Below are 132,508 nucleotides of genomic sequence, written 5' to 3'. Positions count from 1 at the left end.
CAGAATCAAAAAGTGCAATAACTTTAAATGAAAACACATTAACAGTACCTGTCACCACATCGCCGGCTGCCTCAGCATCTCCCGACGTCAAAGTGAAAACCCTGGTTGGGGCTATATTCCTCTGCTGGCCTCCTCGTGGCGCCTGGTAACCCCCTCGTGCAGGTATAGGAGTAGGAGCAACACCAATCTGTGTCAGACACTCTCTTATCATATGTCCTGACTCCCCACATCGATAGCAAACGCCTCGCTCTGCACGACACTCTTATGGGTGCCTCTTCCCATAAGTCGGGCAAATTGGAGGTGGCTGCACACCCTGAAAACGGCGATTTTCGGTCTCCTATCTCTGGTCTCTATAGTAGCCACCCCTCTTCCATGAACCACATCCAACCCCCTGCTGGTAACCAGAAGGTATGAATCTCTTCTTCTGTCTCTGCTCCTCAGCCTCCAACCGCTCACCAATCTCTGCTATAGTGGCCTTATCCACTAGTTCAGCAAAATCCTGCAGCTTCGAATTGATACCTGTTTATAAATTTCTCTCCTTAGACCTCTCTCAAACTGTCATACCTTCTTCACCTCATCTGGAATGATGTACGGGGTGAAGCGAGATAGCTCGATGAACCTCGCCGCGTACTGCTGTATTGAAAGCTGTCCCTGTTTCAGATTCAGGAACTCCTTAATCTTAGCCTCCCTAGAAGAGGCTGGAAAATACCTATTGAAGAATATTTCTTTAAACCGTTGCCACGTCATCTCCACTGGTATAGTCCTCTGCTGCTCTAAAAGTCTCACTGCTGACCACCATCTCTCGGCCTCCCTAGTCAGTCTATAGGTGGTAAACAGCACCTTTTGCTCCTTTAAACACTGCAGCACTGTAAATATTTTCTCTATCTCCTGCACCAAGTTTTTAGCAACTGCAGGATCTATCCCTCTTGATAAAATCGGAGGACTCATCTTGATAAACTTCTCAATCGAACTACCGTGGCCTGCTGATGGACCACTTGGTTCCTTCGAACTCCTAGCAATTTCTGCCATAACCTGCTGTGCCACGCTGCGTAAGACGGCATCCGAATCACTACCCGCAACGCCTGAGGGTCCAGCACCCTCACTCCTACTAGCGTGGGCACTATTGCCAACAGGGTCCATCTTGAAAAGCGAGTAACTTAACTCAAAACCCCTTTACTATACATATCACTCAACTCATATAGTATATTCTCTTAATTAATTCGTCACCCCTGATCTTAATTCAAGGTTCAATCCTGCAACCTAGATACCCAACCCGACTATAGTTTACAATGGCTTTCTTGAAATCGTCACCTCAGGAAAATCACATGAACCACCACAGAAGTCCTACATCTATCCTACAAAACCAGACCTCAACTCCCCTTATCCTATACTCCGGTATTATTACTGCTACACTCTAGCGTCTACCGAACCTAGAATCCTAGGCTTCGATACCAAATGTAACGACCTCAAATTCCTTAACATAAAATGTAATATATTAAATAGAAAATTCGACCCAAACCCGTGGATAATGGGACGTCTGTCAATCACAGCGGAAACCTAAGCAGCAGTAAATATAAAATCTCAATCATCCATCCATAAAACAGAATACCAGAGTTTACTACAACATCATAAAACTGTATTTATATACATCCTCGTAAACATAAAAATAACTCTAGGATCAAACACAAAATAATTATGACCCTAGTACAAAATCTTACCCTCCTAACGGGGTAATATCACTAACTCAACGGCGGCAACGACCAGCCGGTCACTCAGGGTCTCCTGAAAAATTAATTAATGTTGGAGGTGAGACACATCTCAGTAAGGGAAAATAAACTAAATACAGTTGTGTAGTAACATGAATATTTAATGTAATTATACATATACAGTACATTTCATATTTTCGTAAACGTTCATCATATCATACTGAATAACCACATGCTTTCATATTTCTAATAAGTCATATCATACATAAAACATCTATTATAACTGATAATACTAAAAACATACCCAGGATGAATAGCTAGCTAATGTCATGTATTACCCCCCGTGACGGGTTGTGCAGCCCGAAGGCAGAACCCGATAATGGCTGGCCGACCATTACCGAGTCAAAAATATGTCTGTAAGTATAATGGGCCCGCCACACCCTGGTCCGAACTGCCAGGTGGACGTCTACAACTCTACACTGAAAGCCACATCAACTATCCATCTCCCACCCCCTTATGGGGTGGTTAGCACAAGTCTGAACATAGATATCTGATCTATATAGCTACGGTACCATGCTCCTAAACTGAACTAAACTAACATCCTAGTTCTGATGACATATAATACGTGATAATATAGCATCATTTCATAATTACGGCCTTGCGCCGAACATTATAAAACCATACATTGCATTCTAAAATCATACTTTCTGGCATCTCATACATATATATACATTTTAACATGGTAGTAGTATTTTTCTCAAATGTACATTTCCTTTGTAATCTATAGATATAACACATGCTTTCCATAAAATAACTTTTCACATAACTAGTAATAATGAAAATGACTGTTTTAGTTTATTCCCTTACCTGACTACTGAGAAAGCTCCTAAAATATTATAGTCTGACACTCGTAGGATTTCTTGATCAAGACACTGAAAATAAAAACTCACAGTACTAAACTTTAGTATTTTTACGTGTACATCATTTCCTATAACTACCGTAAGGTCAAATTTGGCTTAAAAAGCCTTACCTCAACTTAGGGATGGTTTCCAACTTGCTTTCACCAACGATCCGCTCCGGTACATTTGGAGAGAACTTCCACAGGAGCGTCATGGTGGCTTTAGATTGTTGAACCGGCGTGAATTTGGCCCAAAATCAATGAGAGAGAGAGAGAGAGAGAAAACCGAAGGGAGTGGAGAGAGGAGAGGGATTGCTTAATGGTGAAGTTAAAAATTTGGATTTTTAGTATTTATAGACTTGGATTCGTCGACATGCCACGTCATTTGTCGACGAATCCTTTAATAATTTCGTCGACGAAATTCAGTCGGCTCAAACCTCTCGCGGTATTTCCCTGTCGACGAAATTCCGTCTTCGTCGATGAATTCTCTTATACCCTCGTCGACGAATCCTCTGGTAATTTCCTTTCCTCTTCTTTATTTAAATTCTATTTTTATTCGGGTTGTCACAATATACATAGCTCAGCTCGTACGCTGGCAAATACGTCCATAGCACGACCTGTACGATGGCAAAATATATCCATAGCTCAGCTTGTATGTTGACAAATCATACATATAGCATGGCCCGTACGCTGGAAAAACATATAAAAATCTCGGCCCGTACGCCAGTTTTCCATTATAAAAATCCGTATCATTAACACATTCCCTGAAATTAGTATTTCATAATAATTTCTACTTATGCCACACTAACAGGTTTTTCGCATATTCAACATATCATCATTTTCAACAGTATTTTATAAAATTTAAATCATATATAAATATATATTTTTTTTCCTAAAATCAAATGCTATAACAATATACATATTTTTCATAAAATATTAGCTTAGTTTATCCCCTTGCCTGATTCTTGGAAAGCCCATAAGAAAATCTGCCCCGCACCCGCAGGGTTCTCAATTCAACACCCTGGAAACAACATTCTCTATAACTAAAATTCAGTATTTCTATGCGTATAACAATTCCTACAACTGTCAAATAACCAAATACTGAGTAGAAAGCCTTATCCTGGATTTGGGATGGTTTCTAACTCAGCCTCACCGACGATCCGCTCCGGCAAACTTGCAGAGAACTTTCCCAAGAGCGTCGTGGTGGCTTCAAATTATCGAACTGGCGGAAATTCGGCCCAAAATCTTAGTGAGAAGGAGGAGAAACCGTATGAGGAGAGAGAGAGGGAGTCAGCGCAGGAAAATGACTGAAAATTTTCGTTTAACCCTATTTATATTGTGGGATTCGTCGACGAGCCATGTCACCTCGTCGACGAGTCCTGTAGAAAGTTCGTTGACGAACTTAAACCCTCATCGACGAATTTCAGGTTTCCACAAATTCTCTCTCTCGGTGTCTTCTCGTCGATGAGTCCTATCCTCGTCGACGAGCTCCTCTTATACCCTTGTCGACGAGTCCCCTGTGTTCATTGACGAGTGCTGAAAAAATCCTCAGGATTATCCTTTTCAAAATGCAACGTCATCAACTGCCTCCTTCTGTTTCTGGTTTCCATTTCCTTTTCTTTTATTATTTAAATACTATTATTCTTCGAGTCGTTACAAGAGTTGTTTAAAAAAAATATTCATTTAAAGAACTTAATCAGCTTCAACCATGTGGCACCAGTACATGAATATCATGAAAACAAACATTGATTTTTTAACATGGTATGAATGTATTCATACTCCGTTTGATTACAAATTAGTCAACACTCTAAAAAAATTTGGTTTCAAAACTTGGCGGCTTTCAGATCATAAAGTCGTAAAGTTAGTTCATCCTCCATTTGGAGAATTCAAGTTTAATATTGAGGGAAGAGAGCTCATCGCTACACCCTTCAAATAGTAGACAAAAAATTACCTGAATCAATGAATGCAACATTAAAAGATGTTAAAAATATTCAAAGTCAAAATAATTATTCAAATCAAATTTTAAATACAGTTGCTCAATAACTCATCAGACTTGAAAAAATTGATACACTCATATTTTTTATTTTTTTCAAATCAAGGGGAGAAGAGAGATAAAATCATTCAACAACCATTTAACGTCAAAAAACCTATTTTTATACTAGCCGAAGTTCCAGACCAATACTTAATAAGCTTCAAGAAGCCTGATTCATTGTTAGAAGAAATTTATAAAAAAAAATAGAAAAACTCTCAATAAATAATCCATCCACCTCAAATAAAATTAATGTTGTCAACAAACAATCAACTGATCAGCATATCGAAGTAGTTGAATCCCAATTCACAAGCCTAATCGACTAACCATCTACATCTTCAAATACTTCTATCTGAGAGACTAGTTAGATTTCACTCAAGAGTTTGGTATGGTCCTCGACTTAATTATTCTACTATCAAAAAAGAAGATTTATCAATTGTTTTATGTATTCAAAAATTTCGAGATTATCTTTTCAATAAAGAATTTTTGCTTTGAGTAGATTGCAACTCTGCCAAAGAGATTTTTCTAAAGAAAGCCTTGAATATTTTCAAAAAAGGATTAACATCTGAGACAACGAAGTTGCAATTTTTTAGATTTTGTACTAAATTCAAAGTTCCATGGATTTTATGCTGAGACTATGTTCAAATTGGGGAATATGACTTCGCTTTCTCTCTCGCTTGTCAATTCCATGGGAAATGGTGGGCAAATTTCCCCAATTGCAATACTATTACTCTCACGACAGTTCAACGATGGTTTCAATAGCAGTTTAGCTCAACCTCAAATTTTTTAAACTTAAAAAGACTTTCTCAAGCTCACCTTGTTGTAACATCATCAAAATCAGAATATAAGAATGTAGAGACCCGGAGAATTTATAGTAATTAAATAATAAGAAAAGGAAAGAAAAAGGAAATTTCACAGAAAGGGACAGGAGCGTTCGTCGATGAATCGTCTTCTCAAGGTCGTCGACATGGACGCATGTCTCATCGATGAGGCCACGCGGCCAGCCACTTATAAACATGTAGAAGACGAATTTTCAACAAAAAATTCCTCTCTCTCTCTCTCTCTCTCTCACTCATTTTCTCTCTCTAGGAAATGATTTCTCTCACTTCTCTCTAAATTTCTGGCTCCAATTCTCCCCGGTTCGACGATCAAAAGCTATCACGGTGATCTTGGGGAGATTCTTTACAACCTAATTAGATCGGAAATTCAATTTGAGCAGTTTTGGAACCATCCTAAAATTTGGGTAAGTGGATTTTTAGGTATTTTTAGTATTATCAGTATTATTTGGGGTCAGATTTTGTATTATATGAGAATATACTAGTGTTTTGTGGAATAAATTTGGGATGTCATATTCTCAAGAATATGGTGTTTTAGGCCCCTATAGTCATGGGTTGATGACCCCAACAAGTATCTGTTCGAGAGCCAAGTAAATTATAGTTCAAGGAATTATGAATAGGCAATCTCAGGAAATATGAGTGCTAATTTACTGGAAAATTTGTATATATAAATATAGTTTTTTGGGGTTTGGTACACCGAGGGTGGAGAGTTGAGTGGAGGCCAACCTCCCAGTTAGATAGGTAAAGGAAAATATGCTATGCTAGAAATTTCATAAATTACATCGGTAGTATATATGTGTTTCGAGGTGAATTCTACAGGGTATAAATTATTTTTATTATTAGAAAATACAGGTTTTATTACAGGGGTTTTTATTTATTTTAATTGTGTGGCATGAGTTAATATTGGATTAGTTCAGGATTTATACAGTTTTCCAGAATAACATAGTTTACAATATTTTTGCATATAAACATGTTTTACTATTTTTTATAGAATTATGAATTACAACGTATATGTATATACATATATATTTTACAGATAGGTATTATACAGACAAATATTTTACAGTATATCAGTAGAAAATATCAATATACAGTTTTCAGAAAATATGACTTATAATATTCTTCAGAATGCCATGATTACAGAATCATAACACTCAATTATTCAGCTATTCAGTCAGATATTCAGATTATGCATATCAGTTTAAGAATGTTATGGTTATTACATAATCATGGTAAACATAGTAAGATAACTATAAGTATCAGTACTAAATAGTATTGAATTATTTAGTCATATTCAAACAGCAGAGTATGGTACCGTTGCTATTTTCAGATCAGAGTGCAACTACATATCTCAGATAGTATGTGGATTCCGTCAATCGTGTCTATGGAGAGATTGCAGTCTCTCCTGTATTCTGGGTTGAGGAGGTCGGTTTGAGGAGGTAGAGATTAGTTATCGTGCCCGGAGAGATTGCAGTGGGTCAGATTGATGATTGGTAGAGTTTCAGATTGACTTACTTGGTGGGCCAACAAGTGTTAAGTCCCGCTTATGAGCCGCACAACCCTGTCATAAAGGGTTAAATCATGACATTCAGTTCCTAGGGTATTATCACAATTCTTTCTATACATACAAATTTACAGTACAACAATTGATTTATTGTAATACTAGAATTATGTGTAACTAGAAAACTCAAATATACAATTGTATTTTAAACTATAATAAATATTATTTGTATGGTATAAATCAGTTGCCACACACTAGTGATAGCATATCTTTTCCTACTAAGTGTTGTCTTATCTCAGTGACTTAACATTTTTTTTTCAGGTGATCTAGTTAGACAAGCAGATCAAGCTCGCAGGTAGAGAGGTTCTTGCGCTGCCCTTTTTGAAGGGTGAGTGTTTCTTGGGTGTTGGTCGTTTGGGTAGATCCTAGGGTTTTTGACGGATGTCACTGAGAGTTTTGTAATGTATATTTTAGGACTTTCTAGATTTCTGATATTGTAAATATAGTTTACAATTTAATGTTTACCGTTACTTAGGGATGTAATGTGAACAGAGTTTCTTCAGTGTTTCCTTGGGGTCTGAGATGGTTTTTGCAGATTATATAGAGGGATTTGATATATATATTTAAGTGGAAAAAAATGGCATGAAAATCAGGTTGTTACAAAGAAACTCCTCAAAGAATCTCTTTGTTCTTTAATCAACAGCAGCAATAGCGATGAAGATGATGATCAATCTCAAGAAGATATTTTTTAAGATTCCCAATACCAAATGACATTGACGTGCTTGTCATGATTTGATTAGAAGGATCCTATCAGCATCTTTACTCATCAAAAGTAGATTTCAATAAAGGTTCCATTATTATTACATTTGTCAACTTTAAGTTTAAATCACTGGTTCAAGCTCCATCGACAATTGAATGAAAATCACTCGTTTAAAGTTATTCAATTATTGTATCAAACTTTGTGTATCTCCCATTCTAAGGTATTGATTTTTTTGTTGATTAATTTGGTGTATTTTATGTTTATTTATTTATTTCTTATAGCAAAATATAAAGAGTAAATTTAATCATATGTTTTTTATTTAAAAAAAATCGAATTTTTATATGGAGCCCTAAAATCCCAAAGTAATTTATTTTATTTTATTTCCTTGCTTTTGAGTCGATCATTATCCAAACTTCTATTGAAGAAGCTTCCTGTGTCTGCAAGACGTCGCGTTTTGCACCTGGAAATTAGGGTTCAGGCACTGCAGCGCAGGACCGGACGCCCTCATATATTCAACGTGCAAATTCCGAAGGCGGTGACGACGTGCAATCTGGAATAGCGAGAGAGAGGAGGGAGGGAGGGAGAGAGAATATAAGATGGCGCATAGGTTACTGAGAGATCTGGAGGCTGATGGTTGGGAGCGATCGGATTTCCCGATCATCTGTGAATCTTGCCTCGGCGATAACCCCTACGTTCGTATGGTATGGTATTCTCTCGTTAATTTTTTGTACACCTTCTTTCCCATCCAGGGCTTATTTTCCTTTCGATTTCGATGATTTTTTAAGGAACCGAAGTTTGGTTTTAAATGCATAAAAATTTGAGTTTACATGTGAAGTTTCTTATATTTGCATTGATTTGTTGTGTAATTTTATACGTGATTGATTGAAAAAATCATGAGAAAATTAAAGATTTGTTGAAGAAATCGATTTACCTTCGTCTTTGGGGTGGTGAGAAGTGGAGGGTAAAGGAAAGAACCCTATAGAAGGGAATATAGTAGACGAGAAGAAACAGAAATCATTGGGGGGGAAGACGAGCGGGGAAGAGGAAAGAAATTCCCTATTCATCATTATTTTTTTCTCCCCTTTTCTCCGAGTCTTGGAGAGAATTGAACCTCCTCTTCAGTCTCCTTTTCCCCTCCACTTCTCTGCAGTTCTATCTTACCAGAAAAAAATAAGTCTTCTTCCCAAACAAGAGAAAATGAGAGAAAAAAGCTCTCTCATCTCTTCTCTCTTCCTTCAAAACAATAGAATTGGAGAAAAAAATTACTTTTTTTTTTTTTCGAAAATTCAAAAATAAAGTTCATGAAAGAAGATAGAATGTACAAAAAATAGAACAAGAAATTCTCTATTGTGCAAAAGGGGGAGAAAAAAAACTGAAGTTAAAATTACAAAGCCTGTTAATTTCGTGGGCACTGTAAATCCAAAAACCTACTCCTTTAAAGGAACCAGTTGCAAAATACCAATATGAAGCCCTGTAATGAATCCTGGCCCATAGCAAAGACCACATAATCTTATTCCCTGTGTAAAGATACGTGATTTCTGTTCCAACCAAATTCCAAATAGCTGCTAAAATCCCACTTCTCCACAATGCTGAGCCCTTTCCACCCCTGCCAAAATCTGTTTAGACAATACCCGACAAATCTTCCGCTGATTCCGAACAAACCTGCTTCTCACAAAATAAACCGAACAACTTATTCCAACCCCTCCAAGTGCAAAAAAAAAAAAAAAGGGAAGGGAAATTTGGAACTGTCAAAGCAAACACACATCCAAAAATAAAGTGATTTAGGACAGGAAGTGGGTGTTTGGATGGATCATTTGACTTACTTGGGTTACCAATTTCAAAGAATAGGGTCAAGGGACTGTTGGGTCCTAAACCCAAATTTGTTTAGTTAATTGGTAATTTATTATGTGTGTTTAGTTTCTTGTTGTAGACTTATGTGTGTTTTGGGGTTTGTTTGTAATCTATGTGTTTTTTTAGGGATTTGTTTGTAGTTATATGTGTCTTAAGGGTTTAGTGTAGTTTTATGTAATTTTTCTTATAGAAAATGTGTGAAAGGCATGTATTAGTTGTTTTTTGATGAATTTGAATTGAGAAGTTTGACGCGAATTTCGCCTCAATTTTATCTCTTTCCTCTCTTCTTTTCCTCCTTTTTCCCCTCTCCTTTACCTTTTCCCCCAGGCCCTAACTGCTGTTCTGTTCCTATTTTTATGTCCCTTATTTCTCTTCTAATTTTGTTTCTTGGCAGCAATTCCTTGGTACCATTCTGCTTCATTAAGCTTTTGAAGGTATCTTACATTGCAACATATTGTTGATGTTAACTGTGAAGTCTAATGATTAACCAACCAAATAAATTTCTTAATACTTAAGGAGACTCTTGCCTTAAAATACTGTGATGAAGCAAAAAGGGCGTGTTAGCACCAATCAAATGCTCAAAAAAAAAAAAAAAGATTCACAAGAATGAATTCCAAAGGGAAAAAAGAGCTACTAGGCTACTATCAAATATCTGTCCTATGGGGAGGATAACAGCCCTCCAATAACAACAACAGCGCAGATGGTTTGCCACCTTCCTATCATTAAGAGATCTACGAAAATAGAAGTTTCAAGAAATAATATATCCATTAGAGATAAAAAAAGAAGAAATGGCGTCATTACGCACTGAGAGTAAAGAAGATATAGATAAGGAAAAGAGATGAAGAGAGCAGAATCACCCTACCAAATGTCTTCCCAAAAGCAAATTTGAGAATCATTACCCGCAATGAATTTGGTAAAATGTATATAGTGAGAAACGTTTAAATTTATTTTCTAGTTTCTATTATCTCCACTTCCTTCCAATCATAACTAATGTTTTACCAGTGATGAGGAACAGCCATCTATCAAAGCATATCTTTCCCCATATTTTCCACTATGAAAATAGCCTACAAACAATGCGACCTGTATGATAATAAGTTAATAATGAGAACTTTTAACATGATTAACAAATTAATGGTAGTTTTGAAGAGATTATTGCTCTGCAGGGGACTATTTGACCCCCATTTTTCAAATTTATAGTTGCTGTACTAGAGGTGTGATATTGTCATTTAAATGTAAATACCAGTGTGATGTTAATGTTTCTCTTACATTTTGCGATAAAATGATTTTTTCAAATCAATTTCAATGTCTATATTGGGCAACAGTATTCTTTTTATTTTGCTATAACCCTATTGGTAATGATTCATTTAAATGCAGACTAGATCTGTTTATGATAAGGAGTGCAAGATTTGTACACGCCCCTTCACGGTTTTTAGGTGGAGGCCAGGTCGTGATGCAAGATTTAAAAAAACTGAGGTTTGCCAAACATGCAGCAAGTTGAAAAATGTTTGTCAGGTTTGCCTTTTGGATCTTGAATACGGGTTACCAGTTCAGGTTCGAGATACAGCTCTATCAATCAATTCGAATGATGCAATCCCAAAGAGTGATGTGAATAGAGAATACTTTGCAGAAGAGCATGACCGCAAGGTATATTCATGTTCAATTTGAAGCTGATTCTAACTAATTTAGCGAATTTAGGTAATCTGTTTATAAAGCAAAACTAGCTGAAATGCATGCATGTTAGCTTTTGGAATGTTTGTGGAGAATCATGATACAGAAGCATGATAAACTGTCATCAGTATTAAATCAGTAATTCATATTTATATACCATTATCATCGTGATGGAGTAGAAGTGGGATGTTACATCTCTTGCATTAAATTATTTTTGGAAATTTAGATTTAAGACAACTTTCATTTGTCCGATTAAGTTTTTTTTTTTTTAAATTATTACAATTGTAATTTGAAGGCCAAATACTTCAGGAAAAAAAAGGGGGGGGAAAGTGGCATTAAATTTCAGAGTTTATTTGTCATTATTGATTACCAATTTTTTTTTTTTTATTCTTCTTTTCTGGGCAGCAAGTTCACCTTTTGTTGATGAGCTTACATTATTTTTTTACTACATTCATAGCCCCTTCATGTTTTGGCCATTTTCCTTCCCAAGTTTGATTCTGACAGTCCTCTGGTTTTCACAGGATCTTCATTTAACTCCAGTCAAATTAGGAACGTAAGTTGCCCCTTAATTCTGTTGCCCTTATGTACCTGAAGCCTTCTCTATTTTCTTACTCATTCCCATTCGGCATATCCCATCCTTGTCACTTTTGTCAACGTTTAACCCTTTTAACTCATTTTGAGGGGGGAAAGAGAGGAGTCGTAAAAAAAAAATTCTCTTCCTGAGCAGAAGTGGAGTTTTTGTTGGAGATTCAACATTGTGTTGTGGTTTCCTGAGCTTTTTATTATTGAGTTAGATATGTGTTTATTCCATAATTTGCCAGAGTGGCCAGAGGACCACACTTCTTTGACCAAGATGGAGATTCAATGTTTTTAGAGCCAAATAGTTGGCTGTTTTTTGTACAAGACATGCATTTAAATGATTGGGTTGCTGCTGGAATTCATTTAGACGTCAGATAACTATAGGCCTATGGCCATTTGTTTTCCCTCCCATTACAATATTATTTTTGTTCTAATTTTTTGTGATTATCACTTCATGCAGGCCAGAGCTGGTATAAATTATGAGTCCTCATATGGCAAGTTTCCTGCAAACGACACTATTTTGAAGCTTCAAAGGACGACACCATATTACAAAAGAAATAGAGCCCATGTTTGTAGTTTCTATGTACGGGGTGAATGCACTAGAGGTGCTGAATGCCCTTATAGGCATGAGATGCCTGTCACTGGGGAGTTATCCCAGCAAAATATTAAAGATCGTTATTATGGGTAAGTCTTGTTTTTTCAATCTCTTTAATCTCAAATTATGTGGCTTCTTATTAGCTTGTGTGGGGCTAGATTTTTCCCATTAAAGAATCTGTCCTTGGGTTTGATGGTCCATGTCCATGTGCATATCTGTCACTGTTGTGCACACAAAACAAAGTAGGTTTAGGTTAAGAGCGTAGTGACAAACTTATGGTTTCATTCTTTCTGGTTTGTCTCATTTTTAGAGGGATGGAAAACCTTTTACGAGCATCCTTGAAAAGTATAATTTGTGTTTTTCAACAATGTCAATGGGCTTTTGTTGCTAGTCAATTTAAATCAGTTAGCATTTCAAAATTGAGTTGCAGTTAGTAGGTCAATTCCCCACTGCCTTCCTAAGTTTGACTTATTTTGTTCTTTTGAGAGAGAGCATCAAATGGATTTGGATTTAGTTTCAAAATTCTATCCTTTTTTTTTTTTTTAGTATATTTTATTCTGGCATGAAGAAGTTTAGTGGCATCAATTTTTGAAACTAGAGTGATAATGATGCTGGAAATTACTAGGGTATCGGGAGATTGTGAAAACTGCAACATGTAGCTTGTGTTGCTGCTGATGATTTGACTATTGTACAATGTAGGAGTGGTAGTTTAGAAGTTGTCTTGCTAGAGGTGAATAGACAAGTAGTGGAACTCAGAAATAGAGAGAGAATTGAGAAAATTGGAGAAAAAGAAGAAGAAGAAGAAGATGAGTAGCAAGGAACATACGGGAGAGAGAGAGAGAGGGGGGGGGGAACTGCAGCAATTCTGATTTCAAGACAGAACAGAGATGAGAGAGGAAGTAGAACATGAGTAGCAAGGAACATACGGGGGAGAGAGAGGGAGAGAGAGAGAGAGAGAGATAGGGGAACTGCAGCAATTCTGATTTCAAAATGAGAACCGTTGCATGTCCAGCACTTTTACCACTACTAATTCATATTTACAAGAATAACCCCAACTAAAAACACACGATTACAAAATACTAAATGAAGTCACTAAATAATTCAAAGAAATCCTAATACAAGCACAATTTCCTAAACCTACGCCTATAATATTTGTGCGAAATGGGCGGCTTATAGGATGTAGATGGCCCTTCATCAATATGTCTAGTAAATTATCTATATGTGTAAAGAAAGCAAACCAAAAGTTGAACCTAGACATGAATTCATTATGGTTGGAAATTTCCTAGGTTTCCCCTTTATTGTCCTACCTTTGGTCGTCATTGTAATAGATATGGAATTTAGCAGCCTTGTATTGGCCTCAATGTTTGTGTTAACTGCTGGATTTACCCTGCAGTGCATCCCATCCGATGTTCTCACAACTCCTGCACACAAGTACACATGTGCTTGACAGTTCAGTGCAATGCTGAAATTTTAGAAGTTTGTGATGTTAATCTGCAATTTTTTTTTTGTTTTTCTTTTCTCTGATGCTTAACAGAGTGAATGATCCAGTTGCATTGAAGCTACTCAACAAGGCTGGGGAAATGCCCTCACTAGAACCCCCGGAGGATGAGAGCATTAAAACCCTCTATGTTGGTGGGCTTGATGCCAGAGTTACTGAGCAGGACCTAAGGGACCACTTCTATGCCCATGGTGAAATTGAATCTGTGCGGATGGTTCTCCAACGAGCATGTGCATTTGTAACCTACACGACCAGAGAAGGTGCAGAGAAGGCAGCAGAAGAGCTTTCTAACAAACTGGTGATAAAGGGCCTGAGGCTGAAGTTGATGTGGGGTAGACCTCAAGCACCGAAACCAGACTCTGAAGTCTCCGATGAGGCAAGACAGCAGGCTTTGGCCCACAGTGGGATGTTGCCAAGGGCAGTTATTTCCCAACAGCAGAACCAACTTCAACCCCCTGGTACACAAGATCAGCCCCCACAGATGCACTACTTCAATATCCCACCACCTCCTCCTATGCACGAGAGAACCTTTTATCCATCCATGGATCCTCAAAGAATGGGCGCGGTGGTTCCATCCCAAGAAGGGGCTTCTAATGGACCAGGAGAGAACAAAGCTGGGTCAGAGAAGCTGCCGCAGCTGCAGTTGCAGCCGCAGCCGCAGCCGCAGCAGGGACAGCAATATGCTTACCAATCTATGCCACCCCCACAAGGTCAGTATCACCAACCATTTTATCCACCATATGGATATATGCCACCACCACCACCTGCACCTTACCAACAGTACCCTCCACCACCATATCATTCTGCCATGCCCCAACCACCACCACCACCGCCACCAGCTACTCAGCAGTACCAGCATTCTGCACCACCAGGCTCATCGCAGCAGTGAAACTTGTGTGCTTGTTTGGTGCACAGTTGGATGTTCGAGTAAACGACCTAGCCCTGTATTTTTAGATTCATATTTTTCCTCTTGCTTCAGCTGATATTTCGCTATTCAGCAACCATGATGTGTTGCTGATATAGCTGTGGGGAATTTGTTGTGTGGTCATGTGGTTCCTAATCTCTATTTCATACTTGTTGACGACTATGCTCTTGTCCTTGCAGAAACGATAAACCTGTTTGTTGCTGAAATGTATCTTTTTTTTGTTGCCTAAATATTTTGTTAATATATATTTCCTGTTTTCGATCAGAAAGGCAATTCAATTATTGAGAATTTATGAGCTATTACCAAATGCTCTTAACTCACCATACCATAGTCCGCACTATGAGGATTATATTCTCCTCTGAAATATTTTGAGGTAGTATTTGGGAGAATAAATTTTGAAGGTTGGATTTGGATTTGTGTTAATTTGGAAGAAATTAATGCTTTGGTTGGGAGTATGAATTTTGGGATTTGAATTTGCATGGATTTGGATAAATTTTATTCTACAGTATTTTATTTCAAAAATTATGTTTGCAAAAATTATTGTTGTTTATAGGGAATCTTGATATATATATTATTAGGGAAAATGGTTTAATTTGTGTGATATGGGTATAAAATCTTATGATTTATGTGATGGCAAAATGTTACGATTTTAAAACCTTCATGCTATTATTGTTTTCGAGAAATGGTTAAAACAATACAGAAATTATATTTTTCGTAATTTATGTGAAAAGACGCAAGTGCCGTAATTTATAAAACAGTGCAAGGGTCGTAATTTATGAAACGACGCAAGGGCTGTAATTTATGTAAAATAGTTCAAGGGCCATAATTTATATAAAATGGCGTAAGGGCTATTAATTTATATGATATGATATGAAATGTCAGCGGAAGGGCCGTAATACAAGATATGTTATTTTTATGAAAATATTATTATGTTAGATATTATGGTGAAACAATTATATTCAGCATATGAAATACAGTAAATGATATCAATACCTAGATGACTTAGTTTAGTTTAGTTCAGTTCAGCAGCACAGTACCATGGCTATATATGTATTCAGATTATGTTAGTGCTATCACATACCGCAAGGGGCTGTGGGAGATTGACAGTCGATGTGGCTTCAGTGCAAAGTTGTAGACGTTCCCCTGGCAGTTCGGACCAAGGTGGGGCAAGCCCATCGTACTTAAAGACTTATATTGATCTAGCATGGTCGGCCAGCCAGTGCTAGGTCCCGCCTTTGGGCCACACAACCCAGTCATGTGGGGGTAATACATGACACCAACTAGCTATCAATCATGAGATTTATTTCATGTATTATACAGTTGTATAAGATGATTTACACGTACAAAGTAATAGCATGACATATATGTTACTTTTAAATATATTTATTTAGTAAATTATCAGACAATTTTCATAGATACGATTTATATACAATATATGCTTATGACATATGAAAATACTCATGTTGCCACATACTGATATTAGTTTATTTCCCTTACTAGTGTCTCACCCCAGCTCTAAAACATTTCAGGGAATCCAGGTAGAGGAGCGGATAGAGTTCCACAGCGTTAGTGGTCGCCCGATCTACCCTGCTAGAAGGGTAAGTCGCTATGCTAGGGTCAGATGGGTTTTTGGGTAGTGACGCTGGGGAACTTTATGATCATTTTGGGATGTACGTATATTTATATGACGGGTTTGTAAAACTCTGGTATTGTATTTGGACAGTTGGTTTATTATGTATATGATGTATATTTTTCGCTGCTAGGGTGTCAGTGATATGTGACAGATTTATTCCCCAGTACCCATGTAACGACCTGCTAAATAAATTGATTATTTTATTATTATTATTATTATTATTATTATTATTATTATTATTATATATACTTTGATAATCTACATACCTTGATACCATACTGGGATAAACCCAACCATAAACCTAAGCAGCAAGAAGTAGAAACTGAGTAAGCATATCCATATGTTATATACAATACCATACCATACAATACCAGAGTGCTACATGTTTCCCAGAAATATATACACATATCTCTATTCCCGAAGCACCCTCAACTAGCTAGGGTATACAAAATCATTCCAAAAAATGTACTCACTCTCTGACAGGGCACCACTGAAGCCCCTCTACCTGCGAGCCTGATCTGCTCGCCTACCTAGATCACCTGAAAAATAATTCAACACTGGGATGAGCCAACGCTCAGTAAGAAGAAATATGTTATTACTAGTGTGTGGCAAATGAGCTACTATATCATGAAAATCTATTTTCAAATAAACATGTATAACTGAAAATATACCGAAGTATAAGTGATAAAATCCACCACCCCTGTCCCTATTACTTAACATGACAGTATTGGAGTTTATTATTCAAAATACTTTTAATATAAGTAAGTATGTACCCTGTTTCTACAAATTTATACATACGTAATAATAACTGAAAATGTTCCCTGTGGCTATCTGTGTGTCATGACTTACCCCCTCATGACAGGGTTGTGCGGTTTGTAGGCGGGATTTACCCCGACTGGCCAACTAAGAATAAATCACTATACTCCATCAGTCAATCTGCCCACCTCAACCCATATCTGAATGGGGAGCCTAACCTCTTCATGGGCCTAGGTGATTGACCTTACCACGTATTATCTAAATAGGTGGTTGCACTCATAAAGTAACATAGTATCTATAACAACGGTACCGTGCTCTGTAGCTGCAAGTCCAACAGGGTCTGATATCATATAATATATTTCTATATATATACATCTATCTGATTTATCATGATTCTGAAGTACTGAAATAACCATGATACTAGATAACTGTACTGTAATTCATATGTCGTAATACTGAGAACTGTATAATCATAACACTGAAACTGCATGATCATAATATTGAAACTGCATAATCATAATGCTGAAACTGCATAATCATAATACTGAAACTGCATAATCATAATACAAATATTTGTGTAATCATGGTACTGAGATTCATAAAATCATAGTACTAAAATCCATAAAATCACGGTACTAAAATATTGTAAAATCAGGATACCGAAATATCGTAAAACTTACATTCGTACTATATTCATATTCAAAAGCCACATGATACTGTAATACATAATTTTCATCATTAAATAAACTGTATAATATTTTAAATATACCTAACATAGCATATTTCCCTTACCTGACTACTGAAAAGCACCTATGGAATACTAGCCTAATACCCGCAGGGCCTCCTACAAAACACCCTGAAAATAGCATTCGCTAGAACTAAATATCAGCATTTCATCGCCTACACCATTTCTTATAACTACCATAAGGCCAAAAATGGGCTAAAAGGCCTTACCCTGAATTTGGTATGAAATCCTACTTTGTTTCCCCAACAATCTGCTCCGGCAGTCTTGTAGAGAACTTTGCTAGGAGCGTAGTGGCGGCTTCAGATCGTCGATTCGGTGTCTGGCAGGGCCGGAAAAGAAGAGAGAAGGGAGAGAGAGAGAGAAGCCGAAAGTTAGGATAAAAATTCGAGCTTTTCCTACTTATAGGGTCAGATTCATCGACGAGTCTTTCAGTAAATTCATCGACGAAACCCTGTATTCGTCGACAAAATTCAGAGCAGCCCGATCCGTCTCTCGGTATTTTCTCGTCGACAAAACCCTGTGTTCGTCGACGAAGCTTGGTAGTTTCCTTAAAATTATTTTATTCCCCAAAATGCAATATCGTTGACAAAGTCTACAGCCTCCTTCTGTTTCTGTTCTATTTCTCTCCCTCTTATTATTAAAATACTTATTATTTTTAGGGTTACTACAACCCACGGGTCTGGGTGGATTATGTTTATGGTTATCATGATTATTGACATGCTATTATGTGAAAAAAAAATTTGGAAAATTAGGCAGGTCGTTATAATTGGGTATCAGAGCCTAGGTTGCTAGGTTCTGTAAACTTTAAAGTGCAACGGAAACAATACCAGAGTATAGGAATGAATTTTGATGAGGGTAGTAGATAGGTAGATTGAAATATAAGTAAGTTGTTTTTAGAGGATGAGATTGAGAATTTGGGGTTCTATCTTGTGGCCTAGACGCAGGAGTTCCGTGGTTGTTTCTGTGTTTTTCCTGAGGTGACGATTTCATAAAAACCATGGATACTATCGTCGATTCTTGTTTCTAAGTGGATTGAGGATGATAAAATGAATGGTCATAGAAGATTATTTTTGGATCCTAGTGTGTTAAGTGTATTAGTGGTATTACGTAGCGTCATCCAGCAGGTGATGGCAGAAATGACTAGGAGTTTAGGGGAACCGAGTCGCATGATTGAGCAGTTCATGCATATGAAACCCTGTCGTTTTTTGGAGGGGCCGACCCATTAGTGACCGAGAGTTGGGTTTAGGATATTGAGGACATTGTAACGACCTGGTCCTTTATATGGACTCAGGTGTCACTCACTCATATAAAATACCTGTACCTGCTCAAGATACATAGACAACCCGCCCTAAACAGGGAGATTCGGGTGTAACTCATACATAACAGGAATGTAAATGTTGCGGAAAAACATAAACATTCATCGGGATTTCTAATAGACATATACCAAAGTTTACTGTTGTGTTCTCAAATACATTTATACAGACTTAGAACATATCCTAATAATACAATCCCAAAAGAGATATTCCCACTAAGTTTAGTATACACATAAACAACTTACTTATGCTACAACCAAAAACAATTCTCCAAGTCCCTTAAGCAACTAGGACCGATGTCCTAATGGACCTGAAAACCAAGGTTGTATAATGGGGGTGAGACACCTCTTAATAAGAAAGAAAGTGTTACAACAGTGTGTGACCACATATGCACATTTGAATAAAACCCATATATATATATATATATATATATATGGGTTTTATTCAAATGTGCATATGTGTTATATATATATATATATATATATATATATATATATATATATATATATATATATGTAAGACATTCCTTTACAATACTGCAATATATAAGATTTATTTGCACATTCTAGTATTTAAATCATGCATATGAATATTAGAACAACGACCAGCTTGTCATAACATGTTTTGCCTATTTACCCCGTGGCACGGGTTGTGCACTGATATCTCCAACAATGCCCTATTCGTGCAGCCATTTGTCAAGTATCTAATATATAGTCTGACTGCCCCCATGTGGTCTATTATTTCATCAGTGGTTTCATTACTCCTGCTAGCGAACTATCTATGTACCCATACTGATTGACATGTGTGGTTGCACTGTTCCCTTCCAGCTGAGGAATTCCCTGCCATTGGGAGTATCTTTCACCTCCATTAATGAAGTTTTTTCAACTTCTCATATTGGAGTATCTTTCAACCCCTTTTGCTGGAGTATCTTTCAACTCCTTTGGTAACAAGCTGTGGTTCCATTTATCATATATACAATTTATAGCAAAATATAGTAACCTGTGCAATTCCAGTATTTTTCACAAATTCAGATAATCACATCGGGTTCAAACCGGCGCCTACCCACTCGGTTTAACCCTTTTTGTTTCACTGACAAAGCTCGGTGTATAACCAACCTCTGTTTTCCACATTTTCAGTATAACAAATTTGGAACTTCAGTTCCCATATCTCATATACATAGTATATAAAATTTATACATTTCCATTTCAATATATATCATATGAGTTTAATCCAAAAATCCGCTAAGTGATAAAAAGTTTAGTAACCGCCATTTAAATGGAAAAGTAAAAGATTTAAACGTATCCTACAACAATTTAAATGCAAATAAATGATTTTCATAAGATTTGGAGATCATACGCCAAAATCCTCATTTTTACCAAAAATCGTAAAATCGTACAACCGGCATTTCTACTCTGTAGAATTTAGAAAATAAGTAGTTAAATCATACATATAAATATAAATTAGCTTTTTAGTGGTTTAGTTTTTTCAAAAATGTTGTTGTAATCAAATTCCCCTTACCTTAAACTCGACACGAAACTACGTATAGAAACCGATCCAAATCGACAACCCGGGATCCTCGAAACCTAACAACCACAGAACATAACCTTACTATAATTTCGACTACTATCCAAATATTCAATTAAAATTGAAATCAGATCCTTACCTCGATTTTTGGAGAAACCTGAAAATCCTTAAAATAACAATCTGATCCGCTAAAGTTGTAGAACTTCCTCCTCTGATCCTCGCAGGAACTTCCGTTTTTAGAAGCGGGAGTCAAACGGCGAAGATTCTTAGAGAGAGAGAGAGAGAAATTTCATTGGTAGAGAGAGAGAGAGAGAGAGAGAGCTTTTTGGAATAAACTTAGCTTCTAAGCAACCAAATGGATATTTATAGGGCCTTTGACGAAGTCCAACTCGTCGACGAGGCGACGTCTTCGTTGACGAATCCTCCACACAGCTCATCGACGAAGCCATCCCTTCGTTGCCGAGCCCAAGTTCTGGATATTTCTCTGACCCGCTCGATATTTGCTCGTCGACGAGGCTTTGAATTTTGTCGATGAGGCTCTAAAGGACTTCATCGATGAACGTGCCTCCTTCGTCGACAAACCCAACTTATTTTGGGTTTGGGTCTCTACAACATGTTGGCAGTGCTCTCTTGTATTGAGGAGAAGAAACCCGAGCCTGTAATGGTGACCTGGAGCCGCTTAAGGGAGTTGTTCTTCGAGCGATACTTCCCTGCTACCGTTAGAAATGCGAAGGTGGCAGAGTTTTGTATTTGACGCAAGGGCATATGACGATATAACAACATGCAGCTAGATTTATCAAGCTATTTCGGTTTGCCCCACACTTAGTGCTAGATAAGGAAAGAAGGCAAAAAAGTTTGGAAGGACCTGAGTCAAGGATTTTATTAGTAGGTTGTAGGTTTCCAGGCCCAGACTTTTCGGAGATAGTTGATAGAGCCACAATGATTAAAAGTGGCCTATAAAAAGGTGTTGTGACACGGAGTTAGAGGAAGAGGCCCACGCCTCCAGATTTTCAAGTAAGGTTCAGCTGGGGGCTGTGGAGGAGGAAGGATAGCAGAAGAGGTCAGGGATAGGGGATGGGAGGTCAAGCGGTACAAGATAGACCGATGCCCCCTCCTTGTCCCAAATGCTACAAGAGACACCCGGGAGAGTGCCGAGTGAGGGAGGTTGTCTGTTATCGGTGCTATCAGCCTAGATATGTTTTGAGAAACTGTTAGGCACCTCTAGTGATAGAAGCTGCTCCTCGACCATATAGAGGAGGCTATCAGGCACCTCATGTAATGACCCGTAATTTAAAATAAGTAGGAAATACAATAAATGAAATGGATTAATGGGTAATAAGGAAAAATGAAATAAATTAGAAGAGGAATAGCAGGCCTCGTCGACGAATGTCCTATCCTCATCGACGAGTGTCCTTCTAAAGCTCGTCGACGAACATAAGTTCCTTCGTCGACGAAGGTATCTTCTCATCGACAAAGTCTCTACAGTGCCTCGTCGACGAATCCACGTGTCTCGTCAATGAAGTCCTGCCTATAAATAGAGTTTTCTTCATTTTTAGCGAGAAAACACTGGAAAATTCGCCTCCTCTCTTTAAAAAACGGCTTTACCAGCCTTCTCTCTTCGATTTCAGGCCGGATTTGACCCGATTTGATGATCTGGAACCACCACGAGGTTCGTAGGATCATTCTCTGCAACTCTGTAGGAGCTGATCATTAGTTTGAGGGGATCGAATAACATCCCCAAATCAGGGTAAGTGAGTTATTTTGGAATTTTCTTAAGGAATAATGTTATATGGAGCCTAGGAAATAGTAAATAGGTGTTTTTATTAAGATTTGAGTTAATTGAAATTTATTTTATTAAATAGGATTTTTGGATTCAGGGTCCAAGTGAACGCAGTGGGTATCGGTTCGGGGATCCTATCAACGTAGCTCGAAAGTCAAGTAAGGGGGAAATTTATGTATTAAATTAGGTTTTTATGAATTAAAATGGATTATGTGTTATTTATATATATGTTTTTATGTGAATTTGAAATGCCAACCATGTAAAACCATGTTTTTTGAGCCTAAGAATGCTTAAATAGCTATGTATATGTGAAAGTAAACGGATGAAAGTGAAAAAGAATTTTCTGAGGAATTAAGTAAGAAATGAAATGTATTTTCAGCATATAAATGTTAATTATGGGTTGATTTATTTTGTAAGGAATGTACATGGATTTTATTGTTAAACTGTGTGGCATGAGATTCTGTGCAAATATATGTTAAATGTATGAGATGCAGGTTAAGTAAGTAAAGTATTATGGACAAAATATGACATAAACAATGTTGCTTGTGTATGTTAAATGCAACCATGTAAATGTAAGACAACTAAAAGATAGTCATGTTAGCAGTTTCTAGCGCGTTTCTATGTGGACTAACTATAGCAGATTCTAATGCATTTCTATGTGGACTAACAAATGATGGCTAAAGACTAGCTGTAGTATGAAGGAATGAAATGAAAACGTTATGCAATGAAATGACAATGCAATGAAATGAAATGTGAAATGTGAATGATACAAATGGGAAAGAGTCACTTAAAGTGAAATGCAATGCAATGTTAAGCTATGAACATGAATGGACGTGTATGATTAAATAAAGACAGAAAGAATGATGTATTATGATATTAAAAGTATTTATGTATGTAGAACATGCTGTGATTTGGGCGGGCGTACTCTTCGCCTGAGGGCTTGCTGAAAAAAACAAGTGCACTAGTGGCTTCAGATGTGGCAGCAGCTGCATAACACACTATAGCAGAGGGAACCTACTTATATGGGTGGGTAGATTTCCCTATCCTTAGGGTCTTTGTCGGTAAATTATTGTTAAACTGTGTGAGTACGAGGTTAAGTTAACACTTGAGGGCTTACTGAGTAAGGTGAGTGCCCTGGTATGCTTTAGTTGTGACCTTAGGGTTGCCTAAGTATCAGAGTAGAGGAGTGCTACTTGTATGGGCGGGTAATCACCCTTATCCTTGGGTAATCTCGTGGGTTAAATATTTGCATGTGATTGTTTAGGTTTAGAGAATAATTTCAATGTTATGATAATGATTTGTAAATGTATTTAAAATGATATCTTTATACCTCATGTTAGCCACACGCTGTTTTAATATATATGTTTCTTTCCTTACTGATGTGTCTCACTCGAATATGATTATTTCTTTTTCAGGACATCCTCGAGGTCGGGCTTAGAGAGCTCGAGGGTTTTTAGCCTTTTTGAGGATTGTAAAGAGAAAGGGTATATGTTAACAATATTTTAGGGATGTATATGTTTTATGTCGTTATGATTTTAAGGATGTTGAGTAAAGAATGATTATGAAAATACTGAAATGTTTTGGGAATTATGTATCTATGGAAATGCAGGTGATGGTTGGATTTTAAGGATCTATAGATAGAAAATAGTAAACTATGGTATTACGACATTATGGTATTACAATATAATGTTATATGGAGATTATGTTTATGTTTTCCATTACGAATGTATTAATTTAAGGATTATCAGGATTTTATCAGGTATAACGCATCGGACCCGGGTTTAAGGGTTCGGGGTGTTACACCTTGAGGCGGACAATAGATGAATACTGCTCTGGCGCAAGTTTATGCACTAATGCCAGGAGATATTGAGGCGGCAGGAGACACAGTGACAAGTAGTAAAGTTATAATTTCAGTTAAAGTTATTGTTTTATGTGATTTTGAAGCATTGTGTTCATTTATTTCTTGGGAATATATCAGATTGTGTAGGATGGAAACTTAAGTGTTAGACATCAAATTATTTGTAGCCACACCAATAGGAATAATGGTAAAATGTAGAAGGGTGTTTAAGGATTGTCCAGCAGATATTTAGGCAAGGATATTGCATTCTGGTTTTGTAGTGCTTTATAGGCATTGATTTATTTTGATCTTAGCAATGGACTGGCTAGCTGTCAGTTAGGCCAGTATTAACTATTATCAGAAAGACGTAGTGTTCGGACCTCCAAGAGGACAGAAGCATAGATTTGTGGGGCCATGTGTGCACGCCCTACCACAATTGTTATCCGCCATTCAGGTGAGGAGGTTGTTAATGGAGGGTTGTCAGCGATTTGTGGTTTGTGTGAAGGCGAGTTGAGATTAGAGGATATCCAGGAAGTGAGGGATTTTTCTGATGTATTTTCGGAGGATTTTTCGGGACTACCTCCTAAACGTGAGGTAGAATTTGCTATTGATCTAATTCCGGGGACAGTGTCGATTTCAAAGATGTTGTACAAAATGACACCAGTAGAGTTAAAAGAGTTAAAGGAACAGTTGCAGGAAATGTTGGATAAGAGGTTTATTAGACCTAGTGTGTCACTTTGTGTAGCGCCGATATTGGTTGTGAAAAAGAAAGATGGGTCGATGAGAATGTGCATCGGCTACATAATTTGACTTTTATGTTCTGTGGAAATTCTTTATTCCCTGGTAAGTGATGTTATCACCATAACCTGAAAACAAACCTGAGAATAAGATGTCATGGACATCACATTGCCAAGTAACTTGAAGGATCTTGTGAATCAAATAACACCTAACCGAATTATCTTTAGCAACTTACCTAAAAGAAAAATTATAATGATAATTGGACCTTAGTATCTACCATCCAGAAGGAAAACCATACTTGCTAGGACCTGAAGCTTTATATTTTTGCTCTATCCTATGCGAATCCTACTTGGCAATGGGACACCAATTTAACTGCTTAGACATCGGCTCGGTTGGGATTTAGCTTGTATATAGCTTCATGTGAGATCTTCTGTAGTTATCTGCAGTTGATTATGGCTTTTGAAGCCATCTTCAGAATCTAATCCTTCTACCATTAGCAACTCTCTAGTACAAATGAATGTCACCATTTTTCCTTCCTAGGCCATTTCACACAAAATTTATGTTGCCAGAAAATGTTCAATCACTGATCATATAAAAACCCCAAAAATAGAGATATAAAAAAAAAATTAGTGGATTGATTTCCAAAAATAAATAAATAAGTAAATAAATAAATAATAATAATAAATAAATAAATAAATAAAATTAGTGGATTGATTTCCAAAAATAAAAATAAAAATAATAAATAATAAATAAATAATTCAATAATTCAATAATTCAATAATTTTTTTTAATTAATTAACTAATTAATTAATCGGATTTAAAAGAAAAAGAAAAAGAAATTTTAATTAAAATTTATTTTTTTATTAATAAAATATATTATTATTATATTAATTAAATATATTATTATTATTATTATTATTATTATTATTATCATTCCTGAAGCTAGAAGCTTCAGGAATTTGGTAGCAAGCCCCCCCCTTCTTCCTTTCTTCTTCTTCTTCTTCTTTATCTTCTTTTCTTTTCTTTTCTTTTTCTTTCACTTATCCTGCGCAGCCTCTGCACACTCTCTCTCTCTCTCTCTCCTCATGTTCTCTTTCCCTCTCTCCTCGATTTCATGACGGATTTTCGCCCGATCGAAAATCCGAAGATACCACTGGACTCCATTCGCCGCTGCCGTCATTTCTACCGGAGCGGATCGGTGGTAGGAGCGGCGTAAGCGTATTCCCTGGGGTAAGCCATTTCCCCCTTTTTCTTTAATTTCTTACAAAATATAAGCCCAATTGAAGAACGGACACCACCACGAGAATCTAGGGATGATTCTCTACAAGTCTAGTGGGACGGAATTCTCGTGGGAGTGTCGGGCCAAAACTTCAAATTTGGGGTACGGCGATTATTAAGGGGCTTATTTTTAATTAATTAGCATTAATTTAGAAATGCTAAAATATTGAGCATTTTGGGTTGAAATAGGATTTCTGGAATTTAGGGTCCGGGTGAGCGCCGCAGGTGTAATTTTGGGACTCGCAGGCAAAATTTAGAAAATTAAGTGGGGGTGTTAAATAATAGTTTAAATATTAATTTGAGGTATATGGAATCTAGGGAAGGCTAGATGGGTATTATTTTAGAAAAATAGATTAATTAATTTGGGGAAAATGTAAATTGCAGGAGTTGAATTTCAGACGCCAAGGGCGTAGAATTTGCGAGTCTAGGGAGACTTTCAGTAAGTCAGGTAAGGGGAATAAATTATAGTAGTGTTTTTAGAATTATTATTTGAATGAATATGTGAAATTGAGCATATGATATTTTATCTGAAAATTATTATGATATAAATATCAGATAAATTGTGTGGCATTTGAGTAATTGTAAATTGTGATATTTTGGAGTGTAAAATATAATAATGTGTAATTTCTGAGAAAATATTGAAATGAGAATTACTGATTTGATTAGTGAAAAATAATGTAATATGGTATTATTATGAGTAGAAATGTTTTGCCTAGAAAATGGGATTTTGTGAATTATTGATATTGGAAAATAATGAAATGTGGTATTTATTTGTGAGTGGAAATTATATGCATGAGAAATGAGTATTTTGGGAAAATGTGAAAAATACATGAAATATGATATATGATATTACGAGATGATGAAATGTGCACAGAAAATGATGAGAATATTTATATTGAACTGAATTGTGATATACTGGAATATAATTGATGAAATGCCAATACCGCATAATGATTGCGGGTATGTGGTGGTAAACCCTGTTGGATGGTTATGATATTTGGCACGGTACCGTTGCGAGTGGTGTTAGTGCAACCACACGGACTCTTGGAGCGTGTGGCGTGACAGTCGACTGTGCCATTGTGTAGTGTTGTTGGGCCCCCTGAGTCCGGATCAGGGTATTAGGCCGGCCAGTCGTACTACAGACGCAATATGTGATATGATATTTGATCTAACCGGGTCGGCCAACCGCGGTTAGATCCAGCCTTCGGGCCGCACAACCTTGACCATGGGGGGAAGCATGGCGTGTATAGAAAGATCCTCAAGATGGCCATGAGTTACAGACGCGATGTTGGTATTTGATACCGAGGATACTCACGAGCCGGAAAGTAAAGTGGAAATGAAAAGTGAAAGAATGAAAAAATTGGTTAAAATGAGATATGAAAGAAAGAATGGAAATTGAGAAATAAAGAATGATAAAATTGAGAAATGGAACAGTGTGAGTTAATAATATAAATAATTAAAGCGAAGTGAAACTCTCCGCCTGAGAGCTTACTGAGTAAGGTGAGTGCCCTGATGGGTATCAGATGTGGCTATACCCGGCTGCATAACGTGTTAGGGCAGAGGGAAGCTACCTGTATGGGCGGGTAATCTTCTCTATTCTCAGGAACTTCGCGTGTAAATATGTGTTGAAAATCATTAGATTTGATAAATGATTTTTAAACTTATAAAAGCTTGTGTTGTATATTTATATGATTATATGTTTGTGAATATCAGTGTATTTTCTCAAATGAAATGGTGATTTGAAAAGTAAAGTGTATTATAATTCTACTCATTTGGCCACACACTGTAAATAATCTATTCCTTCTTACTGAGATGTGTCTCACCCAAATTATCTAAATTTTTCAGGGAACAGAGATAGGCTAGGTGGTAGAGCTCCGTGATCATAGGGAGCTGGGACCCTGAGATACAGGGTGAGTTTTGACTAGGGAGGTGTGGTTTCTAGGATTGTATTATTTTTGGGTATGAGATAGTGTTGTGTATTTATGTATATTAATACTCTGGGTATTGTATTCTGACTTATGTGTATATACTGGCTTCCGCTGTTAGGTTGTTTAATAAAATACTTTTTACCCGGTATCCAATGCGGGTCGGGTCGTATGAATGGTATTAGGATTGTTGACGTGGCCGATTTGTGGATGTTGTGGATTTATGACGTGATTATTTATTTATTAAAAAAAAAATTGTACGAAAATTGGGGCGTCACAGTAACTGACTAAACAACTTCATTAGTATTGTCTTTCGTACCAAAAAGCAAGACACATGTGTATTGCATATTTGTCCAGCCACTATAGTAAGATCAGGGTTGGCTTGAGTCAGTATACCAAGACTTAGACTTGCCATAATTGCAATCCTTGTTTTTCATTGAGGATATTTTCCAACTATATTTTGATATTCAACGTTTGCCAGCATATGCTAGAAGTGGAATCCTAAAACTGTTGGAAGCAAGAAAAATTTAGAAATCAATTTGGTAGGAAAATGATACTTTATCCTAATTTGAAAGTATAATGAGATTGACATTGAAAAGAAATTAGGTGATTAGGATTCCAGGGAATATTCGAAAGTTCATATAATTTTTACTCAAATGAATTACAAAGTTATGATGAGAGTTTGAAGTGCCTTTTATATATTTGATTTGACAGGCTAATGATTACACATCTTGGTTTGGGATGTCCTGGCAGGTATGATCCTTGATGAGTATGAGTCATTATTGTAAGTTCTCTACTTAAAGATGAGGCTAACCATTAGTGGTCATCTATTGATTATATACCTAGTTGTTTGTTTTTAAAAGAAAATAGTATTTAGAAATCCAAATGGAATGAGGGTTTTCTTTCTAACTAATAAGCTTTCATACTTGACGTACTGAGTGCTTAAGGAAGGATAGAATTTGGGCACATGTTTTGGGTTTGTAGTAGTAAAGAAAGAAATATATGAGTTAACGAATCCCAAACTTCTTTACCCATAGGTGATGAATTTTTAGATATTCTTTCCAGATGACTTATCGGGGCTACCTTCAAGAGGAGATTGAATTTAATATTGATTTGGTGTTAGGAGCGGAGCCTATGTCGATTGCTTCCTATAGAATGACATCAACTGAACTAAGGCAACTTAAGGTGCAACTAGAAGATTTCCTTAATAAGGAATTTGTTCGACCTAGTATATCATTATAGGTTGCACCTGTGTTATTCACTAAGAGACATAATGGGGCCTTGAGGTTATACATTAATCATTGGAAGTTGAATCACGTTACAGTGGGAATTGATATCCACATCCACGGATTGGGGGATTATTAGAATAATTGATAAATCCCAAAATTTTTGAAGATTGATTTGCAATTAAATTATCACTAATAAAGAATTAAAAATTATTCATCCCAAAGACAAAATTGAGTACACAGTAAGGTCGCTATAAGTTTCTGGTGTAACCAATTGGGGTTATCAATGTACCTTACATTTTCATGGATATAATGAATCAAGTTAATCCACCATACTTGGATCAATTCACTATAATTTATGGATGCTTTTTTTTTTTGGGTATTCAAAGACTCAAGAAGAACATAAACAACATTTGCGGTTAATTTTACAAATATTACGAGAGCATCAATTATATGCTAAACATGAAATGTTGATACTAGATCTTTGGAAGGTTGGAGATGAGAATTGAAGTTGTTAAGTGTTAGTATTGAAGTAAGGTGTATTAGGACGGGATGTATAATCCATTGATTTATGTCAGTTACCAGTTCTAATAGAATTGTTTATAAAGGTTAATTCAAAATTTGTTAAGTTAACGATAGATTTTACTTGAAGTTGTATTCAACAAATTTCGAGAACGAAATTTTTATAATGAGGGGAGAATGTAACAACCCCAAAAATAGTTATACTTGATTAGGGTTATGATCCTTAAAAAAAAAAATAACAAAAATAAATAAATAAAATTAAAATTATTCATTATTAATTAATTAAATATTATTAAATTGAATTAATTAAGTTAAGTTATATGATGGTTATATATAAATATGCCTAAATCCAATTCTAAATATCTTTTGAAGCTTCTTTAATCTTTAGGGGCAAATGGGAATTTAGAATTGGATTTCAACTCTCAGTATCTCTCCTACTCTCCGTCACTTTCCTCGTCTTCTCTCTCTATCTCTCCTAAATTTCTCAGTAGATATTCGGTCAATCGGGAAATGGAAGATGTCATTGGATTCCTAGTTCCGCCACCGACATTTCTACTGGAGCGGATTTGTCGTGAGAGCGGCGTTGACACTATTATTGGGGAAAGATATATTTCTTCTAAATCCTTATTTTTTTCTTAAATCTGTCGTTAAATCGACAATCAGGCACCACTACAGGGTCCTAGTCGCGATCGTCGTCATTTTGGCGTGAGTAAACTTTCAATTGGAGTTTTCTAGGCTCCACTCCAAAGCGAGAGTGAGATTTGAAAAATTAGGTAAATTGGTTATATTTGAGAGTATAATTATTTATTTGGAATTTATGGGTCTAAGAAATATTAAAATAGTATTTTATTTAGTGTTGATTTAATGGAATTAAGATTCTTGATTTAGGGTACGAGGGAGCGTCGCATGCATCAATTTGGGATTCCTGTTGGCGTAGTTCAAAAAATTAGGTAAGGGAATAAATTAAGTTAGAATTTTTATGGAAATACTTATTATTCTACAACATTTTATTTTAGAAGTTATGTATGATATAAAATTATGTTTAAAAAAATTACTGTTGTTTATAGGGAATGTTTATATATATATATATATATATATATATATATATATATATATATATATTATCAGGTAAAATGGTTTAATTTGTGTGACATGGGTATAAAATCTTATAATTTATGTGATGACAAAATGTTATGTTTTTAGAACCTTCATGCTATTATTGTTTTCGAGAAATGGTTAAAACAATACATGAATTATATTTTTCGTAATTTATGTGAAACGATGTAAGGGTCGTAATTTATAAAACGACGCAAGGGTCATAATTTATGAAATGGCGCAAGAACTGTAATTTATGTGAAATGGCGCAAGGGCCATAGTTTATATAAAATGGCGTAAGAGCCATTAATTTATATGATATGATATGAAATGTCGGCACAAGGGCCGTAATGAAAGATATGTTATTTTTATGAAAATATTATTATGTTAGATACTATGGTGAAATAGTTATATTCAGCATATGAAATACAGTATATAATATCAGTACTCAGATGACTTAGTTTAGTTCAGTTAAGTAGCACGGTACCATAACTATATATGTATTCAGACTATGTTAGTGCTACCATATGCCGCAAGGGGCTGTGGGAGATTGACAGTCGATGTGACTTCAGTGCAGAGTTGTAAACGTCCCTTTGGCAGTCCGAACTAGTGTGGGGCAGACCTATCGTACTTACAGACTTATATTGATCTAACATAGTCGGCCAGCCAGTGCTAGGTCTCGCCTTCGGGCCGCACAATCCGGTCATGTGGGGGTAATATATGACACGAGTTAGCTATCAATCTTGGGATTTATTTCACGTATTATATAGTTGTATAAGATGATTTACACGTACAAAGATATAACATGACATGTATGTTACTTTTAAATATGTTTATTCAGTAAATTATCAAACAGCTTTCATAGATACAATTTATATACAGTATATGCTTATGATATATGAAATTACCGATGTTGTCACACACTAATATTAATTTATTTCTCTTATTGAGAAGTGTCTTACCCTAACTCTAAAACATTTCAGGGAATCCAGGTAGAGGAGTGGATAAAGTTTCGCTGCGTTAGTAGTCGCCCGATCTATCATGCTAGAAGGGCAAGTCGCTATGCTTGAGTCAGATGAGTTTTTGGGTAGTGACCCTAGGGAACTTTGTGATCATTTTGGGACGTGTGTATATTTATATGACGGGTTTGTAAAACTCTGGTATTGTATTTGGACCATTGGTTTGTTATGTATATGATGTATGTTTTTCGCTGTTAGGGTGTCAGTGATATATGATAGGTTTATTCCCCAATACCCACGTGTCTAGGTGGATTATGTTTATGTTTATCATGATTATTGGCATGCTATTATATGAAATATATATATATATATATATATATACGGTAAATTAGGGAGGTCGTTACATGACATGTGTTATTAATGCACAATTATATACAAATTATTAATTTATATATTAAATTATTAATATATATAAGAAATTGGTTAATTTGGTTAATAAGCTTAATCGATCTTGCCTACCAAAACTATAATCAAAAACTAATTTTTTATCATAACAGAAACCAAACCAACTGAATGAATTATATTAACCAGACCAATTTAATGACTTTACTCGGCTCAATCAATTAATTCGTTTTGATTAAATTATGTTTAGTCCCAATCCTAATGATATTTGGGATATTATACTTGAATATGTTCATAAGGAGAACAATTAGTGTGATGTTTTAGCAAAATTAGCTGGCCAAAAATTGCAAGAATGCATGTATACGTAGAGAAGGATGAAAAAACAACTTTTTACTCTTTCAAAATGCAAATTCTAATATCTAGTAATTTTAAATTTTGAATAAAAATTATTATAATTGATAAAAGGGTTTTTTCACAAATATATAAATCAATAATAATGAATTATAATAATATGAATAATTTTAAAATAAATATTCATTTACTTAAAAAAATTAAATTTAAATTTTTATGAATTTATATGATATATATTTTAATATTATATTAAATTTTGTTTTAAGTCACGCGAATTTAATTAATTTTTTGTGCATTTTAAATTTATTTTCAAACGACTACTATTTTCAAAAATTGAAAAACAGAAGAGTGATTCATCTGCCACGTACAACGATTCTCTCGATTCTGTGGTCTTGGTTGCAGACTTCCTTTCGGTTAAGTTGTCACTTTAAAAATAAGTTAACCAATCACAGGAAGCCACATCAAGCAGTCGTCCTTGATTTTGGACGAAAAACACCCTATCAGTAGACGTGGCGCTTTTTAGCGCTTAAAGTCAAACATAAGAGGCCCGAACCGGAGAGCAAGCCCATGGATTATTGAAACTCGGCCCACAGCGGATATAACCGGATTTTAATATATTTTCGCGTCCGCTTCTCCAGAAACTTCTGCTAGGTCTCATTTTTCCTCTCTGCCGATCTCAAGCCGATGCGTGGTTAGCAGGTTCTTTAGAGAGCGAGAGCGAGAGAATATTTTCGAAGCGATAGTTTGTGCGATCTCTTGGGAAGGTGAGTTTTTGATTGAATGATCGGGGTCGTGATTCAGATCGTAATTTTTAGTTTGTTTAAGTTTCTTTTGATTTTTGTATCATTTTAATTCTACTTTTAAGTTATTCTTTTGATTATTATTCTTGGTTTGGTTATGCTTGTTGATTTGGGTGCCTTTACCTGGTAATGCCGCTCTATCTGTATAGGATTTTGTGATTTGTGGGCAAATGATATTATGACATGATAGCGATGCTTTTGATCGTCTCATAGTGATGTATGGGGTTAAATTTTTTTTTATGACGATATTGATGACCGATCTTTGGGATGATAACTTGCATGCTGTTTGTTATTGTTGTTTTGTCTGGATTTTTAATTTATGGAATTTGGTATTTTTATAGAATAGCATAACGATGCTTTGATAAATCATTAATTCCAATAAAAGAAATGATTAAATGTTTTTCGAATAATTAATAAAGAGTCTGCATTTGGGTAAAGAATCTAGCGATAAACATTTGGGTAAATGTTTATTATTGTGTTTTATCTGATTTTTTGATTTATGGAATTATGTTTATTTCTAAAATAGCTTATCGATGCTTTGATAAATCATAAAATCCTGTAAAAGAAATTATTAAATTTTTTTTGAATAATTTATGAGTATGCATTTGGGTAAAGAATCTAGAGATAAAACATTTGGGTAAATGTTTATTATTGTTGTTTTGTTGGGATTTTTGATTTATGGAATTAGGTTTATTTCTAACATAGCATAATGATGCTTTGGTAAATCATAAAATCCAGTGAAAGAAATGGTTAAATATTTTTCAAATAATTAGCAAGGTGTATGCATTTGGGTAAAGAATCTAGAGAATATACAAAATTAAGAACTGATAGAAAAATCACAGGAGCAAAACTGTCAGTCAACAATTAGAGTGCTCTAAAGTATTTCATTTAAGGAATACAAGACTTTCTGTATCTATTGCCTTTATGAGCAGCAAATGAATTGATTGAAGGAAAGTATTTTCGGAATTTTGATATGACAGTGATTACATTTTCGTCATGTTATTCAATTTGTTAAAGGCCTAAACCTTTTTTCAAGAAAAATCCCATGATTTCATCTCATATGCATGCATGTATATACAAATTATAAGTTAAGAATTAACATTGTAATCTTGATTTGAAGCTTGGTGTAGAATTGTATGTTTTGTAATTGTAGGCTGTACCTATCAAATTATATTTGTGGCAAGCTGCTGCAGGATTGCCATTCTTTAAGATCAATTTAGACAAAGTTACTGGTTTCACTACATATTACCTAATGCTTTGTTCATACAATTTTTGGTTACATATAATCTCTCTTGTATTTTAGGGCTTAGAAGTTTGTAGGTATTCTGTTACAAGGTTTACAACAACATTTCATTACATTTTCTCTATTGCTTTCCTTATGCTTTTTGTGGTAACGTATACTCTTGTATTCTAGTGTTCAGAAGTTTGTAGGTAGTTCTGCTAAAAGGTTACAATGACATAAGAAGTTTAAATGACTTTCTTTTACATATCAAGTTGTTCTGTGTTGCTTATGGAATTCAGGACTGATATCCAGTGGTGGTTTAATATTTTGAGATTTATAATAATATCGATCTCTTTTTTTTTTTTCATTTTTTAATGTTCTTTCAGATGTCGTACTCCAGAAGATCAAGGTGTGTGTCTATTATCTTCCATTTACAATTTTTTGGGTTTTTAGTGCAATTATTTTTCATTTTTTGTTTGTCATGGCACTTTATATATTGTGTATGTCAGGTATTCTCGCTCACCTTCCCCATATGGGCGGTACAGCAGGTCTATCTCGAGGTCTTTGTCAAGGTCATTGTCGAGGAGCCGATCAAGGTATTGTCTTGCTTCCCAAGCTTTATTTTTTAAAACCAGCTATATGCTTATGGCTTTTCATGGCACTACAAAGTTAACTGTTTTTGTAATTTGAATTTCTTGGCAGGAGCCGCGAATCAAGTGATGCAGAAAACCCTGGAAACAATCTATATGTGACTGGATTATCACCTCGCATCACTAAGAGGGAGCTCGAAAAGCATTTTTCAAGCGAGGGAATGGTATTCAAACACATGACTTTCCTTTTTTTTTTGCCTCTTCTTTTTTTTGTGTTGTTTGGTCTTGCTTAAAATTATTTATGTCCTTGCCTTCCATTCTACAAAACAGAGAGCTCTTTGCAAGATACTTATTTAGTATACAGCCATTGAGATTATAATTTATTTTAAAAAATCATTTATTGTAGTACCATTTGAACTGATGTGTGAATGACAAAGGCTATCTATGGCTTCATGGTTAGGCAACTTCATTATTGTACTCTTAATTAATGGTAGCTGGCTCTTTTTAGGTTGTGGATGTTCACCTTGTGGTCGATCCATGGACAAGAGAATCACGTGGGTTTGGTTTTGTTACAATGTCCACTGTTGACGAGGCTGACCGCTGCATTAAGTATTTGGACAGATCAGTACTTGAAGGTCGTGTCATTACAGTGGAGAAGGTAATACTAAAATGTTTACATTTCCCTCCCGTTTGATAATTTGATGTGTCAGTTCTTTGTTGGTTGGTTGCTTTCTGATCTTGTCATTGTGTCGGGATTCAATGTGGTTTCCTATTTGTTCCTTGAGTTTGAAAGTTGTGTGCTTTTCGCCTGAGTTTTTGTGGCAGCAGGTTAGCTGTGTGTAGCAGCTCTTCACCAAACTCCAAAAGTCTTACCACAACTAAACAATCAAATCAAACACCTCAAGCAAATATCAGACAATTAACCCAGAGGGTTGTATGCCCTGCATTTCTCTTCTTTTTGAGCAATTTAACCTTATGCTTTCAGTTACTTGTTATGATGTTTTGAGAGTCTACATGTTGATCAAAATTAAGCCTGTTTTTTGTGCATTTGCTTCATTTTAGTGTCTGATTTCATCATCCTTATGCTAGGATTTTTATAAACTTGCAGGCTAGGAGGCGGAGAGGTCGGACGCCTACCCCAGGGAAGTATCTTGGGCTGAGAACAGTTCGGGGTAAGATGTTTTCCTTGTTTTTTAATTTTCATGGTTGCTTATGTTTCTTTCTGTTAATGCTTATTTTAACTTACTGTTCTCAAGTTTATTTAGTCTCATGGTGGTTTATTTTTCTGTTTTACTTACGGCTACCCACTTGTGTCTTCAATTCCTTTGGTGCCTGAATTAGTGCGTCGTCGTTCCCCAAGCTACTCTCCTTATCGAAGGAGCCGCTCTCACAGTTATTCATCTGAGCGCGACAGGAGCATGTCATATTCTCCGCACTATAGTCATCGCCGCCGATCATATTCACCCAACTACAGTCGGCACAGGACATATTCACCCTACTACAGCCGACGGAGGTCCCTCTCACGATCTCGCTCACCCTATAGTAGGTCACCAGTTCATAGGCGCGATCGTTCCTACTCTCCTTATGATTCAGGGTACTACCTGCCTGATGAAAGGTACCATAGAAGATACTACCATCGCTCTTTCTCCAGAAGCATCTCTCCTAGGGCACGACGGAGCTCAAGGCGGATTGGCTCTGGTAGTGTCTCTCCCAGGCCAAGAAGGTCCTCAAGGAGCTATTCACAGAGCATTTCACCTAGGCGGAGGAGGAGATCGAGTAGGAGTTACTCTCGTAGTATTACCCCTAGACCAAGGAAGAGCTCAAGGAGTTACACTTGTGGTGATTCATACAAGCGTGGGCTCTCAAGGGATTGCTACTCATCTAGAAGCTATTCTAGGAGCCGAAGTGCGAGTCCATCTTCCGGATCAGTTTCGAGGTCCGTCACTCCAGCATCTGCCTCTCCTTCACGCTGAAAGGGACTCAGAAATGCTCACTCTTCCTATGAATCTGTGTTGTGGTTCAAGCCTTGGCACAACTGTTGTATATTGGGTAGTTGTAGTCGGCCTTTCTTTTGAGTGAACTATTTGGCGACTTGGAAGTTTGTCGTGGCTGGTGTGTTTAAGACCGAAGTTTATTGTTCTTCATGGTCAAATGCTCAATAATCCGTATTTGCTCTTTAACTGCTGCAAAGATTGTCCTTTCAACTCAAAGATTTAACATATTCCCCTGAAAAAGTATGCATGCGGTTTCTACAAGGCCTGATTGCTAAGACTGTAGCCTACAGTAGAGTACTGCCTTCATTTTCTTACTTTTTATTTTTCTGCCTGATGGATTACAATTGCTAATTTCGTTTCCTGCGCTGAAAATCTAGACTTCCTTGAAGAATCTTGTTCGGTCACTGCTCACTGGAGCTGTATGGGGAACTTGGGTTGCCAGCAAGTCGCTTATTTAATTTTGTGTATAATTGGATGGGTCTGATAATGAGAACGGTTATATGCCCTCATTATTGGGCATCAATGACGTCCCACTTCCCACTCCTTACACGTACCAAGAAAAGGTGTCGTTACTGCCACTTTCGACCATCGGGGCTATTTTAATTCTGTAGTGGAGTATGGGGTTCTTTTTACTTTGTGGCTTAATTTGTGTCTCAATCCCGTAGAGAAATGTATTAGAAGAAGATCTCAAACAGGGGCGATTGTTTATATGGTCGGAGTACCTGCTCTTGCAGTAGTCTAAAACATCATTTGATCAGTCTCCAGTCCACTATTTGTTGGTTTATATTTAGGGCCTGTTTTGATTTAGGATTTTGTAAAAAGAAAAGGAAAGGAAAGGAAAATAAGGAGAAAATTTATTATCATTTTTATATAAAATATTATAAAAAATAAAAGTTTGTTTTATTATGTTTATTTTTTTTTCACTTTTGTTAATATATTTTTTTATTTCCTTTCCTTAAAAGTATTTTTTGAGTTCCAATGGGGCTTTAAAGAAACATTATTTATTTGGTGTTTTTCAATCTTGTGTGATTTGCGTAAGATAGAATAGGATAAGACTAGATAAATGTCATGATTAAGTATGCAAATAATCATTCTTTATCTTTTCCAGTATTACATTATCATGCTTTATAAAGACAAAAGTTCGTATACTTTTAACTGTTCTACACTTACTCATAAGAACCAAGAATAACATTAAGAACCTTAATTGGGATAACAATCTGAGGGAAGTACCTGCTGCCTGTGGTGAAGTGAAAAATTAAAAGTAAACACCTAACTCTTAAATTAATACAAGTCACAAATTTTGACATGGCTAAAACTGTAGCTTTATTCCAGTACTAATCGCAGTCTTCCGTACACTCTCAAATGTCTCCACTCTTGAGACTATATTAATGACAGAATACAGATTGCTTAATGCAGGAAACTTTAATTTGTAAATGCATTATTCTTTTGGGTTGAACTCTGAAATAGCAGCCCTCGCATCTTAATACAACCCATTACTTACGAATATAGTCGCAAAGCATTCAACTTATTGAACTGCATCCAACTTATTTATGCCTCATCCGGATGCAGTCTCGTACATGTGTATATCCAGTGCGCCATCCATATGGAGACATTAGAATAACAGCAGGGCTTTTAAATGGAATTCTATGGTACAGGGCAGTCCTCGATGCTCCATATTTCCTTGGCGTACTGAGCAATAGTCCGGTCACTGCTAAATTTACCACTTCCAGCAGTGCTTAATATGGACTTCTTTAGCCACCTTCTCCTATCCCTGTAGGGGATAAATTGGAAATTGAAGTTAAACAACAAACCGAGAGGTTTCAGGCCACCCTTTTAACATGATATTCCTCCAAAGGTAAAATTTCTGGTGGCATAAGATCATGGCCTATTAAGTACAGGCATGATTTATAAGTGTCAAACTTCATAGAAAGCATCTAAATATTAGCATTTGAAAAAGTGGAAGCGAAAACCATAATCATCAAATGAAAGGAAAGGGGATGGCTAGAATTTATAAGATGCACATTTATTTCATAATCATGATGTTCGTTTTGGCATCAGTTTAAACTAGAATCTTCGCATTATGACCACAATGTCCAGTGTCAAGAAATTCCGTGCAGCACCTCAAAAGTGTCGCCTTTTGGCAAGTTTATCAAGACGCAATGTATGATCATTGTGTCTACGTAGCCAGACTCTGTTACCTATGTGCTTGAGCTGAAAGGGGAGCCAGCGGCGGTATGCCATCTGTGTTTTTGAAACAAGTGTCTAACCATCCTATGCAAAATCCATTGTTTAAAAACTGAAGGCTAGAAAATGACCTGAATAACTTAAATTTATTTTGGTTACAGTTCCGATTAAGAAGGCTCGTTTGGATCAAGGATTTTGTTTGAAAAAAGGAAAGAAATTCATTTTCCATTGCATTGTCAAAATGATTACAAAAAAAGAAAAATCAAATGCACAATGACGTGTAAAATTCTCACTTTCCTTGATAACCAAACATGAAAAGTGAATTCCTTCATATTTTCCCTTCCTTTTCCCAATGTTTTTTGAAGTCGCAAATAACGCCAAGTGTTCTTGAAGTCGCAAAATGACCTAAAATATTGCATTTTTTCATTCTAGGGCGACAAGCAGGGCGGTGCGAGTCCCGTCTCCGGTGTTGCAGCGGTGTGCATCCCGTCTCCAGCGTAGCAGCGGCATGCGTCCCATCTCCGGCGTTGAAGCGGCTTTCGTCTCCGACGTTTGCAGCGGCGTTCATCTGTGCCGGTGCAACGACTCTCGTTTCTCTGAATCTGCAATGGGCAAAGAGCCGAGGTTTCAGGGGGTTTCGCAGCAGAGAGGCGTTGCGAGTTCGATTGCCGCTTGGTTCACTCAAAGAACACCAGGAACAACTGGTGAATCAAATTCCGGTGGCACAATAGTCTAGACAAGCGGTGAATCGAATCCCAGCGCACTCTCATCCAGATAGGCGGCGACGGGCTTTGCGATTGGAACCTCACAAATCGCTCCGGAACCCAATCCACTCCCCTGCACCTGGATTTTGGCTAGAACCAGTGCATCTTGGCCGTGATCCCAGGTTTTCTCGCGACGACACTGGTGGGACGACGGCGATTTCGGGAACTCTTGATCTTGTGACGACGACGAAGGAACTGGGGGTTTCGTAGAGGAGAATCAAACGCTGTTGCTTCCGGCAAGCTTTCGGCAAGCTTTCTTCTACCGATACTCTTTCCAAGTCAGGTATGTCTCTCTTCAAGTTTCGTTGAAGTAAAACGTCTACTGTCTAGGAGTCGATGGTGGCACCTGTTGGCCCTCTGGGGGATCCTCCACCAGTGGGGCCTCTTTTGAAAGGTGGTTCTGGTTCTTTGTCATATGCCCATGTAGTATCACGTTCTCATGCTGTTAACCCGTCATCTTCCTTTTTCAAACTAGCCATGAGATATCTAGTGGATGTAGATGAAGATGTTGGTTTTATATTCTCTGAGGCTGAGATGAACAAAGTGGTGGAAGATTTTCGATTTGAGTTGGTTTTAAAATTTTTGCGCTCTAGACCACCCATTGACGTTATCCGTTTGAATATCATAAAGTCGTGGGGCCTTTCGGAGATCCCTTCTGTTAGTTTCATGGATGATTTTCACGTACTGGTTCAGATGAAGAATGAACGAAATTTTCTTCATGGATGGTCTCGTAAAGGAAGGATTTTGGCTGGATTTTCATTTCATCTTTTTCGATGGACAAAGGATTTCAACCTGAAGCAGGAACCATCCTTGGCCCCTCAATGGTTATTTCTCCCTGGTCTTGTGATGCACATGTACAACGATTGCTTACAAATTCTTGCCACGAGGTTTGGTCGATACCTGGGAACTGACAATGCTACGCTTAATCGAACTAGGGCTATAGGTGCGAGAATGTGCGTGGAGGTGGATTTATTAGCAGATCAGGTGGATGCTTTCCCGATTGTTGTATCTGCAAATCAAAAAATTTGGCAGGAAGTGAGGTACGAAAAGCAAGGATTTTATTGTGAAAAATGTCATAGATAGGGGCATTCAAAGGTGGTATGCCGAGGGGGTGAAAGGAAACAGAAAACTGGGGATAGAAGTATGAATACGGAAAATGGTAGACAAGAAAATCGAAAAGAAATTTGGCATGTGAAGAAATTGGATAAAGGGAAGGAAGTTCAGAGAGAATTGATAGATCCATGCATTGTTGAAGAACCTTTAGAGGGGGCTTAGGCTCAAGAGGGTGCAACGACATCACAAATTTTGCCAGTGGTTGAGACAATTTCGCAAAGTGCGATGGAAGAGGGGAAGTTTGTTCCTGAAGATTCGAGGCCTGAAGTGGAGAATTCGCAGCGGAATATAAATCAGTATAAAATTGTGCAGAGGGAGGAGATTGTTGAACCATTCTTGGGTGCTCCTGACGCTAATATTCTGATAGTGGAAGATGGTATAGTAGTGCGTGATCAGTTGATGACGTCTAGTAGTATGGTTACAAAAATTTTGGAACAAGAGTGTACTTTCATGGCCAAGTGTGTCCCACATAATTGTGAATCAGATAGGGAGGTGGAGACAAATACTTTAGACAAACTCCCATTGGAAAAAGACTTTTGTTTGGATGATGACTTACATGTTCTGCTTGTTAAGTTGAAGGATATTAATGGACAAAGTGAGAAGAAGTCTCAGGGGGTTATTACCCGTCCAAAGAAACTTGATTTGTGATTAATACAATTCTAGTGTGGAACGTGCAGGGATTAGGCACGTCAAAAAATCGTTTACATAAGTTAATGAGGCAATTTTCGCCTTCTATTTTGGTTCTTTCAAAGCCATTTTCTGATGAAAGTTTGATGTTGCAATGGGCTGACTTTCTAAATTTTCCGAATTTTTGTGCGAATGCTTCAGTGGGAGGTAATTTGGATGTTTTGGGAAGAGGAAGTGCACTTTGAGTTACAACATATGTTTAATCAAGTTATTTCGGGTATTTTTAGTTCTGTGGACCAGATTTTCTTGGCTTCATTTGTTTATGCTAAATGTCGTCAAACAGATCGTCGGGAACTTTGGAATGATTTGGAGTTTGTTAAGAGGGATGATTTCCCTTGGTTAGTGGCGGGAGATTTTAATATCATCCATTCAGATTCGGAACGTATTGGTGGTCATATGAGGCCATTATCGTCTATGGAGGAATTTAATACTTGCTTGGACAACTGTGGTCTTATGGATTTGGTTGGTACTGGCAGAAACATGTCTTGGTGTAATGGTCACAATGGTAATTCTCGGAGTTGGGCAAAATTGGATAGGGTGCTCTATAATTCGAATCTTCTCCAAGTTTTTCCAAATACTTATTTTGAGTATGGAAAGAGGAGGACTTCGGATCATAACCCATTGATTATTCGATTTCATAGAAATTTGCATCGGTATGGTCCTTTTCCATTCAGGTATCAAAATATGTGAAGCACGCACCAGTTTTTTAAGTCTTGCGTGGAGGAAGCCTGGAGGGAGGAGTCTCATGGCTCAGGTTTAGTTAGACTTGCTGGGAAATTGAAACATACAAAAGTTGCAATTCGAAACTGGAACAAACAGGTTTTTGGACATGTACAGCAGAACATTTAAAAATTGGAGGAAAGTATGGAAGTGCTAGAGGCTCAGCTTCAGGAAGGGTATTCGCCAGAAATGGAGGAAGATTTTTTCCTTACTAAACTCGAGTTGGAAGCATGGGAAAAGAGGGAGGAGATTCGTATTTCTCAGCTAGCCAAAAAGAAATGGTTGGAGGCGGGGGATAACAATACAAAGTTCTTTCATGCATTTGTGAATCAAAGGAGGAAGAAGTCCATGATTCATTCTTTGAAACTTCCGAATGGAGAAGTGTTGGATTCTATGGAGGCTGTCCATAAGGGTGCAGTAAGGTATTTTCGAACTTTTTTAACAGGTGTAGGCCCCAGTCGAACAGCTAACCTTGTTGATATAATATCTCCTATGGTTTCTACAGAGGAGAATATTGATCTCTGTCGCGAACCGTCTGAGGTGGAGGCAAGGGATGCTATTCTTTCTATCCCGAGAAATAGTAGCCCAGGTCCGGATGATTTTGGTTCGGCTTTTTTCCATGATTGCTAGGATATTGTAAAAGAAGACATGATCAATGCAGCTAGAGATTTTTTTGCTGGGTCTCCTCTTCCTAGATTTTATTCTGCTTCTTACATTGTTATAATCCAAAAAGTTCAGAATTCTCAAAGTTTTGACAAGTTTAGGCCTATTAGTCTTTGTAGTGTTATCTACAAAATTTTTTCAAAAATTATTGTTGCAAGGATGACAAGTTTATTGTCTGCTTTGATTTCTCCAGAATAGGGAGCTTTCATTCCTGGTAGAAGTATATATGAAAATATTACGTTGGCTCAAGAAATGGTTTATTCTTTGCATAAAAAATCTAATGGTGGAAATGTAATGATCAAAGTGGACATGGCTAAGGCATATGATAGGGTTGATTGAGATTTTTTAAATGTGGTTCTGAAAAACTTTGGATTCTCACGGAGATTTTGTGGTTTAGTGGCGGAATGTGTCTCCTCTCCTTGGTTCTCCATTATGATGAATGACACTTATAAAGGTTTCTTTAAACCTTCTCGAGGGCTTCGGCAAGGAGATCCTCTATCTCTTTATCTATTTATTATTTTACAAGAAGTTCTCACTCAGCTTCTAAAGAAAAATTTCATGAAGAATAAGATAGGGGCTTACTATCATCCTTGTGGGGCGCCTTTGGTATCTCACCTTCTCTATGCGGATGACATTCTTATTTTTGCCAATGGTAAGAGAAGTTCCATTCGAATGCTTATTAAGATTGTGAAGAAATATGAGGATTGGTCTGGTCAATTGATAAATAAAGAAAAGTCAAGTATTTTTTTGTCAAAGAGAATTGATTATGCTCGTAAGAGATCTTCATTAAGGACGATTGGCTTTGCGGAAGGAGGTCTCCCTGCTACATACTTGGGTGTTCCTTTGGTATCGGGTCATCTTACGGCCCGTATTTTAGAGCCTCTAGTTGATAAATTGAGGAAAAAGATAGCGGGTTGGAAATTTAAGCTTTTATCTCAAGGGGGTCGCCTAATTTTAATTAAGCATGTATTGTCATCAATGACGGTTCATCAATTGGCGGTAATGGACATTCCAAATACTGTTTTCACAAAGATAAATTCTATGTTATTGAATTTTTTCTGGAGTGGAGTAAATGACAAAAAGAAGAGGAATTGGTGTTCCTGGTCTAATATATGTAAGCCTGTTGGTGAGGGTGGTTTGGGCATTAGGGATTTGAAGGAGGTAAAAAAATCATTGCATATGAAGTTTGTGTGGAGATTGTTAACTATGGATAATCTATGGACTCAATTCTTTAAAGGCAAGTATTTGTATAAGAAACACCACTTGAGAGAAATGAAACTAGATAAAGGAACCAGATTTTGGAGATCGATTGTTCATGTGATTCCTGAAGTTTTAGAGCATGTCCGTGTTCAAATTAAAGAAGGGTCGGCTTCTTTCTAGTTTGATCGATGGTTAGCCTCCGGTCCTCTTTGTGCTAGGGTTCAGGAAATCAGTAACCATAAGCTTCAAACATGAGATTGTTGGGATAGAGATGGGTGGAATGTTGATTTATTAGTGGATCTGTTGGGTGAAGATCAGGGTGAGGAGGTAATGAACTCTGCTATTTCTTGCAAGGAGGGTCCAGATACAGTAATTTGGGAACTTTCAACAGATGGGAAATTCACCACGGCAAGTGCTTTGGAAATTATAAGAAAGCATAGAGGAATTCTCAGTTGCAAAATGGATCTAACATCCTATGTTGCCCAAAAGGGTGTCAATTTGTATGTGGAAGTCTTGGTTCGCTTGTCTTCCGGTTGATACTCGTATTAAAGAAGTAGGTGTTCAGATGGCCTCTCGATGTGATTGTTGTTCAAATGCCAAGATTGAATCTCTAGACCATGTGTTTTGCACTGGATCTTTTGCCCAGGAGGTATGGAAACAAGCAGCAGTGGCATTGGGTGTTAGTTGTATGGCAACGAGTACTTTGGAACGGTAGAGTTAATGTCTGATTTAGTTGTGCAAGACGGGCCTCACAGTTAGACATTTTGTAGGTCTCATACCTAGTCTCATCATTTAGAGACTCTGGACTCGTCGATGTAGAGCCAGGATGGAATCAATTCATGATTCGGTGAGAACTGTATGGCTTGATGTTAAATATTGGTTGAAATCCATTTCAGACAAGTTAAATAAATGTGCACCTGCTTCTTGCACGGATATTGCAGTCCTTCATGCTTTGGAAATTCAAGTGAAAAATGTGGAGGTTCGTCTTCCTTGTGTAGTCAGATGGTGTAAACCTGGGATAGGTTGGGTTAAGTTGAATGTGGATGGGAGCTGTAGAGGTAACCCAGATAATTGTGGTGATGGAGGCATAATAAGAGATGAAAAAGGTTTAGTTAAAGTAGCTTTTTTCTCATTATTGGGTTATGGAACAAATAACATGGCTCAATTGAAGGCAATTATTTTTGGGATTAATTTATGTAAAGAACTCGGATTTGATCAAGTGAAGATTGCATGTGACTCTACTTTGTTGGTTCAGTGGATAAATTCTGGGAAGTGCTCGGTTTGGAAATTATGGGATTTGTGAGAATAGCTTATGCTAGCATTGAGAGACATACAGTTTAAAGTGGATCATATTTATAGAGAGGCGAATAAAAGTGCAGATTTCTTTGCCAAACAGGGTGAATCTAATATTTCTCGATCATATAGTTGCGAGGATGATCTTCCACAGCAAGTCAGGAGAATGATTCAATTGAATTTGTTAGGATTTCTTTCTTTGCGCTCGTAATGTTTTGTGTTTATCTTTCGAAGTTTTGTTTGTTTACTACTTTATAGTTGTTTAGTTTTTGATTGGTTGTTGGTCATTGGTTTATTGGTTTTGATTATGTTGGTTAAGGTTGTTTTAGGGTCTTGGTGTTTATTTTTAATGTCCCAAAGTCTCAAGATTGGAACCACGGTATTTCTCTGCCATAAGTAAGGGGTTTTCTAATAAAGTTTAGGAGGTACTGCCATTAAAAAAAAAAAAAAAAAAAAAGATGTTCTTGTAAAAGGGAAAATATGAAATCATGACAAGTGATTGAGATGGAGAATAATGTTGCAACTGGGAGATTGCAGCAATACCAAAACAGCAAGCTTTCAAGGTCAAGGGAGTAACTTCTTACTTGTAAGCTTCATCTACTCTGGCCTGAGCATCCATGTAACTTGGAAAGTCATGACCGACAAGAAAATAATCACCACGACCATAACCAGAATTCCCCTCCAGAGACTCGAGGAGTGGGTTGTAGTCATAGCTTCCAAATACTCCTGTTCTTATAAATTGCTTGGCCTCTTCGAACCGAGGATCTGGCTTAAACTGTTTGATCAACAAGGATGGTATGTCAGAACAGGATAAAAATATCAGCTCATTATCACAGGGCAAAATATATGGAAAACCTAGGCAACCCAAAAATTGCTTGATCTAATGTGAGGCAATGGAGGCCTTGGCAAGTGACTCTAGCTTTCCTGTATAGGTACTAAATCCAGTTTAGTTGTTCAGGATACTACTAGAAACCTCTTTACTCCCTCGATATCCCAACATATTGTGCAGAGTTGAGCAAAGAGAATAAGGGCCTGTTTAGCGGTGGAAAGCAATTTTCATTTTCCATTTTAGTTTTCCAAAAAATTACAAAAAAGTTAACTAATTTTTCATTTTTACACCATTTGTATGAGATAAACGAACCACAATAAACATTTGATACTATTTTTTTGTAGAAATACTTTTATATTTATTTTATAATTTTTCTAATAATTACAAATACGCCATCTTATTTTCCAATTTTCTAAATTTATATATAGAAAAGTTTGAAAACATATTTTTTTTCAAAATATTTTTTTCTAATTTTCTAACACTTACTTTCTTTATAGGAACATGAAAAATTCACATCTTTGACTTTAATTTGTACCGATTATGCATACAGTTTCTTCTAAATCTACACGCAAATCAAGCCCCAAAATTCATGATCTAAAAAATCACCTTATATAATTTTTGGAAAAGTGGGAAAAAAAGTTTTTTTGCAGTTATTTTGAAATCTATAAATAAAAAATGTTAAGTTGTTATACAGATTTAAACAAATTCATTATTTTCTACCCTTTAATATAAATCTTGAATTTTATTTTTTTATAAAAAAGTTAAGTTTTTATAATTCTTTGGAAAACTAAAAAATAGTTAACGGAAAATATTTTTCACAACTAAATGGGCCCTAACCTTTCATCAGTGGGAAAGGGTCGGTCCACATTTGAGAGTTTTTTTTTTTTTTTTCCCTGCATGATTTGAAATGACTAGAGAAGATGTATTGCTCATTGGACATTACCAGTCCATTCTCCCTTTCCTTGCGCAGCCTAGGGACTTCATCTGCAGTGGCACCAAAGAGAAAGAAGTTCTCCTCCCCAATTTCCTCTCTAATTTCGACGTTAGCACCATCCAGTGTCCCAATTATAAGACAACCATTAAGTGCAAACTTCATATTGCTTGTACCACTTGCTTCCATGCCTGATGTGCTGATATGCTGCGATAGCTCACTTCCTGGAACAAGCAGTTCCGCAACAGAAACGTTGTAATTTGGAACAAAAACAACCTGGACAAGTTGGGCATTACAAACAGATGAGTGTGATTGATCTGAAATAAAACCTTAATATTAAGTTGACAAGGCAAGGAAAAACAATATAATGTTCAAACAGTGCAATCTTAAAACAATAAGAGAGACAGACTATGGCTCTTAATGTAGAAGCAATATATTAAAAGGAAAGCAATACTGCATAGCAAAATTCAAACCAAGAAATGGCATGGCAATTTTGGGGAAGGTATTGCATACAAAGATGTATACTAACTACCTCGGGTTCTCAAACATCTTCCATCCTAGTGAAAATTAATTATAATATTTTCAAATACACAAAAATATATATTAAAAAGATGAATATGTTGCTAAATAAAGTGCACCCGGGGTGTATAACACATGGTCCTTACTCTATAAAAGGCTGGAACAAGAAGGAACACATCCATGCCTAATGCTATACAATTGCTCTTGCTTCTTAAGATCGCATCACAAACCTTTGGAAGCCAAAGTGTTTTGGGCCCATTTAGGTGTGCAAAACATTTTCTATTTTTCATTTTTTAGTTTTCCAAATAATTATAAAAATTTCAGCTCATTCTTTAGTTTTTCAAGATTCTTAAAAAGGTAGGAAACAAAAAAGAATGTTTAATTGTGCAAAACAGTTTTTCATTTTTTATTTCAAGATTTCAATATAATTATAAAAAAGACAACTTGTTTTCAATTTTCCAAATATTGAACAAGGCAATATTTAGGATCATGAATTTTGAAGCTCTCACGCAAAATAGGAAGTTAGAAATCCAGAAAATAATAAAATGATCTATTCCAAACTTAGAAAACAAGGTGGCATATTTGTAATTAGTTGAAAAATTAGAAAAGGAAAAAAAAATATAAATATATTTTCCAAGAATGAAAAGTGCCAAAACTTTTTATCCTTATTGTTCCATTTCATACAAATATTGTAAAACTGAAATATTAGCTAACTTTTTGTAATCTTTTGGAAAACTAAAATGGAAAATAGAAACTGTTTTCGACAACTAAAAAGGGCCCTTAGCCTCCCCAGCACTTTGTGAGACATCTAATACTACTAAACTTATCTAGCATATGTCCTTCTAAGTGGGTTTATGACAATTTCAATTATATAATAATTTAAAAACATCTCCTCGTGCAAATTTTATCATGAGTAAGAATGAAAAACAACATAAAAAACACCCAATCACTATCGCCAAATCATTGCATCTGCCCATTGACATAATCAATTAATCACCACTTTTTTTTTGGGACAAAAAATGTACAACAAATAAATCTTTAAAGAGGAATATAACTCTTGTATCTTCTCAGTTCAAAAGATAATTCAGCGTTTTTTGGAAGGACAGAAACACTATGTACAACTTTCACAATGTATGCAAAAACTCATCCTTATAAATGATATAGATCATATATTTAGAAGGAAAATTCTAGCCAAGTTTTTCCCTTTCCTCATTATGGGGCTATGTTATCTAATGGTCACTGTACAAAAGTTTGCATTCCTAAACATGAATTTTGCCTCACGGTCTTCACTAATACTGTTCTTGAGCACACTAATGTTGTGCTACACACAAATTGCTTAATTGAGCAGATCCTCACTTCCTCAATTATGGAATGTACTATTATGCTAGAATGACAAAAAAATAAGAAAAATCTAAGGAATATTCTAGTTGCTCCCGAGTCCCAACACAGTTACACAATCTCAATAAAATAGCTGCTCAAATTTCCAACGTGAACTAGCAGAAAGGTGACACAATGTGAACTGGATGGCATTATAAACAAACAACAAAAAATGATGACAGATTTTTAAGAGTACTGTCTCCCACAGTCCTAGACACAAGTATAAAGTACATTACCTTCAAATAGTCATCAACATCGGGATCATTGTTGACAAGGGCACCAACATCATTTACCAGCTTAACTATCCTTTTAGCATTTGTATACGTTGCAAATGCTTTTCCACCAATCATTATGGTCCGTGGTGTGGTGTTCTTACGCTCTTCAATGCTCATTTCCTGTCACAGACCAGTTTTAGAAGAAGTTTTAGTTATACCTGCCTAAAAATAATTCCAAACAGTAAGAAGTCAAAAGTAGAAGCATTTGTTGAATTAAATGCTATAACAGCATAAATGTATACATTGGAAAAGGTATGTTTTATAATTAAAACCAGGGAAACTAAAATTCCATTATCTTCATAGCAATCTTATTATGCTGGTAATATATATATGACAGGGTATCAGGGTTTAGAGAGAGAGTTTGCAGATGATAAATTTATTTTATATATTTTCCTTAATATTTCAACATATTTAGTTGGAAGCATCAAAGAATATTGCACTTTCTCTTTCTATATTTCCATGTTGGCTCTCCATCCAATGAAATTATTTTTCCTAAAGTCTTACTTTCTCTATCCCCTAGGGACAGAAAAAACAATTATGGACCAGCTGACCAGGTAACAAATGGGCGAGGGTTAATGGGTTCAAAGTGAAGCAAACTCATTTACTGACGGTTGAACAAAACAAATGGCCATCCATATACTCTACAAAAATTTTAATGTACACCCATATTGCATCATGTGTCAAGATTTTTTTTAGTTCCCTTTCTTTTTCCACGTGTTAAATTGTTAATGTTATATTTTACAATTCTCCATCAAGGGGATTTTTTCTTCTTAAAAATATTACTCTTGCGTGGCAAAAAAGGTCAACGGGTTTAGTTGCTATCATGTGATCATCAAATAGGTTCAAATTTAAGTAGCCATGCCATAAACAAATGCCCGTGCTTGTCTAATTAACTTCTTGCAAATAGGTAAAGTTACAAAATTATAATAAATTTATTTATATATTTTCCTAAATATTTCAACATATTTAGGTGGAAATGCGGGGGAATATTGCATTTTCTTTTTCTGCCAATTTACAGATCATGGGTAATTTACTCCGACAAGTTAAGGGCTATTAAGTCCTAGTATCTCATTCCAAGTTATTCTAGATGTACCATTACCCCTTCTATTGCCATTAACAGTACCTAGCTCACTCCTCCTCACTGGTGCTCCTCCCCTATATTATCTTCTATAGGACCCATTGTGGTCCGCCCCTTCCCCAGACCCCGCATACGCGGGAGCTTTGTGCACCGGGCTGCCCTTTTTTTTTTTAGATGCTATACGTAACTTACCGCAAATATGTTTATTCCTCACTTGATCTTTTACTGTTATACCATTCATCCACCTTATCATTTCCATTTCAACAACTTTTACTTTTTGGAATTGTTGTCTCTAATCCACATAGCATAGCTAGTCTTGTAGCCATCCTATAAAACTTAAAGATCACTAGAGTAGATCATTGACAAAGCCATTTTGATGTCTAAGTGGAAGGTTTGTTTCAGGTGACATTCTGTAGTTGTTTCCGTGGTCATAAAATAAAACTGCCTCGTCCGGTTAAGGGAATTTCATACCTTTAATTTCTTGTACCTATAGATTACACCCAAAATATTGAGCAGCTGTCTCTTATACTCATGGATGCGCTTGACTTGTATGTCAAAGAGGCTATTGGGGTCAATGCTCACACCTGTCACTCGCAGAATGTACTGTGCCAAACGCTGCTTACTAGCCATCTTGGCAGACGCCCATTCAGCATGGAGGTCTGCATTGTCAGCAAACTGTTGATAAAGGTCAGCAGTAATTTACAGCAATTGCATTAAACAAAATGTCTAGATGCACTTTGCAGCATATCTATGAAACATACCTTCTGAAGATCTGCCAGTAAGTCAAGGTTGGAAATCCATTGATCAGTTTTTAGCCATTTCGTAATTATGGTGCTGAGCTCAGGATTGCAAAACCGGAGCCAACGGCGAGGTGTAATGCCATTGGTTTTATTCTGAAACTTTGTTGGCCATATGGTGACGTAGTCTGCAAATAACTCGGACTTTAAAATGTCACTGTGTAATTGGGCAACACCATTTACCTGTAGGAAATGGTCAATAAAGAATTACATTCCAGCCTCCACTCAAAATCAATCAATTGCTCGCAAGGCACATAAAATTTAGAGAAGGATAAAAAGCACAATAAATTATCAAAGAACATTAACAGGAAAAAAAATACATATATGATGCACACAAGATGTAGTAAATAATAACTTGCAGTTCAATTTGGGAAGCCCATTCAGCAAGGCACTGCAAATGTTGGTTGTCTAATCAATTGGCTGTTGCAACTTGGGCAAAATATTAGGATAAAACCAACAATAAAATTATTTTCTTCGTCATTATTGTTAAGAAACTATGATACTCACAACCTTACGCTGCTAGGTTGTGAGTCAACCGGATGTGTTTGGTTTGGTAGCTAAGGTTTATAAGACTGGATTGAACTGAATAGAACAAGACTGGGCTGGCTATGATTATTATCCTGTCCCATGTTTGAAGTCTAACACTAATGAAATATATAGTTATTTGCAATACCAAAAATACCCTTTAACAAAAATACATATAATATTTTCATATTTCTTTAAATATTATATACATACACACACATATAATAATTAATATATGCTAAAATTCATATTTCATAACATGCTCTCTTCCCACAATAAATTAATATAATATGTATATGTATTAATTTATTATTTTATCATCCTCAATTCCCCCTCCGTCTTCTTCCACCCTTCTCAGCTTGTCATTTCTCCCAACCTCTGCACCCAAATTCAGCCCTATGACTGGACCCACACTTTCAGCCCTTACACCATTCTCGACCCCACAAGCTGGTCAGACCTCACCGATTCTGCTTCCTGTGATGCCTGCCAGCCTCCAAGCCCAGATCCAATTGGCCACCCTCGGCAGTTACAGGTCAGACGCCATAGAATGCTTTTACTTTGCTATTCTTTATGCTGCAAGCATCATCAACAAGACATGGAGAGCAATGACGCAATTTTGTGTATCTTCCATATTCTGGTGATTGAGTAGCCGAGAAAAATCCATTTGCCTCTTGTTTTCGGCCTAGCCTATGCCAGAGTTGTGCTGCTACCATGCCCTATTTGTTGGCTTTGTATTTTTCAATGTTTTAAAAGGTGAAGGCATAAAGCAAGGCGTTCTAACCCTTAAGAGGCGAGGCGTAAGCCTTTGAGAATTTTTTTTTTTGATAAAAATATGTTACTAAATTACATATATTTTACAAATAAAGAAAAACTAATGAAATCACAAATAAAATGTTTGAAAAATCAAATATAATTTGTAAACTCCTTGTTGGGCATTCAAAAATTGCTAACTTTAATTCATTACATAAATCAGGACAACAAATAGCTATAAGATTACAATGTTCAAATTATTTTCAAGATCTAAGATGCAACTCTGAGTTATTTTGGAAAGGCTGAGGTTCAAAAGTTTTTGAAATCAATTCATGTTATGAAATTCCTTTTATATATACACGGAGTTAAAATTTTCTAGCCAAATCTAACTTGAGATTCACATGCCCAAAATGTGTAAGCCTCAACTAGAAAGGCGCAAAAGGCGTGCCTTTTGTACTAATCCATAAGCCTTAGTGTGTAACGCTTTAGCCTTTTTGGGATTTGGCATTTTGGATTGAGCCTCAAGGCATTTTAGGCCGCCTTGCCTTGAGGCGAGCCTTGATTGAGCCTTTTAAAACATTGGTATTTTTCACGTGGGGGCGGGGCACGTGGATTATTGGGTAAGTATGTCCATTTTGCACAAATTGTGGCTTAGTCGGAGCTGGCTGGTGGGGAGAAACTGGCCAGCTCTATCCCACGTAAGCAGGCTAAGCATTCCATTCCTGTTCAGTCCTATTCTGCTAGTGAGCTGAAGCAAACATGCGCTAAGGATCCTCAGTCAAGCCTAGCCTAGCCAAGCCACCAAAATAAACACACCTAATGTATATCTAGCTTTGACACGACCCCACAAGTGCAGATTAATTGCATGTGGAGAGATAAAACAAATGATGAATAAAACAAATGATGAATAACATATGTTACAAGGAATAAGAAAATTTTTAGACACCTCATCATAAAAGCGGGCAACAAGACTAGAACCCAAGACCTATTGGCAACCATGGCTCTAATACCATGTCAAGCAACAGCTTTACCTAAAAGCTTAAGCTGTTAGGTTGTGTTCCGCCAATTTATATCAAGCTTTGACAACTATAATGAGTCCATATTTTGAGTAGATGTGCCCTGACATTTTATCAGAGCAATTGCATAATTATTTGCACATTGTGGTAGGAAAACTCAAGACTGCAAACCAAGGTGAGGTATTTAAATCAATATAATGATCTATGTAAACTATCTGGCTCATCTGAAAGCTATTCAGCATCTCGAAACCACACCAGGACACTAAGTAATTCGGGACAATGTTTAGGACAACTCAGGTTGATTTTATGAGAATATCTGTTTCTAGATTTCATAATGACAGTTCACTTACCGTGTGCGCAGATACCACGCATAAATTTGCCATTCGTACAACTGGCTTCTGGGGATTGTTATCCAGGATGCACATGCTGGGAAGCTTACTCTCAAGATCAGTTTGCGTAGAATGTATCATTGCAATAAACTGCAAAAAGTATATATGATTCTTTGCTCAGGGTGGTGGTGTAGTTCATGCATATGTGTACATGCATACATATGATAGAACTTATACCCGTTTGTCGATTTCTTCTATGATTTCCATATGGCGAGGAAGAAGCTTCCACATTACACCTTGCGACCATTTCTCAAGCGCTTCAGGAAGGACCGTGTGATTTGTGTAAGCAATTGTCCTGGTTCAATAAATTATTTTTGTTATTTCACCAAGTACAAGAACAAATGCAAACATTCCCAACGAACACAGTATAAAGATCGTGCTGAAAAAACCAATGTGTTTAGAAAACAGCAATCAGTACACACTTAGTTGTCACTTCCCATGCTTCATCCCATCCAAGCCCTTCATCATCCATTAGCAACCTCATCAGTTCTGGAATTGCAAGGGTAGGATGTGTATCGTTCAATTGTATGGCAACCTTGCTAGGGAATTCAGACCAGGGCCACGATTCCTTCCCATCTCTCCTCTCCTTAAATCTAAAAATGATGTCCTGCAATGGGCTCCAAAGTTAGAGCTGATTGATATAATTAGAATTGAATGACAACTATAACATTATATGCTGATCTTTTGAATAGTTGTAAGATTAAGTAAGTGGAACTTGCACGCCGACATGAAGTACCAGTAACTTTCAAAATCTAAATTGACTCCTTGACAAAAGCAAAGAAGTGAAATGTTCAACCTATGGAATTTTCAATGTAGTAAACTTAATTTTTTGGGATAAGTATTCTATCCTCACTTACCTTTGAGGCAGGAATCTAGTTTAAATCTGCAAGAATGCATGGGTGCCTTATGTGCCATTGGAAACATTTAACCACATGAAATTTATTTGACAGCTTGAATATTCTTTTCATTTTTTGTCGTCTCATTCAGGTTCATTTAATAATAATATTAACTCCTAAAGGATGCTTCAAGCACTTCAGAGATAATATATGAGAATATAAATCAAATGTTAATTTTGCCTGCTTGTCATTGCCACCCAGTCTGTTGACAAGAAGTCCAAATGCATACTTTTACATCTGCAAGTAGATATTAAAAATATTTTGTTGTTTGGCAAGACATGAAATATTGTAAGAGATAAGTATGAGCGTATAACATCCCTAAAAAATTTGATGATAACAATGTGAATCCTTCAGTAGGCCCTCTATCCAGGACTAAAAGACACCTCATGTGTTTTATGCAGGCTGCATACTTACTATTATCAGCATGATGCACAAACGTTTGAGTACAATGTGGCAAACTACAGATAATCTAAGTGTAAAAAAAAAAAAAAAAGCCAAGCTTTAAGAAATAAATAATGAAAATAAAGAATACTTAGTCAACCTGAAGTGATGCACTGCACAGGAAAAATTGTTGCTTCAGCCGTAAAAGCTTTCCATTTTCTGTAGCATCACCAGGATATAGAACAGCACAAATCTGCAAGTGCACAATTGGAAAAGGATATGATTCACACATTAAACCAAACAAGAATGTTGAACAATAAAACCAGAGTCTTAAGTCAGAAAACCTAAGATTTATATGAAATAATGGTGAAGAAAGGGCATATAATAGATAATAATATTCAAAAACTGTATTGTAGATGATCTTTAATATTAGGAGGCAAACGCATGTGACTGCTCCCTTTGCTCCAGGTAAGGAATAGCCAACCTGCTGTGCTCTAGAATGAAGTTGAGCAGCAGATTCAAACTGTCCGTCATTAAATTGAAATAGGTTGAAATCCTCCGCACTGGCTTTAGCTTCCCAGAGACGAAGACTGATAGTGTTCTTGGTTTTGTATCCTGGAATTGGGACATCATATGCCACAGCTTGCACCACCTCTCCACCAACCCATTTTCGGCTGTAAAACAATTAAAGTGCAACTGTCATACAAACAATTCATAGATGCTTATAGAACCAGCTTGCACAATAGGATATAGATAAGAAAACTAACAGCCAAATAAAATATGCAAGCATGGGATTTTTTAAATAGGATATCTAAGAAATGCTCCAGTCAACAGATATGCTGTAGAACGAACACTAATTATAGTACAAAATGAATACTTACGATCCATTTGGGTTGACCTCAACATGACCAAAGAATGAGACAGGAAATACAACATCATGTCTCACAACTTCCCAAGGACTAAACTTCTGCATAGCTCTCACAAAGGAGAAATTATTAGGTAGAATGGGTCTACCACGTCATCTATAAACTAATCCAATTAAACTGTGACAACTCCCAAATAGACTACATCAGCAAATCCTTTCCAAAATGAGCCTTATTATTCCTTTGCAAAATGAGCCCAAGTCTCCATACTTGTTTAGGAGATAAATGCATCCTTTTGCCTTTCTTTACAAATTTAAATTTATACATTTTTAAAAGAAAAATAATACTAGAAATTCGAAAAAAAAAAAAACATTTTGAGTTCAAGACATAACAAGATCTCATTTACTTGAATAAAGGAAAAAAGAAATTATGTTACCTAATAGAATAGATATAAAATTGAGACTATATATTCAAACGGAAATATATATATATATATATATATATAAAGTTGGCATATAAGTAGATTATAAAGTTCCTTTTCAACTCTTTATGATGTGCCACATCATAATAATATTACAAATATAAATAATAATAATAAATATATATTTTTTATTACTTATTGTGCAAAGAAAATGATACATGTAATATATATTTTTAAAATCCCTTTCCTAATAATTCCTCATTAGGAAAATATATATACATAATATATATATATATATATATTTTACTATTATTTATATTGTAATATTATTGTGACATGGCACATCCTAGAGAGTAAAGAAATGAGCTTTTATAATCTACTTATATTTCTAGGGCCTACACCAACTTTATATTCTTCTTTTTTTTTTTTCCGATTAATTATATATACTCGCAATTTTAGATATATTCTACTAGGTAATGTGATTCATTTTTCCCCCTTTCTTCAAGTAAATAAGACCATGTTATGTTCTGAAATCCAAATGTTTCTATTTTTCATTTTTTAGAGTTATTTTCTTTTAAAAAAAATGTATAAATTTAAATAAATAAAGAATGCAAAAAATGCATTTATTTCCTAATCAAGAAAGGAAATTAGAGCTTATTTTGGAAGAAATAATTGATTAGTATTTGCTGAGGTGGTCTACTTGGAAGTTGTCACCATTTAAGTGGATTAGTCTATGGATGATGAGGTAGACTGGGTCTATCCAATAATTTCTCCTCAAGAAGGGTGTTAGTAGGATTTATTAAATAAGCAGCATCTTCCAGAACATTCAGGTGATATCAGACCTCAAGCCAATCTTCAGCGATTTCTTCTTGCCCCTCCTTGGTGATTCGCTGCTTGAACAGCCCATATCTGTATCTCAGGCCATATCCCCAAGCAGGCAAATTTAATGTTGCCATGGAGTCTAAAAAGCATGAAGCAAGCCTTCCCAAACCGCCATTTCCTAATGCAGCATCTTTCTCCTACAGATATTCATTATCAATACTCATCAACATACAGCATTTGACATATGAAAGAAAAAGAAAGAAAAATAAAAATCAACATCAATGTATTGGAATAGAATTGGCACACATTCATGTTTGCTTGCACAGTACAAGAACGAAACTAAGGTTTTGTCTGAGGTGAGTGAACCATATGGTGGAATCTAACACAATACAATTGGAATGAGGCAATGTCAATTGACTGATGCAAAGGCCCACGAGGTTGTGGAACCATCACTGCCCGATAAATGAAACATGTTTTAATCATGCACCATGATATGGACACAAATATCAAAATGAGAGACCACGCCAGAGATAAACGGTGTCTGTAAAGAATTATATGGACACGAATATCAAACGAAGAGATTGTGCTAAGGGCAAACAGAATTCTCAAAGAATTACATAGCGATTTATTGTGAGGGCATGGATAAATAATTTTCCGATGCAGAAACAGAAGGTGGAGAGAGATTCTACCTGCTCAACAATTTCCTCAAGTTCATGTCCCAGCTTACTTAGGGCCTCAGCATATGCATCTTGAATGTTTAGATTTCCAACAGCATTTGTTAGAGCTCGTCCTTGAAGATACTCCATGGATAAGTAATACGTTTGCTTCGGATTAACATTGTGAAAATGCTGATAAGTTTCATTCCATTGCTGCAAGAGTGATAAAAAAATCAATAGAGGCACTTTTAGTTCAGATGTGCCTTTCTAACTAATAGATCCTCCACCAGCTTCCCCTTCTAAGGACTGAGATTCGACATCATACTTTGAAAGTCTTAAAACCAAATACAAGCTTTCTTTTCTATTATTTTTTTTATTGAACAATTGTAATAAATTACAAACAATGTGAGGTATTCCCACATAAAAAATGTCTTCAAGTAAAATTATATTCAAATGAACATGTATCAGATTCTCAAATTTTCAAACCCAGCATTTGGAAGCAGGAATTATGAGCCTTAGATTTGGAGTGGTGCTAAATTTGGTGAAAGAACTCAATAAAATTTTGTATCACATTGTAATTCCAAATCCAAAGCTTGAAATCAATTCTCCCAAACACACATAAATTAATCTTCGATATCCACACTGATATTTCACAATAACATTCTAAATTGAAATGATCTAATTGCAAGTTTGCTAGTTATGTTTTGGTTTACTAAAATTAAAAACAAAAACAAACTTAGCAGCACCACAGAAATGTAGTGTATAACAATCTGCGCATGAATTGTTCAATATTTCCTCAAGATATTTTAGCAGCTAAGGATCTTTAACCGAGTAAGAGCATCGGGAGAGAGAGAGAGAGAGAGAGAGTCTTACTTGTATCAGGTGATCCCGGACGCTCTCAGCGGTAGCATAGTAAGCTTGCTCAGGCTCGAACTTGAAAGGCGAGAAATGAGGGCTGTATCGCGCGTGGTAATTGATGTTGGAGGCAATCTCTGCTGGTTCTTCCGCCGCGGGGTGCGCAGCAGCAGGAATTTTCTCAGAAGCGCCATTGGCTTTCGCAGTAACCTCCATTGCTCACCACTTCCCACTCCCAATCGCTTCAAGCAACAGAAAATTTGCAATTAAAAAACAAAGAAGATAGAGAAAATAGAAAACATCCAAACGAAGCAGAGCTTCTTTACCAGAGAAAACAGTTCTGCTTCCGATGCGAAGATCTCGAGATCTGAAAGCCGGCGCCTTGACGCTCCAATTTCTAGGAGAGGGGGAAGAGAGGTGCAGGGAGAGAAAAGAGAAAGAAAACGACCAGTGTCAATGAACCAGTTGCAGAAAGGTGTAAATGAGATTCCAAATTTGGAGCTTGGCTGAATATAATAAGATTTTTCTCTTTCTAGAGGTAGCGATGGACATTTACACTACACTAGAATTGCAAGAGACAGGCGGCCATGGAATATGCTAATCGAACGAACAAGAGAGAGAGAGAAAGAGGTTTGGATTATGTTGTGAAGACGATGGAGACTGGAGACAGGGAAAAATATCAGCAGATGTGGAGATTCTGGAGAAGAAGACGAAAGAGGAGTTGTGATTTTTGAAGATTTTTACAGAGTGGAGGGAGCATGGAGCGATGCGCGGAAGAGAGACATGGCACGTGCTCCGTGCGTGAGGCGGGGGAGTGGGGTGCATTAATCAAAAAGCGCCCCCACGAGACGGTAACACGTGCTGCCCGTGACAAAACGGTGAGTTTGGTGCGTTTTGCCTGTCCCGTGAATTATTTTATTTTGTTTTATTTATAAAATAAAAATAATGAATTTTCTTAAAATTAAATAATATTAAAGATTGTAATTAAAAAAATTCAGCTATTTACGGTAAAGAAGATCATAATAGTATAATATTACTTAAAATCAAAGATAACATTTAAATATGTATATTAATTTCTATTCTATTGATAAATTTGTTTTTTAAAATGATGTAAATAATTATGAAATTTCTTTTTTAGGTTCAATGATGTAACCTCACATTATTTACAAATTTTTTGTACCCATCTAAAAAAAGTTCAGGGCTTGTCTGTTTTTATTTTTATTTTTTTGCAACAAAATAATTTTTTCTTGACTATGCAATTTTTGTATAGAACTTTTAACATGCAAATTAAGTCCATCCTCAAATACTATAGCCTATAGGAGTATCATTAAGAAGTAAACAAACTTATTAAATAAAAAGAAAAGAAAGAGGAGGAGGAGAAGAAGAGTGACAACCGATACATGAATGCACGTGAAAAAAACAGAGAGTAATAAAGAATAAAATATCTATAAAATACAACAAGTCTCACTCCTGCACCTATGCTAAAAAGTTTAGGAAAAGGGATGATCATTCACGTCTTCAGTACTGTTTCTTTTTGTTTATGCTCTCCACGCACCACTAAATAAGGCTACTGGAACTAACAAAGAAAAACAACATTTGAATCAAATGCTGAATCCTCCACTAATACAGGGCTGACCCAACTTTCCCACAAAAATACTAAACAATTTATCCTAAATCCTCCATGCAGTGTTGTTATGTAAAAAGAGATTGTTAGGACCGGAAGAGTCCATGGATGGGCTTGATACACATAAGTGTACACCAACTTGACCCAAAAGGTTAAGCCTATTGAATTTTAAGCTCAACCATGTATATAGCACCTATCATGCACTCTAATTTTTTAATGTGAGACTAACTCACAAGTGGAATTCTCAATAGAGACGATACTGTCTCGAAGTCCTTGAAAGAGAGCACACGAATATTAAGAAAAAAGAACCTTTAAATATCTTTGATTTGCAACAAGTTATTAGTATTTAATTATTAAATAAAATCAACCAAATGAGAGCCTTAATTTTTGAGGGAGCCTTGGCCTTCCATATTATAGGAAATATTGAAATGAAGAAAGCATCAAGAATTCAAAAAAAAAAAAAAAAGACTTGTAAGAATACACTCCCAATTGTTCCAAGGATTGAGTGTGAACAACCCTCTCTGATAAAAGATTAATTCCATTTAATAAAGATATCAAGAATTCAAAAAAACAAAAAAAAAAACTTGTAAATATTTCTCGCAAGCAATTCTTCCTGCCACTTTCTTGAAAAGAAGTATTCTGAGAAAATCTAATAGAAGCACTGCAAGAGTAAATTAACTACACGTTCGTTTCAAAAAAGAAAAAAAAAAAAAAAAAAAACAAAGAAATCAAATAGAATCAACCCAAACTTAAAAATTAATTTTTACATATTTGTTTTATTTCATTTCATTCTTAAAACCAAATCTTCTCTTCAAACCAAGGGAATGATTTAACAGTTTTTGTTAGTTTCACATGGTAGAAAGCATGCATGAATAATAATACTTCGTGCTTGCGGGATGCAGACCATGTATGAATATAGCCTGTGTGGCTCGAGCCCTCCCCAAGGACCATAGCTAGCCCAATTACATACAAGCAAAAGCTGCTTTTGACAAACTGCAACAGAAACAGTGCTTCTGAAAACGGGAACTCTTAGTGGTTAGTTTTGACCTACATCTCACAACATGAGCAGCGAAAATAGTATTTTTTGCTTTATACACAGATGAAACTAAGATGTTAACACCACTTCCAACTGATATTTTCAAACCCTTGAATCACCCAAAACTAACTTTGTTCTTCTTCTGCGAGTAGCCAGAAGTGGAGACGTCCCCAGTATGACTTTATTTATTTTAATAATCATCTCCACTACAATTTATACAATAATACATTCTCATTTTTCAGTCCCAAGAAAAAAAATAAAGAGTAAAACCTCAGCATGGCGGGGATTTCCGACCCAAATATGCCAAGGATTCATCACTGCATTTGCTTCTGCAATTGGAAATGTTCATCATCATGGAATAGGCATTCTTTCAAATCTGGTTTATGAAGCAGCTGCAGCATTGTGAAACAATTTTCCGATCAGTCCATCAGGAAATAAAGTTACATGGAGGGGCTTCTCCCCTTCTTTCTTCCACGAATGACTCAAAATATCGAACAGGAAACTAACAGTCCTACTCGGCAGTCCAAATGCTAATATTATGTTGTTATTGATATCATTGGGGCAATAGGTGGGACTCACCTGTTTCATCAAAATTGACTCTCTCCCCAGTAGAAAAGAAGTCATAGAAAAGTGCAGAAAGAACATACAAGAGAGATGTAAGCAAGAGAAACCCCTGGAATGATCCCACCAGATCAACAAAGAAACCAGCTCCAACTGTCCCCAATATAGCAGCCAATGTTCCTGCAGTATTGGAAATTCCTAGAACCCACAAAAGAATCACACGTGATCAGTTGATAGCACTGACTAATATTGCACAATTTCTGTAATACTTTGTTAAACTTTCAAAACAAAAACGCATTTGTAGATTCTCAATTATTAATTATCTGCTCTCACCAAAACACACACACACACACACACACACACACAAAAAGAGCCTTGTGGATGCAGTGGGAGTCAGATTTCTTGACAGGCACTGAATAGCAGGCTGCAATACAAAATCAGTGCTTTGTGGGAGCTACTTCTCAAGGGTACTGAAAAAGGGCGAGAATACAAATCTGTCATCATCCAAGAACAGCAAATTTAGCCAAAACAAGGTGGGTTATCCGAAAGTGAGTTCTGAATGGAAGTATAGGAATCATCACTACCACAATGCAGTTCATGATTGAACTGTCTCACACTTATACAGAACCAAGTTTTGTATGATGCATCACCACCACATGAAGTGAATGTTGGATCAAAATTCAATTATGGGCTTATATGTTAAACAATTGTGTTGTGGACTATCTAAGGATAGGCCCTATTTAAAAGTGATCGGTTATTTTGGATAATGATGGGTTTTAATGTATCTGATAGGTTGTGGACCTTTAATGTGTAAATACTTTAGTGATAATTTCCATTTATTATAATAGGTGAAAACGAAAATACACATATATGGCCAACGGTTATATAAATAGTGGTTATGATCCCCAGATCACACAAATGGTTCCAAAATTTCTCTTTTGTCATCCCATCGCCAGAGAGAATACAGAGAATGCCAAAGGAATTCTCTAGATATTACGTGTTGATCTGGAAGGCCATTCGCACAATTCGACACATCTTGGAATGCTATGGATTCAGGTACGCTTCCGCATTTAATTTAATGTTCTTGATGATTTGACATGACTGATTCTGACTTGATGATGGTTTTCATCAATCAAAAGGAAATATTTTTTAAGATCTAACAAGTGATATCAGAGTAGCTTCATGTTGAATCATTGGGAAATAGTTTCTCAAGTTTAATTTGATTTGAATCAAATTAAAAGGGAGTTCTTGTTTGGGCCTCTATTATCTTCACGTTGATAGAGTTATTTTTTTTTTTTAAAAACAGTCCTTTAGTTCCAATTAAGAAACTGCTAGATCTTGTTTGCCCACATTCTGGAATATGGATCCAATTCGTACAAATGTTCTTGTTTGGCCTCTGTTGTCTTCATGCTGATAGAGTTATTTAAAAAAATAAATAAAAAATAACTCTTCAGTTCAATTAAGAAATTGCCAGATCTTGTTTACCCATGGAAAGATATTTTTGTTGCAGCTTAAATTTTAAATTTAAATTTAGTTATTTTATTTTGAGATAAAGATTTGGTTTGAATTTTTGTTTTATTTTTAGTAAATTCAAACCAAATTAAAATTATGGCCCAACATTTTATTTTGAGATAAAGATTTGGTTTGAATTTTTACTTTATCTTTTAGTAAATTCGAACAAATTAAAATTGGGTTTGGGCCCAATTTTTAAGAGAGGATGGTCAAATGATGGTCCATACGGTTTTAAGGTGGGGGGGGGGGGGGGGGGTGTCATGGGTTGCATTAGGATCTAAGTTGGGCAAACCCAACTTGGTCAACCCGTAGCAAACTTGGACCCGGTCAACCCAACCCGGTTGACCAATTTTGACCAGTTTGACCATATTTGACCAATTTTAACCAGTTTTTTAAAAAGGAATAAAGTTATAAAATAAATTCAAATATGGATATTTTTTAAGGACATATATATGTTTTGAAACGAAATTGATTAAAACAATAAGTCGCCAAAGTGACCACTCTTGTGGCAATCAATTTTATTTTAAAATATAAACGGCTTGTGTGCGTGTAACGTAACGTATGTAAAGATGATCGGCCTAAACGAAGATAAATTTTTTGACAAAAATTGCACACACACCTATGGTAATAAATGCGTGATAATTTTTTGGTCTATTTAACATGTGAATAATAATTCGGCCCAAAGGAAGATTTATTATTTGATATATTCTTATTATTAGCATTTGATTACTGCACCAAGATATCACTTACAAGTTAATATGTTTGTCCAAAGATAAAATATTAATGGAGTACACAATATCTTGAGATGAGAATTACCTGTTTTTTTAATTTAATTTTGGTTCAGGATTTATATGAGCTTACTTTAATTTTTATGGTTGTTTGTTATTCTCGGTTCAGCTATCACACCTGCTAATATCACATCCAACATCAATTCTATTCCTATGCTAAATGGCTCGAACTTTAAGTCATGGAAGGAGAACCTTTTAATTGTTCTTGGAGTCATGGACCTCGACCTTGCATTAAGGGTTGATTCTCCCCACTTATTACGGACAAAACTACCTCTGATGAAAAAAGGGACTTTGAAAGGTGGGAGAAATCAAATCGCATGTGTATGATGATTATGAAGAGAGACATTCCAGAAGCATTTAGGAGCACTATGTCTGATAAAATAACTACAGTTAAAAATTTCCTTGCCAACATTGAAAAGAGGTTTGTCAAGAATAAAAAGTATGAAATTAGTACACTCTTGACAAGCCTAATTTCAATGAGGTATAAAGGTAAGGCTAACATTAGGGAGTACATTCTAGAACTGTCTCATCTTGTTTCTAAGTTGAAAGCACTTAAGCTTGAACTCTCTGAGGATTTGTTAGTGCATTTGGTATTATTATCCCTTCTGGCACAGTTTAGCCAGTTTAAGGTGAGCTATAACTGTCAGAAAGAGACTTGGTCTCTGAATGAGCTCATCTCACACTGTGTACAGGAAGAGGAAAGACTTAACCAAGATAAGGCAGCGAGTGCTCAACTAGCCTTGACCTTCAAAGGAAAAAAAGGAAAGAAGAGGAAGAAGGATAAGACTGCTGTAGATACAACACCTCAAAAGAAACAGCAAAAGAAACCGACCGAACAGGAAGGTACAGGTTGTTTCTTCTACGGAGTTGAAGAGCATAGGAAGAAGCAATGCATTAACTATCACGACTGGCGTGCTAAGAAAGGTATGCTTCTTAATCTGGTTTGTTATGAGGTTAACTTAATTTCGGTACCTGAACACACTTGGTGGATAGATTTTGGTGCAACCACTCACATCAGTGTGTCTATGCAGGGTTGCCTGAATTGCCGAAAGCCAAATAATGCTGAAAGATACATCTATGTGGGCGATGGCAAGACAGTTCAAGTTGAGGCAATAGGACTATTTAGATTATTGTTAAAGACTGGATTTTATTTGGATCTTGTTGAAACATTTATTGTACCATCTTTTAGACGGAACTTGATTTCTATTTCTGCTTTGGACAAGTTTGGTTACTATTGTTCATTTGAGAATGGAAAATTTACTTTGTTCCATGATTCAAAATTGGTTGGTTTTGGTTCTTTATCAGGTTATGATAATCTTTATATGATAGATACAATTGCCTCATTTAATGAATCCATGCATTTAAGTACACGTGGTACCAAGAGAAAATTAACCGGGGAGAATTCAGCTATGTTATGACACAAGAGATTAGGTCATATCTCCAAACGGAGAATAGAGAGACTTATGTCAGACGAAATTCTAGACCCCTTAGATTTCACAAATTTTAATGTTTGTGTAAATTGTATTAAGGGAAAACAAACCAATAAAAGAAGATTTGAAGCCAATAGGACCTTGGACGACTTAGAACTTATACATACGGATAATCAAGGGCCATTCCCTATGGTCGCTTGGAATGGTCAACAATATTTTATAACGTTCATAGATGATTTTTCCAAATATGGCTATATATATCTCATTCATGAAAAGTCAGAGTCACTGGATGTGTTCAAAAACTTTAAAGCTGATGTGTTCAACTCAACAAAAGGATTAAAACCATCAGATCTGACCGTGGTGGTGAATACTATGGTAGATATGATGGTTCAGGTGAACAACGTCCATGGCCGTTTGCTAAATTCCTAGAGAAATGTGGTATTGTCCCTCAGTACACTATGCCAAGTTCACCCACTATGAATGGTGTTGCTGAGAGACGAAACAGGACGCTTAAGGATATGGTGAGGAGTATGATTAGTCATTCCACCTTGCCAGAATCACTCTAGGGAGAAGCACTTAAGACTACAGCATATATCCTTAACAGAGTCCCAACTAAAGCGACTGCCAAAACCCCTTATGAACTTTGGACAGGTAAAAAACCTAGTCTAAACCACTTTCATATTTGGGGATGTCTTGCTGAGGCAAGGCCTTATACTCCCAATGAAAAGAAACTGGATTCAAGGATGGTGAGTTGTCATTTTATTGGGTACTCTGAAAAATCCAGGGGGTACAAATTTTATGATCCTAGAACTAAGTCGTTTTTTGAGTCAAGAAATGCCCGGTTCTTTGAGAATGTCAAGTTTGCGGGGGGAGATATAATTAGGGACTTTGTCTTTGAAGAGGAATATGTAGATATTCCCACAGGTGTTGTTGGCATTGATTAGGATTTTGTTCTTGACCCTGTTCAAGACACATTAATTCAAGACAATGTCGTAGTACCTCCCATCCAAGAAATTATTCCAGAAGAACAAACTCTTAACACCTCAACGACCTATGCCATTAAGGAGATCCACTAGAGAGATAAGAAGTGCAGTGTCAAATGATAACATTGTATTTCTTCAAGAACATGAGGTAGACATTGGAGTGATGGAAGATGATCCTATCAACTTCCGTCAAGCCATGGTAAGTTCTAATTCTTAGGAGTGGGTTGATACCATGAATAAGCAGATTAAGTCCATGAAGGGCAATGACGTGTGGGATCTTGTCCCATTGCCAGAAGGTACGAAAACCATTGGTTGTAAATGGATATTTAAGACCAAGAGGGATTCAGAAGGCAATGTGGAAAGGTACAAGGCTCGTCTTGTCGCGAAGGGCTTTACACAGAAAGAAGACATTGATTATAAAGAGACTTTCTCTCCGGTTTCTTCGAAAGACTCTTTTAGGATTATAATGGCATTAGTAGCACATTTCAATCTTGAGTTACATCAGATGGATGTAAAGATAACGTTTCTCAATGGTAACATTGATGAGACAATCTATATGGTGCAGCCAGAAAACTTTGTGTCAGGAGACCCAAAGAATATGGTTTGCAAACTGAAGAAATCCATCTATGGACTCAAACAGGCATCTCGATAATGGTATTTTAAGTTTCATTAGGTAATTATCTCGTTTGGTTTTGAGATGAATTTAGTTGATGAATGTATATACCATAAGTTCAGTGGGAACAAATATATTTTTCTAGTTTTGTACGTGAATGACATCTTGCTTGCTAGCAACAATATAGGCTTATTGCACGAAACCAAAAGATTTCTAGCTAAGAATTTTGAGATGAAAGATCTTGGTGAAGCCTCTTGTGTGTTAGCGATACAAATACACCGGGATCATTCTCGGGGTACTTTAGGACTATCACAAAAGAGCTATATTGAAAAGGTTCTTAAAAGATATGACATGCAAGATTGTAAACCTAGTAATACCCCTGTGGCTAAGGGAGACAAATTTAGTCTCAATCAGTATCCTAAGAATGATTTTGAGGTAAAGGAAATGCAGAAGATTCCCTATGCTTCGGCTATAGGTAGTCTAATGTATGCTTAGGTTTGTATGCGTCCGGATATTGCGTACGTTACTGGGATGTTGGGCAGGCATTTAAGTAATCCAGGAGCAGACCATTGGAAAGCAGCTAAACGGGTCTTGCGGTACTTACAGAGAACAAAAGAATGCATGCTCACATATCATGAGTTGGATCAGCTTGAGATCATCAGGTGTTAGCCTTAGTGGCTACACCATCATTGTTTAATGTGTTTTGATGATATTAACCTATATGTTGTTCCTAGTATTTTCCTATCTTTGCAGATCATGTTTAGTACAGGTACTAGTACATGAATTATTGAATCGAAGGCAAAGATCGGACCGAGTAGACGTCAAGAAGGAAAGATCAAATGGACACGTACTCGGAATGACCCAAGCACAACCAAAGAAAGCTTAATTGTAGAATTATTTGTAATAAGAGTTGTGTGAGGTAGTATGTTTTGTAACTCTTGCGAGTGTGTTTCTTGCATGATTTTTGAGTAAGAGTTGAGCAAAGCACATGCATACTAGGACACATGAGTTTATAGGATTGCACTAAAGACATAAACACAAACTCACCTTTCATAACTTTCTAAGTTAAAACAAGAGTTTGTCAAATGAATCCTAAAACTCAAATATGTTTTCAAAAGGACAAGTTTTTAACATCCTAATTTTAAGAATATTTTTATACTTAATCCCGATTGTGTTAAAACAAGTTTAATGTCCTAAAGGTTCAAAGAAAGTCGAGTATATTTACAAAAGGACATACTAAGCATAGAAGATATCAAAATGGGTTTTCAAACATATTTTATTACTTAAAATATCTTATATTCAAAAGGAAACTCATTTGGACAAGTTTTAATCTTCATTAGACTTAATATATTCATATAATTTTGTCCAAGAATGATTTGAGTCATTAAAATACTTTTTGACAAGGAAAAACAAAGTAATCGTCACTGTCGTAGTGCAGTCTTGAGTCCTGAACACCTTACGGTATTTTGGGCATAACTTTTTTTAGAAAATTCTAAATGGGACGATCTTGGTGTCCCTGGAAAGCTAAGACAAAATGCCACAACTTTCATTTTGGTGACTTTTTTCTGATTCAGGGACCTCGTATACGAAATTCAGATTTTGTCGACGAATTCTGGGCAGAAGCGCTCCAATAGGCGGAAAACGGCTAGTTTGCCAAATAAAATATTTTTTCTTCCCCCCAACAGCTCCTAAAGTTATTGGGCTATAAATACAAGCTATTAGACTTGTATTAACAAGGTTTTGAAGGTCTTTGATCATTGTTAGTAAAAAACAGCATTTTATACAAAACCTAACACATTGCATATTAGTTCTTCATTACATGTGCTCATTCTCTCTTACTCACTTATTGTAATTGATTCAATTCTTGAGAGAATAGTGCGAGGTTTGAGTTGTGAATCATATTTGCTCATTGTAAGGAACATTCTTTGTAATTTTCCATCTTCTTGTGAAAGGTTCTTTGTGAATCGAATCGATAAAGGCTCTTTGTGAGCGGTAGAGATTTGTTCCCAAGTTTGTAAGGCTTGCTCCGCTGTGGAAGGAGCGATTAGTGGATTGTAGAATCCTTGGCTTGGTGCTAAGGCATAGACGTAGGATTGGTGCCGAACCACGTAAAAATATCAGTGTTGTTCTTTCTCTCCCTTACACTCTTTATTTTATATCTTGTGCATGATTTATATTTATATTGTGAAATAATTTTTTGTATCTTGCCAAGAGTTTTTATTTTGTAGAAAAATATGTATTCCGCAAAAAGAGTCTATTCACCCCCCCCCCTCTAGACTATATACTCCGGGTTGGGACTTCCAACATCAGGTATATTGACTTTGATTTTGCAGGATGCCGAGATAGTATGAAATCTACATCAGGCTATATTTTTTTGCTTACTGGAGGTGCCATCTCCTGGAAGAGTGCTAAACAGTCTCTTATAGCCTCTTCCACCATGGCAGCAGAGTATATAGCGTGTTATGGGGCGTCTAATCATGGAATATGGCTGCGGAATTTTGTCACAGGGCTGCACATAGTGGATAGTATTGATAAACCACTTTTATTTTGTGACAATAAATCTGCAGCTTTATATTCCAACAACAACAGGAGCTCGACGAAGTCAAAGCATATAGACATCAAGTTCCTAGTTGTTAAAGAAAGAGTTCAAAGTGATCAGTTGTCCATAGAGCACATTGGTACAAACTCCATGGTTGTGGATCCACTTACTAAGGGATTGCTACCCAGACAGTTTCATGAGCACGCTACTTAGATGGGTGTCATATTTCTAGATGATGTTCAGTTTTAGTGGGAGTTTGTATTTTATGGATGCTCTTTCGATATAGACATGTTTTTAGTTATTCCAGTTTATGGATTATTTTGAGGTTATTTTCTGCATAAATAAAGTTTGGTTTTCACACTCTGATTTATGTTATGGGTTGATCTCACTAAAGTTTAAGGTGGACCAGTTGGAAATAGGCATGTTAAGATCACATTACATGAAATTTCCATACTACACATCCACATCATGATCAATGTCATTCAGTTGTATTGGCATATGTCACCATTGATGGGTCGAGTTACGAATATCGTAACAAAGGCCGCTTTGATCCTATGTTAGTATAATTGATGGACCGGATTGGTTAGAGATACATTTCGGTATGGCAGTAAAGTTGAGCTCATTCGGTTATTTTTTGCAATACATAATTATGAGGTTACACATATAGCCCAAGTGGGAGATTGTTGGATCAAAATTCAATTATGGGCTTATATGTGAAACAATTATGTGTTGTGGATTGTCTAATAAGGATAGGCCCTATTTAAAAGTGATTAGTTATTTTGGATAATGATGGACTTTAATGTATCTGATAGGTTGTGGACCTTTAATGTGTAGATACTTTAGTGGTAATTTCCATTTATTATGATGGGTGAAAACGGAAATACACATATATGGCCAATGGTTATATAAATAGTGATTATGGTCCCCGGATCACACAAATGGTTCCAAAATTTCTCTTTTGTCATCCTATCGCCAGAGAGAATACAGAGAACGCCAAAGGAATTATCTGGATATTACGTGTTAATCTGGAAGGCCATCCGCACGGCTCGACACATCTTAGAACGCTATGGATTCAGGTACGCTTCCGCATTTAGTTTAATGTTCTTGATGATTTGACATGACTAATTCTGGCTTGATGATGGTTTTCATCAATCAAAAGGAAATATTTTTTAAGATCTAATAGTGAAGACCATCAAGAGTAAGGCTGCAAACGAACCCAGCTACTTGTGCAACTCAACCTGGTTAGAGATCGTTCAAGCTTATTCAATTTTATAAATGAGTGATTCCCAGCCCAATTTTGAGGCTTGTTCTTGGATAGGCTCATTTATGACATTTAGTAGGTTTGACTTAGGCTAGCTATTTTAGCCTAAAAGTGAGGGCTGTCTGGGCGTGGACATGTTTAAGCCAAACTTCATATCCTAAATTCAATGATAGGGCCAAGTCTCAAGTCAAATAGGCTGACTTTATGAGGGCAAAGAAACCCTAAGGCAATATTAGTCCAAGTTGCTTCTCACCTTTTGTCTAGTGAAAACCTAAGGGTCCGTTTAGTAGTTGTGGAAAATATTTTTCATTTTTCAGTGTAGTTTTCCTATAAATTACAAAAAAGTTAGCTAATTTTTCATTCTTAAAACATTTGCATGAAATAAATGAAATAAACAGTTTTGACACAATTTTCTTGTGGAAATGAGTTGATTTTTCATTTCTAATTTTTCAAATAATTACAAAATGCCACCTTATTTTCCAACTTTCCAAATTTATATAGAAAAGTTGGACAACATTTTTTCATTATTTTTCTGATTTCCAACTTTTACTTTGCGTATGAAAACAATGGAATTTGGATCTTGGACTTCAATTTGTATGGATTTTGTATTGAGTTTCTTCATTGTATATGAAGGTTTGCAGCTGGGTGAGAAAATTTTTTTGGAATAGTTTAGCAATGATGAAGCTCCTATGCACCGATTTGAATCTTCATTGATTTTGGGGAAATTTCAGTTGTTTTTTATGTTGGGTTGTTGATTCTAACCTGGTTAAAGTTTGGATTGATCATATTTGATAAAGATTTCCTGAAATGTGTTGCGCTGTATAGAGGTGCGATGAGTTGATTTAGAATTTTTCTGTGCTATTTGAGAAACCAACTGTGATTTCTGATATCCTCATTTTTGTTCTTGAATGGCATTTTGATACTGCAGTTGTTTGTTTGAAACATTTTTGTTCTTTGGAGGTTTATTCGACTCTTAGAGGATCTTTCTTGCAATTGTTGAGCTCGGACTGTGCTATTTTGGATTTGATGGATTCTAATCCTTCTGACAGTGAGATCAAGCTTAATACTGGTATAGAATTATCTTATCTTTCTGGTCATTCTAGTCAGTCAGTGAACAATACAGAAGGAAGTAATGATTTGAGCATGAGTTGGAAAGATTTGTTCAATGATGGAGGAAGAGAATTGGATGAACTGAAATTTTATAAACCAAACAGTGTTGATGAAAGAATTCTGGTCGACCCTCCAAAGAATATCTTTGATCAAGGGGCTAACAAATGGAATAATTCATTGACTGGCAAATTCCTCGGTAAACCTCTGTGTTCTGTTGAAAGAATCTGGAAGAAGGCTGGTACTGTTGAGATATTCTCCATTTCTTCAAGAGCTTTCCTGTTAATTTGCTTGTAACACTGTTAAAAATTGGATTCTTGATAATGGACCTTGGTTCATTAGCAATAATCCAATCTCTCCATCTCACTGGAATCCAATGACTGAAAGCACAAGCTAAAAATGGATAAAATTCCTTTTATGCGTAAACTTTCACAATATACCCTCATCAGTGTACTGAACTATTGATAGTTTGAGCTACAAAGCTGGATTGGTTGGAAGACCATTATATTTGGATACCTACACTAAGCAAATGAGAAATCTCTCTTCTGCTAGGATCTGTGTTGAAGTGGATATACAGTATGTTTTACCTCACGTGGTTGACATTAAGATTCCCAATGGTGAGATTCTTACAATTGATTTGCAATATGCATGGACCCTATAAAATGTGGTATTCGCAAGGTTTTTGGACATTCGACCAAGAGTTGTAACTCTCAGAAGGAGTGGGTTGCAAAATATGATAATCTGAAGTTGGATGACAAACAAGAAGCTAAGATGATTCAGACTAATCAAAAGGAAAGCAATAAGGAAAGTGACACAAAAGAAAGTAAAGAATCTGTTCATAAACTCATTTGGAATTCTGAATCAGGTGGAGGCTGATATTGATGTTATTCTAGCAAATGCTGATATAGCTAATGGTGCCAAACTAAGAAGCAAAGGGAAAGAAAGAGTTAACAATGATGAGCAGTTCTGACAGTAAGTGGTAAAGAGGAAAGGAAATCTCCTCTTTTCTTGTTTTGAAAATATGCAGAAGACAAGGAGCAGAGTGAAGGAAGGAGTGCTGAAACTAAAACTGATTCTATTTTGGGGGATGTGAAAACTAAAAGGAAGGGCAGGCCTCCAAAGAAACAGGTTCCACCTGAGGATATGTCTAAACTTCTATCCAAATGAGTATCATTGCAAATTGGAATGTGAGGGATCTAAAAGATCCCATTAAGCAAAGAGAAGTTTGCAAGTTCATTAATAAGCATAAGGTTATATGATGGGAATATAGGAGCCCAAGATTAGATCAACAAATTTCAATAAAGCTGTCAAAGTCATTCAGAAAAATTGGATTTTCTTGCATAACTACATGGCACAAGACACTCTATGTAGAGTTATGGTTGGCTATGATCCTAACATCTACAATAATAAAGATATTAGAAAGCATGCTTCAGCTATTTGATGGACCAAGATACTGCTTTACATTTTTTACATGCATTTAATGATATTTTGGAAAGGAAAAAGCTTTGCACTGAAATGTTAAATCTTTAAAATATTACTGCTGAAAGGCTTTGGATTGTTATGCGTGATTTTAACACACTAAAGGATTCCTCTAATAGTAGCAATGCTATTAATACTATGGGAATGGCTAGTATTAATGACTTCAAAGATGTTTTATATTATATTGGCTTGGATGATTATCCTTTCTCAGGGCCTACTTCTACATGGAAAAATAGAAGATCTGAAAATTTCATTGCTAGAAAATTAGATAGAGTATTATCTACTCAGATTTGCAATGAAGCTTTTAAAAACATGATGGTGGAGTTTTTAATGCCTAGTTATTCTGACCATTGTCCTGCTCTTATAAATCTGAATTGGAACCAAGATTTGTCAAGGAAACCAATTTTCAGATTCCTGAATTGTTGGACAAAAAAAGAGGAATTCAAGAAGATAGTTGCTAATTCTTGGAATGTGCTCGTTAATGGTACTCCAATGTTCAAACTATTCAGGAAGTTGTGACATTTGAAAGCCTATCACAGGAGGCCACTACTCAAATATGCAGGGGAAATTTTTGGCTGCTGAACAGGAAATGCTGTTTGCTAAAAAAATATTACATTCACTCTCAGGTCCTACTAAGGTAAATAAAAAAGTTTAGACCTGTATGAAGCTTCTGAATTTTGAAGGAAATATGTTACAGCAAAGGGCAAAAGCAACATGGCTGAAGTTAAGTGACAAAAATAACAAGTTTTTCTCAAGAATCTTGTGGGACAAAAGGGTTAAAACCCAAATAAGAACATTAAGTGCTGCTGATGGTACTGGAGTAACTTCTCAAAAAGAGATAGCTGCACTGACTGTTAATTATTAACCTAGTCTATTGGGAGAAGAAAATGATGAAATTCAGCCCTGCAATATTGATTTTTTGAAGGAGATCATTCATTTTCCTGGACAGGAAGAGGGTTGCGTCAGGTAGCTGACAGCCAGCGTAAAATTTGTTAGGTCACTATGACATGAATCCTTACCGAATATTTGCTGGGACGTCCCCTACGAGTGACGTGTTGCACTTGTACTACCTGGGTGTAGTGAAAAGTGGGTGAGGGTAGGCTAGGTCGTTTTCCTGAAGCAACACGATGGGTCGGCACCTGGGTACGGTGTCAAATACGCGATGGATCCTACACCATTCTAGATGTGGGTAGGTAAAGAAATTAGTCCAGGAGACTAGGATTAGATTAGCAACTTAGAATATAGGGACAGTTATGGGTAAAAGCATGAAAATTGTGGACACAATGATTAGAATAAAAATTAATATAATCTGCCTTAAAGAAACTAAGTGGGTGAGCGAGAAAGCTAGAGAAATAGATAAATCAGGATTTAAACTTAGGTACACTGGAAAAGAAAACCATAAGAATGGATTAGGAATTATTGTAAACAAAAACTTAAAAGATAACATTGTAGATGTAAATAGAGTAGGAGATAGAATTATAAAAATCAAGATGGTATTAAGTCCAGAGATAATAAATATCATTAGTGCTCATGCTCCTCAAGTAAGCTTAGCAGAAAATCTTAAGAAACAACTTTAGGAAGATATGGATAATATTATACAAGGCATATCCAGGACTGAGAAAATATTCATAGTTGGAGATTTGAATGGACACATTGGAAGGAATAATAAAGGTTATGAGAGGATACATGGAGGATATGGATACGAAGACAAAAATGAGCTTGGGGAGATGATCTTACACTTCGCTATGTCATATGATTTTACAATGAGTACTTGCTTTAAGAAGAGATAAGAACACTTTAACATTTAAAATTGGACAAAATAAAAGTCAAATAATTTTTTTCTTAACTAGAAGGGTAGATTGTTAATTATGCAAGGATTGTAAAGTTATTCCAGGTGAAAGCTTAAGCACACAACATAGACTCCTAGTGTTAGATACATGTATTAAAAAAGGAAGAGAAAAGATAAAATACACCAGTATAAAAGAACTAGGTGGTGGAACCTAAAGGGAGCAAACATAATAAAATTTAAATAAAAAATGATCAAAGATGGTCATTAGACTATAGATGATGGGATTGATACAAATACTCTTTGGAGTGGGATATCAAAGATAGTGATTAGACTATAGATGATGAGATAGATACAAATACTCTTTGGAGTAGGATGGATAGCTAGCTTTATTAAAAAATAACAAAAGAGATTTTAGGTGAATCAAGGGGAAGATTCTCGAGTAGCAAAGAAAGTTGGTGATGGGATAAAGATGTCAAAAAAGTTGAAAAGACTAAAAGAATGTGATATAAAACGTGGAAAAAATGTAGAAACATGGATAACTTTGAAAAGTATAAAGAGATGAGAAAAAATGCAAAAAAGATCGTTAGTGAAGCTAAGCATAGATCATTTAATAATTTGTATAATAGATTATATACAAAAGAAGGGGAAAGAAATGCATTTAAACTTGTTAAAGCTAGAGGAAGAAAGAGTAAGGAGATAATGTAAAATGTATACAAAGTGAGGATGATATTGTCTTAGTTAAGGAAGATGACATAAAAGAAAGATGGTGAAGTTACTTTAGTAAGTTGTTTAATGAAAACCAAATAGAAGACTTAAACTTAGAATTGACAAATGAGAAAAAAACTAGAAACATGAAATTTATTCACAAAATTAGAGTTAACAAAGTTAATTTTTGCACTAAAGTAGATGAAAAATGGAAAATCTATAGCATCGGATAACATCCCAATTGAAGTTTGAAAATGCTTAGGTGATAATAGAATTATATGATTGACTAATTTATTTAACACAATTATGAAAACTAAGAAAATACCAAATGAATGGAGGAAAAACACTTTAATAACTATGTACAAAAATAAAGGAGAAATTCAAAATTGTAATAATTAACGTGGAATTAAAATTATATGTCATATGATGAAACTGTACGAAAGGGTAGTTGAACAAAGATTAAGACTAGAAACAAAGGTTTCAGAAAATCAATTTGGTTTTATGCCTGGGAGATCTACTATAGAAGCTATAAATCTATTAAGAAGATAAATAGAAAAGTTTAGGGAAAAGAAGAGAGGCTTGCATATGGTATTTATTGACTTAGAGAAAGCATATGTTAGGATACCTAAGAAAGTTTTATGGTTTTAAAAAAAAAAAGGATATATGTAGAAGCCATACTAATGTCATTAAGAATATGTACAATGGAATAATGACTAATTTAAGAACTATAAATGAAGACACTCGAGAATTTCCAATCACCATAGGTGTGCATCAAAAATCTACTTTGAGCTTTTATCTTTTTTTCTTTAGTGATGGATCAATTGACTAAGAGTATCCAAATGAGATTCCATAATGTATGTTGTTTGCAGATGATATTGTATTGATTGATGAAATTAGGGGCAAAGTAGAGACTAAGTTAGAATTATAGAGAGAAGTTTTGGAATATAGAGACTTTAGGATAAGTAGAAATAAGACAAACTATATGAAATGCAATTTTTGTAATAGTAGGAGGAATATTGGAAACAAAGTTAAACTTGATGATGAAGAAATAAATAACACTTGTAGATTTTGATACCTTGGATCTATTATGCAAGATGAAGGAGAAATTAAAAAGGGTATAATGCACAGAGTGAAAGCAGGTTGGGTAAAATGGAGAAGTGGTTCAAGTATGCTTTGTGATTGTAGAATACCCTTAAAATTAAAGGGGAAGTTCTATACGATGGCTATAAGATTAGTTATGCTATATGGATCAGAATGTTGAGCAACGAAAAAATAGAATATCCAAAATGTAAAAGTTGCCCAGATAAAAATGCTTAGATGGATGAGTGGTATAATACTGAAAGATAAGTTAAGAAATGAACATATTAACAATAAGTTAGGTGTAACTCTTATAGGAGATAAGATAAGTGAAGGATGACTCAGATGATTTGGGCACTTGCAATGTAGGTCACGTAGTGTGTCAGTGAGGAAGAGTGAGTTACTGTGAGGGGCAGTAGAAAGGGTAAGGGTACACCTAAAATAACTTGGAATGAGATAGTAAGGATTTAATAGCCCTGAATTTGTCAAAAGAAATAGTACATGATTGCATAAATTGGCGAAAAAATGATGCATATAACCGACTGCAATTAGTGGGACTTAAGGCTTGGTTTTGTTGTTTTTAATGTTGTTGTATTCGTTTTCCTGGACAGAATAGGAAAAAACTATTCTTAGTAAGTAAATTGATGAGCAAGAAGTCAAAAGGCTATCTTTTCTTCTGCTGATGATAAGGCTCTAGGTCCTAATGGTTACAATGCCAAGTCTTTCAAAAGCTGCTGGAAAATAGTTGGAAGTACTATTACCAAGGTCATATTATCCTTTTTCAAAGACTCTAAAATACTCAAGCAGGATAATTCCACTCTTATATCTTTGGTACCTAAAAAATCATTCGTCTCCTAGGAAATTCAGACCTATCTCTTGTTGCAATCTGGTATATAAATGCATCAGGAAAATTATGAAAAACAGGCAGCAACATTGTCTTGATTCTTTTATAAGTTCAAATCAGACTGATTTTATCAAAGAGAGGAGCATTCAGGACAACATTTTATTAGCTCAAAATTTGTTACATGGTTAAATCAATTGGATGCCAAATCTCCAAGATTAGCCCTTAAAATTAATTTGATGAAGGCGTTTAATTCTATTCCTTGGGGATTCTTATTCCAGTTATTAGAGTGTATAGAAACTCTTACAAACTTTGTTGGGTGGATTAAATAGTGTATTTCTACACCCTCATATTCTGTTGTTGTCAATTGGTCAATTGAAGGTTTTTCAGAGGTAGAAGGGGAATATGACAAGGTGATCCAATCTCATCTTATCTCTTTGTAATGATTATGGAGGTATTAACAAGGTTGCTTCATTATTCTATTATTCATGGCAAGTTATCTTTTCATCCTAGATGTAAGAAAATCAAATGTACATTGCAAATGATTTACTAATGCTTTCTAAAGGAGATATTGAATTAGCTAGAATCATTAAGATTAAGAGTACTCTCCACATCTTTTACAAGTTGACTGGGCTGAAATGTTATCCATTGAAGTCCAGGACTTTTCTGTGCTGGTTTATCTAATGATGAGTTGCAGGAAATTTCTTCTTTGCTGCAAATGCCTCACAGCCAACTTCCTATCGGATAATTGGGTTTGCCATTAGTTACAAAAAGGAAAAAAAACACTCACCTCCCCTGAGGTTTGGCAGAAAGACAGGGACCTCCCCCGTAGTTTCAAAAATGCCAAAGACCTGCCCTCAGGTTTCAAAATTGCCACAGACCTCCCCTGAAGTTTGCCAAATAAACACATTTTTCCCCTAAAAGAACTTGTATTTTTGCAAAATACAAGGGCAGGTTTGTGTATTTTTGACAAACCTCGGTGAGGTCCTCGAGATTTTTAAAACCTCAGGGGAGGTCTTTGGAATTTTTGAAACCTAAGGGAGGTTATTGTATTTTTACCAAACTTCAAGGGAGGTTAGTGTCTTTTGCCCTTACAAAAAGGATGAACTGAGCGGATTGTGATATGCTAGTTGAAAGAATATCAAGTAGAATGAGCACCTGGACTCATAAATACTTATCTTATGCGGGAAGAATTCAGCTAATAAAGTCTTCTTCAAAGTATCTTTGGCTATTGGGCATCTGCAGTTTTTTTGCCTATGTTATTATTGAGTTGGAAAGGAAGGTTAAGGGTTTTTTTTTTTTTTTTTTGTCAAGGGGATCAACCTAAATGCAAAGGTAGCTGATATTATGTCTGGGAATTTTTGGAGGCTGCCTAGAAGTACTCTGACAGGGTTTCCTCTTTTCACGTTAGTATGGGTCCTCCAAATAAAGAAATTATGGATTGTTGGTTATGGAAACCTTCCCATTCTGGTATTTTCTCTTTTACTCGACTTGGGACAGCATTGGTTGCTTGGTATAAAATATTATGGACTAAACAGAGTGGCCTTAAACACTGCTGTGTGGCTTGGCTGGCCATTTTTAACAGACTTAATACAATGGACAGGATTGCTAATGGGAGAGTAAAGTCGATTGTATCTGTAAGGTTTGTTGTTTACAACTTGAAAACAGAGAGCAATTGTTCTTTGATTGTCAAAAATTGAGGCAGGGATTTATGGCAGCTTTGGTTGATTTGAATATGCACCAAATATCTTCCAGTTGGAGAGTGTTTAAGCTTTTTAACTGGTATGGGAAATAATCTTCAAGAGAAGAAGTACAAACTCTCGTGGACTGCAGCTATACAGTAGTCATGGAGGGCCAGGAAATGATCTTTTGTTTTAAGGGAAGGGGTTTGATCATGAAATATTAGCTGGTCTAATTACAAGTTCAGTTAGGGCCTGTTTCGATTAGCTAAAATTTGTGCTTTGCTTTACCTTTTTGTTTGGCTTAGGCCTTGTGGTTGGCAGTTTTTGTTTTATTTTCATTAAACCATTTGTATGGCAATATTGACTTTTACCAGCTTGGTTTAATATATGTGCTTATTTCTAACTTATGTATAAAGTCTCTTTCAAATCCACAAATCCAAATTCAAGTCCCAAAATCCATGATTTTGAATATTACCCTATATAAATTATGAAAAATTGAAAAACAAGTTGTCTTTTTTGTGATTATTTTGACACTAGAAAGAAAAAATGATTTTTTTTTTTTTTGCACATTTAAACAAACTCTTTATTTTCTACATTTTCAATATAACTAAATGGGCCCCAAAGCCCCTAACTGTTTCTCGGATCTCCCAATGAGAGGTTCCGAAAGAATCAAGCCATTTGTGACCATAGCTCGGCTCGATACGGGCAGCTCATTCATTTGCATAAATAAAGAAGCTTGAGCAAGTATATTTAAGCTTGATCTTAGCTTGGCTCCAGCTCAAGCTTGGTTAAAATTTTAATCAACAAGCTTAAGCAAGGTAAAGCTCGCTCAGCTTAGCTCATTTGCAGTCCTAAATTCAGGAGACATGATAACTCAGTTTACTAATCAAACCAAACACATTAGGTGCATGACGGAAGAGGTAATTGAAAGTACCGTGTAGAACACCAGAATACTGTGGAGCAATCTCCTGGTAAGAGAGAAGTATGAGCAATTGTCAGAAAAATGGGAGAATTCGTAATGGTTTCCAACTGAATACACTGACCTGAAGGTTCACAAGAAAACCCGAGTGACTGAAAGATTTTAATCCAATTGCTAAAGTAAGCCAAGCAGATGCAATTGATGCGCTCTTTGCTGTAGTTAGACCAACAAGTGCAATCCCAGGACCAATGAAACCAATTGACTGCAGAGATGAGACACATCAAGTGCTGACTTTTAGCATAAGAATACCCATGATAAAATGAGGTAAGCAGTAAGTCTAGAAACTATTGAAACAGGAAAACACTAGTAAGATAATAATATTAATCTAGTGCCATTTCATATGATTTTTTCAAACACTTCATAATAAATTCACTACGTATGGCGGGAAAAATACAACACAAGCAATGTATCAATCTTGCTTGATGTTAAAAAGTCCACTTTATGGACAACAGTACGACGAAGCCTTTTTTTAGTTATATCAAGACTAGACTTTGAAACTATACTTCGCTTTTTGAACTAAAACGGAGATACAATCACAATACAATTGCTTTTTTTTAACAAATAAAATACATAAAAATTTTATTAGAAAGTTAATAGGAATGTTTTATAACTTCATTTCAGTCATTATCACTATTTCTCCATTTGCGATGCAAATAACTTCAAAAATATAGATTATGTTAGACTAAATTTAATCACGGAGACAACTAACATACCTGCATGATTTTGCGAGTCAAAGTGACACTCATACCTCCCTGTATCAATTTGTCTGACCAGACACCACCAAAGTACCCCATAAATGCCATCACACTCCATGGAATGGCACTAAACCATGCTGCTTGTCTTAGGTCAGCATGATATACCTGCAGCAGAGAAGCATTCACAGAGTAAATCTTCATCAAGTGCATATTCTCATACGTATGTGCCTATCACATCAATAGCCATGATATATATCCTTACCGTGTTAAAGTAAATGGGCATCCATGAAAGAATGACAAAAAATCCCTGCATATTGAAATTAAGAATATGGATTAACTTACATAAACATAGTTTACATTATGCGTGTAGAGTGCTTTACTATGTTTTAAAAGACTTGTACATAGGACTGCAAATGAGTCAAGTCATTCAGAATTGTTTGACTCAATAATAGCTTGATCAAAATTGTTGACTAAGATAAATGAGCAAAGCTTGAGCTTAGGTTTGAAGCTTAAAAACGAAGAGCCCGTTTGGTATTGTTGCTTTTTCTTGTTTTCTGTTTTTGTTCTTGCACAGTGAAGAAACAGATTATAAAAATACGTTTGTTTATGTTGCCAGTTTTTTGTTTCTTTGTCGATTTTCTGCTGTTTGCGAAAAAACTAAAAATCAGATTTTATGGTTTTCAATTATTTTGGCAACCTGTTGCCAAATTTTTTAATATCCAAAAATAGTTTATTTGGATTAAATCATTCATTTCATACACTTTAAAATTAAAATTAAATGATCATATAAATTTAAATGTCATTGAAATAAAAAATATTCATAAATTTCAAAAACTAATAATAAAGCCAATTACAAAATATTTTTAAGCCAATTATATTTTTACTATTTTTCAATTGTCATACATAATTTTTTTTTATAAAGTAAATTTTACAATTTTATTATTTTAATCATATTTTTATAATATTATTTGATTTAAAGACAAAAAAGAACATTTTTTTAATTATTTTTAAATTTATTTTAGTTTTATAACTATTAACTAAATAGGTCTCTAGTTTTTGGTTTTTCGTTTCTGTTTCTGGTTTTTAATTTTCGTTTCTAATTTTTGTTTCTCTAATTTTTGACAGTGATACCAAACGACTCCTTAATAAGCCCAGCCTGAGCAAGATCATAGTCAGCTCACCAAGCTGACACGCTAGTGCATTTATAAGCTCAATACTAGGTTGGTCTGATAGGGCTATGAACTAACTCATTATCTTAATAAAAATGCTTGTTTACAGGCTCAAAACTCATTTTACAACTCATTTAAAATTACAATTCTATTATTTTGCTCCATGCTGGTAAAACAATCTCGGCATTTCTTTAGACTTTAATCAAAATTGGGACTAGGGCCAACCAAACCCATGACAATCAATAGTTTCAAACCAAGATCAGCATGGCTCTTGAGAAAGAGAGAGAAATGTGTGAGATACCCAGCTATGCATGGAATTTGCAACAATTAGGGACCATGTTGGTAGCTTTGAAAGCAAGCGCCTAAAGGGAGGTATCACTTTGCCTGCCTTGGGTCTGTTCTCTACCATAAGCCTCTTATTTAGTATATAGTCCAACTCATATTTTGATATTTGAGGATTTTGATTAGGAGTACTTGATACTGCAGACACCCACACCAAAACCCAGAGGAATCCAGATAATCCAAATATTACAAATGGCCCAAAGAGACCACCCTGTGACATCAGGATCGGAGAGAGAGTAAGTCCTATTGCACTTCCAAGCTGAAACCCACCCATTGCGATTCCAACAGCTCTGGATCGTTCTGTTTGAGGAAACCATCTAAAAAAATATTTCAAAAAATTTCTTCAACATATTAGCTTTGCCAAAATATTTAATGTGAAGAATAATGAGTGGAGAAGGTCATCGTGTGGATCAGCAATAAAATATTATCAACACACAACAAGTTTGCAGAGCTTCCATACCTTGCTACCATGTTGTTCATGCAAGGAAGTGCAACCCCTTCTGCAATGCCAAGCAAAACCCGCATGGCAAGCAGAGCCCAGAGAGAAGCTTCTGCTGCCCAGGGAGTGAGAAATGTAGCTAATGACCACAGTGCCACACCCCATGCCATGACTCTCTTACCACCATAATAGTCCACAAGAGCTCCCCCAGCTATTGGAGATATTAGGTATCCCCAGAGGAAAGATGACTGCCATTAGTGGCTATTAATGAATCAGAGGTGATAAAAAGCAATTGATACTGTTGTACCAGGAACAAATTTCTCGTTAGCAAAGTCTTTTTCACTAGATTTATCGAAGCCCAATGGCAGGCATTCACATACTAGGATCGGGTTTACATGGACAACTGAATTGTCCTAAGTAGAATATAAATAAGCACATCTGCACACAGCAGTCAGAAAGTCAATGCATAAAACAAAATCTGCAGTATGAAATGTTCCACAACAATCATATCGCAGACAAAAAAACAGATAATTCCTTTATAAGAAAGTCATTCCTGGAATTAAAATTCCTTCCTCAGCTGAGGTTTGTCATGTATTCATCATACAATAATAACTTAAACATGTTTTTCCATTACTAACAAAGTAAATTAAGACATGGCTGCTTTCCATTATATAGTCTCTGTATAATCTCAAATACAATCAAGAATAAAAATTATTCAAATTAGATTCACAATGAAGAAAAATCTAACATTAATGATTTGTAAAATAAAAATTGAATTAATAGATCAATTGCAACTTATGTTTTCTTACTCAATTTCTTTAATAACCAAATAATAAAGAATAAATTCTTTTCTATTACCTTCTCTTTCAATCTTTACTTAGTTAATTCCAAATCCACACAAATTCAAATCCAATGCCTGAAATCCAAGCTCCCAAAGTAGGGTTAGTGTTTTTCAAAAGTCTACGATCAAAAACAAAAACTTATTCAATTTCGATTGGAAAAATTAAGAAAAAATCAAAGAACAATGGCATGCGAGGTAAATTTTCATTAATTAATTAACTATATATTTTATATTCTTTCTCAACGTCCTGAATACCCAAACAAGAAAAATGAGTTCTTTTATAATTTCCTTTCCTTATGTTCTCAAATTTTGAACTAAGTCCAATCGAAGCCTTTTTCTGGCTTCCAATTTTCCCTCCAGCATTATTCTCTATTCATAATGCTTCTTTCGAAAACCTCACACCTATTATTCATACTATTCATGCATGCCTAAACTTTTAAGAACCAGGGGGAAATAAATCAACAAAGTCACCTGAACAACGCCGGCGAAAGATCGGCTCCATCCGTGAGCCAGAGACAAAGGAACAATCGCCACCGACATAACAACTCGATCGGCGTTGCAGAGTGCCAAAGCCAGTCCGAGCATCGCGACGACTTTGATTCGCTCGGAAGTGATGAACTCAGCAAAACTCGACTCCGAAGCCTCGTTACCTGCCGGCGGCGGGCCGCTCCCCAAGGACTGGGCATCGTTCGAGGAAAACCTAGCTCGAATTGACCGGAGCTCGGACGGCTCATATCGAAGCTTAATTCTCAGAGGATTCTTCGGATAAACGTTTTCGAAATCATTTCGCTTCGATGAATTGGTGAAAGGAGAAGAAATTGGTACGCGAGTGGATTGGAAATCGAGAATCTTGGGAAATAGGGAGGTAGTAGGCGAGCAGCGGTGGCAAATGGGGCGATTGAGTGCTAGTCGAGAGCTCATGCTGCCGCGGTCGGAACTGATGAGTGACGACGAAGAGTCCGGACTGGGTGCTGACAAGGAAGTGACTCGGTCGTGTACGGTTATATTCGTATAATGATAAAAGGAAAAGAGAGTTTTGTACGATAACAAACACCTCATTTTTACCGACTTTTTTCTATAATTAAAAATAAATAAAATATAAAATAATACTTTGAAAATGAAATTATTTTCCAAAATAATGCTCACGTAATCTCGCAACTTCATGTTGCTAGACTTAAATTAGTGGCCACTCTGCTATCGACGCGTGGCAAAGAAAAAAACAGGGGTAACGTGACGTGTGGCGATGGGTGAACAAATCTCGCAGGTCCAACCTGCGAGATTTGAGAAGCCATCGAACGGAGAAGCGACACGTGGCTATGAGATTACGAGCGATCGTGACACGTGGTAAATCTCGCAGGTCCAACCTGCGAGATTTAAGAAGCGATCGAACGGATCGGCGACGCGTGGCTGCGAGATTACGAGCGATCGTGACACGTGGTGACTCTCGCAAGTCCAACCTGCGAGATTTAAGAAGCAATCGAACAGAGAGGCGACGCGTGGCTGCGAGATTATGGGCGATCGTGCCACGTGGTAAATCTCGCAGGTCCAACCTGCGAAATTTGTTTTGAGCGCTGAATTCCTCCCTGAGCCTTCTCAGAACACAATCATGCAGAGGAGAAGAGAAGAAAAGTTGCAGACCTTCCTTCGAGCTTGCAGACGACCGTTGCGTTGGCAGGTGACCGTTCGAGGTGCAGGTGACCGTTCGGGCTTGGGCGAAGGCGAGGCGAGGTTATTTAAGAGCCGAAAATGGGGTATGTTATTTAATATTTAGAAAAATAACGTGAATATTTTATTTAACTTACTGAGATTTATATGAGATAACTGTTTATGTTTTGAGTTGGTTTGATATCACACGCCGCGTTCCGAGTATTGGGTTCATTGCTGCATCTAGAGGAAGGTTAGTTTTTTTAATTAATAATGTCATTATAGTTTATGTCTTTGATAGTATTTGTATATACTCCGCATAATCATTTAATTTTTTAACAATATAATCTGAAAATTTGAAATAAAAAAAAAGTATATTGATCAAATATTTATGCTTCAAATTATATCTTCAATATTTTAAATTTACATATTCATTAATATCAAAGAAGAAATAGTGTTTAGGACATTTGTTTGTTTGTATTTTTTGTGTTGTTTGTGGGTCTTAACTCACTTTGATAAGGTTATTTTGGAATGCACAATGCCATTTCTAATGGGTATTACAAGTTCTTCCTAATTCGTAACAAATGATTAAAGTAACTTATTTTAAAATAGTTTTAGTGACAAATCTGTTTTTAACTCAGGAAATTAGATTATGATATATTTCATGTGAATGAAACCATGCTTAAAGAAGACTGGTCGAGTTGGGAGCCTAAAACCTATAGTTGAGGGTTTGTTAGGGTTTAATAAATGGCATATAGTTAAAAAGAGAAAAAAAAAAAAAAAGGAAGAAAATTAATTTTTATTACATATAATTTAAAATAAAAATGAATCATATTTGAATAATTTTTGGTTCTTAACTGTATGGAGAAAGTATAATGAAAAAATATATGTATTTCTAATAGAGTCATTAACCTAAACAAACCCTAACTAGTCGGGGATGGAGAGTTTTGCATCCTTATGTCATGTTATTGAGGTTGAAATGACACCATTTCCTTGTTATGATTAAAACTTAAACCATTTTTTACCCACTTCTATATTTATTTTAACAACATGACAAATGAAAATGTATATGAAAATAGGAATGTGAATAAGAAATGGGAGTCTTATGATCCACTATGAATATACATAAGTTAAAATTTTGGTCAAAACAAGTCAAAATATCATTGACTATCTTCTTACTACTTCTCTAATTTAATTTCAATCTTCCAAAATATAATTTTTACATCCCAATGAGAAGCCCTACAAATTTGGAATCCAAAACTATATATTGAAATCAAGCCATTTGCACTTCAGTGAAGTTTTTTAAAAATTTATAAAAATTTCATTGATCTTCTTCGGGATTTCAAAAGTATTATAAAATTTTCTATTGTATAATTATCTTATAGTAACAAATAAGTTGTAGTTTGTTGATCTATAAATGCTTAATAATAAAGTTAAAGGGTTATATTTAAGTTAATTTAACTTGTTCAACATTAGTCTTTTATACTCATATTGAGTGTGCTCCATGCCAAAATCATACAAATTTTTTTGTTAGAGTACAACCCGATCTACTACACATGACTATGATTTGTTTGTGTTTGGAATTTGATAATACAAACTATATAAATGACAAAAGGTATGGGGTTAACTAGTTGCCTTTGGGAGATAATGAATCTCATTTTCTTTCTTATGTATAAAAAATAACTTTCTAAATTAGTGACAAGATGAGTTCATTAGAGATAAATGATATATTAAAAATAATTTTTTATTAATGTTTGGAAGCAATGTGAATATGAAAAGGAGCACGCATATAAGTTGAAGGAATTATAAGTTAATTATTTAGTATACACTCAATGGCACATGATGTTGCTTAAGCTTTTGAATCTATATTTGAGATATGTATATACATACATATATATATATAATTAATTTTATTATATAATATAAAATATAAAATGTCTTTTACTTTTTATGAAATATTAAATAAATATTTGTGACACACGCATTAATTGAAGGCTTGGTTACAAAAAAATTTCAAAGATATTATATGTTATATCTAAAAGTATTTGTTTTCTAAGCGCGAATTTAAATGCCTCCTGCATGGTTGATGCAGTGATGTGAATTGCATGCTGGTAAATATCATAGGTTCTCGCATGCTTCAACTATATTATTATATTGTCTGCAAACCTTTAAGGGTCATTGTAAAAATTGGTCAATGTTCAAATTACACTTGGCATGCTGCCCAAATTTCGATACGACTTTTTGTAGAGAAGTCAGAATTGCATGCAAGAATATTTTCAAAGTGACAAGTGAAACATTTAGAGAATATAATGTGCACATTAATGTATTGAAAATAATTTTTGTTCACTATTCACTTAACATACGACTTATACATAAAATTATTGTTTTGCGTAGGTCTTTTATATTTACCGGGCGTCAATCTAGATGGCAGGAAGTTCAAGCAGTATTTCGGTTCCGGTATTGTTGTACATGGGGGGTAACATTATAACCGGCCAAACCGGTGTTAGTTATAGTATTCCGCCAGTTCAACCTATTAGAATTGGTCATAGGTGTAAATTAACTAAATTGCATACGAAGATATACAAGTATTTGCAAATTGATCCAAATCAAAATGCATTGCGGCTAACCGAAAGATACCCGATTAAGGGGCATCATGATACAACCTTCTATGAGGTTGTTCTTGTAACTAGTGATTACGGTTTGCGCATGGTATTGGATGCACACTGCGTAGGGACGACATATTTGACTGTGCAACTGTATGTTGAACTCATTCCTCAGATGGGTGTCGCCGCACATGGGCAGCTGGGAACGTCTATTGAGCACGTGGTTGAAGCGGAGGAAGAAGATGCAGATGTTGGTGGGATGCCTATTGTGGATATGAACGAATGTCCATGATCGTCATTCGAGGCGCAGACGTATGAAGGAACTACTATCCATACGAATTATCATGGTGTTTGCGAAGATGTTTCAGCAGAACAACCAGGATCGTTGTTCGCAATAGCGAATAACGCACTGGACGTGGGGATGAACATCACGAACGATGTTCATTTACAAGATGACACGTACGAGGAGGAAATTGGTGAAGGAATGAACGAGTTCCTCGATGATGTCGACCCACCCCCCCTCAATCGAACGATGGCACGAATACGACAGATTTCATGGACGAACCTCCTATGTATGGTGTAATTGACGTAGAGGCTGCAGATTTGTCCCATGGTGACAAGCTTCCTATACGGGTAACTCATTGGGATGAATCATCAGAATTGAGTCAAGGGATGCTATTCAGGTCGAAAGATCAATTGATAGCTGCTGTGCGAATATACCACACTCGAACGCACCATGACTTCTACGTCCTGCAGTCGACCCCACTATTATGGGTTGTTAGGTGTAAGAACTCTGAATGCAGTTGGAGACTGCGTGCGATGTATCGTCAGAAACATCGATTCTTCGAAATCACTCAATATGGTGGTCCGCACACATGCTTGAATGAACTCCTCTCGCAAGACCATAGCCAAATCACGTCGTCCCTTATTGCTAATGAGGTTGTGAATATGATAAGGGGTGATGCGTCGACCTCAATCGCTACATTGAAAGAATTCATAGATCGTAGTTTCGGCTATTCCATCTCATATAAGAAAATTTGGTTAGGCAAACAGAAGGCAATTGCCCAAGTATTCGGCGATTGGGAGAAGTCTTATCAGACGTTGCCTAGGTGGATGGAAGCAATGTGCACTTATAATCCTGGTATTGTCGTAAAGTGGAGGTGGAACCCTATACCAGGCAGCGATCAGACCGTAACATTTGTATCAGTCTTTTGGGCATTCGCAGCATCTATTCAGGGTTTTCCCCACTGTCCTCCTGTGATATGTATAGATGGGACACACTTGTACGGTAAGTACAAGGGAAAACTCCTTATTGTGACGTGCCTGGATGCAAATAGGCAAATATTTCCCCTTGCATTCGCTATTATGCAAGAGGAAAGTTTGGACACATGGAATTGGTTTCTGTGTTGTCTTCGTTCCATTACCAATAGGGATGACATTTGCCTTATATCAGATAGGCATCCAGGGATCATCGCTGCAGTGTCTCACAATCCCGATTAGCAGCCACCGCGTGCGCACCACCGATTCTACCTTCGACACGTTGTAAGCAACTTCGGCACGAAAGTGCACAGTGTCAATCTGAAGCGAATTGCTGAGCGCGCGGGAAGGGAGCATCAGGTCAGAAAGTTTAACATGTGGATGGAGAAGATCTTCGATGAGGGTGGGGAACCCGCAAAGACGTTCTTCGATCAAATCGCTCCTCATATGTGGACTCAGTGCCACGACGGGGGCAGAAGGTATGAGAACATGACGACAAACCTCGTCGAATGTTTCAACGCCATCCTTAAGGGCGCTCGTAGCCTCCCAATCATTGGCCTTGTGCAACTGACATTTTATCGCGTTGCACATTATTTCAATAGCCGACGTGAGGCTGCTCTTAATGCAATATCAGGAGGAAATGCATTAACTCCTCATACATTACTTGCGATGGAAAGAAGGAAGTTGAAGGCGACCGGACATCACGTGACGACGTTCAACCGGTTTAGAGGTACTTTCAGCATCACAACTGCGCAGTTGGGACCTCATAAAGGAAACAACGTGCAAACGCTACGCATTCAGGATTTGCACGGCTGCTCGTGTGGGAAGTGGCAAGCCTTACACTTTCCATGCTCCCACCTTCTCGCTGTATGTGCGGAGACACGACTTAACGCCATGCAGTACGTTAAGCCTTGTTGGACCACCGCCGAACATTATGCGACATATGCGACGGATTTTTAGCCGATTATGCACGAGGAGTACTGGCCAGCATCGTCTTTGCCGACTATATAGGCAAATCCAGCATATACTCGACATAAAGGTCGTCCAAGGAGCTCCCGTATACACAATGAGATGGATGCTAGGGAAGGTAGGAAAAGGAGCACGTGCAGTATATTTTATCAAGAAGGGCATAATCGCACAAGGTGTCCAAGAAGGACCCACTTGGGTGATGCAGCGGGACCTTCGCGTTGATTTCGTATGCAGTTTTATACAATTTGACATCGTTTCTTTTTTATTTATACCTATTCTGATGCAACGATGCATTTCCAGGATTGATCCAGGGCCGTCCGATCCAAGCGTCTTGACGATGGGCGATCATCACAGGGCCAGCCGAGCGTGAGCTGAGGGGCATGCGGAGCCCCTGTGCTGCTGAGGGGGCACGCAGTTTGCCGAGCATTGGTTAGAGACAGACCCCCGCATTGTCGAGCTGATACGCGATGCGGGGTTTTATGGCATTTATCGGATTGCTCATATCCAGCTTGATTGGCATCTTGTCACATCATTAGTGAAGCGATGGAGACCCGAGACGCACACATTCCACCTACCTCATGGTGAGGCCACCGTCACATTACAGGACGTAGTTGTTTTGTTCGGGTTGCCGATTGATGGGCGAGCTGTCATTGGTCACACTGCCGGACCAGTGGAGGGACCTACAGACCGTTAGGGTCGACTCGCCCTGCGTACTATATGTGAGCGTTTGTTAGGCATTGTTCCGCCTGACAGCGAGTTGGTTGGTGCACGCATCCGTATGCGGTTCCTTAAGGGGGATGCGTTTCGTGAGCTCCCGGCACATGCAGATGTTCAGACAATAGCATGCCACGCATGAGCCCACTTGTTGCGTTTGATTTGTGGGTGATCTTCTCGGATGTTTCCAACAGTTATGCGCATCTTATGTTCCTTCCACTTCTTGAGGACTTCGGAGCGTGTCACTCGTACAGTTGGGGGTCCGCCACTTTGGCGTGGTTGTACAGGGAGATGTGTCGCGCCGCGCACCACTCGAAGACACAGATTGCGGGCCCCCTTCGCTTACTCCAGGTTTGGGCTTGGGAGAGATTTCCTTCATTCGTGCCTACGCGGCGAGGTTTCCTGCAGATTGAGAGGGGTCAGGACGGTCGTCCGGTTGATCCTCTCCCGCTCGCATATCAGTTAGTACCTATTTTATCTATCCTTATATATTCACTCAATAACTATTACGAATACTAATTCGTAATATGTAGTAGTCTTGCATTTGGGAACTTAGATTTCATCTTATACAGATGGAGGGATGACTTGAGGGCATCGATGGTTGCACTTCACACATTGCTCTGGTACAGGTTCGAGTTAGACATGCACCGGGAGCATGAGGTATAAATCAGTTAAAGTAAAGCACATGAAAGCATTTCTTTCTTTCTTTCAGTTGTGTATAGTCCGCATAAATTTTTATTTTGTCTAACTGCAGTTTATATGGATGCCCTACATGGATGAGATTTTAGCCGACATGCTGCCTGCCTATGCAGAAGGGAGGGACCTGTGGGTAGCGCGAGTGCCACTCATATGGTTTCATATTATTGAGTGGTATCTCCCCGATCGAGTCATGCGACAGTTCGGGTTTCGACAGGTCATTCCCACCCCATTTATGACTTCGGGGGTAGATATTGTTGGGGACGATCTCCACGGCATGGATGGACGCGGTCGAGGGGTCACAGACTGGTCGAGTACGCACGCGATATTTGTCACTACGTGGGAGCATCGGCGAGACTACATCGTACGAGGAGTGGCGGAGCACAGTCCGATGCGTCTAGATGACCCATACTTCACTTGGTATAGGTCTATCACACGCCGCTTCGTCGACAGGACCGCAGCTGTATATTTGAGCCTCGTAAGAAGATTAATGCCACAACTCATTTTATTATATATACGTTCCAATTTGAATGCGTTAATAAAATATGTTCATATCCTGCAGGCTGACATAGTCATTGAGGCAGAGCAGATCTCGTCAGATCCTGCGATCCACCGATTGATGCGTGCTGCACTGGACGTCGTCCGCGAGGACGGTCGACGGATCCCAGAACGAGGAGGTCGACCTGATGTACCAGCACGAGGAGGTCGACCAGCTCCAATACGAGGAGGACGACATGCTTCCTCTAGTCGTCTAGGGACTCCCATGTCCTCCCCACCAGTCGTACAGGCCGAGTACTTGTTTGGCCCGTCAGCGCCTTATGCGCCTTCCACTGCAGCTCATATTGCCGGACCATCGAGCAGACCGACTGATGCCCCATCCGACTCTGCTGCTACCCCATCCATGTCATTTTTATTGGACGATCTTTTCGATGGGGTCGAGGTCGATGCACCCCCTAGGCCGCCTCATTCTCGTCCTGAGACATCGTATCATTTCTCACCGCGTGCGCTACGCATGGCTGATGATGATGATGCAGCACCTCTTGGGGGAGAGGATTCACATCCAGCACGACGGGCCAGGACATCTGATGATGTTGACGAGCAGGGAGAGGGTAGACGCAGACGGCAGCCACCACGACCCCGGAGACGACCTCGCTGCGGCACGGAGTAGTTTAGCATTACTTTAATTGCATTTTATTTGTATGTATATCATTGATTGTTTTGATTTCATTTGTATATAATTGATTATTTTTTTCTTTCTTTTGTATATGTCATTTAATAATTCATATCTCTAAAGAATTCAATATTGCCAAATCTAAAAAATGACACATAATTCGTATCGTCTAAATTTGCATGTCTAGTTAAGTTAATTCCTTAAATTCAATTGTCTTTTACTACAAAATTCGTATTGCTAAAATTTGTATGTCTGCATGCATTTACGTGCGTCGTCAAATGCAAACGTGTTTCAGCACTCTAAACATTTACACGTTAACTTCCCCTCACCGCCATATACTACATGCACCAAAAATCTTAGGGAGCACTTAATATATGTTCTCTCCATTAAACTCCTAGTCAATTTGTCTTAAAGTATATTAATTAATTACCCATATTAATTTTAATAAAAAAATATAATTGATTAAGTGATATATTAATTTTTAGAGTATGTATATCCTTAATTAAAGTTTATTTCATGATTTCTCTAAACTTATATTTTAATTAACTATCCAAATTTAAAGTTCAAACAGCATGTAGTTACAACATGTAAGAATCGTTAATTTTGCATTTCAATTTAAATTTGTATAATTACAAAAACTTTAGTATGGTTTTCTCTACATTCTCTAATTAAATATGAATGGGTGACTAAGACAAAAAAGCATTCTAACAATAATCCAATTTGACCCAAATCCTACTTTCAAACACCAAAAGGATGGGTCAAAATATTTGGTTTAGTATGCGGATAGTCAAATTATAATAAAAAAGAGTAAAAACAAAAAAATTAAGACGTACGAAGAGGTTTTGATGCTGCTATTATCTTTCAAAATGTTTAACTTTGTCTTGCAAAGTTTAAATTTAAATAATAAATTTAAAAATTTAAATTGTTAATTCCCTTTTTTAATTGTTAATTCCCTTTTTACAAATTAAAATTAAAATTTAAATAATAAATTTAACTTTGTCTTGCAAAATGTTTAATTATTAATTTTAAATATTACATCCAATAAACATTTTGCAGCATTATAATTATTAGGCATTTTTATAACTTATTAAAAATTTATTTCTTCTAAATTTTTTTTTGTCATACTTAAAGAATTAGTTGGTACAAAGCATCAAAGCATTCAATTCGAAATTTTTTTTCGGTCTCTAATCCACGAGTTTTAAAATATCATTTTATTAAAGACAAATTTTATTATTCCACATGCAGACCGACTTTAACTAACAAAATATTCATTTCGTCAATAAAATTTAATTATACGAAATTTTGTAGTCTTTTTTGTAAATTCTGGGGTTAGAATCATATTTTGAAATATTTTTTTGGATTTTATCCAAATTTTTATTACAAAATACTTATTCATAATCAATAATTTCTTTTATGTAAATTTTTTGTTTAAATTTATATATTTACAATTTAAAAAATAAATTTTAACTCAAATCTCGCAGCATGAAGTTGTGAGATTTCGCCTCCACGCACGCTGCCTGCTTAAATCTCGCAGCATGAAGCTGCAAGATTTCGTCTGCACTCTGCCATGCGTCCCCTCCTCATTGGCCATCAGTTTAAATCTCGCAGTTTCATGCTGCGAGATTACGTGAGCATTATTTTGGGAAAAAATTTCCTGTTCAGAGTATTATTTTATATTTTATTTATTTCTAATTATAAAACGGGAAAAAACTCCATTTTTACCTCATAATATAAATGTCCATGTAACGACCTCCTCATACCACGGCTAATGCTATATGACGATTTATATCAGGTATAATATAACGACCTCCTCATACCACTGCCAATGCTATATCATAATTTACATAAACCATAACACATTACATATCCAATGCATACCAATCACCCAGGCACATCAACACATTTACCTTAGCATTCACAATCCAACCAACACTCACAGCTGAACAGTATTCACAACCAAACATAATTTATAACCCAATCAATAGCCACATGCGAACAACAGTCGTAATCAAACAATACTCGTAACCATTTATTTATGAAAGTTATTTTCATACCACACAAATTTTCCCAATTATAAAATATAATCAAAATCATTATTTTTCAAATGCCTAACTGATCAGATAAATCAAATCTATATATATATATATATATATATATATATATATATACACACTATTTATATACTCGAAATTAACCCGTTTAAAATTAATAAAAAGCTGCTATATCGTTTTTCCCTTACCTAGTTTCCTAAATTACGCCCACGGAAACCTTGTAACGTTGCCTGTGGCACTCACCCGAATCCTAATTCAAAAACCCGAGTTTATTAACTCAAACTTCAATAGAATGCTATTTTTTCATTACCTATGCCCTATATACTCCATAATAATAATAAAACTTAAAATACCCAACTTACCCTAGTTTTGGAGTGTTGCCCAAGTATTCCAAACTGAAAATCTGCTCCACCTATGTTGCATAAAATCTTCCTAAGAATCTGGTGGTAGTTTCTGATCATCAAATCGAGCAAAATCCATACTAGATTCGAAGAAAATAGGTAGGGAAACTAAAACCCAGAGAGAGAAATGAGAGAGGAGAGAGAAATTCACGGAAAAGAGGATCCAATGCCTATTTATAACCTGGCTCTCATCGACGAGACACGTGGATTCTTCGATGAAGCCAAGAAGAACATTCATCGACGAAGTCAAAATGCTCATCAATGAGGTGTTTAAAAACTTGAATTTTCCCTACTCTCGGTAATTATTCGTCGACGAGACACTTGTACTTGTCGATGAAACCCAGAAGAATGTTCGTCAACGAGGAGAACAAATTCGTCGACGAGTCCCAGCTTGATACCCTTTTTAAATTTCTTTTCCTCTTTCTTTTATGTTTCCCCTTTTATCTTTTATTTATTTTATTTTAATTTCCAAGTTTGGGTTGTTATATTCTCCCCTCCTTAAAAGAATTTCGTCCTCGAAATTCATTAATTTCATATTTTCACAATTTTAAGAACTAGTTAACCACATTTATATATTTTAATTAATTCTAACATATGTAGCATCAAATCACTCAAAGTCAAACAAGATTATTACTTATGCAAATGTAAACATATTACTTGCGCCTTTAGTATTGTCCCCCTCTCCTGTACCAAGCATATAAACACGCGCTGGGCTGTTACTATCATGAGACACCGAGTTGTTCCTCCGAGTCTAATCTGGAGCAGGTGCATTGTTCGACGGTTCTCGACACTCCTAGGCTATATGACTATACTTGCCACATCTATAGCATACGACACCCTTACTCCGGCGTTCTCCCTAATGCCTTTTATTGCATCTAGAATAGTAGGGGTGTGATGAATCACCCTGTCGTCCTCGATTATTCCTTTCTATCCTCTAACTCGCAATATCTCTATCTCCTTTACACGACCCTTGTCTGACATTTGCATGAGAATTGGGAGACATGGGTCTTTTCCTTCGTTCTGATGCCTTTACACCTCTCTGCAGACTCAATTCTACAACGGTAGCTTTATCCACCAATTCAGTGAAGTCCTGTATCTGAAAACACGCTATATGCTCATAAATCCTCTGATTTAGGCCCCTTTCAAACCATCTCATATTTTAATATTCACCTGGAACCATGAAAGGTGCAAAGAGGGAAAGTTCTAAGAACCTAGCAACATACTGCTGAACTGTGAGGCGCCCTTGAGTCAAGTTGAAAAATTCCTCCACCTTTGCATTCCTAGTGGTAGTGAGAAAATATCGCTCATAGAAGACTTGCTTGAAATGACCCCAAGTCATTACTATAGGTACTGCTTGCTACTTTTCTAACAGTTTCACTGCTTGCCACCACCGTTCAACTTCTTCGGTCAGCTTGATGGTGGCAAAAAATTTTTTCTATTGCTCAGTGCAATTCAGCACTACTAATATCTTCTCCATCTTTTGCATCCAAGTCTCAGCCTTGATCAGGTCAGTGCCACCCTCAAAAGCAGAAGGTTTTAAGTGGCTGAATTGATCAATCATACATCCCTGGTTCACTGGTGGGTAGCTCGATCCCCCGAAATCCTGTCTCATCTCTCCCCTGGCCTGATGAGCTATACCTCGCAATAGTCAGGAGGTTTCAATCTAATCTCCGTAGGAAGCTCCCAACTCGTTTCCTCCTTCATCGTCTATGCCTTTACCTCTAGGATCCATCCTAAATATATAACAGAGACAAGTTTAAAATCTCTACATCTTAATATAACTAACATAATCATAAATCTAAATTCTTTGTTGGCCCAGATATGCGTCTAGAGGGGGGGTGAATAGACATTTTTCGCGGATATGTAAGATTTTCTGCAATCACACAAATTTCTTGGCAAGAACAAAAGTATTATATCACAGTGTATAAATCAAGCAAATGGTAACGACAAAGTAACACAAGAGAGAAAAGAGAAGAGAAACTTAACACAGCGATATTAACGTGGTTCGACACCGCGCCTATGTCCACGCCTTGAGACCAACTCAAGGATTCTCCAAATCCACTATGTGATCCTCCTTCCGACGGAGAAGCCTACACAATCAGTTGCTCACAAAGAGCCTTCCAATATAAGTAGTTGGAAGAGAGGTAGATACAATCTTAAATGCTCCTCTTGAACTGAATATCACAATGCAATCCTCACACTATTTCTTCTTTTTTAATGGAGTGTAAACAAAAGCAAGAGCAAGAGGGTAAGTGGTTGCACAATGAAACCTTAGAGTAAATGCACAATGAATGTTTTCAACAACTAATGAGATTCACTACTTTGAAGTTAAAGTAAAATACCTATTTTAAACACCAAAGGGGTGAGCTGGGCGCTGGAGAGCCGTTGGGCATTTATTGATATGAGACAAGAAGAAAACTAGGCGTTCTACCGCATTAAATGAAGCCTACAACCCGACGTTCATCGATGAGGTTGCGCTTTCGTTGTCGAGCCCTTTAGCTCATTCGTTGACGAAGCGCTATGTTTGCCGACGAGTCACTGGTTCTGAATTTCGGTAGGTCTCGGTTTCTTTTCGTCAATGAGTACCCTGTTGCCAAATCCCCTGTATTCATCGATGAAGGTGCTCTGAACTTTTTGGTGTTCTCGGTATCTTCTCGTCGACGAGTACCCTGTGTACGTCGATGAGGGTCTGTGTTGTTCTCATCGACGAAACCCTGTGTTCGTCAACGAGGCCCCTTTTACTTTTCTAAAATTCATTTCAACTATGTTTGTGTCGAAGTAAAAAGGTCCTTTACTTTATTTTAGAAATGATCTCTGATCTATTTTAAGATGTCTTAGGTTTATTAAAATATTTTTGATGGTTTTAGACATCTTGTGCATTTTTATTTGACTTGTTATATATGTGGGATTGTGCCTGTGTTCTAGTGATATGTATGTGATTTGTCTATTTCTTGCTTGTTCTTTTGAGTCACACCATACATAGAGGATTACAATGTTAGTCTCTCTAATCTCACATTCAACTTAGAACATGTGCTTGCAATGTAGGATCCATGAATGCTTTGGTTGAGTGGCCAAGTACTTCATGTCAAATGTTTGCTTTTGGCTGGTTTGAGACTTGCTTGCTTTTGAGCTATTTTATGCAACTGAGCTAGACTAGAGGAAAAATTTAGTAATCTTAAAGAACTGCTAATAGGTTGTTGTCATCAAAACACAGCTGGAATGAAAGACCCTTAACCACTAGGTCTAATATTCTCAATTAGACATCCAATATCCAATTATTCTAATAATCTTAACCTTCAAATTCAAATTCCAAGTTTCAGTCTCTCTTCTTAGAAACATTACCATCGATGGATTTACCGTAGTTTTCTGAAACCGTTGACTGATTCAGAAAATCACAGAAGTCCGTCAAGGGATTTCTGTCTCCATGCTATGAAACAAAACTCAAATTCTTATCAATATCCTAATCTACCCATTCCTATCCTTATCCAATTTAAACCTATACTCTAGTATTAATCCTCCTAAAGTCTGCAGAATCTATAACCTAAGGCTCTCATACCACTTGTAACACCCCGAACCCGCCAAGTGGGACCTAGGGTGTTATGGGACCAATCATTCATCTCTGATATCATTCACGCAGCAGAACTAAATAGACAACTTCAAATAAAATACCAGAGTTTTATATACATATAAACAAACCCATAAAAGAGTATACCAAATCCTCCATATTACATAACTAGTAAAATTTTAACATAAAACTATATATAAACCTGTTTTTTTAACCACTCACGACTAAACCCCCCCCAGAGCTGTTTAAGCTTGATCACCTAAAGGATTTGAATAGAATAATAATTTGACGGGTGAGACACCTCTCAGTATGGAAGAAAAAGCAACTACATTGTGTGGTAGAGAGTTTAATACAACTGAAAATATTTATCTAATAATCAATAACATAGAAGCTGAGAAGTTTCATCATCAATAGCAACACAGATTTCTGATATCATACACACATTCATAATTATTTTAACTAATAATTCCCGAGAATAGGGAAGATTACCCACCCATACAAGTAACTTTCCTCTGCTCTAACACTAATGTTAGGGCACTCACCTTACTCAGTAAGCCCTCGGGTTATGTATCCAGACAAAGTCTCCGAGAATAGGGAAGCTTACCCGCCCATACAAGTAGCTTCCCTTTGCTTTGGTACCAACAGATAATTATCAGAGCACTTGCCTTTCTCAGCAAGCCCTTGGTGGAGAATTTACTTTACCATAAATACTTATGTAGTTAAAGTTACACGTATCCAATGTATCCAATGCCATCATTTCACAAAGATTGACATACATACGCATACCACCAATCCATGTAAGATACACACTTACGTCATTCACACCCATACAGGGTCCATATCCACACAAAATATAACGTCCACACATGACTCACATCCACACAGGAAATATGGTCCACACAGAACTGGTACACATAGGACTCATATACACACAAGAAATATGGTCCACATAGGATTGGTCCACACAAGATTAACACCTTCACAAAATACATTGTGGCCCACATAGGCACCACAACCACACAGATTACAAATCCACACACACAACCCCATTCATAGTAAATCGGTAAAACAAACTCCTCATTTACCCCCTTAATATAAATGCCCATATAAAGACCTCCTCATACCACAACCAACGCTATATGGTGATTTATATCAGGTACGATATAACGACCTCCTTATACCACTGCCAACGCTATATCGCAATTTACATGAACCATAAAACATCGCACATCCAATGCATACCAATCACCCAAGCACATCAACACATTTACCATAGTATTCACAATCCAACAACCCTTACAACTAAAAAATATTCACAACCAAACAGAATTTATAACCCAATCAGTAGCCACACGCGAACAACAGTCGTAATCAAGAAATACTCACAACCATTTATTTATGAAAGTTATTTTCATACCACACAAATTTTTCCAATTATAAAATATAATCAAAATAATTATTTTTCAAATGCCTAACTGATCAGATAAATAAAATCTATATATATATATATATATATTATTTGTATACTCAAAATTAACCCATTTAAAATTAATAAAAAGCTGCTATAACGTTTTTGATTTCCTAAATTACGCCCATGGAAACCCCATAACGTCACCTGTGGTACTCACTCGAACCCTAATTCAAAAACCCGAGTTTATTAACCCAAACTTCAATAGAATGCTATTTTATCATTACCTAGGCCCTATATACTCCATAATAATAATAAAACTTAAAATACCCTACTTACCCTGGTTTTGGAGTGTTGCCCCAGTACTCCAAACTGAAAATCTGCTCCGCCTATGTTGCAGAGAATTTTCCTAAGAATCTCGTGGTTGTTTTCGATCGTTGAATCAGGTTAAATTCAGACCGAATTCGAAGAAAATAGGTAGGAAAACCGAAATCGAGTGAGAGAAAATGAGAGAGGAGAGAGAAATTCGTAGAAAAGAGGATCCAAAGCCTATTTATAACCTGACCCTCATCGACAAGACACGTAAATTCATCGACGAAGCTAAGAAGAACATTCGTCAACGAGGTCAAAATGTTCGTCGATGAAGCATTTAAAAACCTAAATTTTCCCTGCTTGGTATTCCTTGTTGATGAGACACTTGTACTCGTCGATGAAACCTAGAAGAATGTTCGCTGACAAGGACAACAAATTCACTGACGAGTCCCTGCTTGAAACCCTTTTTAAATTTCTTTTCCCCTTTCTTTTATGTTTCCCCTTTTACCTTTTATTTATTTTCTTTTAATTTTCGGGTTCAGGTTGTTACACCTATGCACATGCAATTAAAGTTAAAGCCATCCAACCTTGCGCCTCTCTTGAATTGAGATTCTCAAAGAAAAGAGGATATATAGGCTTTGTACATTGAAAAAATATTGATTGTGAGTTTTTGGTCCGTTAAAGCTTATGCATTCAAAGCCAAGCTTAAATCATTGAAAATCTTATAACTCTTGCCTAAAGAACTAGAAAATGAAAAAGACATTAAATGAGTTGAATGCATAACTCAGGGGGAGCTTTTATTCTTCATGTTTATATAAATTGAATTACTCTCTTGATATCATACCTTTTATGCTCATATGCCTTTATGAAATCAGCATTGTAGACTACTATCTATAATGTATGGAATGATTAATTTTCCTTGATGGATGGTTTTTATTTTATATGAATTGTTAATTGCTACCTGATTGCATGCTTAGTCTAGAATGCCTCATGGATGGCAAATGCAGTGGATGTGAATTACATGTTGGTAGTGGATTATAGGTTGTTGTATGCTTGAATTGTTTTATCTATTGAAAACAACCAGTTATCAGGTACAAGTTTTATGGAAAATAGTCCTATATACAAACGGCATGCTGCCGAAATTTCACTAGGATTTTCCCAAAATAAAACCTTGTACAAAGATTATTATAATAAAATTAATGTTAAAATCTTTTTGAAAGGATGAGTTTTGATGACCTGCTTAATTCCTTACATTTTTTTAAAAATAATACAAATCAGTATAATAAATCTAGCAGATCGTGATCAACTTGAACCCGTGGGTACTAGGGATATAACATAAATACATAACGGAAGCCTAAGCAACAGGAAACATAAAATCATAATATCATGAACACAAAACCATCCATTTTAACACCAGAGTTACTACATCCACTGTATTTAGTATATACATTCATAAAAAGAAAGACCTAGGGACATTTCCTGCAAAATTCAATCGTCCCCACCAAAACTTATTCTTCAGAAAGGACAGATCAACAATACTATTTCAGCGGAGCTTTATTTGCAACCTATCAGGAGCTCCTGAAATATTTATGAAATCTAGGGGTGAGACACCTTTCAGTAAGGAAAATAAACTAATACTAGTATGTGACAACATGAGTAATTCCGTGTTCTACATAAAATTATACATAAACATATCAGTATAATTGTCTGTATCATATATGGGAAAACATATATCATATAATAATAATAATACAAAAACCACCTTGGTAGGTTAGCTGGCTGTTGTCATGTATTACCCCCACATGACTGGCTTGTGTGGCCCAAAGGGGGGGACCTGACAATGGTTGGCCAACCATTGCCAAGTCAAAAGTACTGTCTGTAAGTCTGATGGGTCTGCCTGACCTGGTTCATACACCAGGGCGCCTACACTTCTTAAAACCACATTGACTATCCAACCTTACGCTACTCTGTACAGTAGCGTTAACACAATATCATGATGATCACGAACACATAGCAGCAATACCGTACAAATGTTAGCCTAAACCAAGCCAACCAAGTTCTGATAACATATAACATATAATTAAACTGTGATACATGGATATTTCATACTATTAATTGCCAAATCAATATCATCACATCATTTTTCATATATATACATCATGAAAAATCATCGGCCCGTATGCCGATATTTCACATTTTACCATAGCTTGGCCCGTACGCCGACAAAACGTATTCATAGCACGGCCCGTACGCCGGCAAAACATATCCATATCATTATCACGTTCCTAGAAAACAGTAATTAAGAATAGAGAAACAAGTTCTCTAACCCAGTGCCAGCATAAAATGAGGTTTTAGTTCGTATATTTAAACATACCATCATTGTTCAGCATATGTTCCGCAACATAAACATAACAAAACAACAACAACAAAACCAAGAAAGCCTTAGTCCCAGCGTAAGTGGTGGATCGGCTATATGACTCCTTTTCCTGGGCACAAATTTATAGATCATTGACCATTTCTTTGATAGATTCAGCGAGATATTAGAATCCTTAGCTCATATCAAAGTCCCCACAAGTTATATTTAGCTCATAACCTGCGCTACCACCACCGCCGCTTCTGCTAAAAGCCCCTTCTACTGCCCCCCAACAGTAACTAAGTCACTCTTCCTCCATAGGTGTACTATAATGCCTACTTGCAAGTGTCCATGGACCATATGAGTTCGTCCTTATCCCTTATCTTATTTTCTATAGGAGCTACAGGCCTAACTCACCTCGAATATTTTTCATTCGCCGTTCAGTTTACTTTCTGTTATACCACTCATCCATCTAAGCATCCTCATCTCAGCAACTTTTACTTTTTGAATATTATGTTTCTTTGTCGCCCAACATTCTGATCCATATAGCATAGCTGGTCTTATAGTTGTCCTATAAAACTTCCCTTTCAATTTTAAGGGTCCTAACATAAAACTCGTATACATATAAATATATATTTATTTTACTGAAACCAGATGCTATAAGATTATACATATATTTTCATAAAATATCTAACTTAATTTATCTCCTTACCTGAGTCCTGAAAAGCCCCTAAAATAAACAGTCCTGCACCCGCAGGATTCCTCGTTTAACACCCTGAAAACGACATTCTCCAGAACTAAACTTCAGTATTCTTACACGTACAACGCTTTCTACAACTGTCAAGAAGTCAAATATTGAGTAGAAAGCCTTACCCTGGATTTGGGATGGATTCCGAGCTTGCCCCACCAATGATCCGCTTCGGCAGACTTGTAGAGAACTTCCCTAGGAGCGTCGTGGTGGCTTCGGATCTTTGATCCAGTGACTAATGGGGCCAGAAATTAGGAGAGAAGGGGTGGGAGCCGAAGAGAATGAGAGAGAGAGAGTTTCTATGGCCAAATTAAGCTGAAAAATCACGTTTAACTCTATTTATACACTGGCCTTCATCGACAAGCCACGTCAATTCATCGACGAGGTCAAGAAGACAGTTCATCGACGAACTCTCTCCTCATCGACGAAATTTAGAATCACCCAAATCCTCTCTCGGTATTTTCTTGTCAACAAATTACACCCTCGTTGACGAGTAAATTATGTCGCGTCGTCGACAAACGGGAATGCTTGGCCGCTTTTAATTTCCTTTTCTCCCTTACTTTTATTATTTTAATATATTATAAATTCTTTGGGTCACTACATGAGTGAAAACTGAAAATTTTGAATTTCATCCTTACATAATCATCAGGTATTTAGAGAGCTAAGCATCTTCCCTATAGAAAGAACATAAAGGACTGATATGCATCACTTTCACTTTTTATAATATTGAAGCTCTTCTGAAATCCTTGAACATTATATCATGCTCTTGAAGCTTGATTTGATATGGAATGTTCTTGGGTCATGAACTCTATAGCATGCCTTAATATCTATTTCTGATGCATATGTTGCCTATAGGGATGACCATACTAATCAAAATATTGTTGATAAATCATTAGTATGGTTGGTTTAAAGGATTTAAAATGAATGACTTATACTTTTGGCATACTTTGTGAAATCAATCTTGATGAGTATAAGTGGTTCATTTCATCTAAACTATAATTCAAATCGATAGGGGAAGCATACACAACTAAAATCCTATTATATCATGTCACCTGCACCTTTAGCTTAGATTTGTTTTGCAATCACTGTGGCATGTGCTTAATTGTATTTTTTATTGAATATTTTTAAAAAAAAATATATTGCTTTGCCACAAGTTGTTTGTTTTAGCTATATGATCTTGCTTTTGACTGTTAATTTTTAGAATTCGTATAGCTGCATTTTTATGGTCATGAGTTGTTTTGTGCTTAAATATTCTATAGAAAAATTATGCTTGCATGTGCTTTAAATAATTTATTTATTTTTTTTTTGCAAGCACCCCTAGCACTTCTTGAAAATATCATAAAGGGATATTCATTTACATATATTTTGTTATCATTTGGCAAGAAATGATTTTACATGTGACATATCTTATTTTCTTGCTTACGTGTCTAAATGCTATATCTTTAGAATTGTTTTTAATGCCCAAAATACTATTTGATAAAAAGGGGAGAATTTTTTTTATGTGCTTAAATGTTTAAAAAGGGGTAAATATTTTTTAAAAGGGAAGTTTCTATTAAGCAAAGTTTTTTTTAATGACCAAATTTCTTTCACTTAACTTAACACTTTTGCTGATGACAAAAGGGGGAGAATTTATGTGCGCAAAATGTTAAATCTTTTTTTGACCAAAAGGGGGAGAGGTTTGCTGAGTTGCATGCATGTATGCCTATGCTTTATTGTCAAAACTAAATGCATATTATTTGAGATGTCTTCTTTTGTGAATATGTTTGATCTATATTGTTTATTTTCAAGTTATGCATATTCTAAAGGGAGCCCTTTTAGGCATAACCAATTTTTCTTCTTGGTGTTTGTCATCATCAAAAAAGGGGAGATTATTGACTTTTTAAGTCTGATCTCTGCTTTGATGCTAACAAACCATCAGTGTCTTATGTGTGCATTTAGTGTGTAAATAGGTTTTCATTTCAGCACAGACATAAGATACCGAAAAATGGAAGCTAGTAAGAACTTAAAGCTCACATCAATCTGGTGCATTCCATAGAATTGAAGAGCAAGATAGAAGAAGACATACACTTTCAATTGTAATTGCATTTGATTTTATATTTGGTATGTAATAATGCATGACATGCATGATGTGTATGATAAACTCAACATGACCGTAGATTGACCATAGAGAACTAAATGACTGTAGGGCACTTGGTCGATCGATGCCATATTTTTGGGGTTAACTCTCAAAGATCTTAGACTGACCTTAAGTCCAACTACATCGCATGAAAAAGCCCCCATATATCTTAGAAGTAATAATCATATGAGTACGGTGACTTCAAAAGGAAGCTAGAACTCAAATGCACAATTTTCATGTGTTCGGTCGACTGAACCTAAACACACATAGTACTTCGGTTGGCCGATCCGCCCAATGGTCAAAAGTTTGACCATTTGGTCGACCGTCCTCAAAATGAGCGTCAACGGCTTGGTCGACCGAACTAGCACGTAGGAAATCCCAATGCCCTGGTCGATCGAACTCCTAATTGTAAAATGGCTCGGTTGAGCGAACGTTCAACTTCAGTCAACCGAACTTAACCTGATTGACCGAACCTCAAAAGTTTTGAAATCGCCTCAAGTCTGGTCGACCATCTCCTCAGTTCAAATACACCCTGGTCGACCGAACTGAGCAATCCGGTTGACCGAACCTTAAAATGGTTGACCGAACCTCTCGAGTTGGTAAATTTTTTACTGTAGTAAACGAGGTTATTTTTAAACTAAACATCTCTAATCTTTTTCCAAAATGACCTTTGTGTCCCCAATGGTCATATTTTTCCTCAAGCCTCTATATACCTCTTCATTTGTTTTAATTAGTGTTAGATTAGCAAAAATCATTAAGAAAAATTCTCTGAAATTTTCATACTCCTTTTATTGCTCAAATTCTTTCAATTTTTCAAAGCATACTACTCATACTCCCTTTTATTATTTCTTTGATAAATCTTTTAAGAGAGCATACTTTTAAACCTTGGTTTGGGCATTCATTTTATAAATCAAAGTCATTTTTACTCTCATCTTGCACATATCTTTTATACCTTATTTTAAGAGTATTATCTTAGTTTCTCCCACATATTTCATTTGATAAATATTCTTGAGAGTTAATATTATTTGTTTGTGAATCTTGCACATCCATTGCAAGATTCAAAGGTTCATTGGCTTGTGTTTGCAAAAAATATTTTTGAGCCATAAACCCTAGATTCTCATGCACTTTATTTAGAGAAATATTTTTGGAGAAATTTCTTATTTGGGCATAAAATCATTGAGCACTCGTCGTACATATATTTATTCCAAGATTATTTTTTTGAAAATCACATTCTCACATTGAGTGCATTTTCATATCATACATGAGTGTACTTTGACATGTAGTGTTGTACACATCTGCTTATATTAGAAGCATATTTTATTATACAAAATAATTTATTTGATTATCTGCTGTTTTCCCGATGTATAGTCGAAAGAAGGATACTAGCCCTATGAAAAGTCCCGGACTGGTTCAGACTCGGTTAAGAGAACTAGGTGCACCATCCTGGTAAGATATTGTAAACGGTGTTAGTCCACCCGTGAAGTAAGCAATTAGTGGAATCCTTGAGCTATGGCTCAAGGCGAGGACGTAGGCAGTATTGGCAGAACCCCGATATCATATCTGGTGTCAACTTTATTTATCTACAATTTATTTTTAGCACCTGTATGATATTTTTCATTAATCTGATTATACTGTTTATATATTGATTCGGTATAAGCTTAGAAAGACCCTAGGTTGTGTAGTACTGATATCTAGTTTAACCTAGGAGAAAAGTTTAAAATTCCACTTCACCCCACCTTTTGGGAATACACCAATTCCAACAAATTTGTTTCTTCCCAGAAACAATAAAAGTAATATAAATGAATTCTTTATTGCCTTCATTTGTAGTTTCAATATGATATCCATTGAATCTTAAATCTTTAAAGTTTGACAAACTTCTTCTAGATCAGCTGGAGTATAAAGCTTCTTCAAATTGTAATAAAGTACCATTGGGTAACTTTATATTAGCTTTTTTGGAGTCTTTAATCAAATTTGAAGAACAAGATATTGTTTTAACATTTGTTGAAGATATATTCAAGTAATGGAAATATTTTCTATCTCGAAGAATTGTGTGTGTTGTAGTACTATTAGCTAAATAAACTTATTCCAAAGACATCTTTGTTGTGTAAAACCCCCAAATATGCACAGTGGAATATATATATATATATATATATATATATGTGTGTGTGTGTGTGTGTGTGTGTGTGTGTGTGTGTGTGTAAAAGGATCAAACACACAATGCAACACTCTAATGGTGAAAATAAAGAACAATCCACAGCTACAGTAAGTAAATGAACGCAATAACAATAACAATGATACCGGGAATTATGTGGTTCAGCAATGCATACATCCATGGGAGCAAATGGTAAGGATTCACTATCTTCTTGTGTAAATTACAAAAGAAATACAAGAACCCTCCAATTCTTTCAATCTACATCAACTAACACTCTAAATACATGCAATAAGACATATAAATAGAGTTCTTGGAGGTTTTCGCTCCAAACCCCAACCATAGTAACGTTCCCCATTCAAAATAAAATCTGCGCTGGGTGTCTCGAGCCAAACCGTCGACGGTTTGGTTAAGACAGTAGAAATCCATTCAGACACTCCCCCAAGCTGTTGACGGTTTGCCCTGTTGCACCCTAATTTTCTTCATGTTTTCCCTTTGTGTATGTAATCCATTCAACATGTGAACCACAATTCACAACAATATTAGAATCGATCAAAATTTTAAGACAATTTATACTACAACACATTTTAAGAACCCATTATTATAATGATCATAGCAACAATAAATACAATAATTTATTTATTGAAATTCAAATACAATAGTGCTTACTTTATATCTTAAAATATTACATCATTATTTTTGTCTTGATTTACAAGGAAATCAGCAAGATCAAGATAAACAGAGTTGAATGGCTCAACATCAAGGTTTATTGGAACAATATTATCAGTAAAATTTATTTTAACTTCTTTGCTTTTCTTTTATAGAGGCTTGGTATAGATCTAACAAGTGTTTGGGTGTATAACAGTTATGCGACCAATGGTCTTTTCCTTTGCATCTGTAGCATTTATTTTCATAATGTTTGAGTTGTTGATCCTAATCATTATCTCACTTCTGGGGGGTCATCCCTCTTCTGGGAGATTGCAGCATCACGTCAATGCTAGTGATTATTTCGACCACGGCCATGACCATGCCCACAACCATGCATGCGGCCTCGTTCTCGACCATGAGATGCATTCATATTCACTTCAGGGAATGAAGTTGAACTAGTTGGACAAGTTTGGTGACTTTTCATCAAAAGATCGTTATTTTGCTCAGCAACAAAAATAGATAATATAAGTTCAAAAAATTTAATAAATTTTCTCTCCCTGTATTGCTGCTGCAAGAGCTCATTAATGAGATGGAAAATATTCATTGACTGTTTTAAAATCTTGCAACCTGAGGTTCAACCATTCATATCGAGCATTTGGTAAAATCACAGTCTTTTGATGGTCAAATCTATCCTTTAAATTTTTTCATAAGGTAATTAAGTCTTTGATAGTGAGGTACTTAGTCTTTGATTCTTCATCTAAATGATGACGGAGGAAGATTATAACTTTAGCGCGATCCTGTTGGGAAGTGATATTTCCATATAAAATATTATCTTCCAAGTTCGTTGCATTTAGATGAATATCAACATCAAGAATTCATGATAAATAATTGTTGTCTTTGATATCAAGGGGAACAAATTCAACTTTATTTAGGTTTGACATCTGAATAAATTAATAATAATAAGACAATTTAGAAAAATAAAATATAAAAACTAAAATAAAACTGAGATAATAATAGATATAATATTACTTTCAACCTTCCGAAGGTACTTAAATATGTTTCTTGAGAAACATTATTTTTACTTAATTTGTACTCTTTAGGAGTATGATTTCAATTACAATAATATGGAAATGAGTAATAATTTACCACATCTTCTGGAGGTTAAATGTACTATCTCATCTAGAGGATAAACGTCTCACTTCTTCAGGAGGTTAAAAACATACTCTCTTCTAGAGATTACATACATAACATTTTCAGGCGATCAATCTCTTCGAGAGATTAAATATATAACCTCTTCAAGAGGTCTATCTTATCATCTCTTCTGGAGATTGGTACTCTTTAAACTTTAAAAGACATATTCTCTTCTAGAGAATATTATGCTCTTGAAAGTAAAACTTACAATAATAAATTAAATAGGATTTAAAGAAATATCCTAGATAGTTAGAGTCTCGTGCTGATAATGTCTTATAAAAGATACAAGAAAATAAATAGACATGAGACATAAATTTTACGTAGTTCAGCTATGCCTACTCTACGGGCGAATGAGATAAAAAATTTTACTATCTTGGGAGGAATTACAAGATGATTTGGAACCGGCCTTATACAAAATATTTCTCTTCTCTCTATCTCTCCTCTTCTATAATCCTTTCTATATGATATTTACTTCAAGCATGCAATGTGGGTGTCAAAATGAGAGGAAGAGAGTGTTCTTTTAAAGGGCAAGAAGGGATAGCAAAGAATTTATGGTAGTGGAAAAATGAAGGGGTGACAACCATTAGTGTCTTATGATTTTCATAACATTTTGCACTATTTGATTGTAAAAATAATTTATTTTTTAATTTAATTTTTTTAAAAAATTCTATTTTTAAAACTCTATTTTTTTGTCAATTTTTAAAGAAAATTGTTTTTTTTTGGTAAATGTGTAATTGAATTGAGCCTATTTGATATAATGAAATACTTACACTCGACTCAACTAAGAAACGTTAAGCTTAAAACTTAACTTAAATGTAATTGATTTTGTTAGACCAAGTAGTTAAGGGTCCTTCATTCCTACTATGTTTTGATGACAACAACCCATTAGCAGTTCTTTAAGGCTACTAACCTTTTTTTCTAAGTCATGATCAGCTGCATAGAATGGCACCAGAACCAACAAGTTTCAAATCAGTCAGAAGCAATTCGTGACATGACCAAAAGTACAGCCACTCAAAGCATTCATGGACTCTACACAATATACAAGTGGTCTAAAGGATGAGTGTGAAAGTGAGAGAGACTATTTTGTAAATCCTTTGTATATGGAGTGACTCAAAATTAAGAGCAAGAAATGGGCATATCACATACATACAACATAAACAAGTAAAGCTATTAAAAGTATCTAAAGAAACCCTTAAATGAACAAGGACCTTTTTAGAACTTAAAAGAAAATTTTATAAAGTAAGAAAGGACTCGTCGACGAACACAGGGTTTCGTTGACGGGTATAACACAGACCTTCGTCGACGAACACAGGGTTCTCGTCGACGAAAAGAAACCGAGAGGCACTTGAATTCAGAACCAGAAACTCGTCAACGAACACAGGGTGTCATCGATGAATGTATTGAAGAACTCGTCAACAAACACAAGGTTCTCGTCGACGAATAGAAACCAAGACCTGTCTGAATTCAGAGCCAGTAACTCATCGACGAACACATGGCTTCGTCGACAAATTTACTACAGAGCTCATTGACGAAATGTAGATTTCATTGACGAATGTTTGGCTGCAGCGTTCATTAAATGCAGCAGACTACCTAGAAAGATCAACATGGAGGATATCTTTGCCCAAGGTCAATCTGTGGACCGTCCCCCCAAATTTTGTGGAGCTAACTACCTAGCATGGAAAGATCGAATTTAGATCTTCATCCAGGCCTATGACTACCAAATGTGGAACATCATCACTGAAGGAGACTACACCTTCAAAAACGAAGACGGTGATGACATACCTATTGGGAAACTTCCCGAGACAGATGCAAGGCTAGCACAACTAAACTTCAAGACCAATAACTTCCTCTATTGCATTGTAAGTGATGAAGAGTACAACCGAATATGTGGATGCAACACGGCTAAGAAAATGTGGGAAAAACTTCATGTAACATATGAAGGTACAACCTAGGTAAAAAGATCAAAAATTTATATGCTGGTAAAAGAATATGAGATGTTCAAGATGGAAGAAGGTGAGACAATTACTGCCATGTTTACTCGCACATCACGAATGGACTAAAAGCTCTCAGTAGAGAGTACTCTATGGAAGACAATGTGCAAAAAGTCCTTCATTCACTACTGACATCTTGGCACGCTAAGTCGACGGCAATTGAAGAAGCAAAGGACCTCTCAAAGGTCACCCTTGATGAACTAATTGGGTCTTTTATGACCTATGAGATCAAGAAGAAAAATGCTGTCGCAGAAGCTGAAGTACCCAAGAAGGCTACCGGAATTGCTCTAAAAGTCGGAAAGCAAAAAGAACTCATAGAAGAGGAAGAAAATGATGATGATGATGAAGTCACCCTCCTTACAAGAAGGTTCAGAAATTTTTTGATAAACAAACGAAATGGCAAACAAAAAAAGAAAGGAGAATTGAGCATTAGATGCTACAATTGCCAAAAGATCGGGCACCGCATGGCCGATTGTTTTCTTTTAAAAAATAAAGGCAACAATAAATAGGGAGACAAAGAGAAGTTCAAAGCAATGAATGCAACTAAATGGGATGAATTGGATGGGACCTCAACCGGCGAAGAAATCGAGGAAGAAGCCACTCATATCTGCCTTATGGCAGACGAACAAAGTGAGGTAAACTTTGATGATGAATATCTCCCTTCTTATGAAGAACTAGAAGAAAATTGTAGAAAACTCTATATTGAATTAAAAGCATCTAGAAAGAAACTCAAACTCCTAGAAGAAAATCATTCAAAATGCAAACAAAAACAAGTCTGCTCATGTGACACCTTGAAAGAAGAAAATGCATCTCTTAGTCTTGAAAATGAAAAGCTCTCTAAGGAATACATAAATTACAAAGAATCTTCTCAAAAGGAAGTTGGAAGCTTGAAAAGTCAAATAATCGAAATTCTTCAAGAAAACTCTACATTGAAAAAGAAGGTGGAAGATCAAAACAATACTATTTATAAAATTACAAATGGCAAAGAAAATTTTGATAAGTTACTTGGAGCTCAAAGGTTTGGAATTTTTAAAGAAGGATTAGGATACGGCCTATCGTCTTTAGAATCAATAGGATTTGCAAATCTTTATGCTAAAAGGAGCACTGCATCAAAGAAAAACCCTGCACCTAAACAAAACCCCTCACATGCTAATAAAGTTTGTCTATATTGTGAAAGAAAAGATCATGTACGATTTACTTATCCCTTCAGGGGAAATAAAGGAAGGAACATGAACTACAAATGGGTGATTAAGAACACTAACCCCATAGGATCCAAGAAAATGTGGGTACCAAAACAAGTCACTTAATGCGCTGTGCAAATATGTTGGAAGACCGACTCGATAAGAAACAAATGGTTTCTCGATAGTGGATGTTCAAGACACATGACGGGAGACGCAAGCAAATTTATCTCTCTCACCTACAAAAAGGAAGGACCAGTCACGTTTGGAGACAATGCCAAAGGAAGAATCATCGGTAAAGGTAAAATAGGTAATTCATCCTTGGCTATTGAAAATGTTGCTCTTGTAGATACTTTCAAACACAACTTATTAAGCGTTAGTCAATTGTGTGATAAAGGATTAAACATTACTTTTCAATCCACTAAATTCTTAGTAAATGATTTAAATGGAAAAACCATCCTTGTAGGAAAACGCGAATCCAACATATACACAATTGAGTTTGATGATATCAAAACTTGTAACATTAAATGTTTGGCAGTTACAAATGAAAATTGTTGGTTATGACATAGGAGACTAGGTCATGCAAGCATGGAGCTACTTCATAAACTTTCATCCAAAGAAATAGTAAATGGCCTACCAAAAGACAATTATGTGAAAGACAAAATATGTATACATGTCAATATGGAAAACAAGTTAGGACCTCTTTCAAAACTAAGTGATTTCCACCTTGAGACCCTTAGAGTTAATCCATCTTGATTTATTTGGCCCTAATGACATAACTAGTATTAGTGGAAAGCTGTATGCATTTGTTATAGTTGATGACTTCTCAAGATTTTCATGGGTAATTTTTCTTACTAACAAAAGTGACACCTGTAATGCATTCATCCATTTTTGTGGAAAAATCCAAAATGAAAAGGGAATGTCAATTGTACACATTAGGAGTGATAGAGGGAGAGAATTTAGAAACAAAGAACTAGAAGATTTTTGCAACGAGAATGGCGATTCACACAACTTCTCCGCACCAAAAACTCCATAACAAAATGGAGTAGTTGAAAGAAAAAATCGAACACTCCAAGAAATGGCTAGGACAATGCTCAATGAACATAACTTGCCAAAATACTTCTGGGTAGAAGCTGTCAGCACAGCTTGCTATTTTAGTAACCGAGTTATCATTAGATCCAAGTTAGGAAAAACCCCATATGAGATATGGAAGGGTAGAAAACCTAACATTTCACACTTTAAGGTTTTTGGATGTAAGTGTTTCATATTAAACGATAGGGATCATTTGGCGAAATTTGATTCAAAATCCGATAAGGGAATTTTTATTGGATATGCCATGAATAGCAAAGCATATAGGGTATTCAACAAAAGAATGCAAACTGTTCAAGAATCAACCCATGTTGTGTTTCATGAAACAAACCCTCACGCACCCAAAACTCCTGTTGAGATAGATGAAGACAATCAAGTCACCGCATTTAGAATTGAAAAATAATTAGAACAACTTAAGTTAAAGAATGATCAGGATACAAACTGTCAAGATGCAAACATTGATCATCTAGAATCATCTCCTCAAAAGCCTAATCAACCAGAAGACGAAGAGAATCATGAACTACCTAAAGCTTGGAAGTTTGTAAAAAATCACCAAACTGATCTTATCATAGGTAGTCTATCCCAAGGAGTTAGCACCAGATCTCATCCAAGAAGTGGATGTAATCATATCGCTTTTGTATCTCATCTAGAACCAAAAAACTTTGAAGAGGCTGAAAATGATGAAAACTGGATAAATGCCATGCAAGAAGAACTAGATCAATTTGAAAGAAACAAAGTATGACACTTAGTTCCTAAACCCAAAAATACTACAATAATCGGCACCAAATGGGTGTTTAGGAATAAGAAAGATGAAAATGGGAACATTGTTAGAAACAAAGCTAGATTGGTAGCCCAAGGGTATAACCAACAAGAAGGTATTGACTATGATGAAACTTATGCCCCTGTGGCAAGACTAGAAGCCATTAGAATGCTCCTTGCCTTTGCTTGCTACAAAAAATTTAAGTTATTTCAAATGGATATTAAAAGCATATTTTTAAATGGATACATAAATGAAGAAGTATATGTCAAGCAACCTCCAGGATTTGAGAGCCACACTCATCCCGATTACGTATACAAACTCTCAAAAGCCCTTTACAGACTCAAGCAAGCACCAAGAGCATGGTATGATGAGCGCTTAAGCAAATTTCTCCTAGAAAATGGGTTCACAAGAGGAAAATTCGATACTACTTTTTTTAAAAACATAAGGAAAATGATATCCTTGTCATACAAATTTATGTGGATGATATCATTTTCGGTGCCACAAATGAAACCTTGTGTCAAGATTTTGCTCAAACTATGCAGGAAACATTTGAGATGAGTATGATGGGTGAGCTAACCTTTTTCCTAGGATTACAAATTAAAAAAAATGAAACATGAAATCTTCATAAATCAAGCAAAATACGTTATGGACATGTTAAAGAAATTCAACCTTGAAATGGGTAAGTCTGAAGTAACTCCTATGAGCATCACAACAAAGCTTGACGCTGATGAAAAAGGGAAAAATGTTGACCAAAAACTCTACCGTGGAATGATTGGTAGTTTATTGTATCTCACTTCTAGCAGGCCTGATATAATGTTTAGTGTTTGTCTATGCACTAGATTCCAACCTTGTCCCAAAGAATCTCATATTCATGCAATCAATAGAATCTTTAGATACTTAGTAGGCACCCATGACCTAGGACTCTTCTATCTTAAGAATGCTTCCTTTGACCTCACATGCTACTCTGATGCTGACTACAGTGGTTGTAAAACCAATAGAAAAAGCACTAGTGGAACATGTCATTTCCTTGGACACTCTCTTGTGTCCTGGTTTTGCAAAAAACAAACATCTGTAGCTCTCTCCACCACTAAGGCTGAGTATATTGCAGCTGGTAGCTGCTATGCTCAAGCCTTATATTAGAAACAACAACTTGAGGATTTCCGAATCTTAGTTAAGGGCACTCCAATCCATTGTGACAATACCAATACCATCAACATTTCAAAAAATTCATGCCTCCATCCTAGAACTAAGCATATTGAAATTAGGCACCACTTCATTCGAGACCATGTTCAAAAGGGAGACGTCGAGTTAGTTTATGTTCCAACTGAAAATCAACTCGCCGACATCCTAACTAAGCCACTTAATGAAGAAAGATTCCATAAGATCCGATATGCCCTAGGCATGTGTACTCCCTCAGATATATCATAGGATCCTTATATTGGTACTTACTTCATTATTTAGCTCATCCTTCGCTTAACTAAATTTCTCTTTTCCTACTCTCGTCGACGAACATAGGGTATTCGTCGCTGAGAAGTTTTAGTATTCGTCGACGAACACAGGGGTCTCATCATCGAATTTGCCTTAATTTCGTCAACGAACATAGGGCCTCGTCGACGAAATCTATCGGGATACTTAATCTTCTCACTCAAACAAACCCTTCTCTTTACAAACCCTAGCCATCCCTTTCACTCCTCTCCTTCCTCTCTGCACTCTGACCCTCTACCTCACTCCATCACTGTTCCATGCATCCTCTCAACTCTCTTCCTCACTCCACCTCTCTCTCTCTTTCTCTCTCTCTCTTTCTCACCACAACACACCCTCTCCATGACCTCTCCTCTCCTTGGTTCTCCACTCGTCGCCACGCCTATCGTCCCTCTTTTCCAGCTCTCTCTTCTCCCAGCTCTCTCTTTCCCCTTCATCCTTCCATGGCTCCTAAACCGAAGTGTCGCAACCTTCAAACTGAGGCTGGCGAAGGCTCCTCTCTTCGCCCTACCACCGGTCCTCCTCCGCCTGCCCCTGCAAACTCTAACTCCCGAGGCTGCCTACTGCTATCAGAACAATATTCTTAAACGGCACATCGTCTACGGGAAAATTGTGCCCTCTGATTTTCTTCAACTCCATTTTCCCACTCTCCTCTCCAAAGTCAAAGCCATCGGGTGGAATGGTCTATTCGACCTAGATGAGCTTGTCTATGAGGACCTTGTTCGTGAATTCTACGCCAATTTTGTTCCCTTGCATCGTGACATTGCTGCATACTCCACCGTTCGCGGGACAGTCATTCGCCCCTCCGAGGACACCTTCTCTGCTATGCTTGGTTGCACCCATTATCCACTCTGAGGTCTCCCCAAATCTTCTTGGCCCAGAAGATTTGACTGGTTCGATTTGCACACCGCACTTAAGCTCATCACTGGTAACTCTCGTATTCCCGCTATTGCCCACCCCAAATCCAAGGACCTCACCGTTGAATTTAGGGTCCTCCACCACATGATTACCTACAATCTTTTCCCTTACACTAGTGGACGGGATTGGGTCACCCTAGGCGATATTTTTAGCATGTACTACCTCTGGGTTGGGCGTGGTATTTACCTCCCCTCCATCATTGTTCAGAATATGGAGGAAAGCCTCAAAAGGCAGCGGGGTTGTCTTCTTTATGGTCGTCTCCTCGCGACCTTTTTCGATCACTTTGAGCTCATTCGTGTCGGCTTACCCTGCATTCATCCTACGCCCAAGGACATATACACTGAGGTGACCCTTTTCGAATGCATTTTGAAAAGGACAAAGAAACCAACACGTGGGTCAAAGCCCACAAGTAGGGTCATATTCCGGTCGATGAAGTTGAGGCCGCCATGGAGGAAGAAGAAGAAGGAGGCAAAGATGAGGATACTTCTTATGGTCATATCCTAAAGCGCCTTGACGGACTTCAGCACGCCATGACGCAGTCTGAAATACGACACCGTAATTGTTTCGATTTCCTTGATGCGTCCCTGGCCGGTCAAGAAAACTCCAACCGTGCTCGGTTTGACGCTATTGACGCTTCCTTCACCGTCCTCTTCGACCGTCTTGGTCACCCGTGCGAGTAGCCGTTCGTTTTCGTTTTCCCCCAATTTTGAGTATGGCAAAGGGGGAGAGATAGATATAGGTTTCTATTCGGATGTATTTCCAGTTGATATAGTAGCTTTGTAATCATTGCACACAATGTAGAAATTTAGTACTGAGATTATTGTACTTAGCAAGCATTGAAAATTTTTGCTCTATCTGTGTACAAACATGCTTGAATGGTTGGTACTTAGCAAGCATTGAAAATTTTGAACATAAGTGTTCTATTTGTGTACAAACATGCTTGAATGGTTGATATATTGGACTGTTATATTTTATGCATGATTACTTGGGAAATGTCTTACTTATAGACGGCATGCTGTCGAAAATTTAAATAAAATCTTCATTCATATAATGCAAACATTAAGGGGGAGAGTTTTATTTAAACTCTAAACTTATTCATTTAGTAAGGGGGAGCATATATCTTTCAAAGAGAACACTAATGGATTGCCATTATTAAAAAGGGGGAGAATGTTAGACCAAGTAGTTAAGGGTTTTTCATTCCTACTATGTTTTGATGACAACAACCCATTAGCAGTTCTTTAATGTTACTAAACTTTTTCTCTAAGTCATGATCAGCTGTACAGAACAGCACCAAAACAAACAAGTTTCAAATCAGTTAAAAGCAATTCGTGACATGACCAAAAGTACATCCACTCAAAGCATTCATGGACTCTACACAATATATAAGTGGTCTAAAGGATGAGTGTGAAAGTGAGAGAGACTATTTTGTAAATCCCTTGTATATTAAGTGACTCAAAATTAAGAGCAAGAAATGGGCATATCACACACACACAACATAAACAAGTAAAGCTATTAAAAGTGTCTAAAGAAACCTTTAAACGGATAAGGACCTTCTTAGAACTTAAAAGAAAATATTCTAAAGTAAGAAGGGACTCGTCGATGAACACAGGGCTTCGTCGACAAGTGTAACACAGACCTTCGTTAACGAACACAGGGTTCTCGTTGACGAAAAGAAACCGAGAGGCACCTGAATTCAGAACCAAAAACTCGTCGACGAACACAGGGTGTCGTCGACGAATGTATTGAAGAACTCGTCGACGAACATAGGGTTCTCATCGACGAATAGAAATCGAAACCTGTCTGAATTCAGAGCTAGTAACTCGTCGACGAAATCTACATTTCATTGACGAATGTCGGGCTGCAGCATTCATTAAATGCAGCAAAACGTCTAGTTTGACCCTTGTCTTATATCAATAAATGCCCAACGGCTCTCCAGCACCTTACTCGCCCATTTGGTGTTTAAATAAGAGTTATTGCATTTACTTCTCACCTAGAAAGTTCATTTTGTATCAAGATCATTTATTTTGTGCTTTCATTTTAGGGTTTGCTCATACACTTACTTGCCCTTTTCTTGCTGCTCTTGCTTTTATTTCACTCTATTGAAAGAGGACATAGTGTGAGGATATTGTGGTGATACTCAGCTCTAAGGGAGCATTTTATATTGTATTCACCTCCCATCAACTACTTGTGTAGATTGGCCATTTGTGAGCCATTGTAGGTTATCTCTAAGTGAGTACCTTGTTGAAAGCTCTTTGTGAGCAGTTGTGTGTATTGGCTTCTCCGCCTGAAGGAGGATCATATAGTGGATTTTGGAAATCCTTGAGTTGGTCTCAAGGCGTGGACGTAGGCGGGGTGTCGAACCACGTAAATATCTCCGTGTTAAGTTTCTCTTCTCTCATATCTCTTTTATACTGTTATTGCGATTTGCTGCATCTTTACACTATGATTTTATGCACTTGTTCTTAGTAAGATTTTTGTATTTGTAGAAAAGTTGCATCTCCGCGAGAAACGTCTATTCACCCCCCTCTAGATGCTCAATTGGGCCAACAGATTTCATAATTGTTGATTTTAAAGTCGTAAGTTTTAAAACTTGAGTTGGGATCAATTAACCTAAATTTGATTATAAATCAATAATATTAAATACAAACAAAATAAACATAATGTGCTTATAATATTAAACGAATGTATAAAATATATACCATATGACTTATATAACATAAACAATTGGGTTAAATTAGTGTTTTAATTTGGTTAATCTACTTTGTGAGGCATAAGGTTGTTCTGTAAATTATATCATTTTTGTGTGGATTGTGAATATGTTGTTTGTCTATTTTCTTCCAAATTTATGAACAAGAATTATGATGTGTGTTTACATAATATATTTTTGTGATATATGACACAAGAACTGAGTTTACGTGATGCGGTATTTTGTTTTAGAAAAGAAATGACGAAACATAAACTGGGGCATGAACTTGGAGTATTTTCTCGATTTATTATTATTTTAAAATAATATATTAAATAATGTATAAGGTAAGAGTAGTCTAAGTATAAAAAACGATTCTTCATCAGTCAATATATGTGATTTTTTTTACCTTTGATTCATTTAAGGTGAGAGTGGTTAGAATAAGAAATTATGAGAATTATTAATTGATTAATGTGTGACGTGCTTAAGTCCATTAAGATGAGAGCGTTTTGAATGCACTTCCCAAAGATATATTTATTGGTTTAACCATTGTAAAAATAAATATGAAAAACCTATTTAGTTTGTGAAGATTAGTGAAGTCAAATTTTGTTAGACAATGTGTGTGGTTAATTTAATGCAAATTTTGTCTATATAATGTATTATAAAAATCAAAAAGTGGTTCATTTAAGTTGATGTTTATTGTGAATAGAATTAATTTTGAGTTTGACTCTTCTTTTTAGTATGAAAGAATATGAAATAATAATTTTTACGATTCGAAACTATATAAACTTTGATACACCGTAAAGGCACTGTTTGTAAATATGAATTTCAGACCTTAAATTTGAATAAATTTTAATATAATTGTACATTATATTTTATTTAAATATAATACAAATCCAAATCTAAAAACTTCCCAAGCATAAGATTAAAGAAGTTAGCAATGAAAGAGTCTATTACCTCGATTAGATAAAAAAAAATTATGACTTTAAAATTAGGTATATTTGGTTGATAAATTTTTTATTTTCATAAATATAATTATCATAATATAAAGTATTAATCATTTATAAACGAACATATTTTGATTATCATAAAGGAAATAACAATGTAAAAAATTTAATAAATGCATAATATAGGATAGGAAATAGTATTAAATTTCATTATGTGAATATTTGTATCTCTTCCATGTTGGATGAAATAATAATAAACTTTTTTATGAGTAAATTTTTTGTTAAGTTAATAAACATTCAACTATCCAAAATAATCTAAACATAAATATTAATTTTGGAGTTTGTGATTTATTAATATCTCGGTTCGGTAGAATAGCTATTTATTGAAATAAGATATAATATAGTTTTAGTTTTCAAAATTAAAGGAATAATTATTACTTATACATTTCAAATTAATAAATATTTATATGATAAAATTTAAAAATAGTTATTCCTTATCTATTCCTTATTACGGACTCATAAAATGTTTCATATTTTTATTTGCTTTATAGTAACAACACAGTTTATCGTACAACTAATTGTACCGGATAACAAAACGAGTTAACGGACCAAATTCGGAAGGGTCATAAATGGATCGAGTGACTACTATGTAAACCCGAAACCCATCCGTTTAATAAACAAGTCAAAAACAGGTCACCCGTTAAAATATATAATTTATTTACTTAAATTTTTTTTGAACATTTCATATAAAATGATTTTTTTTATATAAAAAAAACACCATTTTATTTTTAAACGAGTCATAAATGGATCATCCCGTGGGTGGTCCAACTTGAACCCGCATAACATGTTTAATAAATGGGTTGGGTCCAGATTGACCTGTTTATAAGGAGGTCATTTTGTATTATACCCAAATCAGATTTAAACGGGCAAGACATGGATCACCCATCGGGTTTCGACCTGTTTTGCCACCCCTATTAAACACAACTTACATTTTATTACAATTCTATCTTTCAAACGGAACATATTAGTTAACACAAGAATAAATAAATAAAAAATTCTGATGGAAGAATATTTGTATGTGATAAAAAGAGGATAAAGTCTCTAATTAAAAGTTTTAGAGCAAAAATACTGCAATTTTATTTAATCTGAAATACATAAAATGAGGGACTCCAAAGTATTATGAGCTGTGGACTGGTTAATTCAAAAACAACATAGATGGCAGAATTAGAGGATTGGAAATATTTTTTAGTTAAAGTTTACTGATGGGCTGTTTTTTATGTTTGCAGAATAGAGAATGGCGACCTTCAGCAATAATCTCTCCAGTTGTTTTGTTCATCAGAACCACAATGGTCCCTGCATACCCTCCCCTTAGACCCAACATCCTTGATGTTATCTCCACTTCATCCTGCATATTTTCCAATTTGCCTTATGAGGATTAAACATTGAAGCGAATGGTTCACTAAAAAAGAAAAAATGAATAAACTTGTAAAGTGTTTGGAAGTTTGGAGTTCCGATCTTGATTTGGATTTGCGTAAATAAATTAAATAAGAAACCAGATATTTATAGTTTTGAGCATAGCCTCTGGTAGATTACCATTTTACCTAAAAGCTTCGGGCCAACAATGTATATCAAGTTTTTTAATACTTCCCCACATATGCAGCCTCACAGCACGTGAAAAGATAAACACATAATAAATAGTACCCATAATAAAGAATACGATATTTTTTTCTTTTTAAAATCGTGGGCAACAAGATTAGAACCCAAAATCTCCTGGTAACCTGTTCTGATACCATGTTAGATTAGTATTTTATCTAAAATCTTAATATGAGCTTTAATAGCCTCAAACGTAAAATAAAAGTAAATGAGTTCGAGTCAATTAGTCGAGTTCAGATTTTTTAGCTGGTCAAGCAATTTTAAGTGTCCTAAAGATAGAATATAGAATAGAATTTGATGGGTTTTTTTTTTTTTTTTTTTTTTTAAAAAGGAAAAATAAAAGTTGGGTTTGAATAAAGGATTTAATTTGATGAAAAAAAAAAAAGAAAAAAAATAAGAAAGAAATTTATTTTTTGTTTTATTTTTTCATATAAAATGCTGTAAAAAATAAAAATTTGCTATATAGTTTATTTTCCTCCATAACTATATACATAATAAATTAATAAATAAAAATTAATTATATAAAGTATTAATAATTAATTTTTGTTATAATATTATATATAATAATATTTGTTAATAGGGAGAAAATATGATTCCATTTGGATGAAAGACTTTATTTGTAATAAGAAACAGAAAAATAAGAAGGGAATTTATTTTAATTATATGATATCAAGATAATTAAAAATTAAGAAAATCAAGTATTAATGATATGTGTAATTAAATTTTTATTCATTGACTTGATATATTTTCATTTCTTTTTTTACTTATAAACATAAAAAAATAGATTCTTTAGTCATTTCTTAATGTTTTTTAGTTTTGCAGTGACCAAAATGAAAAATAAATTTCTTTGTTTTTTTTTTTTTTAATAAAATTCTTAATTTAAATGGACCTTAAGTTCTGTTTGAAAAAAAAAATAAATTTTTTTAAAAAAAATTCATTTTTCATCTCTTACTATCAAATACTACTAAAAATAAAAATATATTTAAATTAAATATTAATAATGTATAAAATTACAACTTTATTTATTTATTGCATTTTTATTTTATAATAATAAACATGAAAAAACGTATTTGTTCATATTACTTTAAAAAAAAAAAAATATTTTTTAGGTTGCAAATGGGATCTTAAGAAAAAGAAAGACCCAACAAAAAATTTAGAAAAAATTATAAAGAATTGAAATCTACCAAAAATGTCATATTAACTCTTGAACTCACAATCACTTTACTGAATCCAAGTGTTAAGAAAAATATATTAATATAACAAAATTGATGGGTTTTACATTTAATTATTTCATATAAATATTTCTTCAAGATTATTTACTTTTATAAAATTTTAAAAACAAAAAAGTAAAATAAAAGATCTTCCAATACATATTAAAGACTCGGTCACTTTCGCGTCAAACACCCATCACTATATATCTAGTGGGTTTGGTGTGAAACCCACCGAGTGAAGTTGATGGGTGCTAGCTTTTATGCTTATTCGACTAATTGATTAAGAAGGTTGAATTTGGAGTGGGGGCTTACATGAAGTTTGGCAGTGGAGAGGTAGGAGATGGAAATGTCGACTGATACGTTAATGGATCCCTTCACCGGCAGCACCGACATCCCCACTAAATCCACCAGGTTCGCTATGGCGCCTGACGCCAATTCCCCTTTCCTATTCTGCAACCCTAAAATTAATTAACAATTCAAAGAAAAAAAAAAACAAAGGGATCTCGATCCCTTTTCTCGAAGTGGAATTCAATAATTTTGAGATGAATTTGAGTTTGAAATGTTCTGAGGTGAATTGATTTAGACTGGAATAATATTCGTCCGGTAAAAACGAAAAATGTGGGAGTATAGATTGGGGATGAACTTACGGTGAGACGAGTGGGGACCTTGAAGGAGCAGAGGGCGAATCCGGGGCGGGCTTCGAGGACTCGGATGCCGCGGAGGGCGAAGTCGTCGTAAAAGCTCATCTCGCGTCCGAGTCTGTGAGGCCGAACGGCGACACTCGACACCGTCTCCGACTCTTCCTCCGTCACTTCCAGAAACGCTTTGACCTTCTCCATTTTTTTTTTTAATGGTGGTCGCTCATCAAGAAGAAGTATCAAGATTCATCCCCAGTGAAGTGTGAAACTAATTGGGGCTTCTTTGAGTATTTTAAAATGCCCACAAACCGAAGAAGGCCGCCACCGTATGCTCCCTCTCTCTCTCTCTCTCTCTCTCATTTTTTAAGGTCACCCCACGTTACAGTGGAAGAATATATATAGTTTAACACAAATAGTTCAATCTTTGTATATATATATATATATATATATATATATATATATATATGTTCCGAGATAAAAATGGTGATGACTTTGCTCTTGGAGTTCTGATAATTTGAAAAGAGTGAAAACAAAGCGCACTTGGAGAACCCGGGGTGTATTCTAGGGGATCGCTCTGATGCCTAAGTAAGGAAACATTTCAAAGAATTTGAATGCAAGAGTAAAGTAAGTTAAGAGTGAGTTACCTTGGCCTCTCGCCCGCCTCTCCATTTATAGTGGCAAGAATTGACCCGAGGGTGTATGACTATTTATTGGCGAGTTATGGCGTGGGCGTGGATTGCTCTGACTTTTAAGGAGCCGATACCAGTTGTTTGTGGCAAGGGCGTGGATTGCTCTGGCCTGCATGGGGTTGACCCCTTTAAAGCAACTGTCCTTAAGCGATGAAGGTCCTGATTGTAGCTGCGCCATAATGCTCTTTTATTGCAGATGGATAGTTTTGACCTTGGTATATATTTAGGGTATATCAGTTGTCCCTCTTTAGTTTCGAATTTTCAGAACTTATTTTTAAAAGTTCGAAAGTTGTCCTACCTTTTCCCCCCCCCCTTTTTTTTTTTTTGGGTTACCAAGCTGGAGTGGAGGGAGACGGTTGATCCGAGCCACTGTCGAGCCGGATTGGAGGAAGACGACTGGTTCGAGACGATGTTGAGATGTGTTCGACAGATTCGACCCGATATTGAGAAGCGTTCAGCTTTGCCAAACCGGATTGGAGGAATACAACCAATCCGAGCCGATGCCAAGCCGATGTCGAGCCAAATTGGAGGAAGACAGCTGATCCAAGCTGATGTTGAGATGTGTTCGGCTGATCCGAGCCGATCACTTCGAACATCTCTCCTCGTGGATTTCTTCCAAGTAGATCCTCAGCTCTTTTCGAGGTAAACTTCCGAGCTATTCCTTTTAGGGAATTTTGCTCCAAACAACTTTTCTCAAGAAATTTTGTCGAGCAGTTCCACTTTGGGAACTTTGTTCCGATTAGCTCTTGAGAAATTTTGCCAAGAAACTCCTCTTGCTGAGGTAGTTTTGCCGAGCTAATGCTAACATTTTGCCGAACTATCAAGATGTCTTTGCTGTACTGCTCTTGCCGAGCTATTCTTCGTGGTATTTCTTGTTGAGTTGTTTCTACCGACCTGCTCGTCGTGGCATTTCTTGCCGAGTTGCTCTTCATGTCATTTGTTGCTGAGCTGCTCTTCGCGGCATTTCTTGCCGAGCTGTTTCTGCCAACCTGCTTGTCGTGACATTTCTTGCCAAACTGTTTCTGCCGACCTGCTCTTTGCAGCATTTCTTGTCGAGCTATTCGTCTTAGTATTTCTTGTCAAGCTGTTTTTGCCGAGCTACTCGTCGTGACATTTATTGCCGAGCTGTTTCTATCAAACTGCTCTTCACGACATTTCTTGTCGAGCTGCTCGTCGTGGCATTTCTTGCTGAGTTGTTTCTGCAGAACTGCTCATCTTGGCATTTCTTGTCGAATTGTTCATCTTGACATTTCTTGCCGAGCTATTTCTGTCGAGCTGCTCTTCGCGGCATTTCTTGCCAAGTTGTTTCTGCCGAGCTGTGCATCGTGGTGTCTCTTGCCAAGTTGTTTCTGCTGAACTGCTCTTCGGTTGGTCTTTTTTGTCTAATGAGTTATGCTCATTTATTAGGCGATTGCGTGGCCTCATGAGTTGTGCTTGTCAGTTGAGTCTTCTTTGCCTAATAAGTTGTGCTCATTTGTTGGGCTGTTACGTAGCCTCACGAGCTGTGTTCGTCAGTTGAGTCTTCTCTGCCTAATTAGTTGTACTCATTTGTTGGGCGGTTGCGTAGCCCCATGAGCTATGCTCGTCAGTTGGGTCTTCTTTGCCTAATGAGTTGTGCTCATTTGTTGGACGGTTGCGTAGCCTCATGAGCTGTGTTCGTCAGTTGGGTCTTCTTTGCCTAATGAATAGTGCTCATTTGTTGGACGATTGCGTGGCCTCACGAGCTGTACTCATCAATTGGGCTTTTTTTGCCTAATAAGCTGTGTTCATTTGTTGAGCGGTTGTGTGGCCTGACGAGCAGTGCTTGTTAGTTGAGACTTCTTTGCTTAATGAGTTGTATTCATTTGTTCGGCATTTTTCTAACCTCATGAGCGGTGCTCGTGACTTAGGTCTATTCTTCATTACCTAATAAGTCGTGCTCATTTTTTGTGCAACCGTCCGGCTTTGCGAGCTGTGCTCGTTAGTTGGGCCGCTTTGATGTGACGTTGTTATCTATTCATTACGTTCTCCGCCCTTGCAAAATTTTAAGAGTCTCTTGTTAATTGTGTCATGCCTCTATAGAATCGAGATTTATTGAGATTGGCACCACGTCAGCATCTGCACAAGGATTTGATCTTTTTCCTTTGAGACGCACACACGAATTAATGAGTTCCCGCCTTTTCGAGATGCTAACTTTTTTTGGGGATTCATGTGGGCTTCGCTATAAAGGACATGAGCTCACTCATTTGTTCCTTGTCTCAACCAAAAGGTCCCTTTCCCTCTCCTAGGTACGCTCTCCTTCCGCTTTTGTCTTTGTTTCTTTATTCTGCTTGTGTTTGGCATTGTATGTTTGTTTTTGCTTTGTTCTTCATATTCTTCAATGCTCTTGTGAAAATTTGGCCCAGTTGATCCTATTGGTATAGTTGCACAAGTGGTTTATCTTAGTTGTCTTGTCCTTGTTTTTCTCATGGAGTCCTTGGTGCCTCAAGCCAAGCCCCCAATTACTGTGAGGCGTGCACAGTGTGATCTTTCTCCCTCAAATATGCAAAATGTCCGTCATTTTTTGCTATCCCTTATAACATTAGCATTAGATTACCTTCCATCTCTGAGTCTACTCTTGACCCCGGTCCAAATGAAATCTATTTATATACTGACTTTCTCAACTTAGGACTTAGGCTACCTTTTAGTCCTTTTTTTTTTCTAACGTGTTACACTTTTATAACATAGCACCATCACAACTTGTTCCCAACTCCTACCCGTCGTTAGTATCTTTTGTTGTCCTCCTCCTCCAGCGATGTCATCAACCCACGGTGCCTCTCTTTCGGAGTTGCTTACAGATGAGGACGCACTCTGTAGAGAAAGAGTTGTATTACTTCAACTATGTTTTTGACTATAAGCTATTTACCCCTTGGTAGCTCTTCCATTCACAATTGAAGTCTCGATACTTTTTTGCATCTAGGGAGTTAAACTATCATGGGTCTCACGTTTGGTCTACTCCTCTCAATGGTGATGTTCTTTTCTTCTTCCTTTACTTATTGTGTGTGCATGAGCTATGTGTAAGTACATGTTGCTTAACTTTTCCTTTCTTCCTTTTTAGCCCGGCTACGTCATATATCTCTCACTTTGTCTCCCTTCGAGTAGGCTATCCTTAAAGACCTAGGGGCTATTGGTCGACAGGGGATTGTCCCTCACGAAGAGCTGCTCAAGGAGCGAGTCCTTGTGCAGTGTGGGCTTAGCCGGGTCTCCCCAAGTCTCATCATTGCCTCGCTTTCATGGTGTGTATACTTATGTTCCTCAGTAGTGATCTGTAGCCTTATCTCTCTTTTCTTTTTGCAGATATGGACTTCAACAAATATGAGACCCTGATAGCTGAGGCAAAGAAGCAGAGATCGAGCAAAAGCAAGAAGAAGAAGAGAGAATTTCAAGGGGATTCTTCCTAGAGGGAGGAAGCTCATGTAGCTGAGAGCGAGCCCCCTCTAGCGGCGAATCCACCTGATTCAGCTATTTTGAGAGGGGCCATCTTTCATGAGCCAACCCTTCTGGTTATGCGTTGCATCGGGCGATGCATGTGGAAGACATGGTGGCGGCCCAATGTTCCCTTCCTGATCACCTGTCTGCAACCATACGACACACTACATACTAGGCACCTTCAAGGCCTGTGATCCCCCCCCCCCCACCTTTTTTTTTACTAACCTTGTGGGGTCAACATATGGCGACAATGGTTCTGACCCAGAAGAAGAAGGTAACTGAGATGTATCGAAAGACCTTGGAGACCAAAGATAAGTACGTTGCTGCTCAAAATGAACTTCATAAAGCCCATGTTGAAGCGAAACTCTGCGAGAGGGCCCTCTGAGATGTCGAAGTACAAATATTCTGAACAGTTCATCTTTGACACTGCCAAGACCTATCGTGAAGGCTTTAGGAGGTGTTGCGAGCAGGTCAGGACGATGTACCTTGACCTTTCCCTTGCTGGCGTGTGTTCGTATGGCTACGGCAACAAGAGCCTAGCATTAGGGGAGGAAATGGACGAAGAGGAGGAGCCTGGGGAAAAAATTTTGCAGAAGGAAGCAAAGCTAATGCTTGAATAGACCAGCTTGTGGTTTTATTGATAGTGTACTTTTGAAATTCTTGTGGTACAAATTTTTGAGTAACAGGATTTCAATTCTGTTGTACAACTTTTGCAATGAAATTTTTAAGAGCCATTTATGGGTATGCGTGTAAGGTCATCATCCAATGTGCTAATTTGTAGGTATTCTCCCCTCACCTCCAAGTCTTCTACAGTCTAGGTTTCCGAGCTGCTGCTTGATCTCCCTTGATCATCCTTGTCCCGTGTGAGGTAAGGAATTTCATCTTGAGGTGATAAGTGGATGTTATGGCTCGGGCTGCATTAAGCGATGGGTAGCCCAGTATGATGTTGTATACTGATGGCCAATCAACCACCAGGAAATCCGTGAACGAGGTGATTTGCCGTGGGGCCATCCCCATTGTCATCGGGAGTGTAATCGTTCCCACGGGATGTACTATGTTTCCTCCAAATCCGACCAACGGGGTGGAGATTGATTTAAGGCGATCCTTATCAATCTTCATTCCTTCGAGCACCGATCAGAATATTATGTTGGTTTAGCTCCCGTTGTCTACCAACATGCGCCTTAGTTTGTAGTTGGCCACCAGAAGGGATACCACTAGGGCATCGTAATGGGGTTGTTGTATTCCTTCTTCATCTTTGCTACTGAAGGTGATAGTGTTTTCCTGCTTGGTATACCTTCTTCTAGTGCCTCTGCTGTCTTCACCACTAGCAGGTCCACCAAAGATTACAGCAACTTTTCCAATGATTTGTTCCTCTTTATCATCTCCGTTTGGATTTTTCTACTCAGGAGCTTCCCCTCGACGATCCTTTTTGTTTACGAACCTCGACAGATAACCTTTTTTTTATTTATCAAGGTCTCAATTTCATTTTTCAATTAACACATTCCTGAGTATCGTGTCCGTGATCCCTATGAAACTGACAGAACTTTGACATGTCCACGAACCACACACCCTAGATATACACATACTGTAGTGACCCGAAAATTATGCTATATATTTTTTTTTCATATAAAATAAGTCTGCTCTAAAATCACAACTGTAGCGCCATGAACTCAATGGGGTCTGGAGTGTTAATATTCCGTAGATAATTTAAACATGCAACCAACAGAAGCAAAGTATAATTTTACAACCATGCATACCAAAGTACTACCTCTTAACCTTAATATCAACATCTCTCCAAAAACATATTACAACCACAAATAATCAAAATAACTAGATATAAACAAAATCTTGTCCCAACACTACCCACTCTAAGCTAGCTCGTCTAGGTCCTGCCCTAAAGCTCTTATACTCGGTTTCCTGATGGTCATGAAAAATTTGTATATTTAATGGAATGAGACACTTCTCAGTAAAACGGAATAAATTATTGTCAATGTGTGCCTAACATGAGTTTTAGTGAAATCAGACACCTCATTTAGTTTACTTTATCTGGAAAATATGGTATTTGTATAATATCACTCACACCTATATAATTGGAAATATACATTTTCTTAGTAATATAACTCAGTTGTATACATAATATCATCTACATAAATTCACATATATGCATAGAAAAAACCTCATTTTGGACAAACAACATCATCATGTATAAACCTCCATGATCAAGTTGTGCGGTCCGAAAACTGGACCTAGCCCTGGTTGGCCTACTACCAGGCTAAGTCAAACCTTATGTCTGCAAGTCCGATTTGCCTACCCAGCCTAGTGTAGACTCCAAGAGGGTACACAACCCTTCCATGGCCAAATTGACTTTTCATTACCAACACTTCCATCCAAAATAATGTGGTTGTACTATCTCAAATACTAGCTACGGTATCGTGCTCTTATCACATCTTATCCTCAGGATTCTTAAATCATATAGTGCAATTTAAGTAATAAAAACTTTTATTTAAACTCATTTCGTCATTCAGTATAAAATATGTCATAAAAACTTGACATTTAGTAGTCATATCAAACCCTCAACATACAGCCGTCATATCAAAACCCGACACTTAGCCGTTATTTCAAAGTTTGACCATTTCCCACTTTCCAATATTTTCATCAATCAGTATAAATCACTTTTTTTTTCCACGCTAATACCACAAAAATACTCATATTCAATTATGCAGTAAAATATAATTAAATCTCATGCCACACGATTTATTCAATAATTATAATTTCACCAATTACCTGAAAAATT

At 36.4% G+C, this 132,508-nt stretch overlaps 5 protein-coding genes across 8 annotated transcripts; 2 read left to right on the top strand and 3 right to left on the bottom strand.

Moving 5' to 3' along the window:
* The first annotated feature begins 8,100 nt into the window (after positions 1-8,100).
* LOC131147729 (zinc finger CCCH domain-containing protein 49) lies at positions 8,101-15,114 on the top strand. The gene is made up of 4 exons (XM_058097268.1): positions 8,101-8,431; positions 10,956-11,225; positions 12,289-12,512; positions 13,958-15,114. The coding sequence occupies exons 1-4, from the start codon at positions 8,327-8,329 to the stop codon at positions 14,808-14,810; spliced, it is 1,452 nt and encodes a 483-aa protein (XP_057953251.1). The 5' UTR covers positions 8,101-8,326; the 3' UTR covers positions 14,811-15,114.
* An 18,383-nt stretch (positions 15,115-33,497) lies between these two features.
* LOC131147728 (serine/arginine-rich splicing factor SR45a) lies at positions 33,498-37,776 on the top strand. Of its 2 annotated transcripts, XM_058097265.1 has the most exons (7): positions 33,498-33,694; positions 35,339-35,361; positions 35,462-35,548; positions 35,655-35,766; positions 36,051-36,200; positions 36,651-36,714; positions 36,884-37,776. In XM_058097265.1, exons 2-7 carry the CDS (start codon positions 35,339-35,341, stop codon positions 37,513-37,515), a joined length of 1,068 nt encoding a protein of 355 aa, XP_057953248.1. In that variant the 5' UTR covers positions 33,498-33,694; the 3' UTR covers positions 37,516-37,776. The 2 variants fall into 2 exon arrangements, with proteins under 2 accessions (XP_057953248.1, XP_057953250.1); XM_058097267.1 differs by lacking the exons at positions 33,498-33,694; positions 35,339-35,361; positions 35,462-35,548 and adding an exon at positions 36,368-36,473 and having other exon boundaries at positions 35,653-35,766.
* A 1,058-nt stretch (positions 37,777-38,834) lies between these two features.
* LOC131147727 (alpha-glucan phosphorylase, H isozyme) lies at positions 38,835-60,339 on the bottom strand. The gene is made up of 16 exons (XM_058097264.1): positions 59,867-60,339; positions 59,559-59,782; positions 58,719-58,898; positions 58,050-58,226; positions 56,805-56,890; positions 56,408-56,597; positions 56,084-56,176; positions 55,069-55,253; positions 54,824-54,941; positions 54,608-54,736; positions 51,931-52,149; positions 51,641-51,844; positions 50,053-50,211; positions 47,933-48,196; positions 46,745-46,935; positions 38,835-39,307 (listed from the first exon to the last, which is right to left on the bottom strand). Exons 2-16 carry the CDS (start codon positions 59,754-59,756, stop codon positions 39,181-39,183), a joined length of 2,520 nt encoding a protein of 839 aa, XP_057953247.1. The 5' UTR covers positions 59,757-59,782; positions 59,867-60,339; the 3' UTR covers positions 38,835-39,180.
* A 1,836-nt stretch (positions 60,340-62,175) lies between these two features.
* LOC131147725 (probable anion transporter 4, chloroplastic) lies at positions 62,176-86,045 on the bottom strand. Of its 3 annotated transcripts, none has more exons than XM_058097262.1 (9): positions 85,504-86,045; positions 84,213-84,439; positions 83,712-84,069; positions 82,504-82,548; positions 82,260-82,406; positions 81,611-81,748; positions 81,502-81,535; positions 62,780-62,959; positions 62,176-62,592 (listed from the first exon to the last, which is right to left on the bottom strand). In XM_058097262.1, exons 1-9 carry the CDS (start codon positions 85,951-85,953, stop codon positions 62,582-62,584), a joined length of 1,590 nt encoding a protein of 529 aa, XP_057953245.1. In that variant the 5' UTR covers positions 85,954-86,045; the 3' UTR covers positions 62,176-62,581. The 3 variants fall into 3 exon arrangements, with proteins under 3 accessions (XP_057953245.1, XP_057953246.1, XP_057953244.1); XM_058097263.1 differs by having other exon boundaries at positions 84,213-84,629; positions 85,050-85,862; XM_058097261.1 differs by having other exon boundaries at positions 62,176-62,959; positions 85,504-86,020.
* Positions 86,046-123,188: 37,143 nt separating this feature from the next.
* On the bottom strand, positions 123,189-125,988 carry LOC131147723 (uncharacterized). The gene is made up of 3 exons (XM_058097258.1): positions 125,588-125,988; positions 125,253-125,390; positions 123,189-123,481 (listed from the first exon to the last, which is right to left on the bottom strand). The coding sequence occupies exons 1-3, from the start codon at positions 125,777-125,779 to the stop codon at positions 123,326-123,328; spliced, it is 486 nt and encodes a 161-aa protein (XP_057953241.1). The 5' UTR covers positions 125,780-125,988; the 3' UTR covers positions 123,189-123,325.
* Positions 125,989-132,508: the final 6,520 nt, after the last annotated feature.

The sequence above is a fragment of the Malania oleifera genome, chromosome 2 (genome assembly GCF_029873635.1).
Source record: "Malania oleifera isolate guangnan ecotype guangnan chromosome 2, ASM2987363v1, whole genome shotgun sequence".
NCBI classification, from domain to species: Eukaryota; Viridiplantae; Streptophyta; class Magnoliopsida; order Santalales; family Ximeniaceae; genus Malania; species Malania oleifera.
This window is presented reverse-complemented; position numbering and strand designations above follow the sequence as displayed.

Excerpts from the sequence above, each read along its gene's own strand:
- LOC131147729 (XM_058097268.1), top strand. The coding sequence starts at position 8,327 with ATGGCGCATAGGTTACTGAGAGATCTGGAGGCTGATGGTTGGGAGCGA. Across the intron at positions 8,432-10,955 it reads ATAACCCCTACGTTCGTATG|ACTAGATCTGTTTATGATAA; the intron begins GTATGGTATTCT and ends ATTTAAATGCAG. Across the intron at positions 12,513-13,957 it reads ATTAAAGATCGTTATTATGG|AGTGAATGATCCAGTTGCAT; the intron begins GTAAGTCTTGTT and ends GATGCTTAACAG.
- LOC131147728 (XM_058097265.1), top strand. The coding sequence starts at position 35,339 with ATGTCGTACTCCAGAAGATCAAG. Across the intron at positions 35,549-35,654 it reads TTGTCGAGGAGCCGATCAAG|GAGCCGCGAATCAAGTGATG; the intron begins GTATTGTCTTGC and ends ATTTCTTGGCAG. Across the intron at positions 36,201-36,650 it reads GTGTCATTACAGTGGAGAAG|GCTAGGAGGCGGAGAGGTCG; the intron begins GTAATACTAAAA and ends ATAAACTTGCAG.
- LOC131147727 (XM_058097264.1), bottom strand. The coding sequence starts at position 59,756 with ATGGAGGTTACTGCGAAAGCCAATGGCGCTTCTGAGAAAATTCCTGCT. Across the intron at positions 54,942-55,068 it reads GCATGGGAAGTGACAACTAA|GACAATTGCTTACACAAATC; the intron begins GTGTGTACTGAT and ends TTATTGAACCAG. Across the intron at positions 50,212-51,640 it reads ATAGGTACAAGAAATTAAAG|GAAATGAGCATTGAAGAGCG; the intron begins GTATGAAATTCC and ends GGTCTGTGACAG.
- LOC131147725 (XM_058097261.1), bottom strand. The coding sequence starts at position 85,953 with ATGAGCTCTCGACTAGCACTCAATCGCCCCATTTGCCACCGCTGCTCG. Across the intron at positions 84,440-85,503 it reads CTTTCGCCGGCGTTGTTCAG|TCATCTTTCCTCTGGGGATA; the intron begins GTGACTTTGTTG and ends CACTAATGGCAG. Across the intron at positions 62,960-81,501 it reads GTATTCTGGTGTTCTACACG|GAATTTCCAATACTGCAGGA; the intron begins GTACTTTCAATT and ends TGTGGGTTCTAG.
- LOC131147723 (XM_058097258.1), bottom strand. The coding sequence starts at position 125,779 with ATGGAGAAGGTCAAAGCGTTTCTGGAAGTGACGGAGGAAGAGTCGGAG. Across the intron at positions 125,391-125,587 it reads AGGTCCCCACTCGTCTCACC|AATAGGAAAGGGGAATTGGC; the intron begins GTAAGTTCATCC and ends TTAGGGTTGCAG. Across the intron at positions 123,482-125,252 it reads TCTCCACTGCCAAACTTCAT|GATGAAGTGGAGATAACATC; the intron begins GTAAGCCCCCAC and ends GAAAATATGCAG.